At 40.6% G+C, this 144,179-nt stretch overlaps 1 protein-coding gene across 1 annotated transcript; it reads right to left on the reverse strand.

Annotated features, from left to right (window-relative positions):
* Positions 1–119,330: 119,330 nt before the first annotated feature.
* LOC148999008 (uncharacterized) lies at positions 119,331–119,807 on the reverse strand. The gene has a single exon (XM_089141538.1). It carries the CDS (start codon positions 119,805–119,807, stop codon positions 119,331–119,333), a length of 477 nt encoding a protein of 158 aa, XP_088997664.1.
* Positions 119,808–144,179: the final 24,372 nt, after the last annotated feature.

The following is a 144,179-nucleotide window of genomic DNA, read 5'->3' on the forward strand; positions in this document are numbered from 1 at the left end:
GAAAGAATATGTATAATAACCAAAAGTCAAAGTTAAAATCTACAACGCAGCTATACCCCCCCCCCCCACACTTAAGTAATGCAATGTCCTCAATGCATGTATGCTAAACAAAGAAGACAAATGAGGGGTATACCTTTCAGTCAAGATGTGCTTATCATGGGAAGCTTTAGTCTTATCTTCAATATCAATGTATGATGGGGAAGGCACTCCAAATAAGAAAAACCGTGAATCGAAAAATCATCTCTAAAGATCTCAAGAAAAACATTCTCAATGTTAAAGAAAATTCTCATCATACGTTGAGGTTCTCTAGAAGGTTTTGCATATTTCATAAGATGAATGTGATGTTTTTCAATGGAAGAGCTTAGACCTTTGATATGAGTGACAAACCAACCCAATGCTTCTCTATTATCATTCAACAGTGTGATCAACTCTTCCGCTTTGTCAGAAGTTAAATCAGAGACAACAAGGACAGGAAGAGTATTATCTTGTTCCAATAAAGCATATTTCAAATTAGAAGGCAACTCTTTCAATTCTAGCTTGGGGGGTTCAATTATTGAGGGCTTGGGAATGGAGATGGAGATGGATAGAGGTTTAATAGGCTCCAAAGGTGTGTGAAAATTTAAGACTTCAGAAAAGAAAGTTTCACTATCATCATCCAACAAATCCATACATTCTTGAAATTCAGAATCAAAATCAATCTCAAAGTTGGTAATCACATCATTAGGAAAATCAAAATATTCCTCAAGCATATTGATCTCTTCTTCTATTTGTGGTTGTTTCCCTATTTTGAACATATTAAACTCTACAGTTTGATTTCCAAAAGATAATCGTAAGAGGCCATTTCGACAATTGATTAATGCATTACTAGTAGCCAAAAATGGTCTTCCTAAAATTATTGGGATTTCATCCTTGATTGAAAAAGGTTTAGTATCTAGCACAATGAAATCAACTGGAAAAATAAATTCTCCCACTTTCAGTAAAACATCTTCAACCATCCCTTTAGGAATCTTAACTGACCTATCTGCCAACTGAAGAGTAGTTCTAGTTGCTTTCAATTCTCCCAATCCTAGTTGCTTATAAACATGGTAAGGCAACAGATTTACACTTGCACCAAGATCAAGTAAAGCATGTTCAATGTGTGTATTGCCTATGACACAAGCTATGGTGGGGCTCCCTGGATCCTTATACTTGGCTGCTACAGGTTGAGTAATTATGGAACTAATGTTACCTGCCAAGAACGCCTTTTTGGGAATGCTAGTGATTCTTTTATGAGTGCATAAATCTTTCAACACTTTTGCATAGGCGGGGATCTGAGATATGACATCCAAAAGAGGGATATTCACTTCTACCTTTTTGAAGACATCAAAAATTTTCTCCATAGTTGCAGTCTTCTTCTTATTCACTAGACGACTTGGATAAGGAGCCTTAGGAACATAAGAACTCTCATTTGAAATTTGCTCTTTTCTCATAGTTTCTGATAGTGGTTCTCCAAACTTAGGTACTGCTAAAGCAACTAGCTCATCCTCAACTTCTATGGGTTTCTCAAACAAACCCTCATTAGGAGATACTTGAACATTCTCCTCATCACAGTGGTCACTAATCTCGCTCTTTTCATTAATATGTGACTCACCTATTAAATACCCTTTCCCACTTCTCAATGCAGACACAGAATTAATTGAAGCTAAAGAAGAATGGGAGGATTCAACTTGGTTGACTTGATTTGGTGGTCTTTGATGAATCTGAATCCTAGGATTTAACTCAGGTTGGCTAGGCATTTTACCTTTTTCTCGCTCAGACAAAGCACTTGTAAGAGTGGAAATTTGTTTTTCCATATTATGCATAGAAGTCATGAAGGTACTGGAAAGTACTTCGATATTCTTCTCTAAGGAAGAGAGACGAGAAGACTCTGGATTATTACCTCTGTTGAAACCTGGTGATGATTGATTTTGCGCAATATGAGGCATACGAGGCACAATAGGTGGATTGATAGGTCTAGCTAAATTGGCATTCTGGAAATTTGGGGCTTAAGGGAACTGGACATTTGGATAATGAGAAAATTGGGCATTTTGCTTTTGAGGGGCACCAAATTGATTTTGTGTGGAATAATTGCTTAATCCATTTTGGTTTTGCCCTTGAGACCATGAAAAGTTAGGATGATTCTTCCACCCAGGATTGTACGTGTTACTGTACGGGTTTGGAAACATTGCACTGACATTCTCATGTTGGTCTCCAGAATAGCTAGGACATTCCTCAATTACATGTGTAGGAGACTGACACCATGCACACATAGCAATAGATTTGTCAATAAAATGTGCTTGACTTGGTGGTGCAGCTTTAACTACCAAAGTCTCTAACTTTTTTAAAATGTTATCTATTTGTACTTCCTTATGAATTTGGCTATCAACAAAATATCCCCTACTAGTCCTTTCAGACTCTTGGGTTGACTCCCATTCTCTAGTTCTATCAGCTAGGTCTACAAGAAAATTCCAAGCTTCGGAATCATCAGTGAATGATGTAAATCCTGTGGGGCACATTGATTCCAAAAGTTGCTTTGTTTGGTAATCGATACCCTCATAAATTATTTGGCATAAATGCCATAATTCTATACCATGGTGAGGGCATTCTTGGAGAAGGCTTTGGAACCTCTCCATTACCTTGGCAAATGACTCATTGGGTTTCTGACGAAATTGAAGAATATCATTTCTTATTTTGTTCGTCTTATAGAAAGGAAAGAATTTCTTCAAGAATAGAACAGTAAATTGTTCCCATGTGATAATGCTATCCCTAGGTAAGCTATAAAGCCACTTTTTTGCTTGGTCTTTTAATGCAAAGGTAATAAACCATAGTCTTATGGCATCATCAGTAAGTTGTTGTACCTTCATAAGGACACAAACCTCCTCAAACTCCCTAAGGAACAAATATGCATCTTGATCAGGTAGCCCATGAAATTGGGGTAACATAGATAAATAATGAGATTTGAGCTCAAAATTATTACCCCTCACTTCAGGTAAACGTATACAAGAAGGTTGTGCAGATCGGGTTGGATAAAATCTATCCCTAAGACTCTTAGGTGGAGGTGGTGGAGGTAGACCTTCCATGGTCAAGTTAGACACTCGGACAATTCTATTTGTAGAATCACGAGTCCAGACACACATGCACTAACTCCCTAATGCAATTAATGGCTCTTATGAGAGAATGAGATTTTTTTATTTTTTTTATAAAAATAAATTAACTAAAGAATAAAAACAAAAGGAAAGTAGTGAATTTCCCACCACAAAGATTGAAACAATGATTCCAAAGCTGTAAGGTTGTCGTATAGCTGAGCACTTATAGGTTTGACAGCAAGGGAATCCGTATAGTCTTCGGAGCCACCTACAATCGAATCCTAGGGATTCTGCAGTAGAGTGGGGACTACTATTGTAAAACCCAGCCCTAACCTTGACCCGGAAACCTTGTTATTTGTAGGTCCGATGACCCGAAGTAAAGTAAGAAGTCAGCTTTGGGCCATCCCAGTGGAGGACTTGGTGTCTGGCTTTGAATCCATGAAAGTTGATGATGAAGTTCTATTTATGGAAACTGAATCTTGATGAAGATCGGATTAGTTGATGGACTTGGAGTGCTCTCTATCTTGGTTTGAAGGCATTTCTACCTATTAGGTAAGTCACTTGACATGTGTGCAAAACCCCTTTAGGATTTGATTTGATCTGGGCCTTCAATTCCCTGTTTTGGATTTGCTGTCTGCATTGGTCGACTGGGCCAGTCGACCAATCCACTCGACCAATGAGTGCTGTCTTTGGCAATTAGGTTTTTCTTGCTCTATTTAAGTCCAATCTCGAGTCTACTTCGTATTTGCTGCCTCCAAACTCTTTGGAACGAACCAAAGACCTCTGCAAGTCATCTCCCTTGCATCCTTGGTGATTTTCTTGACGGATCTTCGTCGAAACTCTTCCTTTTGCATCAAAAGGTATGTCTACACTCTCTTCTTCTCCTTTATCTCTTATTTTCTTTCCTTTTTGAGTTGGGACAGTAGAGGAGATGCTGCATTCTCTGTTGCAAACATCTCTGGACTTGTTCTCATGATCATCCTAAGGATTAGAGGCTAGAACAATGATCTTAACCATGATCATTGCAAGCTTTTGAAGGAATCATGATCAAACCATGATCTAATCTTTGCTGAACTTCTGATTTGAATTCTGATCTCTTTGGATCTTCTATATTGATCATGTTAGTAGTTAATTACTGTGTTTTCTTTCCATGATCCATGATCTATCAATCTCTAGTTGTTCTCTTCTACCATACTGTGTGTTCTTCATGAATCATGGTAGTTACATATATGGTAGGTTTTATTTCCTTATTTAGATTTATGCTTCTAAGCCTATTTCCTTGAAGATCTAAGTATGTTTTCATGATACCTTTACCTGAAGCAATGATCCATCCTCCTATTGTTCTTGTCTTTGATTTCCATTTCGAATTCATCAAGATCCATGGTTGATCTAATTATGGTAACTTTTTGTTTCCTAATTTGGATCTTGATGGCTTGATTGGATTAGTGTTTTGAGGTCCCCTATATGTTAGAATACTAATGATGTAGTTTACCCCTTGATTAGTACCCTTTTGAACCACCAAATTCGGATTTCATATCTTAAAACTCTGTTTTTTTTAGGCTCTTCATGCATTGGTCGATCGATTGGTCGTTGGACCGATCGACCAATCCACTCGACCAATGAGTACAGCAACTCCAAAATTGGTCTGTGTTGGATGTTTTGGTATCTTTTTTGTTAGTGATTGTAATTATTGATTTCTTTCCATATATGAAGTTACCATATATGTGATGATATGAATTGATGCTTGTGTATGCTTAAGTATGGTTTGGAAAGGAGAGGTGTCCTTTTGACACTTCTGTCCTTGGACTACTACGGGAATATTATGGGATGTTTCTGGAGATGCCCTTTGGACACCTTCCTAAACTGTTGGATGACATATCTAGGATTGTCTAGTAGTGTTTGGCTAGGATGTCCTGTTATGTCAGACCCTAATCGGAGGGGTATTGAGACCGAACGACCCGTGGTAGCAATGGGGATTCATGGGCGCTCAAGACCGGTAACCAACCCGTGAGAGGACGGGAATCACATTGTGGGGGCCATTTATTGGTAGGGTTGCATATGGTTAGACTTGGGCTCACGGGCGCTTAAGACCGGTAACCAACCCGTGAGAGGACGTGAGAGCTTCCCGTTTACCATATGTGGATGATCAATAGGGTTGATGAGTCCGTAGTCAGGGACTATGAGGACTCTAGTGTGAAGGATACCGAAAAGGATCGTCAGGGACGAGGAATGGACGTATCTGGATCTAACTTGATGTAACTAAGTAGAAGACTTGCATTTGGCTAGGTTTTACCCTGACATGCGCCGGTACTTATGCCAAATGGTTGTGAGAGAGTGTGTTGACTTAACCCCCGCCATGGTTAGTCCCGAGGGATGAAGGACCCATTACCAATCGGCTGCTCAAGACCGGTGAAATGATCCGTGAGAGAATCCAAGATATCTTAAATGGTTGAGGATGTGAGTGGACTTTCCTAAAGAAGTACGGTGCTATGACTTAAAGCATGTCTGCCAATAGAGACCAGCATACATAGAGTTAGATTCATTCATTCATTGCTTGACTCATATCATATTGCATTTATGTTTGTTCTGAAATTCTGCCATTTATGATATTATGGATTTAATCGCTTTACCGAGTTTCTTTGAAACTCATTCCTTTATTGTACAATGTTGTTAGACTATCCTGCAGTACCGAGTACTATGACGGTCCCTATGAAGAAGCGCAAGGCGAAGAGGCATATCTCCGGGGAAGGTGATTGCGGTTACCACAATTACACTGAAGATCCCGCGAGTGGTTATGCTTCGTACGATGCTTAGTCCGACCATTGAGTGGAAGCGTCCTTGTGCCATTTATGAGATTTACACTTATAAGGATGTTGTCTATAAAGTGGAGAACAATTTAGTTACCCATTGTACTTGCTACTGGGATTAGATTTTATCTAGTTTATTCTCTTTAGAGCTACTTTTCCGCTGGTTGTAGAGTGGGATTTTTGCCTCACTTTACTTATCTGTCTGACACTCTGATTATATCTAGTATTCTGGTTTGTTTATGATTCATTCTTTCCTTATTGGATCTATGGTTTATCTTCCGCACTTTTATTATGATTGTTCATGATTATGTTATTGTTTATGTGGGAGGTTGATCACTCGATACCTGATCTTCGGGCTGTGGATCACACTCTCGGGTATGCCAGATAGGGTACCGGCTTGGAGGACGTGACAACTATACGTTTTTGTTTCTACTCAAGTTAAGAGTAATATCTTTGATTTTTTTTTTTTAAAACACTTCGATTTACCTAAGAATTAGAAAAATAAAGTGGACTAATACCTCCCCGGCAACGGCGCCAAAAACTTGTTTGTGAAATTTTAAAAATAACCGCAAGCGCACGGTATCGTGTAGCTAACGGGTCAATCTCAAGGAGATATGCCACTTATAATTCAACTTCTTAATAGTAATGCGAGAGTGGAATGATTCAATTTTTGTTAACTAATTAGCTAAACTAAACGATCCTAATCTATACGTCTAATGCAATCGAATTGAAACGAACAATAAATTAAACACAATCAATGCATAAATAAAAGACAGAAAAATGCAGATGCAACACCACCCGTCACCAGAAGCAGAGGCACGACTGTAGGCTTGTTCCGGTTATGTGGTCCGAGATTATGAATGAATAGGCAGAACAATAAATAACAGAAAGTAAATAACAAAGCAATAAACAAAGCAATAAAAGGAAAAGGAAATAACTAAAATGCAGATGCAACACCACCCGTCACCAGAAGCAGAGGCACGACTGTAGGCTTGCTCCGGTTATGTGGTCCGAGATTATGAATGAATAGGCAGAACAATAAATAATGCTGAAAGTAAATCCTAAATTAAGAATATGGAGGGGTAGATAGAAGCGGGAATGGAGGGAGGAGAGAAGATTAATAAAGAAGGTTATTTACTTGCGAATTGAACAAACGATTCGAATCTCAACCAACCCTAACAACTAGATCTAGATCTAGAATGATCTAAATCTGCAATTGCTAGACCCAGAGAAAACCGAATCTAAAAAATGAAACTTGAACTTGAAGCTTGAACTTGAATTGCATTACATAAAAAAAATTAAACCTAAACATTTAATCTAGAAATTTAAATCTCACTAATGCAAGCAAAGAAAACTAAAGAAAACTTAAATAAACTAAAGAGAGAAGAAAGAATGCTTCTACTAAGCTCTAAGACATGTTCCCCTTTGATGGAGTATGCTCTCCTTTTATAGAGTTTACATGAGATATGAAGTACGGCTGAATTTGAATAAAACTCAGGGTTTCTATCTGACTCAACCAATTAGGGTTTTGATGTAGTAATCGCGCCGACTTAGAGAGATCAGATGCATAATTCCACCGTTGGATTTAAGTTTTAAGTAGTCGTGAAGCTCTCCTCCAAAAATCAGCACGATCGGACATCGGATGACCGTTCGATGAAGGGTTTGATCAAAATTGGACAGAGGCATTCAAAAACGGGATTTTTCCTCTCTTTCTTTCTGAATATAATTCTTTTTCCTCTTTTTCTTTCTTTAATTAAATCCAAGATATGAGATAAGATATTGAGGTATGCAAGGACTCTTTTCCATTTGGACTCTCTCAATAATATCTCTGTAGATTTGATTTAAAATCTCAGCCGTAGATCAAATTTGCCTTCTTTATCTCTTCAATATTTCGGAGTTGGCCCATAGTCACACATCTCTAGCCCAGCATGCTCCAGATCAGGCCCATTTTCGCATTTGAGAATTTGAATGGACTTCTTGAAGTGTAAAATAGCATGACTGAAGCCCAAAACTCCAAATATTTGCTTAAATCTTGAAAAGTCCTAAAATCTGCAAAAACAACATAAAACCCAAGGTAACTCCATTCTAAGTGTATAAAATGCATGCTTTATGCCCTAAGATTTCACACATAAATGTGTTCATCACCAGTCAACCAAGAGTTGTTAAGGCCCTGTACTCAGCCAATTTGATCCGTTTGAACCCCAATTCAATTGCTTTCTTTTCTGACATTAATTGTATGATTATCTAGGGTATCAACACTGATTTTGGGGCCATACTTGGTAATCATTGAATCTATTTACAACTTGATTAAGGTAAGGACAGTTGTTAACTCAAGTATGTTAGTTATACCAACATGCTTACATTATGGGAACTTAATGGTTATGTTCATATGAGTAATCCTTTACTATACATGATTGTTATGTGTTTTCTTATCAGTAATCGAATGTATATATCATTTAGAATATCATGTTCAGTTTTACTTTATGATTCATGTATGATCAATCATGTTAAGATATGTATTTGTTTATATGATGAATCATTGATTTAGTATAATATGATGAGATTGAGATTGTGATTGAGTACGTATGACTTGGGATTGGGAGGTGTCCTTTCGACACTTCTGTCCTTGGACATCGGAGGGAGTAGTATGGGATATTCCCTGAAGATGTCCATCGACGCTTTCCGAGGTTGTTGGATGATATATATAAGATTGTCTAGGTGTATGGTTAGGATATTTTCCCTTGTCATATCAGACCCGAATTAGAAGGGTATCGAGACCGAACAGAGTATGGTTGAACGGCACTCAAGACCGGTATCCACTCCGTGAGAGGACTTGAACTATATTGCGGATACCCGAAAGGGGCCATTTATTGGTAGGGTTGCATATGGATAGACTTGGGCTCATGGGCGCTCAAGACCGGTAACCAACCCGTGAGAGGACGTGAGAGCTTCCCGTTTACTATATGTGGATGACTAATAGGGTTGATGAGTCCGTAATCCGGGATTACGCTGACTCTAGGGCGAAGGATACCGGAAAGGATCGCCGGGTGTGAGGAATGGACGTATTTGGATCTGACATGATATGACTGAGTAGATGACTTGCATTGGGCTAGGCTTTACTGTGACATGCGCCAGTACTAATACCAAACGGTGACGTGAGAGAGTGGTGACTAAACCCCCAACCATGGTTTTTGAGATGACTTTACCGAACTTCCCCGGGCAGACCCAAGATATCTTATGATTGAGGGGGAGTGAATGATGACCCAAAGAAGTATGGTGCCATGACTTAAAGCATGTCTAAATTAGAGACTAGCGTACTTAAGATTAGAATCATATTCATCATTGTCTCATATCATATTGCATCATATTTTGACTTGTGTTGGATGAACTATGGATTATGAAACGACTTGCCTTGATGAGTTCTTTTGAACTCATTCCTTTTGTGCAATTTGTTAGATTATACTGCAGGTACAGAAGACCTTGATGGCATGTCCTATGACCCGAGCTATGATCCCGCATACTACCCTTCGGGTGATGGTTACGGGGTGAGTCAGGATTGCTATACCGAGGAGGATTATAGTGCGTACCAGGGTTAGCCCCACTTTAGTGAGGGAGCGGCCACATTTGGTTTACTTCATCCATACTTTCGAAGAGGATATCATTAGGATAGAGGAAACCTATATGTAGGCCCCATTTCCCTGGATGACTATAATCATTTGGATATTCTCTCTCTAGTTCCTATGGATTTGTTCATAACACTGGTTGTAACATAACTTGATTTACCACTGTTCCGCTTATTGTGAAGGAGTGACTTCTGATCACTCTTTCTCTTTGAGATTTTGTTATTTAGAAGTTGTTACTTAGTGTTTCCGCACTTTGATTAATTACCTTTTTCTCATTCATTTGATCTATTTATTGTTTACTTTATACATTGATTATATTGTTCATGATTATGTTATCGTGTATGTGGGAGGCATGGCCACTCGATCTGGATCTTCGGGCTGTGGATCACATCTCGGGTATGCCAGATAGGATACCGGCCGGGTGGATGTGACAGAGTGGTATCAAAGCCCAAGATCGAGTAAGGCCCTAACCACAGAAACATTAACGGAACATTCCGAGTCACAGATCCAAGGTGACTCGATTACTCTTTGAAGTGAATAATAGATAACTCGGACTAGAAACCTGATTAACGAAGCATAAGTGAATTGTTGAATAACATACAATAATTATAATTTAACAATCTTCACTTAATGAAACGAAAAAGAAAATGAATAACATACAATAACAGGTGAAACTGAAATAACTTTCATTAACTTAAATAAGTTTTACAACGGGTTACTTATGAAAAGCATAACTAAAATCCTAGTACAATCTATCTATCTAGGAGATCGTCGTCGGACTCTGGATGTCCTAACATTCTCAGTGATCTGAGTGAGCTGAGACTGCATCTGATCCTGCCTGGACTCTATCTGGGCAAGCCTCCCCTCAAGCCTCTCATACATATGTGACTAGCTCGCCTCCATCCTCTCATATATCTGAGTCTGCCTGGCTCCTAAACTCTCGAACAACTGCTCCTGCCTAACCCCCATCCTCTCCATCATGGAAGTCATAGACTGCATCTGAGCATACAGATCCGGTGCCTCTGGTGCAGCCTGTGATGGACCCCCAGTCTTTAACTGTGATGCGGGAACCCCCTGATCATCAGGACCGACCTCCTGCATACCTATATCATCCCCAGCCTGATCCTCTGCTGGAATATCCTCACCATCATCCTCGAAATCCGACTTGTCACCTAGACTGGGAGATCTGCCAACTCGATCTAACTGCATTAGTCCAATGGTCCTCGTACCAATGGAATACCCCGCACCTCCAACAACTCTATCCTCACCATCCAGATCTACCCCGAAATAACTGAAGATGCGTGTCAATAAAATCCCAAAGCAAAGATTTCTGACACCCGGATGCATGACAACCTTGATCATAACATTCTGTATAATATAAGATAGATCGATCTTGAATCCCATATAGATCCGATAGATGAGTAAGGCATCCATCACCGTAACCACATTATGATGTCCCGCTCTCGGTATGATATTCCTCCCTACAATCCGACCGATGACTCTGGCCGATGCAATCATCTCACCACTATTTCTAGGATAATAACACCTATCATCATCCCAAAGTGTCATGCATGTCTCATGCAACTCGTATGGAAGCATATGTCTACTGAAATCCTCCCCTACTGATATCCACACACATGCATGTGGACAATAAGGAACCCCGAGAATCTCTGCTAGTGTGTGAGTAGTAAATCTGATCTGACTTGCTATCACTAACTCCCATCGATCAGCTCGCCCCTCCACAAATGAAGTCAAATTGCTGTAGAATAGCCGAATTAACTCTGGGTACACTGGCAAATCCTCAGTAAGTAGGTGTGTCCACCCCAAAACATCGAATCTCTCCCCGATCCGAAAAGTAGTCAATTCTGCAGCCTGAAATGGTCGCCCGTACTCTATGTGACAATGCCCAAAGTATGCATTGTAAAGAAACTCAGCCAATGGTGTGACGAAGCGGTGTCGATCAACCACGTCCGCTCGTGGCAGCAAAGGCACCTGACCTCTACCTCTCCTGGCACCTACTACCCTACCTCGAGCACGACCACCTCGTCCTCGTCTCTCCATAGAGTATAAATATCTGTAGAAAAGATCAACAAGTCAATGTTAGGAGATTAACCAAAATTGGATATGAAGGGCATTTTCGTAATTTTTCTGAAATTTTCAAATTTGGGGGAAATTCAATTTGAGTATACTGCCTTATGCACAATACTTAGAATTGCACGATTGTGGTGTTTGTTCGAAGAAAACCGGTCGAAATTGCGTCCTAAAGTTTAAAATTCAGCAAGCTAGAAAAGAGAAATTTCGACGTTTAGGTCAAATTTGGGGATTTTTGATATTGTTGAAATTGGTTGAAACGAATTGCATGGTAATGTGTAGCATATCATTTGGAATGTGTGGCATCGAATTTGGTATTAAAATTCCTAGCGGTTTGGGAGAAATCGAAATTTTTCTAATTTTGGAAACTTTCGGCTACTTTAGCGAGATCAAGTTGAAAATTCGTGTTTTCTTGTTGTTTAAGCGTTGTTGTTGCATGTAAACTATGGGATTTTGTTTCTAAGCATGCATGGACATGTTTCCATCCTAGAACAACAAGTTTAACATGGTATTTTGACAAATCTAAGTAAAGAAACTACTTGAGAAGATGATGAATAGTGATTTACTTACTTGGTTGAGCAATGCTTGATGTCTTGATGATGTGGAAGCCTCTAACCACTTGGAATATGCTTAGAAGTGTTTGCTAATGCGTTCTCTAGAGCCCCTCCACAAGAAAAATGAGTTATAAATGAAAAATGAAGGAGAAATGAAGTTAAAAGACTGATTTTTCGTTGCTGTCATGGCTTGGTCAACTGTCAGTCGACCAAGGCAATAGAAAGTGAGAAAAATGAGAATTTTGAGGAAATTTTCGGATTTTGACCCATGGTTGATTATTTTCTTATTATATTGATGAATCTATGTATGATTTGAGCACTTTAATCATATGGTCAAGTGTATCTTGACGAGTCTTCGCATCTCGATGTGGTCAATGTTCTTTTGCAGAATGATTTTACTGAGAAGTCGTCTTGTCGGCTCTGGTAGTGCCGGAAATGAGGAGACGCCTGCTGGAGGGTCTGACCAACAGACCCAGGAGGATAGCCATACTACCAGTGGCATCCCCAATGCCCCTGACATTGGAAGCTTCAAGGACATTGCAACTGTCATGACCAACATGATGCAACAGCAGCAAGCTCAGTTCAACCAGATGATGACTGGTTTTGTGAATTTGAGAGAAGAGAACCGTGCTAGTGGGTTTGGCAGTGCTGGCTTGGCAGCCCCGTATGTGGAGAGGTTCACAGGAACTTCGCATACCCGGCTGATGGAGAGTTTCTTGAAACTGCAGGTGCCATCTTTTACTGGTGTATCAAAGGACGTTCTGTTCCCTAACAGATGGCTGAGGGAACTAGAAAAGGCCTTTTGGAACTTGTAGTGTACGGAGGCTCAGAAAGTGCTCTTCGCCCAGCAGAAGCTTCAGCAGGAAGCGGATGCGTGGTGGACTTCTTCCCGCCCTATTCTTGAAACCCTCCATGGTGGTGCTGTCTCTTGGGAAATATTTAAGGAAGCCTTCTATAAGAATTATTTTCCCGAGGCTATGAAAGATGCCAAGGAGTCTGAATTTATGGCATTGGCCCAAGGTTCCCTTTCTGTGCTGGACTACCAGCAGAAATTTGAAGAGTTATTCTTTTTCGCCCCTGACTCGATGAAACCTGATAATGCGAAGGCAATGAAATTCTTCAAAGGACTGCGGCCATCTTTAAAGACATACCTCACCCTTCTCCCTCTTGAGAGTTACGCCCAGGTGGTTCCGAATGCAAAGAAGTTGGAAGAAGCGAAAAGAGAAAATGCACGAGTTCAGAGGCCTTGGCAGCCTAAGCATCCCGGTCTTGTGAATCGCACCAAGCGTCAGTTTGTGAGGCCTTCACCATATTCCACTCCTGCCTTCCAACCTAGGGGTGTGGGTCAGAGTTCTGGTACTACTCCTGTGGGCCCTCGTGGCCAATATAGTGGAGCTCGACCTACGGGATTTGTGCAGCCTTCCCGGCCTGGTGTGGTTTCCCCTCGGCCTGCTTTTCAGAGACCCCCTTTGGCATCCGCCCCTGTTGGACAGAGAGATCTTGTGTGCTTCCTTTGCAAGCAGCCCGGACATTTTGGTCGCTTGTGTCCGAAAAAGTCCGCCTTGCCTAGCGTTTCTGCTCCTACTGTGAGAAGTGCTCCCGCTTTTGTTCCAGCCCTTGCCCCTCCTTCTGGCAGAGTATTTAGCATCTCTGGTACAGAGCAGGACCCTTGCCATGAAGTTGTAACAGGTACATTGTTAGTTGCCTCTTTTCCAGCATTTGTGTTGTTTGATACGGGTGCATCTCATTCATTCATTTCATCTACTTTTGTTTTAAAGACTAACCTAACACCCAGATGTTTATCTAGTTGTTTGTCAATTTGTACCCCTGTTGGGTCTGCTGTTAAACTAAATAAAGTGTTAGAGGAATGTCCTGTTATTGTTTGTGCGTTGAACTTGAAGGCAAATCTAGTGTTGTTTGATATGAGGGACTTCGACGTCATCTTGGGAATTGATTGGTTGACATCCTACAACGCTGTGATCTTGTGCTCTTCTAAGAAAATTCAGTTTCGATTGGATGGGAATTCAGTTTTTGAGTTCCAAGGAAAGAAGGGAAGAGTGAGCAAGAAGACCTTGACCACTTTAATGCAAGTCCACGCTTGGGTGGAAGATGCTTCATCTGGAAACAAAGTCAAGGAAAGGAAGAGACTTGAAGTGTCGAAAGGACACCTCCCAATCCCAAGTCATACGTAGTCAATCACAATCTCAATCTCATCATATTATACTAAATCAATTATTCATCATATAAACAAATACATATCATAACATGATTGATCATACATGAATCATAAAGTAAAACTGAACATGATATTCTAAATGATATATACATTCTATTACTGATAAGAAAACACATAACAATCATGTATAGTAAAGGATTACTCATATGAACATAACCATTAAGTTCCCATAATGTAAGCATGTTGGTATAATTAACATACTTGAGTTAACGACTGTCCTTACCTTAATCAAGTTGTAAATAGATTCAATGATTACCAAGTATGGTCCCAAAATCAGTGTTGATACCGTAGATAATCATACAATTAATGTCAGAGAAGAAAGCAATTGAATTGGGGTTCAAACGGATCAAATTGGCTGAGTACAGGGCCTTAACAACTCTTGGTTGACTGGCTTGGTCGACTGTTAGTCGACCAAGCAGTCGACCAAGACTTGTTATCTTCAGGACAACAATGGAAACTTGATCTGAAACTGCTCTTCTGGTGCTCCGAGCGTCATGAAATTTGGAGGGCATGTGTAAAACCCAGCCCTAACCTTGACCCGGGAACCTTGTTATTTGTAGGTCCGATGACCCGAAGTAAAGTAAGAAGTCAGCTTTGGGCCATCCCAGTAGAGGACTTGGTGTCTGGCTTTGAATCCATGAAAGTTGATGATGAGGTTCTATTTATGGAAACTGAATCCTGATGAAGATCTGATTAGTTGATGGACTTGGAGTGCTCTCTATCTTGGTTTGAAGGCATTTCTACCTATTAGGTAAGTCACTTGACTTGTGTGCAAAACCCCTTTAGGATTGGATTTGATCTGGACCTTCAATTCCCTCGTTTTGGTCTTGTTGTCAAGCATTGGTCGACTGATTGGTCGATCGGGCCGATCGACCAATCCACTCGACCAATGAGTGCTGTCTTTGGCAATTAGGTTGTTCTTGCTCTATTTAAGTCCAATCTCGAGTCCACTTCGTATTTGCTGCCTCCAAACCCTCCTGGAACGAACCAAAGACCTCGCAAGTCATCTCTCTTGCATCCTTGGTGTTTTCTTGACGGATCTTCGTCGAAACTCTTCTTTTTGCATCAAAAGGTATGTCTACTCTCTCTTCTTCTCCTCCATCTTTGTTTTTCTTTCCTTTTTGAGTTGATACAGTAGAAGAGATGCTACATTCTCTGTTGCAAACATCTCTGAACATGTTCTCATGATCATCCTAAGGATTTGAGGCTAGAACAATGATCTTAACCATGATCATTGCAAGCTTTTGAAGGAATCATGATCAAACCATGATCTAATCTTTGATTAAACTTCTAATCTGAATTCTGATCTCTTTGGATCTTCTTTGTTGATCATGTTAGTAGTTAATTACTGTGTTTTCTTTCCATGATCCATAATCTATAGATTTCTAGTTGTTCTCTTCTACCATACTATGTGTTCTTCATGATGCATGGTAGTTACATATATGGTAGGTTTTATTTCCTTATTTAGATTTATGCTTCTAAGCCTTATTCCATGAAGATCTATGTATGTTTTCATGATACCATTACCGAAAGCAATGATCCATCCTCCTATTGTTCTTGTCTTTGTTTTCTATTTCAAATTCATCAAGATCCATGATTGATTTAATTATGGTAACTTTTTGTTTCCTAATTTGGATCTTGATATCTTGATTGGATTAGTGTTTTGAGGTCCCCTATATGTTAGAATACTACTGATGTAGTCTACCCCTTGATTAGTACCCTTTTGAACCACCAAATTCGGATTTCATATCTTAAAACTCTGTTTTTTTAGGCTACTGTCTGCATTGGTCGACTGATTGGTCGACTGGACCACTCGACCAATCCACTCGACCAATGAGTACAGCAACTCCAGATTTGGTCTATGTTGGATATTTTGGTATCTTTTCTGTTAGGGATCTTTCCTAATATGTTGTATATACTTGTTTAGGACCTTCTTCTCAAGTTTGCCAAGATCTTACTTGATTTCTTAGGATTCCTTTGCGAGTTATAAAAGGTAAGGATGGTTATTTCCTTAATTACATAGATAGCATGAATCTAGTTTCTATATTTGAATATCATAGATATGATTCCTAAATTAGATTCTTACAATGATATACTACTGTTGCATAACTTTGATTACAGTAGCATTACTTATTCATATTAAATTGATTCATGTATGATTTACTTACCAATGTTATACAAGTGATTGTAATTATTGATTTCTTTCCATATATGAAGTTACCATATATGTGATGATATGAATTGATGCATGTGTATGCTTAAGTATGGTTTGGAAAGGAGAGGTGTCCTTTTGACACTTTTGTCCTTGGACTACTACGGGAATATTATGGGATGTTTCCGGAGATGCCCTCTGGACACCTTCCTAAACTGTTGGATGACATATCTAGGATTTGTCTAGTAGTGTTTGGCTAGGATGTCCTGTTATGTCAGACCCTAATCGGAGGGGTATTGAGACCGAACGACCCGTGGTAGCAATGGGGATTCATGGGCACTCAAGACCGGTAACCAACCCGTGAGAGGACAGGAATCACATTGTGGGGGCCATTTATTGGTAGGGTTGCATATGGTTAGACTTGGGCTCACGGGCGCTTAAGACCGGTAACCAACCCGTGAGAGGACGTGAGAGCTTCCCGTTTACCATATGTGGATAACCAATAGGGTTGATGAGTCCGTAGTCCGAGTTGGTCGGTGCCATAGGATACGCTCGACTCTAGTGTGAAGGATACCGGAAAGGATCGTCGGGGACGAGGAATGGAAGTATCCGGATCCGACTTGATGTAACTAAGTAGAAGACTTGCATTTGGCTAGGTTTTACCCCGACATGCGCCAAGACTTATACCAAATGGTTGTGAGAGAGTGTGTTGACTTAACCCCCGCCAAGGTTTGTCCCGAGGGATGAAGGACCCATTACCAATCGGCTGCTCAAGACCGGTGAAATGATCCGTGAGAGAATCCAAGATATCTTAAATGGTTGAGGATGTGAGTGGACTTTCCTAAAGAAGTACGGTGCTATGACTTAAAGCATGTCCGCCAATAGAGACCAAAGCATACATAGAGTTAGATTCATTCATTCATTGTTTGTCTCATATCATATTGCATTTATGTTTGTTCGGGAATCCCGCCATTTATGTTATTATGGATTTTTAATCGCCTTACCGAGTTTCTTTGAAACTCATTCCTTTATTGTACAATGTTGTTAGACTATCCCTGCAGTACCGAGTACTATGACGGTCCCTATGAAGAAGCGCAAGGCGAAGAGGCATATCTCCAGGAAGGTGATTGCGGTTACCACAATTACTCTGAAGATCCCACGAGTGGTTATGCTCCGTACGATGCTTAGTCCGACCATTGAGTGGAAGCGTCCTTGTGCCATTTATGAGATTTACATTTACAAGGATGTTGTCTATAAAGTGGAGAACAATTTAGTTACCCAATGTACTTGCTACTGGGATTAGATTTTGTCTAGTTTATTCTTTAGAGCTACTTTTCCGTTGGATGTAAAGTTGAATTTTTGCCTCACTTTACTTATCTGTTTGATACTCTGATTATATCTATTATTCTGATTCATTTATGATTCATTCTTTCTTTATTGGATCTATGATTTATCTTCCGCACTCTTGTTTTGATTGTTCATGATTATGTTATTGTTTATGTGGGAGGTTGATCACTCGATACCTGATCTTCGGGCTGTGGATCACACTCTCGGGTATGCCAGATAGGGTACCGGCTGGGAGGGCGTGACAGCATGTTTATAATAGTTAGAGGATACTACACATTAATTTTCATGATGATCCAACGGTTCAATCAAAAATACCCAAATCGAATTTTAGGTTCTATATGATACTTAGCAAGAATTAAATTGGAATTTATAGAAATTGAAAAGGATGATAAGAATCAATCAAATGAGTGTTAAGAATCAAGCTAGAATCCTAATTTCATTATAGTCTAAGCTTATCATGCATCTATATATCAGATTTGAATCAAAATAGGTTAGATTGAAAAGAATCAAAGTGATGGAGTGCAATTAATCTCATTTGAATCATAGCATAGCAAGAGTGGGAAAGGATTAAGAAATTGAAAGGGGGAAACTCATGGTTAAGTGTTTGCAAGGTTGCAGCACTTCAGCCATGGTTCAATGATCATTAATTGATAGAAACATGAATAGATTAGGAGAGGAATAGAAGAAATCATACCTTGAGTTGATGATTAGTGTATACAATAATGATTGGAGTCAAAGATCTTCCCAAACATCAAGGAATAGCCCAAGAGAGTGTCCAACCTCGAGCTCTGGAGTGCCAATGATTAGTTTAGGTCCTCATTCACGAGTTCCAAAAAGGTAGGGGCAAAATGGGAAGAGATTTAGTGCAAAATCGAATTCCATTACTCTTGGTCGACTGTCTGGTCGACTGTCAGTCAACCAAGGACTCGACCAAGCTATGACAGCAACTTCAGGAGTGGATTCGGAAGGCTATAAAGGGTCAAATCGAGCGGGGTTTTCTCCTACAAGTCAATTAACAATTCTAGTTTCAGAAAATACCTTTGGATTGATCACGGGGTTCCGGGAAGGGCTTCAACTAATTCAATCTTCATCGATGCGCAGATTTTCACCCAATACTGACAATGTGCTCAAGTGAGGGGCATCATTGTCAATGTCCATAGGCTCAGCATCAAGCATCGAATCATCCACTAAGAGGGCCCACAGGTCTCTTCTACCACCACTTCGAGTGTTTGGACTGCTGCCGATATAAAATCCGGGCCGGGTCAGGGTTAGGATAAGGCCGGATTTTACATTCTCCCCCCCTTAAAAGAAATTTCGTACCTGTGCTTCCAAAAAGGTGAGGAAACTTCTCTCTCATGTCTTCTTCTTTCTCCCATGAGGCTTCTTCCGGGGTATGGTTCTTCCACTGAATCTTCACCAAAGGGATGGTGCAATTCCGTAGCTGCTTGTCCTTCTTATCAAGAATTTCGGCTGGTCCTTCATCATAAGAAAGATCGGCATTGAGCCCTTCGAGGGATTGCTGTAATATATGCTCTGTGTTCTCTATGTACTTTCAGAGCATAGAAATATGGAACACACTGTGAACTCCAACAAGGGATGGGGGCAATGCCAAGCGATAGGCAACAGGTCCAACCTTCTCCAGGATCTCATAAGGTCCAATGAAGCGAGGGCTAAGCTTTCCCTTTACATTGAATCTCGTCACCCCTTTCATAGGTGACACCTTAAGGAAAACTTTTTTTCCAATTGGAAACTCCAGATCGGTCCTTCTCTTGTCGGCATAAGATTTCTGTCTTGACTGGGCAGACTTAATTCTTTCTCTAATCATGTCGACCATTGCACTTGTAGCTTCAATCATTTCCGGACCTAAGACTTTTCTTTCACCTGTCTCAGTCCAATACAAAGGTGTCCTACAAGTGTTACCGTACAAAGCTTTGAATGGAGCCATGCCTATTGTTGCTTGATAACTGTTGATATAGGCAAACTCAACTAAAGCTAAGTGTTCATCCCAATTTACACCCATGTCCACCACACAGGATCTAAGCATATCCTCTAAGATTTGAATTGTACGCTCAGATTGTCCATCGAACTGTGGATGATGGGTTGTACTCAGATTCAATTGGATTCCCAAGGCTTTCTGCAAACCATTCCAAAACCTTTAGGTGAACCTAGGATCACGATCAGAAACAATACTCACAGGCACTCTGTGTAGACGAACCACATTGTCCACATAAAGTCTAGCTAGCTTATCCAAAGTGTAAGTGATCTTCATAGGAATGAAATGGGCTGATTTGGTCAACCTATCGACGATCACCCACACAGTGTCATTCCCCTTACTTGTCCACGGCAAGCTAGTCACAAAGTCCATGGAGATATCTTCCCACTTCCAGCTAGGAATTGGAAGGGGCTGAAGCAATCCGGACGGAGGCTGACGAACGGCTTTCACACGTTGACAAGTCTCACACCTGGCAACGAAGTCTTCAACATTTGCTTTCAAACCGTTCCACAAAAAATGTTCCCTTAAGTCTTTATACATTTTGGTACTTCCAGGGTGTATTGTAAAGATTGACTGGTGTGCTTCCTTCAATATTTCCTTCTTGACTTCATCAACATTAGGCACACATAGTCTACCTCTAAACAATAAAGTACCATCTAAAGATGTACTAAAAGCAGGGTCCATTTCTGAATTCAAAGCGATCTTCTCAATCTTTTCTTTCAACTCAAGATCAGAACTTTGCAAGGCAACAATGCGCTCTTTAAGGGTGGATCTTGCCGTTATGGCATAAAGGACAAAATGTCACATATCCTATGTTAAAACCTATTTAACCATGGTTCTTCTTTAATACATGTGATACCAAATAACTGACCGAGTGATATCATCCATATTTGAATATTATTATAATCCACTCTGATATCCACTCCCCAATCTTCGGGCAACCCAGGAATGATATTCCCTTAGGAGCCTATACCTTCCCTTAACCATGGATGTTACGACTTAGTTCTCCCATGCTCTGATACCATCTGTCACATCCCGCCCTAAATCCACCAAGGGGATACCCTATCTGGATTACCCGGGGAGTGAATCACGGTCCCGCCGATCAAGTTTAGGAATGATCATATCCACTTAGCACAATAATATAATCAAAAGCAAGAGCAATTCATTATATTTAAGTAGTTTAACAATAAAAGTCAAGAAAGGATCTCAGAAGGATCACAAAGAACATCAGAGTGCGGAAAAATGATACCAGTAACATAAATAGTCAAAGTGTGAAAAGAAGGGGGGAAACCCATTCTACGATAACAGCGGAAGGTAAGTCGAAATGAAGTAAAGGTTACAACCAATTTTTAAAAGAAGGGAAAGGAAAGGTAATCAAACTAAATTACAGTTTCTTCTAACTTATAAAATGTTTCCTAAATAACAAAATTATAAGAAACTAAGCTAAGCCGCATCCGCTCCTAACAAATATTAGTCTCGGACTGCTAATCTTTATCAATGTGTTCACCGCCACCAATGTGATATGAGTCACCAACTTGGTCTTCAGAGTGTTCACTGTCACAGTCAACAGTAGTAGTACCTGCAGGAGAGTCTAACAAAAGATGTTGCGAAAAGGAGTGAGTTCAAAAGAACTCAGCAAGGCAGGCCATTCCATAATAACATAACTTACATGATACAAAACATAGCATGATGCAATATGATATATGATTCCATCCCTAAGTATGCTAGTCTCTAAGGTAGACATGCTTTAAGTCATGGAACCATACTTCTTTGGGTCGTCATTCACTCCCCCTCAATCATAAGATATCTTGGGTCTGCCAGGGGAATTTAGGTAAAGTTATCTCAGAAACCATGGTAAGGGAATCGGTCACCGCTCTCTCACATCACCGTTTGGTATAAGTACTGGCGCATATCACAGTAAAGCCTAGCCCAATGCAAGTCATCTACTTAGTCGGTCAGATCAGATCCAGATACGTCCATTCCTCGCCCCCGGCGATCCTTTCCGGTATCCTTCACACTAGAGTTAGCGTAATCCCAGATTACGGACTCATCAACCCTATTGGTCATCCACAAATAGTAAATGGGAAGCTCTCACGTCCTCTCACGGGTTGGTTAGCAGTCTTGAGTGCCCGTGAGCCCAAGTCTAGCTATTTGCAACCCTACCAATAAATGGCCCCTTTCGGGTATCCGTAGCATGGTTTATGTCCCCTACCGGATTGGTTACCGGCCTAGAGCGCCCATCCAACCATACACTACCACGGGTCGTTCGGTCTCAATGCCCTTCCGCTTCGGGTCTGACATGACAAGGATAAACCTAGCCACCCAACTAGACAATCCTATGTATGTCATCCAATAACCTGGGAGAGTGTCGATAGGCACCATCGTAGAACATCCCATACTATTCCCTCCGATGCCCAAGGACAGAAGTGTTAATAGGACACTCCCCAATCCCAAGTCATACGTAGGCAATCACATAATCAAGTTCATCATCTTTCATGCATCCAATACATCTTCATAATAAAAGTTAAATCATGATATTGAAATGAATCATCATAGACATAAGAATCAAGAATAGTAATGTAACATGACAAGAGTATAAAGATTGCAATACTACTGTTCTAACATCTATATAACAATCTTATAAAGAATAAAATAAATCAAGAACTTCCATTCTTTAAATAAGAACACAAATCATAAGTTGATGACCTATATATTATGGAGATAACCATCCTTACCTTAATCAAGTTGTAATTAAGTTCAATGATCACCAAGAATGGTCCCAAAATCAATGTTGATCCCCTAGATAACATACAAGTAACATAAGAGAAGAAACCATTCGAATCGGGGTTCAAACGGATCAAATCGGCTGAGTACGGGGTGTTGACAGATCTTGGTTGATTGGCTTGGTCGACTGTCAGTCGACCAAGCAGTCGACCAAGACTTGTTAACTTCTGGGCAGCAATAGAAACTTGATCCGAAACTACCCTTCCGCTGCTCCGATCGACATGAAATTTGGAGGCATGTTTATAACAGTAAGAGGATACTACACACTAATTTTCATGATGATCCAACGGTCCAATTAAAAAACCCCCAATTTGAAACCCTATGTTCTATATGCTAAATATCAAGAATCGGATTGGAATTGATTGAAATTGTAAAGAATGATGGGAATAAATTAAGGGAATGATAAGAACTAAATTAGAATCATGAATCCATAGTAATCTAAGCTTAACATGCATCTACATATCAGTTTTGAATCAAGGATAGGTTGAATTGAATGAAATCATAGAAATGTAATGTAAGCAATCATGATGGGAGTATATCATGGCAAGAATGAAGTAATAATCATGGGATTGAAAGGGGAAGCTCATGGCCAAGTGATTGCAAGGTTGCAGCACTTCAGCAGCAGAAGAAGAAGAGAATCCATACCTTGAGTTGATGATTGAGGTGCAACACAAATGATGGAGTCAAAGATCTTCAAAAACACCAAGAAAAGGTAGGGGCAAAATGGGAAGTGATTTAGTGAATATTAGAACTCCATTACTCTTGGTCGACTGGCTGGTTGACTGTCAGTCGACTAAGACATGACAGAAACTTAAGGAGTGGATTCGGGAGGCTATACAAGGTCAAATCGAGCGAGGTATTCTCCTACAAGTCAATCAAGAAGTCTAGTTTCCAGAAATACCTTTGGATCAAGAATTGGAGCTCGTTAGGTACTTCAAATAAATCAATCTTCATCGATGTGCAGGCAGGGTTGGTCAAATATAGTTCAGCAACTTCGAACAGGGATTTGGAGGGCTGTATGAGGTCAAATTGAGTGGGGTTTTCTCCTTAAGTCCATCAAGAAGTCTAGTTTCGGTAAATATATTCAGATTGAGCACAGGAGTTCATTAGGTATTTCAACTAATTCACCCCTCTTCGGTGCGCAGATTCAGAACTAACACTGACAATGCTCTCAAGTGAGGGGCATCATCGTCAATGTCCATGGGCTTGGGCTCCGACACCAAGTCATCAACCAAAAGGGTCCACAAGTGTCTTTTCCCCCCAATTTGGGTCTTTGGATCTACAGACAATAAAATTTCCGGGCCAGGTCAGGGTAAGGATAAGGCCAGACATGGCCTCCTAAGGCTTTCAAGGATAACAACATTGAAATCAAGGTCCAACTTCAAGGTCTAACATCAAACAAGTCTTTTTTCACCCAAAACAAATAGGGTGCCCCGGGCTAGGTTTGGGCTGGATTTCACATTCTCCCCCCCTTAAAATAATTTCGTCCTCGAAATTGGGAGAGTACTAGGCTTTTGAAAGAGATGGAGATACATCGCTTTTACCTTGACTTTCTTCTCCCAAAATCTTCGGAAAACAAATAACAATAAGTCTTTTGTAAGAAAACAAGGAATAAATCTAACATGCTTTGAAATCAAATCTAGAGTATGATAATGGCTTCCTGAAGACTTCACAAGGATCATGGAAAAGACCAATATGAAGATCATAAAAGCTTAAGAATGAAAGGAGATTGTAGAAGAGATGGTTGCAAGGATGCAGCATCTTCTTCATAGTCTCAATCACAAGGAATAAAACATAGTAAGAGTAGATCAATACAACATAAGGGAGGTTACTATCCTTTGATTGAAGAATAGGAGATGAAAAGCTTGAAGTCTTGAAACAATTAGAAGGAATAACCAATCATGAAGATCACACTTGATTTCTCTTCGAAATCAACATGTGGAGAATTTACTAGTTTATGGAGTGTATGGAGATCCACTCTAGAACAGCAGGGTAGGAGGATCAGTCATGGGAATGTCTTAAGATCACCCTCTTATCAAAAGGAAAAGAAGGCACAAGAAGAAATAGAAGGGAGAAAAGATTAGTTTCGGGGTAGACTTCCACTAAACAAAATTAGGCAACTCATATGACAGAGAATAAATCAAACAATGTATGTGGTATGTATGTATTTGATACAGCAGCAGGGTTAGGATTAGGTGGGATTTCACATTCTCCCCCCCGTAAAATAATTTCGTCCTCGAAATTTAAAGCACACCTGGGCTTTAAAAAATATGAGGAAACTTCTTAAGGGGTGTGATTGTTCCACCGATTCTTTACCAAGGGGACGGAAAGTACAATGAAAAATAGATCTAATAGGTAAAGAATACTGGACTCTTGGCTGACTCTTCAAACAGTTAAGAGAAACTCAAACAATACTCACAGGTACTTCGTATAGACTAGGCAAACTCATATGGCAAGAATAAGTCAAAACAATGCATATGGCCTATATGCAACGCATCAGTAGGGATTAAATCAAACAATGCACATGATATGTATGTAATGTATAAGTAAAGAATAAATCAGGGCAATGCATGTGGTATTCATACAATGCACAAGTAACTATAAATCGAAATAGTGCATATGATATTTATGCAATACAAAATTCAAAGGATAGATCAGTAGTAAGAGTTGGAGTTAAGAGTAACGTACTAGTTACGAGATCTTGGTTTGCTTCCGACTCACTTTCAACAATGCTAATCACTTCATTGGCAGGAGGGTCTTGAACTGGTTTTGCAGCTAAAGCAGCTCGACGACTTAGTTTGCGAGGGCAGTGGCGGGCGAAATGTCCTGTCCGCTGGCAGAAATAACAGACAAGTTCTCTCTGTCCTACAGGTTGTACCGGTGCCAAGAGTCCTTGATTCACTGGCCTCGGGTCTGCAGCAGTTTGATTGAGGTTTGCATCCCCAACACTTGTTCCACAATTCGGGGCTGATAAGTCGGAATGGGATACGGTGCAGGCCTAGTGAACTTTTTGGCGGTCCTTTTAGCATGGCTAGAACTTCCACTAGGTAGGGACTTCTGGTGACCTAACTTCACTTTCTCAACACCCGGCATAGTAGTAAGGTTAGGGTTTGCCTGGGCAGCAGCACGGGTCTCGCTGTTCATGGCCAGTAACCCAGTCAAGATTTGGTTGAACTGCACACTCTGTTGTTGCAACATTTCTCCCATAAGATTAATGATTTCTTGGTAGTTGACCACTGGAGGAGTACCGGATAGATTGTTGGTAGCTTGACCTAGTGGAGCGTTCTGATCTTCATCACCACCAGAAGACACTCCGACAGGTGTCACATCCCCCCAGCCGGTACCCTAACTGGCATACCCGGGAGTGTGATCCACAGCCCAGAAGATCAAGTATCGAGGAAATCATCCTCCCACATATTCAATAACATAATCATAAACAGGAAATAAATCAAGTTTTAATATTATAAACAAGGTTCAAAACAAGAAATGAACAATCAATATAATCAGAGTGCGGAAAGATACCAGATATCCAATGATATCAAAAAGGAGTAAAGTGAGGCGGAAACTCACTTTACCAAAAATAGCGGAACGTAGTATGAAAATCGAAAGGGATTACAACTGAAACAAATGTACTAAGAAATAAACTAAGATCAAGCGTCTTCAAGTTTATAGATAACGTCTTCATAAGTATGGACTTCATCAATCCAATGAATCCGTTCTAACTCTATGCCGTTCTCAAAAGTAGTACGCAGCTTGATCCGCCGAGGGATCATCAGAGTAAGCTTGATCGTTGCCAGCACCTTGCGTGTAATACGCTTCATCAGCTTGTGCTTCGCTGTACTGCTCGTCATAATACTCTGTACCTGCAGGATAATCTAACAAGAAAATGTACAAAAAGGAATGAGTTTCGAAGAAACTCAGTAAGGCAAGTTAATCCATAACATCATAGATAACATGTGGCAAAACATAACATGATGCAATCTTGTATGAAACAAGTAATGAATGTATGCATCTAACTCTATGTATGCTGGTCTCTATGGTAGACATGCTTTAAGTCATAGCACTGTACTTCTTTGGGAAGGTCCGCTCACATCCTCAACCATTTAAGATATCTTGGATTCTTTCACGGATCATTTCACCGGTCTTGAGCAGCCGGTTGGTAATGGGTCCTTCATCCCTCAGGACAAACCATGGTGGGGGTTAAGTCAACACACTCTCTCACAACCATTTGGCATAAGTACTGGCGCATGTCAGGGAAAAGCCTAGCCCAATGCAAGTCATCTACTCAGTTACATCAACTCAGGTCCAGATACTTCCATTCCTCGTCCCTGACGATCCTTTCCGGTATCCTTTCCACTAGAGTCCTAATAGTCCCTGACTACGGACTCATCAACCCTATTGGTTATCCACATATGGTAAACGGGAAGCTCTCATGTCCCCTCACGGATCATTTCACTGGTCTTGAGCGCCCATGAGCTCAAGTCTAGCCATATGCAACCCTCCAATAAATGGCCTCTTTCGAGTATCCACAATGTGATCCATGTCCTCTCACGGATCTTTTCACCGGTCTTGAGCGCCCACGAATCTCCATTGCTACCACGGGTCGTTCGGTCTCAATACCCTTCCGATTCGGGTCTGATATAATAGGGGTATATCCTAGCCAAACACTGCTAGACAGCCTTAGGTATGACATCCATTGATTCAGGAAAGCGTCGATGGGCATCTTCGGAGAACATCCCATACTCTTCCCTCCGATGTCCAAGGACAGAAGTGTCAAAAGGACAACTTCCCAATCCCAAACCAAACTTAAGCAAACACATTCTCAGATCAATCATAACATATACAACCAACAGTTCATCATATACAAGAGAATGTAAAAGCAAAATTAGATTAGGCAATAATAGGTAATTCATATAACATGAAAAATGAAAAAGATAATATAAACAAGTGCTACTGATCTCACAGTAAGAGATCAGAATTAAATTATAATAACAGTAAGTAATCTCATAGTTTCACAAAGTAGAAACCAGAGAACAAGCAATCTATGTAGTTAAGGAATTAACTGTCCTTACTTGATTATCGAAGAAGATGATCCAAAGATCAAAGAGAGCAATTCCAAACTTAGCAAATAGACTCCTAACAATCATAGATACAACATTAGGAAAGATGCCTAAAAGATCAGAGAGCAAACGAATCAATTCGGGGAAAAAAAGCTACCGACTCCTTTGGTCGAGTGCTTGGTAGACTGGCCTGATTGACCAAGCGATTGACCAAGCAAGTCAGACGGAATTGTACAAACTGCTTTGGCCATAACTTCTTCGTTTGAAGTCGGAATGATCCGAAATTCGAAGGGGAACTTCCTAAGGTATATTAGGATCATATAGTAAGATAAAAACATCAAGTCATGAGGAAAATTTGGGTTCTTGGTTTAACCCAAGAATTTAGGGTTTCAACCATATGGTTCCCATAAAAAGGTTGAGATCACAGAATGAAAGAAAATTAAATAATTGGCCAAAGGCAATAAGAAAATCATAGGAAAACTAATTTAGGTTACTAGAAATATTACCCATGAGCTTTCCCTCACATGGGAGGTTAACAAGAGTTTGCGAACTCAAGCAAGGGTTAGGGTTTCAAGAAAATCTTGGCTAGGGTTGAGATCATGATGATGATCATAGATCTCAAAGAAACGAAGGAGATCACGAAGGGATGGTTGCAAGGATGCATCATCAACTTCCTGATCTCAATCAAGAACAAGATCAAGAAAAGAGAATTAATAATTCAGAAGAGATACTAACCTTGAATTGTAAGAACAGAGAAGAGAGGTTTCGGATCGCGAGAGGAATCTTCGAAATCACCAAAGAGAGTTTTGGAGAGGTGTTCTCACGTTCACAAAGTGTTTAGGAGGCAGCCGTAACAAAGAAATACGAAGTAGGGTTTAAATAAGAGTGAAAAACCCTAAAATTACAATTTCTCGGATTTCACCTTCCTTTGGTCGAGTGCTTGGTCGAGTGGCCCACTCGACTAGTCAGTCGACCAAGGCAGACAGTAAGGAATAATCAGGGATTTGGAGGATCAAATGGGCTTTAAACCTTATGGGCTTTTGCATACGCATCAAGTAACAAGTCAAGTGTTAAGAAATACCTTCAAACCAAGTCAGATAATACTCCAAGTCCTTCAACTAATCTCATCTTCAGACAACTGCAGCTTCCTATTCCAAATCTACACAGACATCCAAGTATGGAACTCCATCAACAACATCCATGGGTTCAGAGTCAAACACCATGTCTTCTACTGAGATGGCCCATAGTTGGCTTCTTTCTTTACTCTGGGTCTTCGGACCTAAAAACAACCGGGTTACCGGGTCAAGGTCAGGGTTAGGTTAGGGCTGGGTTTCACATCAGGGGTAACTCTTCTTCCATTCTGACTAGAGAAGGCACCACGTTTCCCTCTTCTGGCCATTCTGATAAACCAACAACAGTAAAAGATTAAATCCACGAAAGTTTATCCAAAATCAAAATTACACTTCTAATATGACAAAGACACCTAACTCAACTACACATGCTATTAAAATCCAACCAAAGCATCAGAATCAAATTTTCTCAAAATTGGCCAAAACAGTGAAAATCACCTTGCTTGGTTTCAAACTCTTCCAACTTCACACAAACTAATCAGGTCAACAACACAAGGTACTCTTCAATCTTACCTTTCTTTCTCTTCAAATTTCATTACCAACAACATGATTTTCTTCAAAACTGAGAAACGCTTGCTGATATTTGTTAGAAACATGCCTAGGGGTGTTTAGAAACATGCTCCAACAAATTCCCACACAAGCCAAGCTTCAACCAAAAAGATTTCCCACACTTTGCACTGATTTCACTATTCACATTACAAAAATCCCAACTTTACAAACAGTTGCCCCAGTTTCAATCCAAAAGGAATTTTGACACCAAACCAATTCCTACATGACTATTTCAACATGAGGAAGGTGCTCACACACTTCATTTGGCCAAAATCCAACTTTCCAAAAATCACAAAGCCTTGCCCGAAAGAGGATTCCTTCTTCTAAAGTTGCTGAATTTTCACATCCATACTACAAAATTGATAGATTTTCTTCAAACAAACCATCCCAACATGTTTATCCAAGTCTTATGTACATGCTAGCATGTTCGAACCGCAATTTTGACAAAATCAGAATTTTTTGAAAAATTACGAAAATGCCACTCTTCAAGCAAAACAGCTCAAGAACTCATCCAATTGAAAACTTCACTTGACACAATAGGTTCACTATGCCTAGAGGAGGTAGGAGGGCTGATAGAGATCGGGGACACGTTCTACGGCTAGTAGTTCTATAGGAGGGATCTTCCACAACTTTCATCCTTGCTACAATTTTTCCAAACTCTAAGGGTTTCGATGGAACTTCTCCAAATAAATCTTCTTAGCATGCTAAAACAACTCTTGCACACATGCTAACATGTCCAAATTGCAGCTTCCATCAAAAACAAAATTTTCCCCCAAAATTTACCAAAATACCCTTCTTCACCAAATATTGCATTGCTTAGCTTCCTTTACTTGTGCAATGCAAAACTCAACTTGTCGCTTCAGATTCCCATCAAACCACCACGAAGAAAAAGTTAAGGGTTTGGAGAGGTAGAGATGAGGATCAGAGTACTATTCATACGCCACAAGCAAAGATAATACAAGGATAAAGAGACAACAGTCCAGACTACAATTGAGGTTCAAGATCAGGATGAAGATGATGATGAGGATGAGAATAAGGAGGATGAGACTCAGGATTAGGAAGTTCAGGAAGATGAGGAGGAAACTATTCCAGCTCAACAGTTGAGGTTGGAGGTCCATCGCATTCGATTTTCAAGGCACCGGGTGTGGTTCCTCAGATGTCAGCAATGACTTCCACACAAGAGAGGATAGTGACACACGTATGCATTATAGAAGATCAATTGACACGACTTGAGGAAAAGTCTCGGGCTATGAGAGATCAACTTGATTCTCAGTACAATTTCCTAAACAGATAGATTGACATCGAGTCCACAGTTGGAGGCAAAGCGACCGGCTTTACTACCAGGGTACTAACCCGCATTGTGGATGTTTCATACGTACGGGATTTCCGCTGGTGGAGTTCGGCTAGCGCAGACATCACAGAGGCTTCGCGACGCAGCTAGGTCAGAGGATGAGGGTGATATTGCCAAGGCTAGTGTATAGAGGATGAGGATGTCATTGACGGTGATGAGTAGGATGAGGATGATCATGGCGATGCTATTGGTGATGAGCACAGAGATGGTGATGATGATGATAATGACGGGGTTCTAGCTCGAGATGCAACAACCCCCATATTTCTAACCCGAGATTCGTATTTCAGGTCCGAGAACCCGAAGATCTAGTCGGGTGAACTTGTGGAGTGTCTGGATTGAAGCCCATGATCCATACCCTGGACCCATGGATCTGGATCCTTTATCTGAAGAGCTTGCCTTTGTTGGATTTTGGAATTCTGAAAGTCAGGTGTTGTTCGGAGATGTCCGGAATTAAGGTAAGATCTCCCCCATCTCTTCTTTAGGGCTAGGTTGGCCTTGGGTATCAACCCCCTAGCAAAAGCACCCTTGTATGGAAAATTATATGGGGGCGGTTGCTAGTGGCGGTCGATCAAACCAAGCGACTGCCTGGAGCGACCACCCGGTCTGTTTTCGGGGATTTTGCCCTATTTTGCCCCCTGACTTCTATAAAAGGCAACCTCCGTCTAATTAACGAATACTTTATTTGTGGTTGCTTATTTGGGAGGTTAGACGGCTGCGGGGAAGATCCGAAAGAGACTCTGGAGTGCTGGCAGTGACTTGGAAGATCAGTCCTTTCTTTCTCTGACTCTCTGGCGTGAGGTATTGAATTAATCCCTCGTTCTTTACTCTCTTTGTCCGTTAAATTAGTGTTAACCCATGGGTCTTTGTGATTACCCCCTTTGGATATTTTAACTCTCTTTTTAATCTACTTGAAATGAATTAACCGTAAACAAAACCCTATTTTCGTGAGAAGGTTAATCCAGTCAAGGGGAGAGTTATGGGTAATCTATTGATGGTAATGGTTAGTTTTCCCTCACCCTTTTGTCTTAGGGAGTGTTAGATTCGAGACTTAGGTCAAGATTACTTGAAATCCGGATTGAAAATGAGTAATCAGAGGCCTGAGTTTCTGATTGAAACTCACTGTTTTTGGGGCAGTCACTAGTGGCGGTCGCTCAACCTAAGCGACCGGCCCAAGCGACCGGATGGTAAACAAAGACCAAATGGTTTTTGGTTCTGATTCAAATTGATTCATTTAACTTATATGTTATCTGTAACCTGTATATAGGTAACCACTATTTGAAAGAAAAGTCATATAATTGTTATCGGATTTCATTTTACGGACAATCTTATTATATGTAGGTAAGGACAATTCATCCTATCTCTTAAATAGATTGATAATATGTTAACCTAGTGTATATTTGAAATCATATTTCTTTATATATCTTCGTTGTTTATATGTTTTATATATAAATCATATTACTTTACTGTTGTTTGTCTTAATTATATACATATTGTGTTGATGATGGATGTTATGTATTGATGGTAGTTGGTATATGGTTTCGATGGATGAGGTATCTATTTTGGGATATCTTAGCTAGGGATATCGAAGGCTGTGGAATGGGACACATGCTCCGCTGATGTCTCCAAAGACTGTCTTTACTATTTAATGGCATTGTTTAGGTAGAGTCTAGATTTGCATGGTTAGGTACCCCACATGCTACTACCCTTTCGGTAGGGGGATTGAAACCGAGTGACCCGTGATGACAAGTGATGTGACTTGGTGGTCCACTGTTAGTCATATAAATGGTAGGGTTGCATATGTTAGGGTTGGGCTCATGGATGTCCAAGGATCGGACCTGGTGTCGTGAGGAATCATGAGAGCATCCGCCCCAATAATATGTGGATGACCATAGGGTTAAGGAGTGGGGTTCAACAGCGGTAGCCAGTCCGTGAGGATTCTCTCTCCTAGGTTGCGAAGGATACTGAACCGAGTTGGTTGGTGCCATACGGGATGTATCTGGACTTCATGTAGACATGTAACCAGTATGACCTTGCATTGGATTAGAAACCTCGACATGCGCTAGTACTCATTACCAATGGTCGTGGTAAGAGAGTGTTGACTTAACCCCCAGCCATGGAATTTAGTGCCAGTGTGGACTTTCCTTTTTCCAAGGATCCCTATAGAGGTAGCCGGTCCTTGCCGGATCGAGTGATGAGACTTACCCTAGAGGAGGGCTGGTGTATAACTTAAAGCATGTCAACTATTAGAGACCTGCATAGTTAGAAATCATAGTATCATTCATATGTTGCATTCATTCATATTATTTATGTATCTTGACATTTGTTGGATAATTGATGGAATTGTGATTGTTTCTTACTGAGTTCTCTAGAACTCACGTCTTTATTTTGTATTGTTTATTAGCCTGCACAAAAGAAGGAACTTTACAAGAAGATGGACTAGTTTCCTATGAAGGAACCATCCTGTATGAAGAAGATGTGGCACCGTCAATGGGAGATGGAAATAGCATGTGCGGGAGCTCCTGTAGCTGCATGGAGTGCGGTTATTGCACCTATTGATGATCAAAGGCGGAGGGTGGTCAGGAAGTTTGCTTGGCGAATAGAGTTGAATTGGAGAACACCTTACCTTGAGATCCATGAAAAACATTTTTTAGATTTAGAAAAGGAAACTGGGAAGAAATTGATATAACTTTTTTGTTTACTTCACTGAAACTTTATTCCATTTTATTCATTATTTCTTTCCTTTATTTATTGACATTGGAGTATTTTGGACTCCGTAATTCATTTAATTCAGTTATTGAATAGTCTTTGCTCTTGATTATCTTTATTTGTCTTATGTATTGTTGATAGGCTAAAACCTTGAATCTTGTGACGGATTGCACCCACGGGTTGTCGGGTGGGTAACCGAGTCCGGCGGGTGGGGTGTGACATGAGATGAGGATGATATGGATGATTAGGGAGGTGAGGATCATAGAGATGAGGATCGAGGTCTGAATGAGATTCTGAGACATAAGGAGATTCCTACACACGCTTCCGTGAGATTGGAGGTCCATCACATACGACTTATGAGGCTCTGTGTGGCTTCTCATCGGCCATTGATTTCTTCCATGATTAAGAGGATAAAGGCTCAACAGAAATGATAGAGTCCTATGCGTATACTTTGAGAAACAGATTTGTACGACTGGAGAGGGAGTTCAAATCTAGGAGGGACCAGACAGATCACCGGAGTCCATCACTTAGAAAGATAGTGCTAGGAGTTTCCTTTTATGCTTTCACATATGTATTCTCTTTCAGACTTGTAAAAATCTCTTATGTGATTAATGAAATTTAGTTTGTTTCACTTGTGTTATTGTACATTATGCATTTCTTTTGTTGCATTAGAAATTTTTAATGTTTAGTTATGACTTATAACTCATGATGACCACTCATGACCATTACTCCCAACGACAACACCCGACTCAGACTCATACGACAACACATGACGACAACACGACTCGGACTCATGACGACTTATTCTCGACAACACCTCACAAAAAAGACTCACTCACAAAAATGACCCACGACGACAACTTTCAACTCAAGACTCAACTCACAATCAACACACATACACAACACTTAAAACTGACAACTTAACTCTAACCATGACTACAACCCAAGTATAAGTCATAAACTTTAATTATTGTATATTATTCGATCAAGATGTATTATGCTTCATTTACTCAGGTTTCTAATCCAAGTTTTCTATTATTCACTTCTAAGAAAGTTTGAGTCACTGGATCCATGACTCGATGATGCTTTCATTATCGTGTTCTATGGTTACGATCGTCCGAAAACTTGGGCTCGATATCATCTCGTCATATAAACATACCCTTAAGAACAAATCAAGCCCCTTCCAATAGGAATGATATTCACCCTCTAGTGTCATTTTGGGTTTACTTCTATGGTTAAGGGAAAATTTTTGGTGGAACGGTTTGAAAGCAGGTGTTAAAGACTTCGTTGTCAGGTGTGAGACTTGTCAACGTGTGAAAGCCGTTCGTCAGCCTCTGTCCGGATTGCTTCAGCCCCTTCCTATTCCTAGTTGGAAGTGGGAAGATATCTCCATGGACTTCGTGACTAGCTTGCCGCGGACAAGTAAGGGAAATGACACTATGTGGGTGATCATCGATAGGTTGACCAAATCAGCCCATTTCATTCCTATGAAGATCAGTTACACTTTGGATAAGCTAGCTAGACTTTATGTGGACAATGTGGTTCGTCTACACGGAGTGCCCTGTGAGTATTGTTTCCGATCGTGATCCTAGGTTCACCTCAAGGTTTTGGAATGGTTTGCAGAAAGGCTTGGGAACCCAATTGAATATGAGTACAGCCCATCATCCACAGTCTGATGGACAATCTGAGCGTACAATTCAAATCTTAGAGGATATGCTTAGATCCAGTGTGGTGGACAATGGTGGAAATTTGGATGAACACTTAGCTTTAGTTGAGTTTGCCTATAACAACAATTATCAAGCAACAATAGGCATGGCTCCATTCAAAGCTTTGTACGGTAACATTTGTAGGACACCTTTGTATTGGATTGAGACAGGTGAAAGGAAAGTCTTAGGTCCGGAAATGATTGAAGCTACAAGTGCAATGGTCGACATAATTAGAGAAAGAATTAAGCCTGCCTAGTCAAGACAGAAATCTTATGCCGACAAGAGAAGGACCGATCTGGAGTTTCCAATTGGAGAGAAAGTTATCCTTAAAGTGTCACCTATGAAAGGGGCGACGAGATTCAATGTAAAGGGAATGCTTAGCCCTCGCTTAATTGGACCTTATGAGATCCTGGAGAAGGTTGGACCTGTTGCCTATCGCTTGGCATTGCCCCCATCCCTTGCTGGAGTTCACAGTGTGTTCCATGTTTCTATGCTCTAAAAGTACATAGAGAACACAGAGCATATATTATAGCAAGCCCCCGAAGGGCTCAGTGCCGATCTTTCTTATGATGAAGAACCAGCCGAAATTCTTGATAAGAAGGACAAGCAGCTGCGGAATCACACCATCCCTTTGGTGAAGATTCGGTGGAAGAACCATACCCAAGATGAAGCCTCATGGGAGAAAGAAGAAGACATGAGAGAGAGAGGTTTCCTCATCTTTTTGGAAGCACAGGTACGCTTTCAATTTTGAGGACGAAATTTCTTTTAAGGGGGGAGAATGTAAAATCCGGCCTTATCCTAACCCTGACCCAGCCCGGATTTTATACTGTTGCAGGTCCGAAGACCCGAAGTGGTGGTAGAAGAGACCTGTGGGCCCTCTTAGTGGATGATTTGATGCTTGATGCTGCTGAGCCTATGGACATTGACAATGATGCCCCTCACTTGAGCACATTGTCAGTATTGGGTGAAAATCTGCGCATCGATGAAGATTGAATTAGTTGAAGCACTTCCCGGAACCCCGTGATCAATCCAAAGGTATTTGCTGAAACTAGACTTGTTGATTGACTTGTAGGAGAAAACCCTGCTCGATTTGACCTTGTATAGCCTTCCGAATCCACTCCTGAAGTTGCTGTCATAGCTTGGTCGACTGACAGTCGACCAGACAGTCGACCAAGAGTAATGGAATTCGATTTTGCACTAAATATCTTCCCATTTTGCCCCTACCTTTTTGGAACTCGTGAATGAGGACCTAAACTAATCATTGGCACTCCAGAGCTTGAGGTTGGACACTCTCTTGGGCTATTCCTTGATGTTTGGGAAGATCTTTGACTCCAATCATTATTGTATACACTAATCATCAACTCAAGGTATGATTTCTTCTATTCCTCTTCTAATCTATTCATGTTTCTATAAAAAAGGAGGCGCAGATCATTGAAACCATGGCTGAAGTGCTGCAACCTTGCAAACACTTAACCATGAGTTTCCCCCTTTCAATTTCTTAATCCTTCCCCACTCTTGCTATGCTATGATTCAAATGAGATTAATTGCGCTCCATCACTTTGATTCTTTTCAATCAAACCTATTTTGATTCAAATCTGATATATAGATGCATGATAAGCTTAGACTATAATGAAATTAGGATTCTAGCTTGATTCTTAACACTTATTTGATTGATTCTTATCATCCTTTTCAATTTCTATAAATTCCAATTTAATTCTTGCTAAGTATCATATAGGACCTAAAATTCGATTTGGGTATTTTTGATTGAACCGTTGGATCATCATGAAAATTAATGTGTAGTATCCTCTTACTGTTCTAAACATGCCCTCCAAATTTCATGACCATCGGAGCACCGGAAGGGCAGTTTCGGATCAAGTCTCCATTGCTGTCCTGAAGATAACAAGTCTTGGTCGATTGACAGTCAACCAAGAGTTTTTAAGGCCCTGTACTCAGCCAATTTGATCCGTTTGAACCCCAATTCAATTGCTTTCTTCTATGACATTAATTGTATGATAATTAGGGTATCAACACTGATTTTGGGACCATACTTGGTAATCATTGAATCTATTTACAACTTGATTAAGGTAAGGACAGTCGTTAACTCAAGTATGTTAGTTATACCAACATGCTTACATTATGGGAACTTAATGGTTATGTTCATATGAGTAATCCTTTACTATACATGATTGTTATGTGTTTTCTTATCAGTGATAGAATGTTATATATCATTTAGAATATCATGTTCAGTTTTACTTTATGATTTCATGTATGATCAATCATGTTATGATATGTATTTGTTTATATGAGGAATCATTGATTTAGTATAATATGATGAGATTGAGATTGTGATTGCCTATGTATGACTTGGGATTGGGAGGTGTCCTTTCGACACTTCTGTCCTTGGACATCGGAGGGAGTAGTAAGGGATATTCCTCGAAGGTGTCCATCGACGCTTTCCCGGGTTATTGGATGACATGTATAGGATTGTCTAGGTGTATGGTTAGGATATTTCTTTGTCGTATCAGACCCGAATCGGAAGGGTGTTGAGACCCGAATGACCCGTGGTAGAGTATGGTTGAAGGGCGCTCAAGACCGGTATCCACTCCGTGAGAGGACTTGAACTATATTGCGGATACCCGAAAGGGGCCATTTATTGGTAGGGTTGCATATGGATAGACTTGGGCTCCACGAGCGCTCAAGACCGGTAACCAACCCGTGAGAGGACGTGAGAGCTTCCTGTTTACTATATGTGGATGACCAATAGGGTTGATGAGTCCGTAATCCAAGTTGGGGATTACACCGACTCTAGTGCGAAGGATACCGGAAAGGATCGCCGGGGGTGCCAGGAATGGACGTATCTGGATCTGACATGATATGACCGAGTAGATGACTTGCATTGGGCTAGGCTTTACCGTGACATGCGCCAAGTACTTATACCAAATGGTGATGTGAGAGAGTGGTGACTAAACCCCCAACCATGGTTTTTGAGATGACTTTACCGAACTTCCCGGGCGGACCCAAGATATCTTATGATTGAGGGGGGAGTGAATGACGACCCAAAGAAGTATGGTGCCATGACTTAAAGCATGTCTAAATTAGAGACTAGCATACTTAAGATTAGAATCATATTTCATCATTGTCTCATATCATATCGCATCATATTTTGACTTGTGTTGGATGAACTATGAATTATGAAACGACTTGCCTTGCTGAGTTCTTTTGAACTCATTCCTTTTGTGCAATTTGTTAGATTATACTGCAGATACAGAAGACCTTGATGGCACGTCCTATGACCCGAGCTATGATCTCGCATACTACCCTTCGGGTGATGGCTACGCGGTGAGTCGGGATTGCTATACCGAGGAGGATTATAGTGCGTACCAGGGTTAGCCCCACTTTAGTGAGGGAGCGGCCACGTTGGGTTTACTTCATCCATACTTTCGAAGAGGATATCATTAGGATAGAGGAAACCTATATGTAGGCCCCATTTCCCTGGATTACTGTAAACATTTGGATATTCTCTCTCTAGTTCTTATGGATTTGTTCATAACACTGGTTGTAACTTAACTTGATTTACCATATGTTTCGCTGATCTGTGAAGGAGTGACTTCGATCACTCTTTCTCTTTGAGATTTTGTTACTTAGAAGTTGTTACTTAATGTTTTCGCACTCTGGTTAGTTACCCTTTTCTCATTCATTTGATCTATTTATTGTTTACTTTATACATTGATTATATTGTTCATGATTATGTTATCGTGTATGTGGGAGGCATGGCCACTCGATTTGGATCTTCGGGCTGTGGATCACATCCCGGGTATGCCGGATAGGATACCGGCTGGGTGGATGTGACAGAGTGGTGTCGAGCCCCGAAGTAATTAATAGAGTTTATAAGAGTGGCTCTTCTAAGGAAAATCCAGTTTCGATTGGATGGGAATTCAGTTTCGAGTTCCAAGGAAAGAAGGGAAGAGTGAGCAAGAAGACCTTGACCGCTTTAATGCAAGTCCACGCTTTGGTGGAAGATGCTTCATCTGGAAACAAAGTCAAGGAAAGGAAGAGACTTGAAGATGTTAGTGTTGTTTGTCAATTATGTTGATGTGTTTCCAAACGATCTATCGCTACTACCCCGATAGAGAGGTTGAGTTCTCCATAGACTTGATTCCTGGAGCGTCTCCGGTGTCTAAGGCTCCTATAGCATGGCGCCTACCGAGCTTGAGGAGTTGCAAACTCAGTTGAATGAACTCTTGGATAGAGGTTTTGTGCAGCCAAGTGTGTCGCCCTGGGGAGCTCCGGTCTTGTTCATCAAGAAGAAAGATGGTAGTATGCGTCTGTGCATTGACTACTGAGAGTTGAACAAGCTGACGATCTGTGAAACCTAGCCCTGACCCTAATCCGGAAACTTTGTTATTTGTAGGTCCAGTGACCCGAAGTAAGGCAAGAAGTCATCTTTGGGCCATTTTTGTTGAAGACTTGATGGCTGGATTGGAATCCATGAGTGTTGATGCCAGTGTTCCAATGGTGGAAACTGCACCCTGATGAAGATTGGATTAGTTGATGGTCTTGGAGTGGTCTCTGTATTGATTCAAAGGCATTTCTAACTCCTAGGTATGTCACTCTAGGTGTGTGCAAAACCTCTTGATGTTTGGACTTGATCTGAGCCTTCAAATCCACATTTTGAAGTTGCTGTCTTGATTGGTCGACTCATTGGTCGATTGGACCAATCGACCAATTGATTCTGTTTTTGAAATTTGAATCTTGTCTCTTCTATTTAAGTCTAATCTCGGGAATACTCCGCCTCATCTGCCTCCTAAGCCTCTGGAACGAGTTAGAACCCTAATCTAATCCATTCCCTTGCATTCTTTGGTGATCTCTCACAAAGACTTGAAGAATTCTTCATCCTCCTACAGCAAAGGTATGATTTCACTCACTCTTTCTTCTATCTCTGATTTTCTTTCTTTAATTCAGTTCTTCGTTGAGATTAGGAAGAAGATGATGCACTCTTGCAACCATCTATTCCATGATCTCATCTTGTTCTTTAAGATCCATGATCATCATCATGATCTTAACCTCAGCCAGTGGAATCTTCGAAACCCTAACCCTAATCCTTTGAAACCCTAAACTGTGTGTGATCATCTGGAGAACTTTTGGTAAGCTCCCTTGTGAAGGGAAACCTCTTGGGTGACATTTGTGTTAACCTAAACTTCATCATTGAATGACCCTTCTTGTTATTTTTGGCTAAAAATTTATCTCCCTTCATCCAGAGCTCTCAACTTTTTCCGAGGGGAACCAAAAAGGGTGAAACCCTAATTTTCTGGAATCAAACCAAGAACCCCTAGTTGATCATGGTAACCCAATCAATGTGTTTTCCTTACTATATATGTAATCTTCATATCCTAGTTCTTTTATCTTTGATTATAATATTTTCCCCTCATAATCTATGTTTAACCTAGTAGGTTAATCTTTTTGTTCCTAGGTTACAACTTGGGAACTTGATTCGATTTATGAATTGATATTCTCTATACTCTAGAATACTACCATGATAATTTCCCTCTGATTTGTACCCTTTTGAACCATCAAATTCAGTTCTTGATTCTCAAAATTCGGATTCTTGTAGGCCACTGTCTCCATTGGTCGACTGGTCCAGCAGACCAATCAATCGACCAATGAGTACAGCAACCTCATTCTTGGTCTGTTTCGATTGATTTATGATCTTTTCCTTTATGCATCTTTCCTAACATGTTGTATGCACTTGTTTAGAACTGTCTTCTTAGGTTTAGTCAAGATCATACTTGATTCTTTAAGATCCTATCCAAGTTAGAAGGTAAGGACAGTTAATTCCTTAACTACATAGATTGCTTGTTCTCTGGTTTCTACTTTATGAAACTATGAGATTACCTACTGTTGTTGTAATTTAATTATGATCTCCTACTGTGGGAACAGTAGCACTTGTTTATATTGTCTTTTCATTATTCATGATATATGAATTACTTATTATTGCCTAATCTGATTTTTGCTTTTACATTCTCTTGTATATGATGAACTGCTGGTTGTGTATGTCATGACTGTTCTGAGAATGTGTTTGCTTAAGTTTGGTTTGGGATTGGGGAGTATCCTTTTGATGCTTCTATCGTTGGACATCGGAGGGAATAGTATGGGATGTTCTCCTACGATGCCCATCGACGCTTTCCCGAATCATTGGTTGTAATACCTAGGGATGTCTAGCAGTGTTTGGCTAGGATATACCCCTGTTATATCAGACCCGATTCGGAAGGGTATTGAGACCGAACGACCCGTGGTAGCAATGGGGATTCACGGGCACTCAAGACCGGTGACTTATATCCGTGAGAGAACGGGAATCACATTGTGGGGGCCATTTATTGGAGGGTTGCATATGGCTGGACTTGGGCTCATGGGCGCTAGAGACCGGTGAGTTATATCAGTGAGTGGACATGAGAGCTTCCCGTTTACCATATGTGGATAACCAATAGGGTTGATGAGTCCGTAGTCCAGGACTATTAGGACTCTAGTGGAAAGGATACCGGAAAGGATGGCCCGGGGCGAGGAATGGAAGTATCTGGACCTGACTTGATGTAACTGAGTAGATGACTTGCATTGGGCTAGGCTTTTCCCTGACATGCGTCGGTACTTATGCCAAATGGTTGTGAGAGAGTGTGTTGATTTAACCCCCTGCCATGGTTTGTCCTGAGGGATGCCGGACCCACTACTAGCAGGAGCCGTATGCGTGACCTACCCAAAGAAGTACGGTGCTATGACTTAAAGCATGTCTACCATAGAGACCAGCATACATAGAGTTTAGATGCATTCATACTTTATCTATTTCATACTACATTGCATCATGTTATGTTTTGCCACATGTTATCTATGATGTTATGATTAACTACCTTACTGAGTTTCTTCGAAACTCATTCATTTTTGTATATTCTTTGTTTAGATTATCCTGCAGGTACAAATTATTATGACAAGCAGTACAGTGAAGCGCAAGCCGATGAAGCGTATTACACGCAAGGTGCTGGCGACGATCAAGATTACTCTGATGATCCCCCGGCGGATCAAGCTGCGTACTACGTTTGAAGGCAGCATCGAGTTAGAACGGATTCATTGGATTGACGAAGTCCATACTTATGAAGACGTTATCTATGGACTAGAAGACGCTTGATCTTAGTTTATTTCTTAATACATTTGTTTTAGTTGTATTTCCTTTTAGACTTTCATACTGCATTCCGCTATATTGGTGGAGTGAGTTTCCGCCTCACTTTACTCCTTTTGATATCATTGGATATCTGGTATCTTTTCCGCACTCTGATTATACTGATTATTCATTATTGTTTTAAACCTTTGTTTATAATATTAAACCTTGATTATTTCCTGTTTATGATTATGTTATTATATATGTGAGAGGATGATTTCCTCGATACTTGATCTTCGGGGCTGTGGATCACACTCTCGGGTATGCCAGTTAGGGTACCGGTTGGGAGGATGTGACACGATCAAGAATAGATACCCGCTGCCCCGGATTGATGATCTGTTTGATCAGTTGAAAGGCGCGGCTGTGTTCTCAAAGATTGACTTAAGGTCTGGGTATCACCAGTTGAAGGTGAAGTCTAGTGATATCTTTAAGACTGCGTTCAGGACAAGGTATGGACATTATGAATTCAAAGTCATGCCTTTTGGTCTAACCAACGCTCCTGCTGTGTTCATGGACCTCATGAACCGGGTATTTCACAATGTGCTCGATAAGTTTGTAATTGTTTTCATTGATGACATCCTGATATACTCGAAGAACGAAGAAGAGCATGTGAAGCACCTGAACTTCACATTGCAAAGGTTGAGTGAAAAGAAACTCTATGCTAAATTTAGCAAGTGTGACTTTTGGTTCTCAAGGGTAGTGTTCCTTGGCCATGTTGTTTCAGCCGAAGGTATTCGTGTTGACCCGGAAAAAGTGCAGACCGTTACCGATTGGGAAAGACCGAAGACCGTGACTGAGATAAGAAGTTTCCTTGGATTGGCTGGATACTATCGGAGATTTATTGAGAAATTTTCTAGGTTGGCTGTCCCTATGACTAAGCTAACTAGGAAAGATGAGAAGGTCGTTTGGACCGAGGCCTGTGAGAAGAATTTTGAAGAGCTGAAAGTTAGATTGACAAGCGCCTTAGTGTTAACTATACCTGATAGTTCCGGTGGATTGACAGTCTACACTGATGCTTCCAAGATCGGTTTGGGTTGGGTGTTGATGCAACACGGCAAGGTTGTGGCTTATGCTTCTCGGCAATTGAAATATTATGAGCGGAATTATCCCACTCATGACTTGGAGCTTGCCGCCGTTGTTTTTGCTTTAAAGATTTGGAGGCATTACCTGTACGGTGAGAAAATCGCTATTTTCACAGATCACAAGAGTTTGAAATACTTCTTCACACAGAAAGAGCTGAGTATGAGACAAAGAAGATGGTTGGAGTTGGTTTCTGACTACGATTGTGACATTCAGTATCACCCAGGTAAAGCAAATGTAGTTGCGGATGCTCTTAGTAGGAAAGATCAAAGGAAGGATTTGAGCTTGTGTGCTTTGAATCGGCCCTTGCTTTTGTCAATGGAAAGATTTGGTTTGGAAGTGGTTCTTGAGGGTTCGCATTGTGTCCTTTATGCCATGATGGCAAGATCCACCCTTAGAGACTGCATTGTTGCCTTGCAAAGTTCTGATCTTGAGTTGAAAGAAAAGATTGAGAAGATCGCTTCGAATTCAGAAATGGACCCTGCTTTTAGTACATCTTTAGATGGTACTTTATTGTTTAGAGGTAGACTACGTGTGCCTAATGTTGATGAAGTCAAGAAGGAAATATTGAAAGAAGCACACCAGTCGATCTTTACAATACACCCTGGAAGTACCAAAATGCATAGAGACTGAAGGGAACATTTTTGGTGGAACGGTTTGAAAGTGGATGTTGAAGACTTCGTTGCCAAGTGTGAGACTTGTCAACATGTGAAAGCCGTTCGTCAGCCTCCGTCTGGATTGCTTTAGCCCCTTCCTATTCCTAGCTGGAAGTGGGAAGATATCTCCATGGACTTCGTGACTAGCTTGCCGCGGACAAGTAAGGGAAATGACACTGTGTGGGTGATCGTCGATAGGTTGACCAAATCAGCCCATTTCTTTCCTATGAAGATCACTTACACTTTGGATAAGCTAGCTAGACTTTATGTGGACAATGTGGTTCATCTACACAGAGAAGAGAAATAAAATCCACCCCTGACGGCAGCCGGCATCATCTTATTCACTGATGGGATCGTGCACTAGATGCTGATCTGAAGTTTCAAGAGCCGACTAAAGATGTGGATTTGATTCTCTCATTTCTTCCGGACTTTTATTTTGCTTATATTAGCTTAGAGCTTTACTTAGATTTCGATCTACCTTCCACATATGTTTGTAGGGTATATTTCCGCTATACTCTACAATTGTCTTTTGATTTGGTATCTTGTTATTCCGCACTCTGATATTCTATAGTGATCCTTCTGAGATCCTTTCTTGAATTTTATTATTAACTTATTAGAATACAATGATTTGTTCTTGCTTTTGATTATGTTATTGTGCTAAATGGATATAATCGTTCCTAAACTTGATCTTTGGGCTGTGGATCACTCCCCCGGGTAATCTAGCTAGGGTATAGGCTGGGTGGATTTGGGCAGGATGTGACAATGGTCTCCGCATCTACGACAGCGACAAATGGCCGTTCAGAACCTTCTCTGCAATACCCGTGCTACCACCGCGACAACCGAATTCCTGCCCTTGTGGCATGTTTTGTCTTGGCCTTGTGGCATGTTTTATCTCCGCCCTTGTGGCGTGTCCGTCTTTGCCTTTATTGCGTATCCATCTCCGCCTTTGTGGCGTGTTTACCCCTCTTTGGGTGTTGGTAATAGATGATACGTATATCATATCGATTGTGCTTAACTATTGCTGTGATTGTTACAACTCTCATTCTAAAGGTTTATTGGGCTAGACCCATTCCTTAGTTTGGATGACCCTATCTATTGCATGTATGACAGTTTGGTCAATTTCCGCTGCTTGGTTTGGACCGAACCATGTGTTTTCATGCATCTATCTTTTGTATTTTTCCTTTTTTTATTTTTTATTATTATTTTTTATTATTATGTGTCTGTATTTTCTTTGTTTATAAATGAAGTCTTTAACAGCTTACCCCCCCCCCAAAAAAAAAAAAAACTATTCTAAGTAGGTAATTTTCTTTATAGAGAAAGTATATCCCCATTCATATATTTATATGCATAAGTTTCTCACTATACACATACCAATATTCAGCCAATTCTATACTTAGCATCGTATCAGCCTAGCAATTGATCCTGTTTTCTTCCTCATGACAACCATACCTCCATCCTTAGCTATTACTCTAGCAATTGCTAATCCATCTTCTCCTTATTTTGTTCATCATTCCGATTCCTAAACCTACACTTCCCCAAGTCTGAATCTTAATCCTAAATTTTCCTAAGTCTTAATTATGATCCTAAACTTTCACAAGTTCGAATTCCGATCCTATACTTCATTCCTTATTCTAAATTAGTACACCTTAGACCAACACCCTCATTCTTTCTATGGTTTTTTGAAGACCTAAAACTTTACCCACAAAAAATAAAAATTAAAAAAAATTAAAAAATAAAACCCAAAAGCTAGAGTTTTTTTTTTAATGGTGGTCACCTTAAGCAAGGGTGAAACTTTGATCTCCCCCCTTAAGTGAGAAAAACTACTGGTGACCCACTTTCAATAAAACCAAATATTACTTGTTACTGATTGTTATTCGTTCTGTTAACTTGAAATTGAAATGGTCATTTTGTCCATACTGGATGTGATGATTAAATTGCCCTCCCATACCTAACCCTTAGGTGGATGAAAAGATTTTCTTTTCACTCATCTTGTACCTACATCTTGCCTGCCGAAAAATGATCCCCCTGCACGAAACCACCACTCCATTGGAAGGAGAAAGATGAACTAAATCTCTACCTCCATTTCCTCCCCCAAACCTACGAATTCCTTCATTTGAGGAACAGTGCGGATGACTATGAAACTCACCTGTTGAAAGTGAAGAGAAGGGGCAACACCCTCATTCTCTCTATGGTGTTATTGAAAACCTAAAAGTTTACCCACAAAAAATTTTAAAAAAATAAATAAATAAATAAAACCCAAAAAGTAGAGTTTTTTTTTTTAATGGTGGTCACCTTAAGCGAGGGTGAAACTTTGATCTCCCCCCTTAAGTGAGAAAAACTACTGATGACCCACTTTCAATAAAACCAAATATTACTCGTTACCGATTGTTATTTGTTCTGTTAACTTGAAATTGAAATGGTCATTTTGTCCATATTGGGTGTGATGATTAAATTGCCCTCCCATACCGAACGCTTAGGAGGATGAGAAGATTTTCTCTTCACTCATCTTCTACCTACATCTTGCCTGCTGGAAAACCATTCCCCCCCCCCCCGCGTGAAACCACCACTCCACTGGTGCCCTCCCATATCCAACCCATAGGTGGATGAGAAGATTTTCTCTTCACTCATCTTCTACCTACATCTTGCCTGCCGGAAAACCATCCCCCCCCCCGCGCGAAACCACCACTCCCCTGGTGCCCTCCCATATCCAACCCATAGGTGGATGAGAAGATTTTCTTTTCACTCATCTTCTACCTACATCTTGCTTGTCAGAAAACGATCCCCTCGCACAAAACCACCACTCCACTAGAAGGAGAAAGATGAAACCCTAAATCTCTACCTCTATTTCCTTCCCCAAACCTATGAACTCCTTCTTTTGAGGAACAGTGCGAACGACCGTGAAACTCAACTGTTGAAAGTGAAGAGAAGGGGAGAATCTATCTAATTTGGAGATCAGACATATCAAACAGGGAAAGAGATCTGTTAACAAAATGGAGCAAACTATTCACCAGAAGCCTAGCTTTGAAGATACCCACATCTATGAATTCACCCAATGCTACACAGGGAGATATTATCCAGAAGCAAAAGTAGAAGCATGCTTTTATCCTTCGTACTTGAAGTTGCATTTTCTTATTGAATTTTAATACTCGAACTTATGTCATTTGCAGGAAGTGTGAAATTATTCTCTGTGACGAATCTTGGCAATCAAAAGTTGATATTCTTGTAAGGCTTTGTGCCAATCAAATGGCTCTTTTGGTAACTCACTTAGATGTCTTGAAAACTTATATATTCTCGTCTTTTGTAGGATGAGATCTTTTCTCACTTTTGATGGTTCAAAGGATTCCGGGTAAGAACCTTGAAATTACATTATTTCCACTAAGATCGAATTCTAGTTAGATATGTGTCTGAGAGTATGACCATCATTGTTGAGGCATTTGACTTGGTTTCTTTTGTAGGAATTCAAAACCTCCACATACACTAAAACTACTCACTGCATCTGCCGATGCTCTAAATAGAGGACCCATTCAAAGTGTATCTTTACACAGTATCCTCAAACTTTTGCTTTTGTCACCACCCCTTCATTTTAACAAGTTCCCTTGGTTCCCTTCACTTTCAATGGTGGAATTTCACTTGTCAGTGGCATTGTTCCACAAAATGAGGAGTTCGTAGGTTTGGGGAGGAAATGGATGTAGAGATTTAGTGTTTTCATCTTCCCAAAGGCAATGGTTTCCGTAGAGAGAGGGAGCGAGAAATTTCTGGCAGGGGATGGTGGTGGGTGATTTTTGCCAAGGGGCCAATGGTGGTAAATGTTGGCATTTATTAATAATAATATGCCCAAGGGCAAAATTGGAAACTCATTTTTGGGAGGTTACAAAATATAGGGTTATATTTAGGTAACCGCTGCATCACTTTAGTAACGATTGCATTACGCATACGTGAAATTTCTGAAAGATGGCTCTCTCTCCCTCTCTCCAAGAAACACAAATAAGAGAAAGTTTTTCGTGGATCTTCTTCTCGTTAGTCTTGGTCTTTACTTTCTTCCATCCACACGGAATTTGGGTTTGTGGAATTTATTCTCTTTCCGCGTGATTGTGGAAACTTACCGGTGACAATTCCTGGAGAAACGAGGACGTGGAGTCAAATTTATTTCTGTTGTGATAATTCTATATTGGGATAAGTGAATCCAGGTAAGGATTATTCTCACTTCTATTTCCGGAATAGAGATATAGAATTTGCCAACAATGGTATCAAAGACTAGTTCCCACAGTTCTTTGTTCCTCCCAATGTTTGTTTTTCTTGAATGGATCCAATGGGAGGATCAAGGGTTCATAGAAACGCACAATGGATAATCCAAGGTTTAATGGAAACCCATGGAGGATTGAGGGTTTGATAGAAACCCTATTCTTTTGTTGGGATCCAAGTGGAAGGATCCTTGTTAATTTCCCTTCTATAAAAAATGCATGAATTGATGATCCATGAGAATGTTTTTTTTTTTTTTTTTTTTTGTTTAATGATTCTTGGATTTTTCATGAGTTTTTTTGGGGAAATTTTTGGGAGAAAAAATGGATTTTTCCGTTCCACGGACTGAAATTCATAAAAGTGGAAAAGACGCCGTTTGATCCACAGAGGACCGGATGGAATTTCCGTCTAGCCAGAAGGAAGTCCGTCTGGGAGATGGTTTCTGAGATGGTGGTCTGTCTAGTTCAAAATGCGTTTCTAACTTACTGGACACCAGAAACCCAATACTCTGAGTGATGTGTGGGCATTGAGAGCCTAATGGAGCTAAGTGGGAGCTACTGAGGTAGAAGCATTTTGTGTGAACCACCTCATTGCATAAACATGATTGGGTTATTTTAGTAAAACAATTTTGATTAGGGTCATTTAATCATGCTTCTAGCGCAGAATGAAACTAGTATATAAATCTATGTGGATTTGCATGAGAAGTTGATTGAATGTTTGTTAGCATTTCTTTTGGTTTAAATGCTTATCCCATTGGTAGGCTATGCTAGTGTGAATTGTTGTTGCTTGTGTTTTATGCTAGAATAGTTGAACTCATCCTTGCATATATGTTGTTTCTAGTTTAAATGGCTGCTACCAAGAGCATCGTTGTTGACCTCACCAAAGGAGATAAATTGAATGAGAGAAATTATGATCTTTGGCACCGAAAGGTGCAATATCTCTTGGAAGAGTAGGACATGCTAGAAACCATAAACCAGACCATGTCCCCACCTAGGTACCACTGCATAGCATCGCAGGGACCTTGAGCTTTACAATGCCTGGAAGAGGAAAGCAGGGTAGCTAGGATTACTATCTTAAGCTCTATGAGAGATGACCTAATGCTTCGATTTGAGAAGCATAGGATTGCAAAGTCTTTGTGGGAGGTAGTGAAGTTCTAGCATGGAGGGACTTCCACCACTAGAGGCCGCCAGCTCGGACTCACTTTTGATGGTTACAAGATGCATCAGGGTCACACTATGAGGCAACACATAACCATCATGTCCAACATGATAAGTGAGTTGAGCACATGTGGGCGCCAAAAGACTGATGAGGAGCAAGTCTCTGCAGTCATCAGGTCAATGCCAAAGACTTGGGAGGACATGGAGATCTTCTTGACTCATGCTCATGATATCAAGACTTTGATCAAGCTGCCAAGCACCTTGAGTTGGAGGAGGATCGAATGATGGCTAATGCCCCTCCAACTGAAGCATTTGCTGCTGAAGCAAGCACTAGTAAGGGTGCAGGCTCTTAGCGCAAGAGGGAAAAAGCTCAAACTCAGCATCCTAGGCGAAGTAACAAAGGTGGGAACAGAAACAAGAGTGGCCCCTAGAGTTTAAGGGGGACCAATGCTGGCAAGAAGAAATCATCTTTGAGTTGCTTCAATTGCTGAAAGCCTGGTAAATTTGCTCGTGATTGCACTGAGCATGAGGTATGTACTTTGTGTTATATATTATCTTGTTATGTAACAAGTTCTTCTATTCTTTCTGAATTAAGTCCTTTATGGATTATTGATTTAGGTGCGATAGAGCACATGACAAGGGAATGCTCGAGCTTCGTGGAATACCGTCGTGTTTCAAGAGGAAGCAGAAGAATAACGATGGGGAACAGCTCAAGTGTGGAGGTTCATGGCATTGGCACGTGCAAATTAGTTTTGTGAGGTGGTTGGACGCTGTTACTCCATGATGTACTGTATGATTCAGATATTAGGAGGAATCTTGTTTTTGTTAATTTTCTTATGGAACATGGTTTTAAAGTTGTTTTTTAGAACAATTCTTTGGTTTTGTAGAGATACAGTTTATGGTTGTGGTTTTCTTCATAATGGTTTCATTGTATTAGATACAATTGATTATTCATTTAATTCTAGTAGAGCTTTTGTTTGCCAAAATAGTATGTGTATTGATTCTAATATATGGCAAATATGTGGCATGCTAGATTGGAGATATTGGCTTAGATAGGATGAACATGTTGGCAAGAGAATGTTTCTTGGGCCAAGGTTCATTATCTGAATTGGCAACTTTGTGAATCATGTCTAGCAGGAAAGCAACTAGAAAACCATTCAAAAAGGCTTTGAGAGCCTCTCTTCCTCTAGAACTTACTCATTCAGATGTGTGTGGACCCATGAATGTGCATACTAGAAAAGGACAGACGTATTCATCACATTCATAAATGACTATACACGGTATGGTCACATTTTTCTAATTTCTCATAAGTCATAAGCTCTATAATGTTTTAAGAAATTCATGAGCTTAGTTGAAAATCAGTTAGATAAAAGGATTAAAACTCTTAGAACGGATAAAGGACGAGAGTATTTCTCCAATATATTTAAAGGGTTGTGTGATGAAAAGGGGATATTTAGGCAACTTACTATTCCAGGGACTCCACAATAAACTGGGGTTGCTAAGAGGAGGAATGGAACCTTGCCAGACACGATGAGATCCATGATGGTGCGGGCAAATCTGCCCATCTCTTATTAGGGAGATGGTTTGCTAACTGCAGCCTATATCCTTAATAGGTTTCCAACTAGATCGGTTCCTTCCACAACATATGAGTTGTGGACTGGAAGGAAGCCAGATTTGAGTTATTTGCGCGCATGGGGATGTGCAACATATGTTCACTCTACCTCTCACCATTATGGGAAGCTTGTGTGAAATCCAGTCCTTTCCTAACCTTGACCCAAACCCGGATCCATTTGTGTTTGTAGGTCCGAAGACCCGGAGTAGTGGAAGAAGAGACTTGTGGGCCCTCATAGTCAAAGATTCGGTGTATGACTCAAAGCCTATGGATATTGACAGTGATGCCCCTTACTTGGATACACTATTAGTGTTCATTGAGAAACTGCACTTAGAAGGGGGAGAGCGTTGTTGAAGTACGTGATGCACTTTCGATCTTGTTCCGAAGGTATTTATCTATTCTAGACTTGTTGATTGACTTGTAGGAGAAAACCCAACTCAATTTGGATCAATCTAGCCTTCCAATTCCCTGACTGAAGTTGTTGTTCAGGCTTGGTCGACTGGCTAGTCGACCAACAGAATGGTAAATTCGAAAATTACAAAATTCTCTATTATTTTGACCCTAATTTTTGGGAACTCGTGAATAGAAGCCTAACCTAATCATTGGCACTCCAGAGCATGAAGAGTGAGCTTCCCAAAGCCCTCTCTTGAAGTTGGTGAATATTCTTGGCCTCAATCATTGCGTTCCCTCTTCATTCACTTCCTCAAGGTATGATTCCTCTCTCTCATCTTCTAATCTACTCTTTCCTCCACTCATTCTCACTATTGAGACCATGGCTAAAGTGCTGCAACCTTGCAAACACTTAGCCATGTGTTTCCCTTTCATCTCCATTAATTTCTTATCATTCTTGCTATGCTATGCATTCAATACAATCAATAGCATTGCATTTCCATGATTCTTGTCATTCCAACTTGTCTTATTGAGCTAAACTGATGTATAGATGTATGCTAGGTCTGATTTATTATTGGTTTATGATTGTAGTATAGTTCTTATCATTTCCTTAGCTGATTCCCATCATTCCTTACCATTGCAACAACCCCATTTCAATTCTTGATGTTAGCATATAGAACATAGGGTTTCAATTTGGGTATTCCTAATTGGACAGTTAGATCTTGATAATTTTCATTATGTAATGTCCCCATATTGCTATGATCATTCCCTCCAAATTTAAGATCAATCCGAGCCCCGAAAGATCTGTTTCGGGCCCAATTTCCCTATGCTGCTTGTTACTGGTCCTCTTGGTCGACTGGTCAGTGACCAATCAGTCGACCAAAGGAAAACAACAACTCAACTCTTTCTCCTTTCGCTTTGTTTGATCTCCGATTTGATTGTTTCATTCTCTAATGTTACTTATACGTTATCTAGGGTTCAAGCACTAAGTTGGGGACTATCCTAAGTGGTATTTGCTAATATTCCCGATTCGATTAAGGTAAGGACAGTTATACCCATATGACATGGACTATGTGCTTATTCAATGATGATTGGCAACTTGGTATGCTTTTCTTATCAATTCTATTTAGACATCATAAGACTACTGTAGTTGTCTTTTAACAGCAATAACATGTTTAGGTACTCTTGTATATCATGTCTATTTAATTATTGTTATTTACATTACACTTGAATTATGCGATGTTATGATATGATTTCCAATATGATGATATATCATGTATTTGTGATATGATGAATTGAGAATGTGATTGGATAAGTATAATTTGGGATTGAGGAATGTCCTATTGACATTTTTGTCCTTGGACATCGGAGGGAATAGTATGGGATGTTCTCCGAAGGTGTCCATCGACGCTTTCCCAGATTATTGACATATATAGGACTTGTCTAGGTGTATGGCTAGGATGTCCTTGTCATATCAGACCCGAATCGGAAGGGTATTGAGACCGAACGACCTATGGTAGTAGTATGGTTGGATGGGCGCTGAAGACCGGTAATCAACCCGTGAGAGGACATAGATCATATTACGAATACCCGAAAGGGGTCATTGTTGGTAGGGTTGCAAATAGTAAGACTTGGGCTCACAGGCGCTCGAAGATTGGTGAGTCATATCCGTGAGGGGACGTGAGAGCTTCCCGTCTACTATTTGTGGATGACCAATGGGGTTGATGAGTCCGGTGAGTAATATCCGTGACTCTAGTGTGAAGGATACTGGAAAGGATCGCCCGCGGCGAGGAATGGACGTATCTAGATCTGACATGGTATGACTGAGTAGATGACTTGCATTGGGTTAGGCTTTACCGTGACATGCGCCAATACTTATACCAATGGTGATGTGAGAGAGTGGTGACCTAAACCCCAGCCATGGAATTGTTCGAGATGGATGCAGGACCCAATTCACACTGGAGAACCCAAGATACCTAGATGGTTGAGGGAAGAGTGATTTGAGACCTACCCAAGAAAGTATGGTGCTATAACTTAAACCATGTCTACCATAGAGACTAGCATATGTAGAGTTAGAATCATAATTTCATCATCTATCTCGTATCATTTGCATCATGTTTTGACTTGTATCATATGGTTTATGAATTATGGATTAACTGCTTTGCTGAGTTCCTTTCAACTCATTTCCTTTTTGTGCTTTGCTTTGTTAGATTATCCTACAGGTTTTGAAGAGTCCGATGGCACGTCCTTCGAAGCACCCTATGATGAGCCACACTACCCTCAGTGTGAAATCCCGCCTAATCCTAACCTTGCTACTGTGCCAAATCCATACCTACCATATACATTGTTCAATTTATTCTCTGTCGTATGAGTTGCCTAGTTTCATTTGGTAGAAGTTTACCTCGAAGCTGATCTATTTTCCCTACGATTTCTTCTTGTGCCTTCTATTCCCTTTGATAGGAAGCTGGTCCTAAGTCATTCCCATGATTGATTTTCTATACATGCTATTGTATAGAGGATCTCCATGCACTCTATAATGATCCTTCTACCCCCGCTGTTGTAGAGTGGACCTCCATACACCCTATAACCTTGTGAACTCTCCACATGATGATTTCTAAGAGAAATCAAGTGTGATCTTCATGATTTGTTATTCCTTCTAATTGTTTCAAGACTTCAAGCTTTTCATCTCTCGTTTTCAATCGAAGGTTAGTAATCTCTCATGTGTTGTATTGATCTACTTTTACTATGTTTTATTCTTTGTGATTGAGACTATGAAGAAGATGCTGCATCCTTGCAACCATCTCTCTACAATCTCTTTTCATTTATTTTAGGTTTTATGATCTTCATATTGATCTTCACCATGATCCTTATGAAATCTTCATAAAGCCATGATGGTACTTTACTCTTATTATGTTTTATTCTTTATGATTGAGACTTAGAAGAAGATGCCGCATTCTTGCAACCATCTCTTCTACAATCTCTTGTCATTCTTATGGTTTTATGATCTTCATATTGATCTTCGCCATGATCCTTGTGAAGTCTCCATGAAACCATGATCATACTTTTGATTTGATTTCAAAGCATGTTAGATTTATTCCTTGTTTCTTACAACAGACTTATTGTTATTTGTTTTCCGAAGATTTTGGGAGAAGAAAGGTCAAGGTAAAAGTGATGTACCTTCATCTCTTTAGAAGCCTAGTACTCTCCCAATTTCGAGGACAAAATTATTTTAAGGGTGGGAGAATGTAACATCCAGCCCAAACCTAGCCCGGACACCCTATTTATTTTGGGATAAAGAAAGACTGGTTCAATGTTAGACCTTAAAATTTAGACTTTAATTTCAATATTATTATCTTTGAAAACCTTAGGAAGCCATGTCAGACCTTTCCCTTAGGGTAGATTTGTAATGTTTGGCCTTATCCTACCTTGGCCCGGCCCGGGACCTGTTATGTTTGTAGGTTCGAAAACCCGAAGTGGGGGAAAATATACTTGTGGGCCCTTTTTGTTGTTGATTTGGTGTCGGAACCCAAGCCCTTGGACATTGACAATGATGCCCCTCACTTGAGAGCATCGTCAGTGTTAGTTTTGAATTTGCACACCGAAGAGGGGTGAATTAGTTGAAATACCAAATGAACTCCTGTGCTCAATCCGAATATATTTCCCAAAACTAGACTTCTTGATGGACTTGTAGGAGAAAACCCCACTTAATTTGACCCCATATAGCCCTCCAAATCCCTGTCCGAAGTTTCTGAACTGTGTCTGGCAAATCCTGCTTGCGCATCAAAGAAGGTGAGCTTAGTTGGTGGACCTAATGACCTCCCATGATTGATCCAAAGGTATTTCTGGAAACTAGACTTCTTTATTGACTTTTAGGAGAAAACCTCACTCAATTTGACCTTGTATAACCCTCCGAATCCCTGTTCGAAGTTGCTGAAGTATTTCTGGATTTTCTGCTGAAACCTGTTACCTGTTTTGGTCGATCCTTTTGGTCGATGCCATCGACCAAGGACCATCGACCAAAGTTGCCCAGAATCGAGAAAAAGATGCTTTTTGGATATTCCTTCCTCTATTTAAGTGAAACCTCGAACCTAGAACGATATTTTACTCATTTCAACACCTGAGAACGTGGGAAGGCTCCTCTTTGGCTCCTCTTTGGCTTGGGTGATGATCTTCTACAAAAATCATTGTCTCTCTTCTCTAATCTCTTCTCCAAGGTATGTAATCTCTCAGTCTCTCTCTAATCTACTTCTACCTCATCTTGTTCTTGGTACTGAGTTCGTAAAGAAGGTGCTGCAACCTTGCAACCACCTCTTCTACAAGCTCTTTTGCTTTGATTAAACCTCTCTTCACCCTTTCCATGCTATGATTCTCATACATGATGTTCTTGCTTTCTTATTTTGATTTTTCTCTTCTTTACAACATGAATTCATCTCTTAATCTGATTTTCTCTTTCAATTAGTTCTGATTATATGTTAGTATGTATCTCTAATCTACTGCCCATCATTCCCTTAATTGAATTCCTAAGTTCTTTTGCAATTGCAATCGATTTCATTAATGAACATGATTCTTGCAAGTTTGAACCTAAGGCTTCAAATTGGGGGTTTTCAATTTGACCATTGGATCATGTTGATTCTTGCTACATAGTCTCCTGCTACTGTTCCTAACCTATTCCCCAACTAATTCTCTAGCTTCCCTTTCAATTTCATCAATTTCTCATGAATGCTAGGATTCTTGTCTTTAGAACATAGGACCTCAATTTGGGGGTTTTCATTTGGACCATTGGATTGTGATAATACTTTCTAGGTAGTGTTCTTACATTGTTATTAATCATCCCTCCAAGTTTCGGATCGATCCGAACCCCGGAAGACCCATTTCGGACCAAAATCCCCAAAATCAACTATTCTGTCCCGAAGACAATTTTGATCGATCCTTTTGGTCGATACCATCGACCAAGACCATCGACCAAACTTGTTGCTGACAGCAACCTTGCTCCATTTTGATCCGTTCGACCTCCGATTTTCCCGATTTCTTTTCTAACCTTTCATTTATGTTTGTCTAGGGTCTTATTACCATCTTTGGATCATTCTTTTGAGATTGTTGGATTATCATCATCGTGACTTAAGGTAAGGACGATTATTGCCATATAACATAGACTGTATGACTTTTACACTATTGTTGGTAACTTAGTAGACATAACTTATTAGTTGATTTCAGACATCATATGACTACTGTAGTTACCTTATGATAGTAGCACCATGCTTAATTACTTGGTTTATCATGTTTACTTATTCTTGTCATTTATTTATACATTGTATTATGAGATGTTATGACATGTTTTCAATATGATAATGTATTGTTGATATGTAATGGATGGAAATAAGCATGTGATTGCTTAAGTATGATTTGGGATTGGGGAGTGCCCTACTGGTACTTCTGTCCTTGGACATCGGAGGGAATAGTATGGGATGTTCTCCGAAGATGCCCATCGACGCTCTCCTGGATCATTGGATGACATACATAGGACTTGTCTAGATGTATGGCTAGGATATCCCTGTCGTATCAGACCCGAATCGGAAGGGCATTGAGACCGAACGACCCGTGGTAGTGTATGGTTTGATGGGCGCTCTAGGCTGGTAACCAATCCGGTAGGGGACATAAACCATGCTACGGATACCTGAAAGGGGCCATTTATTGGTAGGGTTGCAAATGGCTAGACTTGGGCTCACGGGCTCTCAAGACCGGTAACCAATCCGTGAGAGGACGTGAGAGCTTCCGGTTTACTATTTGTGGATGACCAATAGGGTTGATGAGTTCGTAATCCGGGATTATGCTGACTCTAGTGTGAAGGATACCGGAAAGGATCGCCGAGGGGGAGGAATGGACGTATCTGGAACTGAGTTGATACGACTGAGTAGATGACTTGCATTGGGCTAGGCTTTACTATGACATGCGCCAGTACTTGACCAAATGGTGATGTGAGAGAGCGGTGACCGATCCCCTTACCACGGTTTTTGATGACTTTACCGATCTTCCCCGGGCATTCCCAAGATATTGGAAATGGGAGAGTGACTGACGACCCAAAGAAGTATGGTGCTATGACTTAAAGCATGTCTACCCTAGAGACTAGCATACATAGAGTTAGAATCATAATTGCATCATGTGTTTCATATCATATTGCATCATGCTATGTTTTGTATCATGTATCTATGTTATTGTGGAATAATCTGCCTTGCTGAGTTCTTTTGAACTCACTCCTTTTGCAACATTTTTGTTAGACTCTACTGCAGGTACTACTACTGTTGACTATGATGGTCAACACTCTGAAGACCAAGTTGATGACCTGTACCCTAGTGGTCACGGTGTACAAGTTGGTGAAGACTAGCAGTCCGAGATTGGGACTTATTTGGAGCAGTTCGGCCCTTGCACTTGTGTGCAAGTATTGGGATATCGTCCCATTTTCTTTTAACCTTTTATTTGATTCGTCGAGACCGTAGTTTAGTTTGTTCTCTTGTCATTTTGGGAACCGGTTGTAAACCTAAATTTTAAATCGATCTACCTTTCGCTAATATTATAGGACGGGTTTCCTCCCTCCTTTTCACACTTGATTGTTTATTCTAATGAAATCCTTTCCGCACTCTGATGTTATTTGTGAATCCTTCTGAGGTACTTTCTCGACTTTTATTATTAAATTATTTGGATACAAGGAATTGTTCTTGCTTTTGATTATATTATTGTGCTAAGTGACTATGATCGTTCCTAAACTTGATCAGCGGGACTGTAATTCACTCCCCGGGTAATCCAAATAGGGTATCCCCTTGGTGGATTTAGGGCGGGATGTGACACTCAGGGTAGTGGCTACTATGAAGATTATTGTGAGGGTACCAAAGAGGACTATGCTGCACACCAGGATTAGCCCGACACTGGGGTTGGAGCAGCTGTATTGGACTACGGACATCTATACCTATGAGGATGTGTTTTATGTGACTGAAGAAACATTTGTTTAATGTGACATTTTGGATTCCCTTTTAAAACCGGATCTGTAATTTAACTTTCTTGGATATACTCTTTTAATGGAATTTGTAAACTTAACTTGATTTTGCTACTTTCCACTGTGGTGTGAGAAAGTGACTTTTGATCACTCCCTCTCCCCTTTGGATTCAATATATATATATATCTTGGTATCATCTTTATTCCGCACTCTGATTGTTTGTTTTATCTTATTCTTGATTCTTTATTATATGCTTAAACCATGATTATTATCGTTCATGATTGTGTTATCGCATATGTGGGAGGCATGGTTACTTGATACTTGATCTTCGGGACTGTGGATCACATACCCAGGTATGCCCGATGGGGTACCGGCTGGGTGGATGTGACAGCTTGGACCCAGAGGAAGAAAGTGTATCTTTGTAAGGTATTTTGAACTCTTGAAGGGCTATGTCTTTATTGGGCTAGATGAGAGTGAGAGGAGAACGAAACTTAAGTCTAGGGATGTAATATTTTTGGAAAATAATTTTCCATCTCTTGTAGGAGTTAGCAAAGAATCATCAGAATTCTTTGAAATACAAGATAGTGATCTTGTCACTCCAGGGATTTAGATTTTGGATAATGAACCTGGGGTTCATCCAGAAGATCCTAGTGGAAGTGGGAGTGGAGATGTGATAGCTACCTCAGAGGGTAAGCAATCTAACATGCACTTGCGCCATAGTGAGTGTGGGCTAGTCCCTCGTCGATGTTTTGACATAAAGGATGAAGCCTACATGGTAGCTCCTAAAGAGACTGACTATGAGATGATTCTAGTTGATGAGCTTGAACCAAAGAGTGTGCAGGAAGCTTGTGAAAGCCAGCCCTAACCTTGACCCAGAAACCCTGTTGTTTGTAGGTTCGACAACCTGAAGTAAAGCAAGAAGTCAGTTATGGGCCATTCCAGTGGAAGACTTGGTGGCTAGCTTAGAATCCATGAGAGTTGATGTCAGTGTTCCATTTATGGAAACTGCACCCTGATGAAGATGGAATTAGTTGATAGACTTGGAGTACTCTCTGGCTTGGTTCGAAGGAATTTCTACCTACTAGGTAAGTCACTTAATGTGTGTGCAAAACCCCTTTATGTTTGGATTTGATCTGAGCCTTCATTTCCCTGTTTTGGACTTGCTGTCCTGATTGGTCGACTGGACAAGTCGACCAATCCAATCGACCAATGGGATCTGATTTTGCTAATTAGGTCTTTGCTTGCTCTATTTAAGCCCAATCTCGAGTCTACTTCGTATTTTCTGCCTCCAAACTCTTTGGAACGTACTAGAGCCCTCTGCAAGTCATCTCTCTTGCATCCTTGGTGATTTTCTTGACGGATCTTCGTCAAACCTCTTGCATTTACACAAAAAGGTACGTGATCATCCTCTTCTATGTTTCATCTTTGATTCTTCGTTACTTTTCTTTCCTTTTTTGATCGAGGACAGTAAAAGTGATGTTGTATCTCTGTTGCAACCATCACTATACTCTTTCCCTCTCTTTTCCTAAGGATCTAAAGCTTGGTGGATGATCTTCATCAAGATCATCACTCGCTTTTGAAGGAAAACATGTATTCATTCACTTTCCTTATTTAGATTGATGTTCTTTAGTCTTAGATCTATTTTTCTTGAAGATCTATGCATGCTTTTCATGATTTCTTTACCACAATTAGTGATCCATCATTCTATTGTTCTTGTCCAAGATTTTTACTATGAATTCTTCAAGAACCATGATTGATCTAATTATGGTAACTTTTTGTTTCTTAATTTGTAACTTGAAGACTTGATACGATTAGTGTTTTGAAGTCCTCTATATACTAGTGTATTGCCATTGTAGTTTCCCCCCTTATTTAGTAACCTTTTGAACCACCATGTTCGGTTTTATATTCTAAAAACTCTGATTTTTTAAGGCCACTGTCTCTGTTGGTCGACTCATTGGTCGACTGAGGCAGTAAACCAATTCAATCGACCAATGAGTACAACAACCTCATATTTGGTCTATTTTGGATGTTTTGATATCTTTCCATTTTAGTATCTTTCCTAATATGTTATATACACTTGTTTAGGACTTTCTTCCCAAGTTTAGTCAAGGTCTTACTTGATTCCCCAAGATTCCTTTGCGAGTTATATAAGGTAAGGATGGTTATTTCCTTAATTACATAGATTGTATGTTCTAGTTCTATATTTGAATCTTTGATTTGTTTCCTTAATTAGATGCTTACAATGATAAACTACTGATGCAACTACCTTGATTACAGTAGCATTACTTGTTTATACTAAATTGATTCATGTGTGATTTACTTACCAAATATATGAAAGTTGGATGTTATTATTGATTTATTTCCATAAAAGAAGTTACCATATATGTGTTATGATGGAATTATGTTTGTGAATGACTAAGTATGGTTTGGAAAGGGGAGGTGTCCTTTTGACACTTCTGTCCTTGGACAACTACGGGAATATTATGGGATGTTTCCGGAGATACCCTTTGGACACCTTCCTAAACTGTTGGATGACATATTTAGGGCTGTCTAGTATTGTTTGGCCAGGATGTCCTGTTATGTCAGACCCTAATCGGAGGGGGTATTGAGACCGAACGACCTGTGGTAGCAATGGGGATTCATGGGCGCTCAAGACCGATAACCAATCCGTGAGAGGACAGTAATCACATTGTGGGGGCCATTCATTGGTAGGGTTGCATATGGTTAGACTTGGGCTCACGGGCGCTCAAGACCGGTAACCAATCCGTGAGGGGACGTAAGAGCTTCCCGTTTACCATATGTGGATAACCAATAGGGTTGATGAGTCCGTAGTCAAGGACTATGAGGACTGTAGTGTGAAGGATACCGGAAAGGATCGCCAGGGGAGAGGAATGGACATATCTGGATCTGACTTGATGTAACTGTGAAACCCAGCCCTAACCTTGACCCGGAAACCTTGTTATTTGTAGGTCCGATGACCCGAAGTAAAGTAAGAAGTCACCTTTGGGCCATCCCAGTAGAGGACTTGGTGTCTGGCTTTGAATCCATGAAGGTTGATGATGAGGTGCTATTTATGGAAACAGAATCCTGATGAAGATCTAATTAGTTGATGGACTTGGAGTGATCTCTATCTTGGTTTGAAGGCATTTCTACCTACTAGGTAAGTCACTTGACTTGTGTGCAAAACCCCTTTAGGTTTGGATTTGATCCGGGCCTTCAATTCCTGTTTTGGCCTTGTTGTCTGCATTGGTCGACTGATTGGTCGGCGGGCCGATCGACCAATCCACTCGACCAATGGGTGCTGTCTTTGGCAATTAGGTTGATTCTTGCTCTATTTAAGCCTAACCTCGAGTCCACTTCGTATTTGCTGCCTCCAAACCCTCTGGAACGAACCAAAGACCTCTGCAAGTCATCTCTCTTGCATCCTTGGAGTTTTCTTGGCGGATCTTCGTCGGAACTCTTCTTTTTGCATCAAAAGGTATGTCTACTCTCTCTTCTTCTCCTACATCTTTGTTTTTCTTTCCTTTTTGAGTTGAGACAGTAGAAGAGATGCTGCATCCTCTCGTTGCAAACATCTCTCGAACATGTTCTCATGATCATCCTAAGGATTAAAGGCTAGAACAATGATCTTAACCATGATCATTGCAAGCTTTTGAAGGATTCATGATCAAACCATGATTTAATCTCTGTTAATTTCCTAATCTGAATTCTCGATCTCTTTGGATCTTCTTTCATTGATCATGTTAGTGGTTAATGGTTGTGTTTTCTTGCTATGATCCATAATCCATAGAATTCTAGTTATTCTCTTCTACCTTGCTATGTGTTCTTCATGATGCATGATAGTACATATATGGTAGGTTTTATTTCCTTATTTAGATTTATGCTTCTAAGCCTTATACCATGAAGACCTATGCATGTTTTCATGTTTTCATTACCGAAAGCAATGATCCATCTTCCTATTGTTCTTGTCCTTGTTTTCTATTTCAAACTTCATCAAGATCCATGTTTGATTTATTTATGGTAACTTTTTGTTTCCTAATTTGGGTCTTGATACCTTGATTTGATTAGTGTTTTGAGGTCCCCTATATGCTAGAATACTACTGATGTAGTCTACCCCTTGATTAGTACCCTCTTGAACCATCAAATTCGGATTTCATATCTCAAAACTCTGATTTTCTAAGCTACTGTCTGCATTGGTCGACTGATTGGTCGACTGGACCACTCGACCAATCCACTCGACCAATGAGTACAGCAACTCCAGAATTGGTCTGCTTTCGGATGCTTTGCTATATTTTTCTGTTAGGGATCTTTCCTAATATGTGTATATACTTGTTTAGGACCTTCTTCTCAAGTTTGCCAAGATCTTACTTGATTTCTTAGGATTCTTTGCGAGTTATAAAAGGTAAGGATGGTTATTTCCTTAATTACATAGATAGCATGAATCTAGTTTCTATATTTGAATATCATTAATATGTTTCCTAAATTAGATTCTTACAATGATATACTACTGTTGCATAACTTTGATTACAGTAGCATTACTTATTCATATTGAATTGATTCATGTATGATTTACTTACCAATGTTATACAAATGATTGTAAATATTGATTTCTTTCCATATATGGAGTTACCATATATGTGATGATATGAATTGATGCATGTGTATGCTTACGTATGGTTTGGGAAGGAGAGGTGTCCTTTTGACATTTCTGTCCTTGGACTACTACGGGAATATTATGGGATGTTTCCGGAGATGCCCTCTGGACACCTTCCTAAACTGTTGGATGACATATCTAGGATTGTCTAGTAGTGTTTGGCTAGGATGTCCTGTTATGTCGGACCCTAATCGGAGGGGTATTGAGACCGAACGACCCGTGGTAGCAATGGGGATTCATGGGCGCTCAAGACCGGTAACCAACCCGTGAGAGGACAGGGAATCACATTGTGGGGGCCATTTATTGGTAGGGTTGCATATGGTTAGACTTGGGCTCACGGGCGCTTAAGACCGGTAACCAACCCGTGAAAGGACGTGAGAGCTTCCCGTTTGCCATATGTGGATGACCAATAGGGTTGGTGAGTCCGTAGTCGGGGGACTATGAGGACTCTAGTGTGAAGGATACCGGAAAGGATCGTCGGGGACGAGGAATGGAAGTATCTCGGATCCGACTTGATGTAACCAAGTAGAAGACTTGCATTTGGCTAGGTATTACCCCGACATGCGCCAAGACTTATACCAAATGGTTGTGAGAGAGTGTGTTGACTTAACCCCCTGCCAAGGTTTGTCCCGAGGGATGCCGGACCCATTACCAACTGATGATGAGTGATTGAGACTTTCCTACGAAGTACGGTGCTATGACTTAAAGCATGTCCGCCAATAGAGACTAGCATACATAGAGTTAGAATCATTCATTCATTGTTTGTCTCATATCATATTGCATTTATGATTGTTCCGGAATTCCGCCATATATGTTATTATGGATTTTAATCGCCTTACCGAGTTTCTTTGAAACTCATTCCTTTATTGTACAATGTTGTTAGACTATCCTGCAGTACGGAATACTATGACGGTCCCTACGAGGAAGCGCAAGGCGAAGAGACATATCTCCCGGGAAGGTGATTGCGGTTACCACAATTACTCGAAGATTCCGCGGGTGGTTATGCTCCGTACAATGCTTAGTCCGACCATTGAGTGGAAGCGTCCTTGTGCTATTTATGAGATCTACACCTACAAGGATGTCGTCTACAAAGTGGAGAATAATTTAGTTACCCAATGTACTTGCTACTGGGATTAGCTTTTATCTAGTTTATTCTTTCGAGCTACTTTTCCATTTGGATGTAAAGTGGGATTTTTGCTTCACTTTACTTATCTCGTTGACACTACGATTATATATTTATTATTCCGTTTCGTTTACGATTCATTCTTTCTTTATTGAATCTATGATTTATCTTCCGCACTCTTGTTATGGTTGTTCATGATTATGTTATTGCTTATGTGGGAGGTTGATCACTCGATACCGATCTTCGGGCTGTGGATCACACTCTCGGGTATGCCGGATAGGGTACCGGCTGGGGGAGGGCGTGATGATTGGTATCGAGCTCAAGGTTCGAGGAGATCCTAACCACAAAAGGCAACAACTGAACATTCCTGAGTCATTGATCTGAAGTGACTCTTCTACTCTTAGAAGTGAATAATAGAACATTGAATTAGAAACTTGAACTTTGAGGCATAATGAGAACATTTCTGAATAACATACCATAATTATACTTGAACAAATGACACTAATGCAAGGAAAAGAAAAGTGCATAACATACAATAATTAAAGAGAAACAAAATGAACTTCATTAATTTCAAAAGTTTTTACAATGATTACATCTGAAAAGCATAAATGGAAAATCCTAAGGTACGGTCTATCTAGGTGATCTACTCGATCTCTATATGCTCCGAACTCCTCGCTAGGCCGAGTCACCCGATGCTCTATCTGTCTGTCGAGACTCCATCCTCTCGTACATCTGCTCTGTCCGACCTCCATCCTCTCTAGCATGGAAGTCATCGATCTCATCTGTGCACCAAGATCTGAAGTCTCCGGAACCGCATGTGAAGGGCCACCGCCTCGAAATGTGATGAAGGAAACTCGTGATGCACGAGGCTCAGCCTCGCGCATATCAGTATCATCTCCGGCCTGATCATCACTATCGGGACCGATATCCTCTCCTCCATCCTCGGATCCCTCATCCTCATCCTCGATTCATCATCATCCTCACCCTCTGGACCAGGAGATCTCTCTAAGCGATGTAGTCTCATCCGTCGAATGGTCCGAGTCCCAATGGGGTATCCCCGTGATCTAGTGTCCATCGGAGTATCCTCGAAACTCACCCCGAAATGCACGAAGATCAAAGTCGAAGCCTCCCATAGCAAAGGTTCCGCATGCTAGGCCGCAGAACTAAGTCCAGCATGACCTGCTGAATGATGTAGGAAAGATCAATCTCGAAGCCCATGTAGATGCGGTAAATGACCAAGGCCTCCATCACCGTGACCCGATGGTGATGTCCGGCTTTCGGCATGATGTTTCGGCCGACTATGCGACCGATAATACGTGCAGAACCCGTCATCGGTCCGCTAGTCCGCGGTGTGAAGCATCGGCGGCTATCCCATAGCGTAGAGCATATCTCGCGAAGCTCGTACGGCATCGGATGGCTGTCCGAGTGCCGCTCCGGCGGTATCCACACACACCGATGTGGGTAGTAAGGGACCTGCGGGATCTCAGCCGATGTCCGGGTGGAGAAACGAATCGTGTGTCCGATGGACCTCGCTCCCGAGGACAAGTCCGAGTGGATGTCCCCGGCCCCGAGCCTCCTCTCGTGTAAGTAAGGTTCTTTGAAGAACAACCTCACTAGCTCCGGGTATACCGGCAAATCCTCGGTGAAGAGGTGAGTCCACCGTAAAGTGTCGAACCTCCGTCGGATCCTGAAGGCTCCGAGCTGGCGTAAGTGAAGTAGACGCCCCATCTCGATGTTACAATAGCTGAAGTAGGCCTCGTACGAAACTCGGCCGAGGTGTGTCAAATAGGTCCGGTCTCCTAACCTCCTCTCTGGGCTCGAAAGGAACCCGACCCCTGCCCCCGAGAGCACCTACGATGCGACCTCTACCTCTACCTCCTCCTCGTCCTCCCTCTCGCATGATGTATCCGTGAAAGAGACAAGAGACATTTCCAATTAGTGCTATTTCAAGATTTTAGCCAAAAGGGTATTTTCGTAATTTTTCGGAAAATTTCAAATTTGGGGGAAATTTGATTTGAACATACTAGCATGTGCACAATACTTGGAATTTCATGTCTATGAAGTTGTTTTGATGAAAATCGATCGAAAACTTGGTTTAAAGCGAAAAATTCAGCAAGAAGAAATTTGGGGATTTTGCAATTTAGGTCAAAATTGGATTTTTGAAAAGTTGAAATTGGTTAAATCAAATTGTATGGACCTATCTACAATGTCATCTTGAGCATGTAGCAATTGATCTCGTGCGAAAATTTCAAGCGGTTTGAGATAAAACGAAATTTTTCTAAAGATATCGATTTCGGTATAAAACTTTGCGAGATGAGCACCAAATGTGTTAAAACTTGTTGTCTATGCATGGCATTGTGTTTAAAACCTAGGGAATATGTTTCTAAGCATTCCTAAGCATGATTTCTAGCATTGGATACAAGTAAAGCATGGTTTTATTGAAATGCAAGCATGAGAAGATGAAAATGGAAGAAAGAATGAGAGATTTACCTTGTTTTTGAAGATGGTGTGTTGTGGTGTTGTTGTTGAAGCACTAAATCACCTCAAGAACACTTGTGGGAACACTTGGATATTTTCCCTAGAGCTCTCTCACCTTTGGAAGAAGTTAGAATGAGGTTGGAATGTGGAAATGAGGCTTATAATGCGAATTTTCGTATTCTGTCTTCATTGGTCGACTGATTGGTCGACTGGGTCACTCGACCAACCACTCGACCAATGGTCACAGTGACCTCATTTGCTGTTGAATTTTTGGAAAATGTGATTTTTGCCTTATGGAATATTGTTTGATGACTATATGGATATATTTGATCATGATTTAAGTTTTCAAATCATTTGGACTTGTGGTTTATGTTGAATCTTCGAAATTCGGTATTTTGATGTTCTCGGTTTTTGCGAGAATGGTTACTGCGAGAAGTGGGCGTGGTGAATCCAGTGGTCATGGTGGTGGTGAAGTACCTCGGGGAGGTGGTGAAGTACCTCATGGAGGTGGTGAGATACCAAATGCTGATCGGGGTACTCATGAGATCCCTGGTGCCCCGAATGTTGGAAGTTTCGAGAGATATTGCCAATATCATGGGCAATATGATGCAGCGACAAGCAGCTCGGTTCAACCGAGATGTTGGTGGGTTTCATGACTCGCATAATGAGACCCGGGCTGGTGCTAATGTGAATCCTCATGCCGCGATCCTGAATGCGGGAGGTTTAGCTGGAACTCCTCATACTACTTTGATGGAGAGTTTTCTGAAGATGCAAGTACCCACTTTTACTGGAGTTACCAAGGACCCCTTGTTTCCTAACAAGTGGCTTCGTGAGTTGGAGAAGGCTTTCCGGCATCTGCAATGCTCGGAAGCTCGGGAAGATTTTGTTTCTTTGAGCGAAGTTGCAACAAGAAGCCGATGCATGGTGGATCTCCACTCGTCCTGTTTTGGAAGGTTTGCATGCGGGAGTTGTAACTTGGGAGTTATTCAAAGAGGCTTTTTGTATGAACTACTTTCCCGAGGCGGTGAAGGATGCAAAGGAAGCGGAGTTTATGATTCGACTCAAGGAACTTTGTCCGTGTTGGAGTACCAACAGAAGTTCGAGGAGCTTCATTTCTTTGCTCCAGATTCTTTGAAGGAAGACCTCGCCAAAGCAAAGAAGTTCTTCAAAGGACTGCGCCCGCCATTAAAGCTTACCTCACGGTCCAGCCTATTGTGAGCTATGCTCAAGTGGTGCGAGAACTCGAAGAAGTTGGAAGAAACAGAGAAGGAAAGTGCTCGTGTGCAAAAGCCTTGGCGATCAAGGAATTCTGGTTTGGTGGATCGCAATGACCGTCGTTATGTGAGACCTACACCCTACCCCACTCCTACCTTTCGGGCTAAGAGTGTAGGTCGGAACACGGGTTTTCAGCAGCCCGGCCGGTTTAAACAGTATGGCGGAAACCGATCACCAGCAAATGCAAGTGCAAGTGCAAGTGCGAGTGCAAGGCCTTTTGTTCGGAAGTCCTCTGTTGCAGCCACCCCTGTTGGATCCAGCAATCTGTTTGCTTCTCGCCAAGCAAGCTGGTCATTTTGCTCGTGCTGTCCCGGCGGCCCGCTTGCAGCCTCGCCCCCAGTGGTGAAGAGTGCTCCTGCTCCTCCCTCTGGTAGAGTTTTCAGTATTTCCGATCTTCGAGCAAGATCCAAGCCATGATGTGATTACGGGTACATTGTTAGTCGCTTCTATTTCTGCATTTGTCTTATTTGATACGGGTGCATCTCATTCGTTCATGTCATCTGCATTCATCAAGAAGACTAACCTAATCCCCGAGAAGTTGTCTAGTTGTTTATTGATTAGTACACCTACTGGTCTGTTGTGAAACTAGATAAGGGGTTATCTAAATGTCCTGTGTTGATTGGTGAAAAGAACTTGGAAGCCAATTTTGTGATTCTTGACATGAAGGACTTCGATGTTATTTTGGGAATTGATTGGTTGACGGCCCACAAAGCTGTGTTCCTTTGTTCCTCAAAGAAGATTCAGTTCCATATTTGTGGAAGTCCGGTCTTTGAATTTCAAGGTGAAAAGAGAAGGGTTTGTAAGAAGGTGCTGTCTGCACTGATGCAAGTCTATGCCCTAGTGGATGATGCTTCATCCGAAGGCAAGGGTATAGTGGAGAAAAGAGTCGATGAAGTCGAGTTGTGCTGCGACTTTGTTGATGTCTTCCACGATGATTTATCGGGAGTGCCTCCGGACGGAGATGTCGAATTCTCTATTGATCTCGTCCCTGGTGCCGCTCCCCGTATCTAAAGCTCCGTATAGGATGGCTCCTACTGAGTTGAAAGAGTTGCAAAATCAGTTGAATGAGCTCATTGATAGAGGTTTCGTACAGCCTAGTGTGTCACCTTGGGGAGCTCCGGTCTTGTTCGTCAAGAAGAAAGACGGTAGTATGCGCTTGTGCATTGACTACCGTGAGTTGAATAAGTTGACTATCAAGAATAGATATCCGCTGCCCAGAATCGATGATCTCTTCGATCAGTTGAAGGGTGCAGTTGTGTTCTCAAAGATTGACTTAAGGTCCGGATATCACCAATTGAAAGTGAAGTCTAGTGATATCTTCAAGACAGCTTTCCGAACACGGTATGGTCACTACGAGTTTAGAGTCATGCCTTTCGGATTGACCAATGCTCCTGCGGTGTTCATGGACCTCATGAACCGAGTATTTCATGATGTGCTTGATAAGTTTGTGATTGTTTTCATTGATGACATCTTGATCTATTCGAAGAGCGAAGAAGAGCATGCGAGTCATCTAAGTTTCACTTTGCAAAGGTTGCGAGAAAAGAAGTTGTTTGCTAAGTTTAGCAAGTGTGATTTCTGGCTTAAGAGAGTGGTTTTCCTTGGTCATGTAGTTTCAGCCGAAGGTATTCGTGTTGATCCTGAAAAGGTCCAAGCTGTGGCTGATTGGGAGAGACCGAAGTCAGTAACGGAAATAAGAAGTTTTCTTGGATTGGCGGGTTACTACCGAAGGTTTATTGAGAACTTTTCTCGGTTGGCTGCTCCTATGACTAAGTTGACCAGGAAAGAAGAGAAGTTTGTTTGGTCGACGCTTTGTGAGAAGAATTTCCAAGAGTTGAAAGATAGATTGACAAGTGCCCCGGTTTTGACTATACCCGATAGTTCCGGTGGTATGCACAGTTTATACCGATGCGTCAAAGATTGGTTTGGGTTGTGTACTGATGCAACATGGCAAGGTCGTAGCCTATGCTTCTCGGCAATTGAAGGATTATGAGCGGAATTACCCCACTCACGATCTAGAACTTGCCGCCGTTGTCTTTGCTTTGAAGATTTGGAGACATTATCTTTACGGTGAGAAGATTGCCATTTTCACGGATCATAAGAGTTTGAAGTACTTCTTTACCCAAAAGGAGTTGAACATGAGACAAAGGAGATGGTTGGAACTCGTCTCCGATTATGATTGTGATATTCAGTATCATCCTGGGAAAGCAAATGTTGTAGCTGATGCTCTTAGTAGGAAGAACCAGAAGAAGACTTTGGATTTGAATGCTTTGAGTTTACCATTGTGGTCTTCTATTGAGAATTTTGATTTGGAAATCGTTCCCGAGAATTCTGATTTTATTCTTTCTCGCCATGACGGCAAGATCCGGTCTTAGAGATAAGATTGTTGCTCTGCAGAGTTCGATCAAGAGTTTTTGACCAAAGTTGAGAAGATTTCTTCGAATCCGAGTCGGACCCCGACTTCGGTATATCCATGGATGGTGCTTTGTTGTTTAGAGGAAGACTGTGTGTGCCGCAAACGATGAAGTTAAGAATGAAATATTGAAGGAAGCACACCGATCGGTCTTTCTTGTACACCGGGAAGCACCAAGATGTACAAGGACTTGAAGGAACATTTTTGGTGGATTGGTCTAAAGGCGGATGTTGACGATTTTGTTGCCAAGTGTGAGACTTGCCAACGTGTGAAAGCCGTTCGACAACCTCCATCTGGATTACTTCAACCCCTTCCTATTCCTAGTTGGAAGTGGGAAGATATTTCCATGGACTTTGTGACTAGCTTGCCTCGGACAAGTAAAGGCAATGACCATTGTGTGGGTGATTGTTGATAGGTTGACCAAATCAGCCCATTTCATTCCTATGAAGATCACTCATACTCTGGATAAGCTAGCCAGGCTTTATGTGGATAATGTAGTTCGTCCGCATGGTGTGCCATTGAGTATTGTTTCGGATCGTGATCCTAGGTTCACCTCAAGGTTTTGGAATAGTTTGCGAAGGCCTTGGGAACCCAATTGAACTTGAGTACAGCTCATCATCCACGATCGATGGACAATCCGAGCGGACAATTCAGACATTGGAAGACATGCTCAGATCTTGTGTGGTGGATATGGGTGGTAATTGGGATGAACACCTAGCTTTGGTTGAGTTTGCCTATAACAACGGTTATCAAGCAACAATAGGCATGGCTCCATTCAAGGCTTTGTATGGTAGTACTTGTAGGACACCTTTGTCTTTGGATCGAGACAGGTGAAAGAAAAGTCTTAGGTCCCGAGATGATTGAAGCTACAAGTGCTATGGTAGATATGATAAGAGAAAGGATTAAGTCTGCCCGATCGAGACAGAAATCTTATCTTGATAAGAGAAGGACCGATTTGGAATTTCAAGTTGGAGAGAAAGTCTTTCCGAAGGTCTCACCAATGAAGGGTGTGATGAGATTCAATGTTAAGGGAAAGCTTAGCCCTCGTTACATTGGACCTTTCGAGATTTTGGAAAAGGTTGGACCTGTTGCGTATCGATTAGCATTACCTCCGCCTCTTGCTGGTGTGCACAATGTGTTCCATATTTCGATGCTCCGAAAATACATAGAGAATCCGGAACACATTTTGCAGCAAGCACTGAAGGACTTAGTGCTGATTTGACCTATGATGAAGAACCGGCCGAAATCCTGGATAGGAAGGACAAGCAGCTGCGGAATCGCGCCATTCCTTTGGTGAAGATTCGGTGGAAGAACCATACCCCTGAAGAAGCTTCTTGGGAGAAGGAAGAAGACATGAAGGAGAAGTTTCCTTACCTCTTTGGAAGCACGAGTACGCTTTCAATTTCGGGGACGAAATTTCTTTAAGGGGGGAGAATGTGAAACCCAGCCCTAACCTTGACCCGGAAACCTTGTTATTTGTAGGTCCGATGACCCGAAGTAAAGTAAGAAGTCAGCTTTGGGCCATCCCAGTAGAGGACTTGGTGTCTGGCTTTGAATCCATGAAGGTTGATGATGAGGTGCTATTTATGGAAACAGAATCCTGATGAAGATCTAATTAGTTGATGGACTTGGAGTGATCTCTATCTTGGTTTGAAGGCATTTCTACCTACTAGGTAAGTCACTTGACTTGTGTGCAAAACCCCTTTAGGTTTGGATTTGATCCGGGCCTTCAATTCCCTGTTTTGGCCTTCTTTGTCTGCATTGGTCGACTGATTGGTCGATGGGCCGGTCGACCAATCCACTCGACCAATGGGTCTTGTCTTTGGCAATTAGGTTGATTCTTGCTCTATTTAAGCCTAACCTCGAGTCCACTTCGTATTTGCTGCCTCCAAACCCTCTGGAACGAACCAAAGACCTCTGCAAGTCATCTCTCTTGCATCCTTGGAGTTTTCTTGGCGGATCTTCGTCGGAACTCTTCTTTTTGCATCAAAAGGTATGTCTACTCTCTCTTCTTCTCCTACATCTTTGTTTTTCTTTCCTTTTTGAGTTGAGACAGTAGAAGAGATGCTGCATCCTCTCGTTGCAAACATCTCTCGAACATGTTCTCATGATCATCCTAAGGATTAAAGGCTAGAACAATGATCTTAACCATGATCATTGCAAGCTTTTGAAGGATTCATGATCAAACCATGATTTAATCTCTGTTAATTTCCTAATCTGAATTCTGATCTCTTTGGATCTTCTTTCATTGATCATGTTAGTGGTTAATGGTTGTGTTTTCTTGCTATGATCCATAATCCATAGAATTCTAGTTATTCTCTTCTACCTTGCTATGTGTTCTTCATGATGCATGATAGTACATATATGGTAGGTTTTATTTCCTTATTTAGATTTATGCTTCTAAGCCTTATACCATGAAGACCTATGCATGTTTTCATGTTTTCATTACCGAAAGCAATGATCCATCTTCCTATTGTTCTTGTCCTTGTTTTCTATTTCAAACTTCATCAAGATCCATGTTTGATTTATTTATGGTAACTTTTTGTTTCCTAATTTGGGTCTTGATACCTTGATTTGATTAGTGTTTTGAGGTCCCCTATATGCTAGAATACTACTGATGTAGTCTACCCCTTGATTAGTACCCTCTTGAACCATCAAATTCGGATTTCATATCTCAAAACTCTGATTTTCTAAGCTACTGTCTGCATTGGTCGACTGATTGGTCGACTGGACCACTCGACCAATCCACTCGACCAATGAGTACAGCAACTCCATTGGTGGTCTGCTTTCGGATGCTTTGCTATATTTTCTGTTAGGGATCTTTCCTAATATGTGTATATACTTGTTTAGGACCTTCTTCTCAAGTTTGCCAAGATCTTACTTGATTTCTTAGGATTCTTTGCGAGTTATAAAAGGTAAGGATGGTTATTTCCTTAATTACATAGATAGCATGAATCTAGTTTCTATATTTGAATATCATTAATATGTTTCCTAAATTAGATTCTTACAATGATATACTACTGTTGCATAACTTTGATTACAGTAGCATTACTTATTCATATTGAATTGATTCATGTATGATTTACTTACCAATGTTATACAAATGATTGTAAATATTGATTTCTTTCCATATATGGAGTTACCATATATGTGATGATATGAATTGATGCATGTGTATGCTTACGTATGGTTTGGGAAGGAGAGGTGTCCTTTTGACATTTCTGTCCTTGGACTACTACGGGAATATTATGGGATGTTTCCGGAGATGCCCTCTGGACACCTTCCTAAACTGTTGGATGACATATCTAGGATTGTCTAGTAGTGTTTGGCTAGGATGTCCTGTTATGTCAGACCCTAATCGGAGGGGTATTGAGACCGAACGACCCGTGGTAGCAATGGGGATTCATGGGCGCTCAAGACCGGTAACCAACCCGTGAGAGGACATGAATCACATTGTGGGGGCCATTTATTGGTAGGGTTGCATATGGTTAGACTTGGGCTCACGGGCGCTTAAGACCGGTAACCAACCCGTGAAAGGACGTGAGAGCTTCCCGTTTGCCATATGTGGATGACCAATAGGGTTGGTGAGTCCGTAGTCAGGGACTATGAGGACTCTAGTGTGAAGGATACCGGAAAGGATCGTCGGGGGACGAGGAATGGAAGTATCTCGGATCCGACTTGATGTAACCAAGTAGAAGACTTGCATTTGGCTAGGTATTACCCTGACATGCGCCAGTACTTATACCAAATGGTTGTGAGAGAGTGTGTTGACTTAACCCCCTGCCAAGGTTTGTCCCGAGGGATGCCGGACCCATTACCAACTGATGATGAGTGATTGAGACTTTCCTACAGAAGTACGGTGCTATGACTTAAAGCATGTCTGCCAATAGAGACTAGCATACATAGAGTTAGAATCATTCATTCATTGTTTGTCTCATATCATATTGCATTTATGATTGTTCTGGAATTCTGCCATATATGTTATTATGGATTTTAATCGCTTTACCGAGTTTCTTGAAACTCATTCCTTTATTGTACAATGTTGTTAGACTATCCTGCAGGTACGGAATACTATGACGGTCCCTACGAGGAAGCGCAAGGCGAAGAGACATATCTCCAGGAAGGTGATTGCGGTTACCACAATTACTCTGAAGATTCCGCGGGTGGTTATGCTCCGTACAATGCTTAGTCCGACCATTGAGTGGAAGCGTCCTTGTGCTATTTATGAGATCTACACCTACAAGGATGTCGTCTACAAAGTGGAGAATAATTTAGTTACCCAATGTACTTGCTACTGGGATTAGCTTTTATCTAGTTTATTCTTTCGAGCTACTTTTCCGCTGGATGTAAAGTGGGATTTTTGCTTCACTTTACTTATCTGTTGACACTCTGATTATATATTTATTATTCCGTTTCGTTTACGATTCATTCTTTCTTTATTGAATCTATGATTTATCTTCCGCACTCTTGTTATGGTTGTTCATGATTATGTTATTGCTTATGTGGGAGGTTGATCACTCGATACCTGATCTTCGGGCTGTGGATCACACTCTCGGGTATGCCAGATAGGGTACCGGCTGGGAGGGCGTGACAGTAACTAAGTAGGAGACTTGCATTTGGATAGGCTTTGACCCTGACATGCGCCAATACTTATACTAAATGGTGATGTGAGAGAGCGGTGACTTAAACCCCAGCCATGGAATGTCCCGAGGGATGCCGGACCCACTACCAAACGGCATTGTGTGATGAGACCTTCCCAAAGAAGTATGGTGCTATGACTTAAAGCATGTCTGCCAATAGAGACTAGCATAAATAGAGTTAGAATCATATTGCATCATGTGTTTCATATCATATAGCATTTTACTCTGTTTTGAATTCCTGCTATTTATGTTGTTATGATTAACTGCCTTGCTGAGTTTCATTGAAACTCACTCCTTTTTGTACAATATCTTTTGTTAGATTACTCTACAGGTACTGATGACTATGAAAGTCAATATAAGGAAGCACAAGCTGAAGAGGCATACTTCACACAAGGTGCTGGCAACCATGAAGATTACATTGAGGATTCCTCAAGTGGTTTTGCTTTTTACCGAGATTAGCCCTACTGTGGAGTGGGAATGTCTGAGCATCATTGATGAAGTCTATGTTTATGAAGACGTTCTTTATAAGATAGAATAGACTTTAGTTTAGTTTGTTATATCTTTCTTTCTTATCTTAGAACCAGATGTAATATTTCTTTTGACTTGCGATCTACTTTCCGCTGGTTGTAGAGTGGGATTCCGCCTCACTTTACTTATTGATTTAGACATTTTGATTGTCTTTCATACTCTGATGATATATGATTTATTCTTCCTTATTTAGATCTTTTGGATTATACTTTGTACATTGATTATTTATGTTCATGATTATGTTATTGTCTATGTGGGAGGTTGATTACCTCGATACTTGATCTTTGGGGCTGTGGATCACACACTCGGGTATGCCAGGTAGGGTACTGGCTGGGTGGATGTGACAAAGCTCAAAGGAATGGTTTAAAGCTATAGAGGAAGAGTTGGAGTCAATGAAAGTCAATCATGTCTGGGACTTGGTTTACTTACTGCTTGGCCGAAGCAATTGGGAACAAGTGGGTTCTCAAGATCAAGAGAAAGGTGGATTGATCTATTAAAAGATTCAATGCTCGTTTAGTGGCTAAGGGCTACACCCAACGAGAGGGCATTGATTATGAGGAAACCTTTTCCCCTGAGGTTAAGTTTGCCTCCATCCGCCTCATATTAGCCATTTTTGCTCAGTTGGACTTGGAGCTTTACCAGATGGATGTAAAGACTGCTTTTCTCAATGGAGAACTTGAGGAAGAGATCTATATGGATCAACCTCAAGGCTTTGAATCTAATGGACTAGAGCACAAAGTGTGCAAACTCAAGAAGTCTATATATGGCTTAAAGCAAGCGTCTAGATAGTGGAATGTGCGCTTCCACCAAGCTATTATGGAAAATGATTTTTCCATGCTTGAGGAAGACCACTGTTTTTACACCAAGAGATCTGATGGTAATTATGTAATTCTGACACTGTATGTAGATGACATACTCATGGCTAGCAATAGTAAGAAGCTACTGGAAACCATTAAGAAATGGTTGTCTTCCGTATTTGATATGAAGGACATGGGTGAAGCAAGTTATGTGCTTGGTATCAAGATTCTCAAAAATAGGCAAAAGAGATTACTGGGTTTATCTCAAGAGACCTATATTGACAATGTATTGACGAGATACCAGATGCACAACTACAAACCAATAGATACTCTAGTGGAGAAAGGTTTGCAAACCAATACATGTTGTGTTACCAAGGATTGGATTTGCAATTGGTTTGCTATAGCGATGCTGACTGGGTTGGAGACATTGATGAGTGCAAATCAACATCTAGATATGATTTCTTGTTGAATGACGGGGCCATTTCATGGTGTAGCAAGACACAGACTTGTATATCACTCTCGACCATGGAAGCAGAGTATGTGGCATGCTCAGCTACAGTTCAAGAGGTTGTTTGGTTGAGGAGATTCCTACTGTAATATCCAGCCCTATTCTAACCTTGACCCTAACCCGGATCCACTGTTGTATTCAGGTCCGAGGACCCGAAGCGGTGGAAGAAGAGATTTATGGACCATTCTGATTGATGATCATGATTCGGAGACCGAGCCCATGGACATTGACAATGATACCCCTTGCTTAAATGCATTGTCTGTGTTTAAGGAAAGTCTGCGCATCGGAGGAGATTAATATGGTTGATGTACCAAATGATTTCCTATGCACAATCCGAAGGTATTCCCCGAAACTAGACTTCTTGATTGAATTGTGGAAGAAAACCTCACTCAATTTGACCTTGTATAGCCTTTCAAATCCCTACTTAAAGTTGCTGTTCTAAACTTGAGTTTTCTGCTGAAAATATTTTTGTCGATCATTTTGGTCGATACCATCGACCAAGGACCATCGACCAAAATGTCTCAGTCTACCAAGTTAATGATTCCATGGAATATTCCTTTTCTATTTAATATGACCTCGAGCCTTGAGCCTTTTGCAATCATTTTTCTCACCTGGGAACGTGGGGAGAGCTTCCCAAAGCAGCTCCTTGGTTAGTGTGAAGGGTATCTCATCAAAGACACTTAGTTTATCATTGATTCTTGTCTTCATCTTCCACACTAAGGTATGACTCTTCATTCCACTCTCTACCCTACCATTTTCTACTCTTTTCTATTGTCATCTTGCTGATGAGACATTTGGAATGGTGCTGCAACCTTGCAACCACCACTCCAAGTGCCTACTCATGCTCAATCCATGATTCCCTTAGCCATTCATTGATGCTAATGCTTAGATCTCATGCCTAGTATATGTATTCCATGATTTACCTATTAACATCATACTATTTGATATCAAATTGAACTATAGAGTGTATTATGTTCATGTTTAACATTGCCATATGATTCCAATCGAATTTCTATTAGTTCCTCTAGCTATTGCATGCTATTCCTCATCAATGCAATCAATTCCAACTCATGCCATGATGTTTATCACTTGAACTTGATAGCTCAAATTGGGGCTTTTTAATTGGACCATTGGATTGGGTTAATTCCTTGATTTATAGTGTCCTACTACTGTTGTTAAGTATGCCTCCAAGTTTCAGATTGATCCGAACACCGGAAGACTCATTTCGGACCAAAATCCACTATTCTGCCCGAGGACAATTTTGGTCGACACTTTTGGTTGATACCATCGACCAAGACCATCGACCAAAGTTGTTGCTGACAACAACCTTGGTCAGTTTTGACTCAAATGACATCCGATCTTCCCGACTTCTTTTCTAACTTATTATTGATGTTTGTTTAGGGCCTTAACAATTCTATTGGACTATTCTTGGTATTCTCAATTCATCATCAACTCATCCAAGGTAAGGATGGTTATATCCATAAACATATAAGTCATCAAATATTGAAATGTGATTTATTTAAAGAATAAGATCCCTAAATTTCCTTTCAATCATTATGAGACTGTTACACATGTGTTAGAATAGTAGCATTTAAATCTTTATACTTTGTTGGGTTACTTTATCATTTTGATTTGCTTATGATTATAATGATTCGTTTCAATATCATGATTTGATTACTATTGTGAATATGCATTGGATCATGAGAAATGATGAGATTTGATGTGTGATTGCTTACGTATGACTTGGGATTTGGGGGTGTCCTCACCGACACTTCTGTCCTTGGGCATCGGAGGGAATAGTATGGGATGTTCACCGATGGTGCCTATCGACACTTTCCCGAGTTATTGGATGACATACATAGGATTGTCTAGTTGTGTGGCTAGGTTCATCCTTGTCGTGTCAGACCCGAATCGGAAGGGCATTGAGACCGAACAACCCGTGGTAGTGTATGGTTGGATGGGCGCTCTAGGCCGGTAGCCAATCCGGTAGGGGACATAAACCATGCTACGGATACCTAAAAGGGGCCATTTATTGGTAGAGTTGCATATGGATAGACTTGGGCTCACGGGCGCTCAAGACCGGTAACCAATCCATGAGAGGACGTGAGAGCTTCCCGTTTACTATATGTGGATGACCAATAGGGTTGATGAGTCTTAAATCCGGGATTTCGCTGACTCTAGTGTGAAGGATACCGGAAAGGATCGCCAGGGATGAGGAATGGACGTATCTGAATCTGACTTGACCGACTGAGTAGATGACTTGCATTGGGCTAGGCCTTACTGTGACATGCGCCAGTACTTGACCAAATGGTGATGTGAGAGAGCGGTGACTGATCCCCTTAGCACGGCTTTTTGATGAGTTTACCGATCTTCCCTGGGCATTCCCAAGATATGGAAATGGGAGAGTGACTGACGACCCAGAGAAGTACGGTGCTATGACTTAAAGCATGTCTACCTTAGAGACCAGCATTCATAAAGTTAGGCTCATATCTGCATCATATGTTCCATATCACATTGCATTATTATATGTTCTGAATGTGTATGATTTCTAATTATGGAATAACTTCCTTGCTGAGTTCTTCAAACTCATTCCTTTTTGTTCAAATGTTTTAGATTACATTCCAGGTACCGAAGATTACGATGGCACCTCCTATGAGGCGGACTATGATTCCACATACTACCCTCCGGGTAGTGGCGTCGGTGAGGATCCGTATATTGGAGCCGAGGAGGATTACTATCCGCACCAGGGTTAGCCCCACAGTTGTGCGGGAGCGGCAGCGCTGGGTTTACTTCATCCGTCTTGTTGAGGAGACTACCATTAGTATGGAAGAAACCCTAGCATAGTGCCCCATTCCCCTGATGTATTTGTGGAACCTTGGATATTGTAATTAACTTGTCTTTGAATTATTCTGGTGATATTCGGATATGTAACTAACTTGATTTACTTCTTTTCCGCTGCTCTGAGAGGGTGACTACCACACCTTCTCACCCTTTATGATTTTGATCACACTTTATTATTATCTATATTCCGCACTCTGATTTAGTTACTCTTATCTTATTCATGATACTTGGTATTAGCTGTTTTTACCATTGATTATTACTGTTCATGATTGTGTTACCGTGTATGTGGGAGGCATGGACCTCAGATCATTGATCCTTGGACTGTGGATCACATCCTGGGTATTCCAAATGGGGTACCGGCTGGGTGGATGTGACACCTACGACATACTGGATTTGTGTTGACATCCAAAGAGCCTGCCTGTCACATCCTCCCAGCCGGTACCCTAACTGGCATACCCGCGAGTGTGATCCACAGCCCCGAAGATCAAGTATCGAGGAAATCATCCTCCCACATATACAATAACATAATCATAAACTGGAAATAAATCAAGTTTTAATATTATAAACAAGGTTCAAAAAAAAAATAATGAACAATTAGTATAATCAGAGTGCGGAAAGATACTAGATATCCAATGATATCAAAAAGGAGTAAAGTGAGGCGGAAACTCACTTCAGCAAAAATAGCGGTACGTAATATGAAAATCAAAAGGAATTACAACTGAAACAAATGTACTAAGAAATAAACTAAGATCAAGCGTCTTCAAGTTTATAGATAACGTCTTCATAAGTATGGACTTCATCAATCCAATGAATCCGTTCTAACTCTATGCAGTTCTCAAAAGTAGTGCGCAGCTTGATCCGCCGGGGAATCATCAGAGTAATCTTGATCGTTGCCAGCACTTTACGTGTAATACGCTTCATCAACTTGTGTTTCGCTGTACTGCTCGCCATGATAATCTATATCTGCAGGATAATCTAACAAAAAGAAATATACAAAAGGAATGAGTTTCGAAGAAACTCAGTAAGGTAGTTAATCCATAACATCATAGATAACATGTGGCAAAACATAACATGATGCAATGCAGTATGAAACAAATAAAGTATGAATGCATCTAACTCTATGTATGCTGGTCTCTATGGCAGACATGTTTTAAGTCATAGCACCGTACTTCTTTGGGAAGGTCCGCTCACACCCTCAACCATATAAGATATCTTGGGTTCTCTCAACCATTTAAGGTATCTTGGGGAGCCGGTTGGTAATGGGTCATGCATCCCTCTCGGACAAACCATGGTAGGGGGTTAAGTCAACACACTCTCTCACAACCATTTGGCATAAGTACTGGCGCATGTCAAGGAAAAGCCTAGCCCAATGCAAGTCATCTACTTAGTTACATCAAGTCAGTTCCAGATACTTCCATTCCTCCCCTCTCGGGATCCTTTCCGGTATCCTTCACACTAGAGTCACGGATATTACTCACCGGACTCATCAACCCTATTGGTTATCCACATATGGTAAACGGGAAGCTCTCATGTCCTCTCACGGATATAACTCACCGGTCTTAAGTGCTCGTGAATCCCCATTGCTACCATGGGTCGTTCGGTCTCAATACCCTCCCGAATCGGGTCTGATATAACAGGGGTGTATCCTAGCCAAACACTGCTAGACATCCCTAGGTATGACAACCATTGATTTGGGAAAGCGTCGATGGGCAACCTCGGAAACATCCCATACTATTTCCGATAATGTCCAAGGACAGAAGTGTCAAAAGGACACCTCCCAATCCCAAACCAAACTTAATCAAACACATTCTCAGATCAGTCATGACATACACAACCAGTAGTTCATCATATAAAAGAGAATGTAAAAGCTACATCAGATTAAGCAGTAATAAGTAATTCATATAACATAAATAATGAAAAAAATGATATAAACAAGTGCTACTGTTCCCACAGTAGGAGATCAGAATTAAAATACAATAACAGTAGGTAATCTCATAGTTTCATAAAGTAGAAACCAGAGAACAAGTAATCTATGCAGTTAAGGAATTAACTGTCCTTACCTTCTAACTCGAATGGAATCTTAAAGAATCAAGTATGATCTTGATTAAACCTGAGAAGACAGTCCTAAACAAGTGCACACAACATGTTAGGAAAGATGCATAAAGGAAAAGATCATAAATCAATCGAAACAGACCAAGATTGAGGTTGCTGTACTCATTGGTCGATTGATTGGTCTGCTGGACCAGTCAACCAATGCAGAAAGTGGCCTGCAAGAATCCGAATTTTGAGAATCCAGAGCCGAATTTGATGGTTTAAAAGGGTACAAATCAGAGGGGAATTATCATGGTAGTATTCTAGGGTATAGAGGATATCAAATCATAAATCAAATCAAGTTCCCAAATTACAACCTAGAAATCATGAGGTTAACCTAATTAGGTTGAACATAGGTTAGGAGGGAAAAATAGAAAAATTAAAGATAATGAACTAGGATAAGAAAGAATTCAGATCTAGTAAAGAAAACATAATAATTGGGTTAACATGATCAACAAGGGGGTTCCTAGGTTTAATCCAAGAAAATTAGGGTTTCACCCTTTTTGGTTCCCTCAGAAAATAATTGTGAGATCTGGATGAACAAAGACAAATCAAAACAGGAAAATATAGATGATTAAGTTTTAGGTTAACACAAGGTCACCCAAAAAGGATTTCCCTTTCACAAGGTACGTTACCAAAAGTTCTCCAGACAATCACACAGGTTAGGGTTTCAAAGAATTAGGGTTAGGTTTTCAAGAATTCAACAGGCAGGGTTTAAGATCATGATGATGATCATGAGTCTTAAAGAATATGGTGAGATCAGAGAATTGATGATTACAAGAATGCTTCATCATCTTTCTGATCTCAATGAAGAACAGAATAAAAGAAAGAAATCAGAGATAGAAGAGAGAGTGAGTGAAATCATACCTTTGCCGAAGAAAGATGAAGAATTCTTCAAGTCTTTGCGAGAAATCACCAATGAATGCAAGGGAATGGGTTATATTAGGGTTCTAACTCGTTCCAGAGGCTTAGGAGGCAGAGGAGGCGGAGTATTCCCGAGATTAGACTAAAATAGAAGAGACAAGATTCAAATTTCAAAAACATAATCAATTGGTCGATTGATTGGTCGATTGGTCCAATCGACCAATGAGTCGACCAATCAAGACAACAACTTCAAAACAGAGAATTGAAGGCTCAGATCAAGTCCAAACATCAAGGGGTTTTGTACACACCTAGAGTGACATACCTAGGAGTTAGAATTGCTTTTGAATCAATACAGAGACCACTCCAAGACCATCAACTAATCCAATCTTCATCCGGGTGCAGTTTCCACCATTGGGACACTAGCATCAACACTCATGGATTCCAATCCAGTCATCAAGTCTTCAACAGAAATGGCCCAAAGATGACTACTTGCCTTCGGGTCACTGGACCAACAAATAACAAAGTTTCCGGATTAGGGTCAGGGCTGGGTTTCACACTGCCCTTGTCTTTTGTGATAGTACGATAGCTCTTAGTTATGTCAAGGACCCCAAGTATTATGGAAAGACCAAACATATACAAGTGAGATATCATTTTGTTAGAGACATTGTAACAAGGAAGAAAGTTGTACTTAAGCACATATCTACTAGTCAAATGGTAGTTGACCCTCTTACCAAACCTATAGCCAAGGATTTTTTTATTCTCATGTAAAGTCCTAGGGCTTACGTAGATTGTGACTTATTTTTGTATTGAAACTTTTTTATTATTGAGTAATATGAGTTCATTCAAGCATTTATTTTTTCACTTTCTGTGTGATTGTGTTCTTCTAACATAAAAAGTGATATGTCAATAGGCATGAGAATGGTTCACTCACACGAGCATTCGCCTGACGCTTTGGAGGAGAGCAGAGATGAGACGAATTGTGAATGACCTTGTGTAGGTCAATTCATAATCATGTTGTCGCCTTGATTTGGAATCAAGATGAATTTCTCTGTTGTGAAGAGAATCGACATGAATGTTCCCACTATTCATGTTGCCAGTGGCAATAAAGAAGCTCGGGTTAGGCCCAAAAATTTGCGACTATACTAAGACATATATGGTGTTGGGAGAGACATACGTTCTATTGTGTATAGAATGCTCCACCATAACATATATATCATACTATGTGTGAAATCCAGCCCAAACCTAGCCCGGGGCTCCCTATTTGTTTTGGGTGAAGAAAGACTTGTTTGATGTTAGACCTTGAAGTTGGACCTTGATTTCAATATTATTATCTTTGAAAACCTTAGGAAGCCATGCCAAACCTTTCCCTTAGGGTAGATCTGTAATATCCGGCATTACCCTAACCTTGACCCGGCCCGGAATCTGTTATGTTTGTGGGTCCAAAGACCTGAAGTGTGGGGAAAAGATACTTGTGGAACCTTTTGGTTGATGAATTGGTACCGGAACCCAAGCCCTTGGACATTGACGATGATGCCCCTCACTTGAGAGCATTGTCAGTGTTAGTTTTGAATCTGCACACCGAAGAGGGGTGAATTATTTGAAATACCTAATGAACTCCTCTGCTCAATCCGAATATATTTCCCGAAAATAAACTTCTTGATGGACTTGTAGGAGAAAACCCCACTCAATTTGACCGCATACAGCCCTCCAAATCCCTGTCCGAAGTTTCTGAACTATGTCTGGCCAATCCTGCCTGCGCATCGAAGAAGATTGAATTATATGAAGTACCTAAAGAGCTCCAATGCTTGATCCGAAGGTATTTCTGAAAACTAGACTTCTTGATTGACTTGTAGGAGTAAACCACACTCAATTTGATCTCATATAGCCTCCCGAATCCACTCCTGAAGTTGCTGTCATGTCTTGGTCGACTGCTTGGTAGACTGACAGTCAACCAAGCCAGTCGACCAAGAGTAATGGAATTCTAATATTCACTAAATCACTTCCCATTTTGCCCCTACCTTTTGGAACTCATGAATGGGGACCTAAACTAAGCTTTGGCACTCCAGAGAACGAGGTTGGACACTCTCTTGAGCTTTTCTTGGTGTTTTTGAAGATCTTTGACTCTAATCAGTAGTATATACATTAATCATCAATCAAAGGTATGATTTCTTCTTTTTTTTCTTCTAATCTATTCATTTTTCTATCATTTGATAATCTTGAGACCATGGCTGAAGTACTGCAATCTTACAAACACTCAACCATGAGTTTCCCCTTTCATATTCCTTAATCTTTCTCACTCATATTATGATTATGATTCAATTGAGATTAATTGCACTCCATCACTTTGATTCTCTTCAATTTAACCTATTTTGGTTCAAATTTGATATGTAGATGCATGTTAAGCTTATACTATAATGAAATTAAGATTCTAACTTGATTCTTAACATTCATTTGATTGATTCCCATCACCCTTTACAATTTCTATCAATTCCATTTTGATTCTTGATAATTACCGTATAGAACCTAAGATTTCGAATTGGGCATTTTTTATTGAACCGTTGGATCATCATGAAAATTAGTGTGTAGTATCCTCTTACTGTTATAAACTTTCCCTCCAAATTTCGTGATGATCGGAGTACCGGAAGGGCAGTTTTGGATCAAGTTTCCATTGCTATCCTGAAGTTAACAAGTCTAGGTCGACTGCTTGGTCGACTGACAGTCGACCAAGCCAGTCAACCAAGAGTTGTTAATGCCCTGTACGCAGCCGAATTGATCCGTTTGAACCCCGATTCGAATGTTTTCTTCTCTGATGTTACTTGTATGTTGTCTAGGGTACCGACACTGACTTTTGGGTATATTCTTGGTGATCATTGATTTTATTTACAACTTGATTAAGGTAAGGATGGTTATCTCCATAAACATATAAGTCATCAACTTATGATTTGTGTTCTTATTTAAAGAATGGAATCTCTTGACTACTTTTAATCATTATAAGACTGTTATATATGTGTTAGGACAGTAGCATTGAAATCTTTATACCTATGTCATGTTACATTATTATTCTTCATTACTTATGTCTATGATGAATCATTTCAATATCATGATTTAACTTGTATTATGAAGATGTATTGGATACATGAAAGATGATGAACTTGAATATGTGATTGCCTACGTATAATTTGGGATTGGGGAGTGTCCTATTGACACTTCTGTCCTTGGGCACCGGAGGGAATAGTATGGGATGTTCTCCGAAGGTGCCAATCGACTCTTTTCCGGGTTATTGGATGACATACATAGGACTGTCTAGTTGTTTGGCTAGGATGTCCCTGTCGTATCAGACCCGAATCGGAAGGGCATTGAGACTGAATGACCCGTGGTAGCAGTGGGGATTTGTGGGCACTCAAGACCGGTAACCAATCCGTGAGAGGTCATAAATCTCATTGTGGGATCCATTTATTGGTAGGGTTGCAAATGGATAGACTTGGGCTCACGGGCACTCAAGACCAGTAACCAACCCGTGAGAGGACGTGAGAGCTTCCCGTTTACTATTTGTGGATGACCAATAGGGTTGATGAGTTTAATCCGGGATTACGCTGACTCTAGTGTGAAGGATACCGGAAAGGATCGCCGGGGGCGAGGAATGGACGTATCTGGATCTGAGTTGATATGACTGAGTGGTGACTTGCATTGGGCTAGGCTTTACTGTGACATGCACCAATAATCATACCAAATGGTGATGTGAGAGAGCGGTGATCGATTCCCTTACCATGGTTTTTGAGATGACTTTACCGATATTCCCCAGGCATTCCCAAGATATGGAATGGGAGAGTGACAGATGACCCAGAGAAGTATGGTGCTATGACTTAAAGCATGTCTACCTTAGAGACCAGCATTCATAGAGTTAGAACCATATTTGCATCATATGTTCCATATCATATTGCATCATATTATGGCTTGTATCATATGGTTTATATTTTATGGAATGACTACTTTGCCGAGTTTTTTTGAACTCACTCCTTTTTGCAACATATTTTGTTAGACTTTTCTATAGGTACTACCACTGTTGACTGTGGCAGTCAACCCTCTGGAGGCCGAGTTGAAGACTTGTATCATACTGGTGGCAATGAACCAGTTGATCAAGACGAGTAGACCGAGATCGGGACTTGTTTGTAGAAGTTCAGTATTATATTAAAGTGTTAGGGATGGGATGTCGCCTCATTCCCTGTTTGACCTTTTATTTGAATTTTCAGGACGATAGCTTAGTTGTTTCACTTGTTATTTGGTGAATCGGTTGTAACCTTCACTTTAGTCGTTTCATCTTTCGCTAATATTATAGGATGGGTTTCCTCCCTCCTTTTCACACTTGATGGTTTATCCTAATTGAATCATTTCCGCACTCTGATGTTATTTGTGAATCTTTCTGAGATCTTATATTGACTTTTATTATTAAATTAATTGAATACAAAGAATTGTTCTTGCTTTCGATTATACTATTGTGCTAAGTGACTATGATCGTTCCTAAACTTGATCGAAGGGACCGTAATTCACTCCCCATGTAATCCAAATAGGGTACCCCCTTGGTGGATTTAGGTCGAGATGTGACAGATGGTATCAAAGCCCAAGTTTTCGGACAATCATAATCATGGAACACAGTGGTAAAGCATCCTTGAGTCATAGATCCAGAAGTGACTCAAACTTTCTTAGAATGGAATAATAGAAAACATGGATTAGAAACTTGAATAAATGAAGCATGATACATCTTGGTCGAATAATACACAATAATTAAAAGTTTATGACTTGTACTTGGGTTGTAGTAATGATTAGAGTTAAGTTGTCAGTTTTAAGTATTGTGTTTGTGTTGTGAGTCATGAGTTGAGCCTTGAGTTGAAAGTTGTCGTTATGAGTCATCTGTGTCAGTGAGTCTTTGTTGTGAGTCGTGTGTTGTCATGAGTCTGAGTTGTGTCATCGTCATATGTTGTCATGTGTCTGTGTCATATGTCGTCGTACGAGTCTGGTTGAGTGTTGTAGTTGGGAGAAATGGATGTGAGTAGCCGTCATGAGTCATAAGTCATAATTAAACAGTAACAATTTCTAATGCCATAAAAGAAATGCATAATGTACAATAACATAAGCGAAACCAACTTAATTTTATTAAGCACATAAGAAATTTTTACAAGTCTGAAGAGAAATACATCCAACAAAGCATAAAAGGAAACTCCTAGTACTATCTATCTAGGTGATCGACTTTGACGATCTGTCTGATCCCTCCTAGATCTGAACTCCTCCTCCAGTCGTGCAAACCTCTCACCTAGGGTGCACATGTGTAACTCCATCCTCCTTTGTCCAGCCTCTATAGCCTCCTGATGAGCCTCGATCCTCTCAAGTATGGAATGAATCGATGACTGATGAGAAGCCACACCTAGAGCCTCAAAAGTCGTATGTGTTGGACCTCCAATCTCACGGAAGCGTGGTGTAAGAATCTCCTCGTGTCTCAAAATCTCATCCTGGCCTCGATCCTCATCTCTATGATCTTCATCTCCCTAATTATCAATATCATCCTCATCCCGAGCTGGTCATGATCATCAACATCACCATCATCATCCTCATCCTACTCATCACCATCATCCTCTGCGCCATCAGCCTTGGCAATATTACCCTCATCCTCTAACCTAGCTGCGTCACGAAGCCTCTGTGATGTCTTTGCTTGCCAGAATCCACTAGCAGAAATCTCTTACAATCGGAACATCTAAGATGCGAGCCAGTGTCCTAGTAGTGAAACTGATCTCCCTACCTCCGACCATAGAGTCCATGACAATCCTGGAACCATCCCGTGGATCATCCTCGATACGGTAAGTAGATTACTATAGAAGTACCTGACGAGACCTAGATAGACCAAATATGCTGTGGTATGTAAATGAAAACAATCCATAGCCTCCAACCCCTCCTGAATGTGAAACGTCTCTAAATCATCCACAACAACCAACCGTCCATGCTCGATCGGTATATCATAAAAGTAGTACTCATGTAGAAACTCAGCCATAGGGGTAGTGAATTGCTCCTCGTCCGTAACCTCTGACCGGGGAACATATCCTCGACATCTATCCACCCATCACCCTCCTCTAGGCATGATGAGTCTGTTGAAACAAAGAAAGAAATTCATTTAGATTAGTCCCAGTGTGTAATTGTTAGATGAAGGGCATTTTCATAAATTTTTAGAAAATTTCGATCTTGGTAAAATTTTGATTTGATTATTCTAAAATATGCATAAGACCTGTACGAACATGCTAGAATACTTCTTTTGATGAAAATCCGTCTTTTTGACATTATTTAAAGTGAAAATTCAGCAAGTAGGAGAGAGAAATCCCTCTTTTGGCTTGCATTTGTGATTTTCGAAAAATTGGAGTTTGACTGAATGGAGAGTGGGAACACCTCCCCTATAGTAAATCAGTATTGTAGAAATTTATTTCATGTTAAAATTCATTTTGGTTTGAAAATGAGACAAGTTTTTGTAAAGTTGGGTTTTTGTGAAATGAATAGTGTTTTGGTAATCAAAATGAATGCAATCTTGTGTTTGGAGCTTAGTCTTACTTGAAATTTTTTGGAAAACATGTTTCTAATCACTTACATGCATGATTCTAACCTTTAGCAACAAGCATTGTTTAGTTTTAATGAAAAACACATCAATGGTAAATGAAGTTTTCAAGAAAAGAGAAAAAGAAAGAGAACCTACTTGTGTTGATGATCAAGAGAGGGTTGCAAGTGTTGTTGGAGCCTTGAATCAAGCTTAGAAACCCTAGGGGGTCGTTTTTCCCAGAACTAAATTCGAAATGGTAGTGTGAGAAATGAAAATGAAATGAGAAGTGGGCCCTTTAAATATTATTTTTACGCAGACATTTTTGGTCTATCCTCTTTGGTCGATGCCATCGACCAAAGTGCATCGACCAAGAAAGTGAAAATTTGCTGCTTTGGCCTGTTTTGAGGAAGAAAAAAAATTTGATTGTTATTGCTTTGTTTGGTTTTTGATGACTTGTACAGTTGAAAGTAAGTATGTTTGTGATGTTGGAAGTATGATCTTTGAATTTGGACATTTTCCCTATAGATTTTTAATTTTCGTTTGGTTGTTAGAATGACCAGAAGAAGGAATTGCGGTGCTTCCTCAAGTCGGAAGGGGAAGAGAGTTGTCCCTAAAGCTGGAGCGTCATCTGGAAATGTTGAAGTCCAGAACCCTCCGAAGGGTCAAGCTACCGGCAACCTATCCGGTGCTCCTCCAGTGGTCAACTACCAAGAAATCATTAATCTCATGGGGGATATGTTGCAACAGCAGAGTGTGTAGTTCAACCAAATTTTGACTGGGTTAATGGCCATGCACAGCGAGACCCGTGCTGCTACCCAGGCAGACCCTAACCTTGTTAATGTTGGAGAAGTGAAGTTAGGTCACCAAAAGTCCCTACCCAACGGAAGTTCCAGCCACGCTAAAAGGATCGACAAAAAATTCACTAGGCTTGCACCGTATCCCACTTCGACTTACCAGCCCCGAATTGTGGGACAAGGTGTTTGGGATGCAAACCTCAATCAAACTGCTAGAGACCCGAGGCCAGTGCATCAGAGCCCTATAGAGCCGGTACAGCCTGTAGGACAAAGGAAACTCACTTGTTTTTACTGCCGTCAAAAAGGACACTTTGCCCGCCGCTGCCCCCACAAATTAAGTCGTCAAGTTGCCTTGGCTGCAAAACCAGTTCAAGCCCCTCCTTCCAATGAAGTAATTAACATGGTTGAAAGTGAACCGGAACCAGATCAGGATCTCCTAACCAGTACGTTACTCTTAACCCCAACTCTTGTTATTGACCTATTCTCTGATTTTTGCATTTGCATAAATACTACATGCACTATTTTGATTTATAGTTGCCTATGCATTGTATGAATACCACAGGCATTGTCCCGATTTATTCTTCACTTATGCATTACGTACATATCATATGTGTTGCTTGATTTAATCCTTACTGATTCATTGCATAAAGGCCATATGCATTATTTTGATTTATTCTTGCTATATGAATTTGCCTAGTCCGTATGAAATACCTGTGAGTAGTGTTTGAATTCCTCTTAACTATTTAAGAAGTCAGCCAAGAGTTCATGCTTCTCTACCTATTAGACCTGTCTCTCGTTCTACTTTCCTTTCCCTTGGTAAAGATCTGGTGGAACAATCACACCCCTGAAGAAGTTTCCTCATCTTATTGGAAGTCCAGGTATGCTTTCAATTTCGAGGACGAAATTATTTTAAGGGGGGGAGAATGTGAAATCCCGCTTAATCCTAACCTTGTTGCTATACCAAATGCATACCTACTATATATATATTGTTAGATTGATACTCTGTCGTATGAGTTGCCTAGTTTCATTTGGTAGAAGTTTATCTCAAAGCTGATATTTTTCCCCTGCTAAATTCTTCCCTTTGATGAGAGGGTGATCTTAAGTCATTTCCATGATTGATTCTTCTATACATGTTGTTCTAAATGGAATCTCCATACTCTCTATAACCCTGTAAATTCCCCACATGATGATTTCGAAGAGAAATCGAGTGTGATATTCATGATTTGTTACTCCTTCTAATTGTTCTAAGACTTTAAGCCTTTCATCTCCTGTTCCTCAATCAAAGGTTAGTAATCTCTCTTGTGTTGTATTGATCTGCTCTTACCATATTTTATTCTTTGTGATTGAGATCTAGAAGAAGATGCCGCATTCTTGCAACCATCTATTCTACAATCTCCTGTCATTCTTAAGGTTTTATGATCTTCATATTGGTCTTCGCCATGATCCTTGTGAAGTCTTCATGAAACCATGATCATACTTTTGATTTGATTTCAAAGCATGTTAGATTTATCCCTTGTTTCCTTACAAAAGACTTATTGTTATTTGTTTTCTGAAGATTTATTGTTATTTGTTTTCCGAAGATTTTGGGAGAAGAAAGCCAAGGTAAAAGCGATGTATCTCCATCTCTTTCGAAAGCCTAGTACTCTCCCAATTTCGAGGACGAAATTATTTTAAGGGGGGAGAATATGAAATCCAGCCCAAACCTAGCCCGGGGCACCCTATTTGTTTTGGGTGAAGAAAGACTTGTTTGATGTTAGACCTTGAAGTTGGACCTTGATTTCAATATTATTATCTTTTAAAACCTTAGGAAGCCATGCCAAACCTTTGCCTTAGGGTAGATCTATAATATCCGGCATTACCCTAACCTTGACCCGACCCGGAATCTGTTATATTTGTGGGTCCAAAGACCTGAAGTGGGGGGAAAAGATACTTGTGGAACCTTTTTGTTGATGATTTGGTATCGGAACCCAAGCCCTTGGACATTGACGATGATGCCCCCTCACTTGAGAGCATTGTCAGTGTTAGTTTTGAATCTGCACACCGAAGAGGGGTGAATTATTTGAAATACCTAATGAACTCCTCTGCTCAATCCGAATATATTTCATGAAACTGGACTTCTTGATGGACTTGTAGGAGAAAACCCCACTCAATTTGACTGCATACAGCCCTCCAAATCCCTGTCCGAAGTTTCTGAACTATGTCTGGCCAATCCTGCCTGCGCATCGAAGAAGATTGAATTATATGAAGTACCTAAAGAGCTCCAATGCTTGATCCGAAGGTATTTCTGGAAACTAGACTTCTTGATTGACTTGTAGGAGTAAACCTCACTCGATTTGACCTCATATAGCCTCCCGAATCCACTCCTGAAGTTGCTGTCATGTCTTGGTCGACTGCTTGGTCGATCGTGACAACAACCAAGCATCGACCAAGAGTAATGGAATTCTAATATTCACTAAATCACTTCCCATTTTGCCCCTACCTTTTTGGAACTCGTGAATGAGGACCTAAACTAAGCTTTGGCACTCCAGAGAACGAGGTTGGACACTCTCTTGAGCTTTTCTTGGTGTTTTTGAAGATCTTTGACTCTAATCAGTAGTGTATACATTAATCATCAATCCAAGGTATGATTTCTTCTATTCTTCTTCTAATCTATTCATTTTTCTATCATTTGATAATCTTGAGACCATGGCTGAAGTGCTGCAATCTTACAAACATTCAACCATGAGTTTCTCCTTTCATATTCCTTAATCTTCCTCACTCATACTATGATTATGATTCAATTGAGATTAATTGCACTCCATCACTTTGATTCTCTTCAATTTAACCTATTTTGATTCAAATCTGATATGTAGATGCATGTTAAGCTTAGACTATAATGAAATTCAGATTCTAACTTGATTCTTAACATTCATTTGATTGATTCCCATCATCCTTTACAATTTCTATCAATTCCATTTTGATTCTTGATAATTACCGTATAGAACCTAAGATTTCGAATTGGGCATTTTTTATTGAACCGTTGGATCATCATGAAAATTAGTGTGTAGTATCCTCTTATTGTTATAAACTTGCCCTCCAACTTTCGTGATGATCGGAGTACTGGAAGGGAAGTTTCGGATCAAGTTTCCATTGCTGTCCTGAAGTTAACAAGTCTTGGTCGACTGACAGTCAACCAAGCCAGTCAACCAAGAGTTGTTAATGCCCTGTACTCAGCCAAATTGATCCGTTTGAACCCCGATTCGAATGTTTTCTTCTCTGATGTTACTTGTATGTTGTCTAGGGTACCAACACTGACTTTTGGGACTATTCTTGGTGATCATTGATTTTATTTACAACTTGATTAAGGTAAGGATGTTTATCTCCATAAACATATAAGTCATCAACTTATGATTTGTGTTCTTATTTAAAGAATGGAATCTCTTGACTACTTTTAATCATTATAAGACTGTGATATATGTGTTAGGACAGTAGCATTGAAATCTTTATACTTCTATCATGTTACATTATTATTCTTCATTACTTATGTCTATGATGATTCATTTCAATATCATGATTTAACTTGTATTATGAAGACGTATTGGATACATGAAAGATGATGAACTTGAATATGTGATTGCCTACGTATAACTTGGGATTGGGGAGTGTCCTATTGACACTTCTGTCCTTGGGCACCGGAGGGAATAGTATGGGATGTTCTCCGAAGGTGCCTATCGACTCTTTTCCGGGTTATTGGATGACATGCATAGGACTGTCTAGTTGTTTTGTTAGGATGTCCCTGTCGTATCAGACCCGAATCGGAAGGGCATTGAGACCGAACGACTCGTGGTAGCAGTGGGGATTTGTGGACACTCAAGACCGATAACCAATCCGTGAGAGGTCATAAATCTCATTGTGGGAGCCATTTATTGGTAGGGTTGCAAATGGATAGACTTGGGCTCACGGGCGCTCAAGACCGATAACCAACCCGTGAGAGGACGTGAGAGCTTCCCGTTTACTATTTGTGGATGACCAATAGGGTTGATGAGTCCGTAATCCGGGATTACGCTGACTCTAGTGTGAAGGATACTAGAAAGGATCGCCGAGGGCGAGGAATGGACGTATTTGGATCTGAGTTGATATGACTAAGTAGATGACTTACATTGGGCTAGGCTTTACTGTGACATGCGCCAATACTCATACCAAATGGTGATGTGAGAGAGCAGTGACCGATTCCCTTACCATGGTTTTTGAGATGACTTTACCGATATTCCCCGGGCATTCCCAAGATATGGAATGGGAGAGTGACAGACGACCCAGAGAAGTATGGTGCTATGACTTAAAGCATGTCTACCTTAGAGACCAGCATTCATAGAGTTAGAACCATATTTGCATCATATGTTCCATATCATATTGCATCATGTTATGGCTTGTATCATATGGTTTATATTTTATGGAATGACTACCTTGCTGAGTTCTTTTGAACTCACTCCTTTTTGCAACATATTTTGTTAGACTTTTCTACAGGTACTACCATTGTTGACTGTGGCAGTCAATCCTCTGGAGGCCGAGTTGAAGACTTGTATCATACTAGTGGCGATGAACCAGTTGATCAAGATGAGTAGACCGAGATCGGGACTTGTTTGTAGAAGTTCAGTATCATATTAAAGTGTTAGGGATGGGATGTCGCCTCATTCCCTTTTTGACCTTTTATTTGAATTGTCAGGACTATAGCTTAGTTGTTTCACTTGTCATTTCCGCACTCTGATGTTATTTGTGAATCCTTCTGAGATCTTTTATCGACTTTTATTATTAAATTAATTTAATACAAAGAATTGTTCTTGCTTTTGATTATACTATTGTGCTAAGTGACTATGATCGTTCCTAAACTTGATCGACGGGACCGTAATTCACTCCCCAGGTAATCCATATAGGGTACCCCCTTGGTGGATTTAAGTCGGGATGTGACGCTATGTGTGCTTTGTGATCATTGGAAACGAGAGGATGGATCCCTACTTCTTTCATTGTGTGAGTCCTAGACCTTATGCTCCATTAGTGTCCTTAGTGACTTTGGATGACATCATGAAACGAAGGGTTGATGTGGCTACTTTGGGGTGTTACCTATGGTCATGATTGATTCAACCTAAAGGGGCATTACTGGGAAAGGAGTCAATCCCAAGTGTAGTGATGGTCTGGGGCGAAAGGAAATGTTTGATTCAACTGTACCCTAAAAGTGTTTGCTGGCGCCAACTATATTTGTTACAGTAGTGAACATTTTAAGAACAAGAAGGTGATCTCTCAGAGGGATTGAGATACCTTTTGTTTGGTGAGTTTGAATAAATCTAGGACACTGTGGTATACTAATGCTTATTTAATGTGTTTCTTTGAGTGATGTGCCATTATGGCCTTCTAGGAAGATTTCTAGTTTGGGGCTCACAAGTGCAGGTATATCACCGGTCGCACAACCCATTTTCCAGTATGACTTGTGGATGTTGGTGTTTGCGACACAAGTGGTCTATGTATTTGTGATACATAGTAGGGAGATCAAAAATATGTATATCTAGGATATACATGTGTTTGGGACACACTGTGATAGAGAGATTGAATGTGTATATCTAGGATATACATGTATGTCTGGGACACACTGTGACAAAGAGATTAACACTTGTCCTTGTGCAAGTGGGAGATGTTTATTAATAATAATATGCCCAAGGGCAAAATTGAAAACTCATTTTTGGGCGATTACAAGATATAGGATTATATTTAGGTAACTGCCGCATCACTTTAGTAACAATTGCATTACGCATATGTGAGATTTCTGAAAGACGGCTCTCTCCCTCTCTCCAAGAAATGCAGATAGGAGGAAGTTTTTCATGGATCTTCTTCTCCTTAGTCTTTGTCTCTACTTTCTTCCATCCACACGACATTTGGGTTGTTGAAACTTACCGTTGACAATTTTGTGGAGGAACGAGGACGTGGAATCAAATTTATTTCCGCTGCGATAATTCTATATTAGGATAAGTGAATCCAGGTAAAGATTATTCTCCCTTCTATTTCCAGAATAGAGATATAGAATTTGCCAACAGTAAGTGTTTTCCAAGCAAGCAAGATATAGGTAGAAGATGTGGGTAAGGGTGTCAATCAGTATGGTACCAACTTTGAATACCAAAAGCAAGAGCTGTATTTGCAATGTACGGTACGGTTTTGGTATTTGCAAAAAAAGTTCAATATTGTTTCGGTATTAAATCTGTGTGAAAAAACAGTTTAAATACGATATTTAGTGTAGTACAATTTTAGTACAAACGAACTCATGCTACTTTTGTTAATAGATCATTAAGATCCTAATGAAATTGTGATCAAACAATCGTTAGAATCTAATATTAACAGAGACAAAACAAATAAATCTAAGAAGAGGAGTGAAAGACGAAATGAAAAACTGAAATAGGGAATTAGGGATAAGGTAAATAGGGTAAAGGTAAAGTGTTTTAATTGTAAAATTAAATAGATATTCCTTAATTTGGTACGATACCAATTCGTACGGTTTTGGTATATACCAATGATATGAGTACCTAAAACCGGAATCGTAATGAAGAAATTCGGTTTTGGTAAGTACCGTACCGAATTTTAAATGGTATAGTTTTAGACAACACGGTTCAGTATAGTTAAACGGTTTCAGTACTCAATTGAAACCCTTAGATGTGGGTAGGGGTTGGGTATAGAAGGGTAATTTGGTCATAACACTTATTATGGACAAAATAATCATTTTAATTTCAAATTAATTGACTGAGTAACAGTGGGTAACAAATAATATTTGATCTTACCAAAAAAAGAAGAAGTAATATTTGGTTTTGTTTAAAGTGAGTTAGTAGTAATTTTTCACACTTAAGGAGAGACACTAGAGTGTCACCCCTAATTTAGGAGCCAGTTGTAAAAAACTTCCAAAAACTATCTCCAAATGCTATACTTAAAACCTTTTTTTTAGGTAGAATGCTAAACCCAAACCATGAACACAAAGGCTCTTTTGGGAAAAAAACCCCATTTTTTTTTTTTTTAAAAAAAAAAAAAAAAAAAAAAAAAAATATATAAAAAAAAAAAAAAAAAAATTTTAAAAAATTTTTTAAAAAAAATAAATAAAAAAAAAAAAAATTTTTTGTTAAAAAATTATAAAAAAAAAGAAAAAAAAAAAAAAAAAAAAAAAAAAAAATTTTTTTTTTAAAAAAAAAAATGTTTTTTTTATTTTAACCTCTTTTTAATTAAAAAAATTATTAAAATTTTTTAAAAAAAAAAAAAAAAAAAAATTTTTTTTATAATTTAAAAAAAAAAAAAAATTTTTTTGGGTTTTTTGGTTTTTTATATATATATATACTAGCAAACTTACACACGTGCAAATGCACGTGACCATGTATGAAAGATTAAGAGAGTGAAATCTTGAAAATTATTTTGTGAGATATTTTGATATGCAATAAAATAAAAGCAACTACAAGTGGAAAAACGATAATTTTCTAAGGAAAATGGTCTGCATCATAATTAAAGGAAAGATAGAGTCGTGCCTTCTATAATCTCTAATCCTTCATTCTAACCGAATATTGGGAATACCCCATTTTTAAATTCAATATCCTAACTAAAAATGTAGGAATCATATTGTAACATATTTTTTCTCTATCTCTAAATAATTAACAAAGTGAATAAAAGCAAAGAATAATCCACCAACAGAAACATAAATCTGCAAGAGAAGGGAGATTCAAGGTGAGATTGCACTTCAACTTGCTGTGAAAGACAACAAATTGAATGCCTTTGGAGTCTTGGTGGAGATGTTGAAGAGACTCAAGAAGAAGAGTTTCCTGAACAGGAAGGACGAACAGGGCAACACAATCTTGCATCTTGCAGCTTCCAGGAAGCAACGTGAGGTAATTACCCTCCACTGGTTCAACTTATAGGAATCTGATTTGATTGGAACCCTGAAAATTCTGAATCAGCAGAAAGAACAATTTATTTTATGTATTAGAGAAACAAGATTTAGTTGATTTATGCTGTTTACCGATCAAGAGAAGGAAATAATGGAAAAGGAAATAAATAAATGGAAGTCAAACATGATGAGAAACCAGTTATTCAAAAGAGGGTTGCCATTCCGATGTACATGATGAGCAACTGACCTACAGTTAATTGCTCTGCCTCTCACAATCCCTGCACCAGGAGATGGAGAAAGATGAGCCGCTGCAACCCCGATGTAGAAAATGGATTGGCACTGGAAACAGAGAAGACAAAGAGGAGAAATCAACTTTGAAAGGACAATGGTTAGGGTTCAAAGGAGAAAAATAGACTTCAACATTACTATTACTATTTGTCAAAAAAACCAAAAGATAACGGTACAATAGCACATACCTGACGCAGTCCGCCGCGCAATTTAATGGTTTGATCAGCTATCTTTGAGAGGTCTAGTAGAAGAGGAGGTTGGTTCGTGTAATTTCAGGGTTGGGTGAAGGCCTTCCGCAACAGAGGATTAGGCATCGAGAGACCGAGAGACTTTGAGAGAGATTGAGGGGATCGAGAGGTTCGAGAGAGATCAAGCGAGAGATTTCTCACCTCCTAGATTCACTTTAGCCTACTAAAAATAGGTCAACAAAGGCTTTGATGATGGTAGTGGAGGTTGAACTGTTAGCATCCTGCAGTTCAAGCCTATCTCCCAATAACATTTAAGTCAATCGATCTCCAGAGGCAAATCTAATAGTCCCTCAACCAAACTGTTTGCAATCTTCTTCATTGGAGAAAGCACTGCAAGACGTAGGCCTCAATAAGCAAAAACCAAGCATATTCAAAAACATATCTTGCAAAGAAAATATCCACAAACAGAAACGCATTCCATAATGCTGATTGACTCACATTATTATATCCAGTCATCCTCATGTAATACATTTGACAATTCCAAACAAATAACATCTAACCATCACGTTCATGAGTACATACAAACCAGTACGTAAAATAGTGACAAGTTGCCAAACAAGAAACCGTACTATCCAAAAACAGCTAATTAATTTAATCTCTCTATTGCATAACTAATGTTCTATTCTTCTCACTTTTCGACAGTGCCTGTAGAAATTCTCTCTTGCTTTTAAACATAGTGCCTCTAGAAAACTTAAGGCATTTTCTATTAATAGTTATGAGGTTATTTTTGTTCTGTTTTAGAACTGTAATCATTTTTAATCGGTGCATATTGTTATAGAACTTAGTGATGCTAACAATTAGCTAAAAAGAGACGTTCCATGCCCAAGTGTCATGAGCAACTACCATCTCAATTTCATCTGCCAATAAAGAGTTATAGCACTTCCAGCCTAAGTCTCCGAAGCCGTGGACAAAATAAAAACATTTTCTAAACCAAAAGTATAATGCATTAACTTATGTAACATGCCCAAATAATCAGCATTGTCTCTTGGAACTTTTCCTCGCAAAAAAAGCACAAAATTTCTCTACATGCTTCACGAAGAAGGGGGTTGGAAAGGAAGCTGAGCTAACAGACAAAGAGGAACTTAAGTATTAACACTTCTAGTGACAGAACATACCAAAATCTCAACAACAAAAACCTAGCAAAAATCTATCAAGAATTCCAGCAACCAGGATATATAACCTAATAAAAAAAAAATACAACTTCCCAACCCCATCTCGGAAAAAAGAAAATAAACTACGAAATTAAGCCGAAGGAAATAGATCATGCAATTGAAATTTGCAGGAGAATGGAAGTCCAAAACTCAGAACCTAAATAGATTAATTCAAAAAAAAAGAAACATTATTGAGAGAGAGAGATTGAGAGGGAGAGGGATATAGTAAGCGACAGACTTTGAAAGAGATTGAGAGAGAGAGATTGAGAGAGAATTTGAGAGGGAGAGGGAGAGGGGTATAGAGAGATTGAGAGAGAGTTTGAGAGGGAGAGGGAGAGGGGTATAGAGAGCGACAGACTTTGAGAGAGATTGAGAGAGGTCGAGAGATAAATCTAGAGAGAAATTAAGAGATTATAATTATTGATAAATTAATAATAATTTATGACTAAAATGTCTAAATTATCCTTGTAAAATAAGTAAAGAAATAGCAAATAGTACAACATTATTGGTATTTGAAACAATGATAAGGGTAGAAAAGGACAGAAAAAGATTTGCGAAAAAGGTAGAATACATGTTTTTATAATAGTAGTATGATATATATATATATATATATATATATATTATTTTAAATAAAAAAAAAAAAAAAAATAGATAACAAAAAAAAAAAAATAAAAAAAAATTAATAAAATATAAAAATAAAAATAAAAAAAAAAAAAAAAAAAATTTTTAAATAATTATATAAAAAAAAAAAAAAATAAAATAAAAAAAAAAAAAAAAAAAATAAAAAAAAAAAAAAAAAAAAAAAAAAATTAAAAATAAAATTTTAAAAAAATATTTTTTTATTTTATTAATTTAATTAATATTATTTTTTTTTTTAATTTGTTTAATTTTATTTTTTAATTTTTTTATATTTATCATGTCTCTAGTCGTGTGTAATAAAATCATCCTCAGTTCAAAATGCGTATTCATGATCTTCATGCTCCACCTTGAGGGGAAGTATTACCATATTATTGTGTATATCTTGCAACTTTGGTGGTTTGCTTATTTTAATATTCTATTATAGGTATTTCTCTTATTATAATTTTCTAGTCTAGGTAGATCTCTCATTTATTGTAATCTTCTATTTTAGGTAGGTTGTTTTTTTATGTAAAAACTTTATCTCTCATTCATGTGTTTAGGATCCGTTTGATAACTCACCAAATGTTAGACACAAAAAACAATTATGAGTATTTCTAAAAGCAAAAACACTTTTACCAAACAAAAAAAAAAGCAAAAACACTTTATTAGGTATTTGATAAAATTTGCTTCTTGAAGTAGAAATTCTGAAAATAGGAATAAATTAATGAAATTTGCTATTGTAATATTTGGAGGCTAAATTCCATGAATACCCCTTCTAAAACTGATCACTTAAACTCAATTTGCACCCAATTTTGCTTCGAGAAGAGACACAGAAAGTGTTTTTCTTTCATAAATTTTAATTTATGTTGCAAAAATCGTGCGAAACAAAATGATTTTATCAAACGGTTTTCGACCAACTTTTCTGCCTCTCAAAGCAAGAAACATCAAACAGGTTCTTATATGCATCAGTTTCTCAATAATACACATACCAATAGTCTACGAATTCTAAACTTAACATTACCCGTGAAATCAGCAAAGCTTGGGTTGTAAAGGTAGTGTTGAAGAAGATCCAGAACCTTGATCACCAATCAATGGATATGTACTCGAAGATGTCAAGAACCAACAAGTGAAGAAAGTGGGTGTAAAGAATTGGCTGAGGAGGCGTAGAAGCAGTGGCAGAGCCACGTTGGGGCCGAGGAGGCCATGGCCCCCCGGATTTTTTGAAAATTTAAACATTCCTGTAATGTTTCCTTATTTTTCTCACTTTACATGTGAAATACCACTATTTTGCCCCCTCCAAAAATTAAAAATAAAAATTTAACATAAAAATGATAGGTACAAATGTTATTTTTAATCATTATCTAATGGTTATCATTAAACACCCTAATTTTAAGGAATAAAAGGTTAAATTCTAATTAATAACTAACTCACGATCCATGAATTTCTCCCTATATTATTTCTCATATTTTCATTCATATTTATTCTCTCATGAATCTCCTCTTTTATTCCTATATTTTATCTTTTTTTTTTCTCACACGTCTCACAAAATATTGGAGTAGTTAACAGACATTGGAATTTTCCTATATCTTCTCCACAGTTATCAGGTATTCATTCTCTCTCTCTCACTACATATTTTTTATCCTTTTTCCTATAATTTCTCCCACAATTTCTTTTTCACCTTTTTCGTTCATGATTTTTCAAAGTTTTTCTCCCACAATTTTAGCCCCTATTTTATTTTATTATATTTTTTTAATTTACTTATAATTGTGTTATCTATATTTAGTCCTATTAATTTACCTAAATTTTTATTGCGGACCCCACCCCACGTCAGAATACAATAAAATATTCTGAGATGGGACCCACAATGTATCCCGCATTGGCCCACATATAATCGCCCCCCCCCCATGTTCAATCCTGGCTCCGCCCTTGCGTAGGTGTTGCTCATTGTGCAAATGATGTGCTTGATGAATTCTACTATGTTGGGAGAAATAGAATCATACTATCCATGAAAAATGGCAGGCGATAATAATAGGGAAGGCTAAATTCATCATTTGCATGTAAATGAGCTCGATACATCGGTCATGTGAATTAAATAGAGGCCTTTTTTTTATTCATTTTGTTTTTTTGTTTTTTTGTATGGTGTTTTTTTAATACTAAAAATGAAATGTCGTCCGCAAGAGTCGAACCCACAACCTCTCCACTGAAAAGTATGGATCTTTACCACTCAACCAACCCTACATTGGAAAAACATGTAATATGAGAGTTCCAAGCATTCTGCTAGGGGTGTCAATTTATAGCCTGAACCGTTAAAACCGAACCGCACCAGCCCATTATAGCACAAACCGGCCTGAACTGAACCTTAATGGGCTGTAATTGGGCTGAGGGTTGTGGAGCCCGCACCAACCCGAAATCGAATAGCAACCCGTTATAACCCGTTTTACAACTCGTTTTGTAATTTTACATTAAAAAGTATTTGAATCATTATATTACCGTTAGGTAGTTTGTATAGACAATTAAAAAAATTAGGCATGAATTCAAAGATCAAATAGTCATTTTACTTCTTAATATCTAGGTTCTTGATTTCTATAGAATGGGTGGGGTTTTTTTAATGGAAATTAACCAATAGCAACTTTGCTTTCCATATAATTTTTGCTTTTGTTGTAGGATGCTCAATTGTTTCTTCTTGTTTTTTTTCATAGACACCATAAACCGTTAGTCAACCCGAATCTAAACCGTTAGCCCGAACCCAAACCGCACCAAACCTAAACCGGCCTGAAACCGTTATTTTGCAAATGGGCCGTGTTTGGGCTAGTGTTTTTCAGCCCGAAACCGCCCCAAACAGCACCGTTGACACCCCTACATTCTGCAATGTGTTTGAATAACAACATTCGATATAGGTTTCCAATAGATTGGTTGGTGTTAAGTTCATCCAAGTTTGTCCTTGATGCATCCAAAATCTGCTCAGCCCTTAGATCACTGAAGAATGACCTGCAAAACAATCGTTAGATGTGGCCCCACCGTGGGGGTCGGGAGTCCACCTCTGGAAGGCTAAGTCGTTGATGAACTGATCACAAAGGCTCTACTTGAGTACAGAGCAGAAGTATGAATACGAATATTGGGAATATGATCCAGTTACCTTTCTTGTACGTAGGTCATGTCTTATATAGTGTTTACCTTCTAATCTCATTCGTTGGATTTACTCGAGCCTTCTTCGGATGACCGTCCGATCTCAATGATTAGATCCGTTGGTGATAGATCCGTTCGTTGGTGGGATAATGGATAACTTCCTTTGTTAGCACAATCATAGCGCAACAGTTATCCTAGTAAGCACGATCGTTTGTGTCACATCCCCCCAGCCGGTACCCTAACTGGCATACTCGGGAGTGTGATCCATAGCCTCGAAGATCAAGTATCGAGGAAATCATCCTCCCACATATACAATAACATAATCATAAATAGGAAATAATCAAGGTTTTAATATTATAACAAAAGATTTAAATCAAGAAATGAATAATCAATATAATCAGAGTGTGGAAAATGATACCAGATATCCGAAGATACCAAAAGAAGTAGAGAGAGGCGGAAACTCACTCCACAGCTACAACGGAATGTAGTATGTAAGTCTAAAAGGAATTACAACTGAAACAAAAGAAAATAAGAAAGACAAACTAAACTTAAGAGTTTTCTATCCTATAGATGACATCTTCAAAATAGTGGACTTTGTCAATCCAACATAGATGTTCCATCTCTACATTATGTCTAATCGTAGTACGCAATTTGATCGCTCGAGGGATCATTAGTGTAATCTTGATTGTCGCCAACACCTTGTGTGTAGTATGCTTCATTGGCTTGCACTTCATCGTACTGTCCGTCATAGTAGTCAGTAACTGTAGAATAATCTAACAAAAGATTTTATAAAAAGGAATGAGTTTCGAAAGAAACTCAATAAGGCAAGTTAACTCATAACAGCATAAATAACATATATCATAAAATAACAAGATGCAATGCAGTATGAAATAAATAATGTATGTATGCTGGTCTCTATTGGCATACATGCTTTAAGTCATAGCACCGTACTTCTTTGGGTAGGTCAATCACACAACGCCGGTTGGTAGTGGGTCCTTCATCCCTCTCGGAGAATCCATGGCTGGGGGTTAAGTCACCGCTCTCTCACATCACCATTGGTCTAAGTACTGGCGCATGTCAGGGTAAAGCCTAGCCTAATGCAAGTCATCTACTCATTTACATATACTCAAATCCAGATACTTCCATTCCTCCCCTCTCGGGATCCTTTCCGGTATCCTTCACACTAGAGTCAGCGTATCCGACTCTCTCAAATACGGACTCATCAACCCTATTGGTTATCCACATACGGTAAACGGGAAGCTCTCATGTCCTCTCACGGATATAACTCATTGGTCTTGAGCGCCCATGAGCCCAAGTCTAATCATATGCAACCTTCCAATAAATGGGCCCCACAATATGATTCTCGTCCTCTCATGGATATAACTCACCGGTCTTGAGTGCCCGTGAATCACATTGCTACCACGGGTCATTCGGTTTCAATACCCTTCCGATTCCGGTCTGATATAACGGGGACATCCTAGTCTTATGGGCTCTAAACCTTATGGGCTTTTGCAGACACATCAAGTGACATGTCTAGTGTGTAGAAATACCTTCAGACCAAGTCAGATAATACTCAAAGTCTTTCAACTAATCCCATCTTCAGACAGGTGCAGCTTCCTTTCCAAATTTGCACAGACTTCCAAGTATGGAACTCCACCATCAACATCCATGGGTTCAAAGTCAAACATCATATCTTCTACTGAGATGGCCCATAGTTGGCTTCTTCCTTTACTCCGGGTCTTCGGACCTTAAAACAACCGGGTTACCGGGTCAAGGTCAAGGTTAGGTTAGTGCTGGGTTTCACAGTTGTCTCGTAAATGCCATTAACCGTCTCCTTGACGATTCGTTTACCCCGAAGATTACGGATTCGGGCATGCTAGTTGACTGAGTCAGGTTTCTTCCTCAGCAAGTTATTTTTAAACCCGGCCCGCTCAGATGCGAGTCAGTTCGTTTCTCCCCGACCGAGGTCGAAGGTTAAACCAAGGGCGGACCCGGTTAGACAACGGTTTTTCCTGTATCACAAGCCCCCCAGACCAAGCGTTCGGGTAACTCCGAGGGCTTGGATTGAACTGGACCCACTTATCAAATGAGGCTTTTGAATGATCTCTCACTTATTAAATGTCAAATCACATTTAATGCTACTGCCTTACTTTTTTCCTCGAGTTTAACTAGGGGTGTCATTTTATAGCCCGAACTGTTAAAACCGAACCACACCGGCCCGTTATAGTCCGAACCTGCCCGAACCGAACCTTAATGGGCCGTAATTGGGCTGAGGGTTGTGGAGCCCGCACCAACCTGAAACTGAACCGCAACCTGTTATAACACCGTTTACAACCCTTTTGTAATTTTACATTAAATAGTATTAGAATCATTATATTACCATTAGGTAGTTGGTATAGACAATTAAAAAAATTAAGCATGAATTCAAAGATCAAATAGTCATTTTACTACTTAATATCTAGGTTCTTGATTTCTATAGAATGGGTGGGTTTTTCTTTTAATGGAAATTGACCAATAGCAACTTTGCTTTCCATATAATTTTTTATTTTGTGGTAGGATGTTCAATTGTTTATTCTTGTTTTTTTTTTACACACCATAAACCGTTAGTCAACCCAAATCTAAACCTTTAGTCCAAACCATTAATTAGCTCGAACCCAAACCGCACCAAACAGAAACCGGCCCGTAACCGTTATTTTGCTAATGGGCCGCATTTGGGCTAGGTGTTTTTCAGCCCAAAACCGTTAGGCCCAGCCGGAAACCGTCCCAAACCGCACCGTTGACACCCCTAAGTTTCGTGAATGTCTTTTTTTTTTATGAGGGTGATGCCACGTTTCTGCTGCAGCCGAAATCATCATTGCTTATGAAATCGAAACGATGGTTCCTCAAAACGTCTTGTACGGATTCGATTCGTTCAAACTTTTTCGAAACGTCTCCCGATAATGATCATTGGTCTTGAACTTATCTTGATCGTACAAGTCCTCGATGATCTGCGTGCTTAAAAGTTGTTCGTTGTCTTCGCATGTTTCATTCTCTTTGTTTGGAGTTCGAAACCTTGTCGTTTTCCTTGCGCCCTAATAGTCTTCATTTTCACGCTCTCTGCTTCGGTGAAGTTCATTGACTCTTTTGTATCCTTTAACTGCCTTGATCTTTCCTTTTGCTTTCGTCTCCTGTTTCTTTTCTATTGAAAACCAGAATCAGATTTTTCTAGTGATGAGAAGTGGTAGAACTTCTGATGAAGGTCCTCCTGAACATAGCACCGGTAAGGGTGACTCAGGCGGTGAGGCTTCTGTCTCTGTCCCCGTCGAACAGTCACAAACGAACTTTGACCACCATTTGGGGTGAGTTCGAAGAAGTGAGCCAAAAGAAAAATGTAGAGAAAGATATTGAAGTTCCTTTCTTGCCTCCTGAGTCTAGACCGTCTAGAACTCTTAAGAAGGCTGCCGAGGCCTCTCGGCAATTTAAGCAACCTATCATACCCAAGGAGGAACCTGGCTCTGTTCCTTCCACCTTTACCGAAGTTGAACTTTCTTCGGCAGTTGAACGTTTTGACCTTCCTCCCTCATACTTTCTTCGAGCTCCTAATCCTGTTGAAAGGGCCAATTCGAACCTGCCCGAAGAGATTTCCTTGTACTTAGATAATCTGGAGAGTGGAGTTTGTTTTCCATTCTTCAATTCTTTGTTTTCTGCTGTTTAAAATCATTGGGACGTTTGTCTCGGAATGCTTCTCCCCGATAGCTGGCTTCTCATCGTTGGCTTTTTAGGCTTGTGTTTTGAACTTGGCATTGAGCCTTCTCTTCCTCTCTTTGTACATTTTCATGTTTTGTCTCATTCCAACCCTTCGGGTTGGGTTTTTCTTTCCAAGCATAATGAGGTTGAGCTTGGATGGTCGGGCAGTATCCTTGCTAGGGGAACCTGTCCTTCCAATCACAAAGGGTGGCGCAAACGGTATTTTTTCTGCCGAGCGCCTCAATCAGATCTTAACTTCCCGATCACCTGGAAGCTGCTTACTTCGTATTCCGAGGGTAACCATGTCCTTCCCTTATCCAAAGCCAAAAAAGCAGTTGCCAAGAAGATCAAGTCAATTCCATGGTACCAAGAGATACATGGTTATGAGATGGAATACATCCTGAGTCTTCAATATTGGGGGGTGGCTCATTGTGAACTTTCTAATTGTTGCATTTGTCTTTTTGAATGTATTGCAGCCTTATTTGGTTTTTTGACTTTAGCCTTCTTTGCAGTGCCTCCCAGAATTAACCTAGATGCCCTTCGGGCAAAGGTAGCCAAGGCAGTTGTGGCTGCAGAGAAAAGGTCTCCTCGGGTACTGTCGCTAGAGGAGATAGCTGTTATTCCTCCTCTAGACCCTTCTTACAAGGGTATAAGGAATCTGAAACTAGTGGTTGAAGCCTCGGGCAAAGGGAAGAAGCCAATTGGAGATGAGGCAGAAGTTCCCTCTCCAACCTGAACCAAAAGGAAGCATGACTCGACTGAAGCCTTTGTCCCGAAAAAGTCTCAGAAGAGTAAAAACTCTGAGGAAATTTTCGTTCCACAACGGACATTGAGCGTGTCGGATTGGGTCATGCAAGAACATGAAAAAGCTGCCGAGTGGAGTTCTCTTTGCTTGATGCCAGCCGATCGTCAAGCTCTTGAGTCTTTGAGCGATGATACACTCGTTAGTCTCTCTACCAAGTACTGTGTTTCCTTGGTCTTCTGTCGTCCACTTTATAATTCTTTCTTGAACTTCTTAATGATTGTCTATGTTTTCAGGTCTGCTGTGGAGAAATTTTACCATCACATTGAGGCTTTGAACCGAATTGGTCGTGGTGGCTCCTGACTCCAAAGTTGTGAGGAGCAGTTGCTGCTGGTGAATTCTGAAGTGGATTGATTGAAGAAAGAAGCTATAGTGCTGAAGGAGAATGCGAAAGTCGACACCTTGGAAAAGGACCTTGACTTGTCTGCTAGCCGTATTGGTACTTTGGAACGTGAAGCGAAGATGCAGAAAATGCTCGCCTCCGAGTGTAGCAATAGGGTTGGCCCTCGAAAATGAACTTCTTAAGAAGACAATTGTTCCCTGCAAACCTGAACATCTCTCCCAAGATCTTCGGAGGGACTGCATTCACAAGTACATGAACAACGTCCCCTTCAGCGATTTTTGATGGTTCCTTACAATCTTCAAGCCTACCGAGCGGGGCAGAACAATGTATGGGAGGCTATCCTCACGGTAGACCCTTCTTTTGACACGACTCCTTTTCAAGGTGTTTGCCACAAAGAAGTTTTCGGGAAGCTTGAGTTGCCTCTCCCCGAATGGGCTTAGGAAGACGAGGATCCAGTTCCGGCGAATCCCGACATCGAGGAATTTCTTAATGATTCGCCACCTCTCCCCGAAGAGCCTCAAAAACCTACTGCTACCGTGGATTCTTCTGCAGAACCTGTTCAAGGAAAAAAGGAAACGACCCCCTAAATTTTCTTTTTTTTTTTTTTTTTTTTTTTTGTAAGGGTTGGCCCCCATGGCCTTTGATAATGAAATGAATTTTTGCCTCCTTTATCCTCAAGCTCTTGCAATAGTTGTTGTGATGAACTAGTGGAATTCTACTATTAAATGTACTTAGAGGATTGGTTCGGGAACTTTGGTTGAGGTTGACGTTCGGGAATCTTGGGATACGCTCCTGCATTAAAGAGGGTTTTGTTTGATCCGAAGCCCCTGTGATTTTCTAGCCCTGACTAATGCTTGCGGTACTGTAGAAGCCTTGCTGATAACTTCCACAAGCAAGTGGAATCAGCCTTTCAACTTAGTAGCTTAAGTAGTGATCTTTCCCGGCTTCAGGAAGAATCTGAAGCTAAAGATATTGAGATCACTCGCCTTCGGGACAATCTTTGGAAAGTTGCCTGAGTGAAGAATTATGCAATCAGGCGGCTTTCTTCAGATTTGGAGGGGTGCATCAGTAAGCTAGAGAGAGAAGTTGAGAGGCTTTTGGGAGAGCTGAAGGGATCTGGAGCCAAAGCTCATACGCCTCAAAGGCAAGCCATTGCTTCTCTGCCTGAAACTCTTGTTCGCAGGGCTTGCATCTTCAAATACTTGCAGAGTAAGCCATTTGTTGATATGCTGAATACCTATAATTTGCAGGCTTATCGAGAAGGGGAGAACGAGGTCTGGGAGTCGATCCTGAAAAGGAATCCTTACTTCAACACGGCTCCCCACCGTCAAAGTTGTCATCCCGAAGTGTTTGAAAAGCTGTGACTTCCTCTTCCTACTTGGGCTAAAGATGTGGTGGACCGGCCAGTTCCAGATCCGGATATAATTCATTATCTTGATGACTCTCCTTCCTTGTCCCTCCTCAGAGGATTTAGCTATGAAGAACTTGCCTCGAGTGCAGGTTTGACTAAAGGCCAGGCTTCTTCATTGGTCCAAAAGGGTAAGGAAGCTTAGAGTTCCTTATTTTTCCCTGGAAAAGCCCAATGAAGGGTATGCAATTGCAGAGGATTTTGCCCTGTAGGTGGGAGATTACGGAACTCTTCGCAATCGCCGAGGATGAGAGGGGTCGGTCAAATGATGAGAGGAACTATGTCTCCACGGCCAGCAGTCGAACTATGTCTTCCTGAACCTGTTCTAACATATGGGAGCTGCTTCAATTTTTCTTCTTGACTCTGCATTGACAAAGGAAAGTTTACAGAACTCTTCACAATCACCGATGATGATAATTAGAATTCGATGTTTTTCGACCGAACGAAGATTTGACCTCAACACTTGTTATCTCAGATGTATTTTTTCTGAGAACTTTTTGATGTTGTAAAGGTTGGCCCCTTCTGGTCGTTTAGAGAAATACAGAATTAACTTTATCCTTATGCTTTGTCGACGAAGATATTTATTTTTTCATCAAAGTCTTCTCCTGAGCAATTCCCTAGGAAGCCTTTACTTAGATATTTCCGAAGAATTGTTCTAAGCTTTTTCGGAGGTCCCACTTGGGTTTTAAACCGATGCCTCTATCACTACTTAAGAGTTTCCATAAAAATTTCTTAAGCTTTCAAAGGTCTCACTCGGGTTTTAAACCAATGCCTTTACTTAGAGATTTTCGAAGAATTCTTCTAAGCTATCAGAGCTCCCACTCGGGTTTTAAACCGATGCCTCTATGACTACTTAAGAATTTCCTTAGAAATTCATTAAGCTTTTGAAGGTCTCACTTGGGTTTTAAGACAATGCCTTTACTTAGAGATTTCCAAAGAATTCTTCTAAGCTTTCGGAGGTCCCACTCGGGTAATAAACCGATGCCTCTATGACTACTTAAGAATTTCCTTAGAAATTCATTAAGCTTTCGAAGGTCTCACTCGGGTTTTAAACCAATGCCTTTACTTAGAGATTTTCGAAGAATTCTTCTAAGCTTTCGGAGGTCCCACTCGGGTTTTAGACTGATGCCTCTATGACTACTTAGAATTTCCTTAGAAATTCATTAAGCTTTCGAAGGTCTCACTCGGGTTTTAAACCAATGCCTTTACTTAGAGATTTTCGAAGAATTCTTCTAAGCTTTCGGAGGTCCCTCTCGGGTTCTAAACCGATGCCTCTATGACTACTTAAGAATTTCCTTAGAAATTCATTAAGCTTTCGAAGGTCTCACTCGAGTTTTAAACCAATGCCTTTTGATTTTTCCTACTTTTGTTGGATGATGCGTGTAGCCCCCAATCAAAAGATATGGTGATGAAAACTGGAAATTGCATTGATTGAGCTGATTTCTCTATCAGGAATGAAAATGATAAACTTCTAGAGATAGTATTTCTTCAGGTGTCTTGCATTCCATGAACGATCCGCTCTCGTTTCGTTGCAATGTTCTTCAGCTTATACGCCCCCTTGCCAACCGGCTTGATTACTATATATGGTCCTTCCCACAAAGGATCTAGTTTCTTCTGATGACATGGATCTAAAGCTAAAGTGTTCCTTAGAACCAGGTCTCCCACTCGGTATTGGCGATGCTTTACTCGGGAATTGTAGTGTGATGCTATCCTTCGTTGGTAATGTTGAGTTCGAGCAGTTGCCTTTGTTCGGACTTCATGTAGCAGCTCAAGGCTATCTACTAATCCTTGTTCGTTTGCTTTTTCCTCGAACTCTCTTTCTCAAAGTGTTCTAGCCGTTACTTCGACAGGTGCCAATGCTTCAGATCCATAGGCTAATTTAAATGGAGTTTCTTCAGTGGGAGTCTGAACCATAGTTCGATAAGCCCATAGAACGTTGTGCAACACTTCAACCCATAAGGCTTTGTCAGACTCGAGTCTTTTCTTTATTCCATCAAGTAGCGTTCAGTTCGTTACCTCCAGTTGCCCGTTGCTCTATGGGTATGCTACTGATGACATTTGATGTTCAATCAGGTAAGTGTTGCAGAACTGCTCGAACTGTGGGTTGTCAAATTGTGTACCATGGTCGGTTACAAGGATTTTTGGCATCCCGAACTGATAGATGATAGATTCCAACACAAATTTCTCCATCCTTCTCTCAATGATGGTCGCCAGAGCTATAGCTTCTACCCATTTCGTGAAGTAATCGATTGCTACGATGAGATACTCCCGTCCGCCAGTGGCCTTGGTGAATTTTTCCATAATATCAATTCCACACATCGCAAAGGGGATGGGGTCGAGAATTGAAGTTAGGGTTTCAGCTGGCCTTTTGGAGACTGTGGCATGAATTTGATAGTTTTTGCAATGACAAACGTATTCCATTGCTGTCTCTTGAAGTTTTGGCCAATATAAACCGAGTCTTAGGATTTTGTGGGCTAGAGCATGACCACCCATATGCACCCCACAAATCCCTTCATGAACCTTTGCCAAAGCTGTATTCGATCCTTCGGGACCCAAGCATCTTAAGAGGGGTCCAGCATAAGACCTTCGGTACAGTCTTCCATTCTGCATTATAAACTTTAAAACCTGCACCTTTATTACTCTTGCCTCCTTTGGATCCTCTAGTAGCTTATCACCTCTGAGATATTCTACGATTGGGTCCATCCAACAATGTTCGGCTTCAATATAGGATATCCCTTTCTTTGAAAGCTTGGAAGTGTTAATTCCTCAATGTAGACCGAAGGGTCGAACGTCTTCTCCTTGGCGTTAGCCAATCTTGAAAGTTCATCTGCCATCGCAATTTCTTTTCTTGAGATCTGACATACTTTCAGATTCTTGAATTCTTTCTGCAAAGCTTGCATGATTTCTTGATATTTCTACAATCGGGGCTCCTTGATAGCATACTCCCCTTGCACTTTGATGAGCACATTTATGTGTGAAATCTTAGGGCATAAAGCATGCATTTTATACACTTAGAGTGGAGTTACCTTGGGTTTTATGTTGTTTTTGCAGATTTTAGGACTTTTCAAGATTTAAGCAAATATTTGGAGTTTTGGGCTTGAATCATGCTATTTTACACGTCAAGAAGTCCATTCAAATTCTCAAATGCAAAAATGTGTGACTATGGGCCAACTCCGAAATATTGAAGAGATAAAGAAGGCAAATTTGATCTACGGCTGAGATTTTAAATCAAATCTACAGAGATATTATTGAGAGAGTCCAAAGGGAAAAGAGTCCTTGCATACCTCAATATATTATCTCATATCTTGGATTTAATTAAAGAAAGAAAAAAGAGGAAAAAGAATTATATTCAGAAAGAAAGAGAGGAAAAATCCCGTTTTTGAATGCCTCTGTCCAGTTTTGATCAAACCCTTCATCGAATGGTCATCCGATGTCCGATTGTGCTGATTTTTGGAGGAGAGCTTCATGACTACTTAAACCTCAAATCCAACGGTGTAATTATGCATCTGATCTCTCTAAGTCGGCGCGATTACTACGTCAAAACCCTAATTGGTTGAGTCAGATAGAAACCCTGAGTTTTATTCAAATTCAGCCGTACTTCATATCTCATGTAAACTCTATAAAAGGAGAGCATACTCCATCAAAGAAGAAGATGTTCTAGAGCTTAGTAGAAGCATTCTTTCTTCTCTCTTTAGTTTATTAAGGTTTTCTCTAGTTTTCTTTGCTTGCATTAGTGAGATTTAAATTTCTAGATTCAATGTTTAAGTTTAATCTTTTTATGTAATGCAATTCAAGTTCAAGCTTCAAGCTTCAAGTTTCAATTTTTTTAGATTCGTTTTTCTCTGGGTCTAGCAATTGCAGATTTAGATCATTCTAGATCTAGATCTGGTTGTTAGGGTTGGTTGAGATTCGAATCGTTTGTTCAATTCGCAAGTAAGTAACCTTCTTTATTAATCTTCTCTCCTCCCTCCATTCCCGCTTCTATCTACCCCTCCATATTCTTAATTTAGGATTTACTTTCAGCATTATTTATTGTTCTCCCTTCCCCTGGATCCTTGATCAGAGATGCCTACAGTCGTGCCTCTCTTTGGTTAAGGCTTCCTTTTCCTTTTATTGCTTTGTTTATTGCTTTGTTATTTACTTTCTGTTATTTACTTTCTGCCTATTCATTCATCATCTCGGACCACATAACCGGAGCAAGCCTATAGTCGTGCCTCTGCTTCTGGTGACGGGTGATGTTGCATCTGCATTTTAGCTATTTCCTTTTCTTTTTATTGCTTTGTTTATTACTTTGTTATTTACTTTCTGCCTATTCATTCATTATCTCGGACCACATAACCGGAGCAAGCCTACAGTCGTGCCTCTGCTTCGGTGACGGGTGGTGTTGCATCTGCATTTTAGCTATTTCCTTTTCCTTTTATTGCTTTGTTTATTGCTTTGTTATTGTTCGCATTTTTTTTCCCTGTCTTTTATTTATGCATTGATTGTGTTTAATTTATTTTTCGTTTCAATAATATTGCATTAGACATATAGATTAGGATCGTTTAGTTTAGTTAATTAGTTAACAAAAATTGAATCATTCCACTCTCGCATTACTATTAAGAAGTTGAATTCTAAGTGGCATATCTCCCTGGGATCGACTCGTTAGCTACACGATACAGTGCGCTTGCGGTTACTTTTAAATTTCACAGACACACTTGATTGACAATAAGCTATGAATCACTAAAGATAGTTACCTTAGCTATTGCCAGGGCCTTTGACAGGCGAAGTCCAGCTATTAAGGCCTTATACTCCACCTCGTTGTTGCTTGCTTCAAATGTGAACCTCAAAGCGTAGTGAATAACGAATCCTGCTGGACTTTTCAAAAGAATCCCAGCCCCAGCTCCTTGCTTATTGCTCGAGCCATCCACATATACCTCCCACATAGTTGGAATAATAGGTTTGGCCTCTTCTTCAGTTGGGGTAGCCGGGGTAGTGGTTTCTACCACGGAATCGGCCAATGCTTGAGCCTTGATTGTTGTGCGTGGCTTGAAGCTCACATGGAACTCACCAAGCTTGACCGACCACGCCACCATTCATCCAGACAAATCAGGTTTATGAAGGACTTTATTCAGAGGAAAAGTAGTCAATACCTCTATCGGATGTGCCTGAAAGTACAGCCTTAGCTTCCTAGCCGCCATCATAAGAGCCAGGGCCTGCTTCTTGATCTGGGAATATCTTGTCTTTGTGTCGAGGAGCACGTGGCTGACATAATATGTGAAACCCAACCCTGACCCTAATCCGGAAACTCTGTTTATTGTAGGTCCAGTGACCTGAAGTAAGGCAAGAAGTCATCTTTGGGCCATTTCTTTTGAAGACTTGATGGCTGGATTGGAATCCATGAGTGTTGATGCTAGTGTTCCAATGGTGGAAACTGCACCCGGATGAAGATTGGATTAGTTGATGGTCTTGGAGTGGTCTCTGTATTGATTCAAAGGCATTTCTAACTCCTAGGTATGTCACTCTAGAGGTGTGCAAAACCCTTTGATGTTTGGACTTGATCTGAGCCTTCAATTCCCTGCTTTGAAGTTGTTGTCTTGATTGGTCGACTCATTGGTCGATTGGATCAATCGACCAATCAATCGACCAATTGATTCTGTTTTTGAAATTTGAATCCTGTCACTTCTATTTAAGTCTAATCTCGGGAATACTCTGCCTCATCTGCCTCCTAAGCCTCTGGAACGAGTTAGAACCCTAATCTAACCCATTCCCTTGCATTCTTTGATGATCTCTTTCAAAGACTTGAAGAATTCTTCATCTTTCTACGGCAAAGGTATGATCTCAACCACTCTCTCTTCTATCTCTGATTTTCTTTCTTTTATTCTGTTTTCATTGAGATCAGAAAGGTGATGAAGCATTCTTGTAATCATCAATTCTCTGATCTCACCATATTCTTTAAGACTCATGATCATCATCATGTTCTTAAACCCTACCTATTGAAGTCTTGAAAACCCTAACCCTAATTCTTTGAAACCCTAATCTGTGTGATTGTCTGGAGAACTTTTGGTAACCTCCCTTGTGAAGGGAAATCCTTTTTGGGTGACCTTGTGTTAACCTAAAACTTAATCATCTATATTTTCCTGTTTTGATTTGTCTTTGTTCATTCAGATCTCACAATTATTTGTCCAGGGAGCCAAAAGGGTGAAACCCTAATTCTCTTGGATTAAACCCAGGAATCCCCTAGTTGATCATGTTAACCCAATTATTATGTTTTCTTTACTAGATCTGAATTCTTTCATATCCTGGTTCATTATCTTTAATCTTTCTATTTTTTTCCCTCCTAACCTATGATAACCCTAATCAGGTTAACCTCATGATTTCTAGGTTGTAACTTGAGAATTGTTTTGAGTTATGGTTTGATATCCTCTATACCCTAGAATACTACCATGATAATTCCCCTCTTAATTGTACCCTTTTGAACCATCGAATTCGGTTCTGGATTCTCAAAATTCGGGTTCTTGGCAGCCCATCGTCTCGCATTGGTCGACTCATTGGTCGACTGGTCCAGCAGAACCAATCAATCGACCAATGAGTACAAAGCAACCTCAATCTTGGTCTGTTTTCGATTGATTTATGATCTTTTCCTTTATGCATCTTTCCTAACATGTTGTGTGCACTTGTTTAGGACTGTCTTCTCGGTTTTGTCAAGATCATACTTGATTCTTTAAGATTCCATTCAAGTTAGAAGGTAAGGACATTTGATTCCTTAACTACATAGATTGCTTGTTCTCCCGGTTTCTACTTTATGAAACTATGAGATTACCTACTGTTATTGTATTTTAATTCTGATCTCCTATCGTGGGAACAGTAGCACTTAATTATATCATCTTTTCATTGTTTATGTTATATGAATTACTTATTATCGCTTAATCTGATGTGGCTTTTACATTCTCTTTTATATGATGAACTACTGGTTGTGTATGTCATGACTGATCTGAGAATGTGTTTGCTTAAGTTTGGTTTGGGATTGGGAAGTGTCCTTTTGACACTTCTGTCCTTGGACATTATCGGAAATAGTATGGGATGTTTCCGGGGTTGCCCATCGACACTTTCCCGAATCAATGGTTGTCATACCTAGGGATGTCTAGCAGTGTTTGGCTAGGATATACCCCTGTTATATCAGACCCGATTCGGAAGGGTATTGAGACCGAACGACCTGTGGTAGCAATGGGGATTCACGGGCACTCAAGACCGGTGAGTTATATCCGTGAGAGGATGGGAATCACATTGTGGGGGCCATTTATTGGAGGGTTGCATATAGCTAGACTTGGGCTCATGGGCGCTCGAGACCGGTGAGTTATATCCGTGAGAGGACATGAGAGCTTCCCATTTACCATATGTGGATAACCAATAGGGTTGATGAGTCCGGTGAGTAATATCCGTGACTCTAGTGTGAAGGATACCGGAAAGGATCCCGAGAGGGGAGGAATGGAAGTATCTGGAACTTACTTGATGTAACTGAGTAGATGACTTGCATTGGGCTAGGCTTTTCCCTGACATGCGCGCAGTACTTATGCCAAATGGTTGTGAGAGAGTGTGTTGACTTAACCCCCTACCATGGTTTGTCCGAGAGGGATGCCCGGACCCACTACCAACAGGAGCCGTATGCGTGACCTACCCAAAGAAGTACGGTGCTATGACTTAAAGCATGTCTGCCATAGAGACCAGCATACATAGAGTTAGATGCATACATACATTACTTGTTTCATACTGCATTGCATCATGTTATGTTTTGCCACATGTTATCAATGATGTTATGGATTAACTACCTTACTGAGTTTCTTCAAAACTCATTCCTGTTGTATATTTCTTTTTGTTAGATTATCCTGTAGGTACAGAATACTATGACGAGCAAAGACAAATGAAGCACAAGCTGATGAAGCGTATTACACGCAAAGTGCTGGCAACGATCAAGATTACTTTGATGATCCCCCGGCGAATCAAGCTATGTACTACTTTTGAGAACGGCATAGAGCTGGAACAGATCAGTTGGATTGATGAAGTCCATACTTATGAAGACGTTATCTATAAACTTGAAGACGCTTGATCTTAGTTTATTTATTAGTGCATTTGTTTCATTTGTAATCCCTTTTTGATTTTTATACTATGTTCCGCTATTTTGGTAAAGTGAGTCTCCGCCTCACTTCACTCCTTTTTGATATCATTGGATATCTGGTATCTTTCCGCACTCTGATTATTCTAATTGTTCATTTCTTGTTTTGAACCTTGTTTATAATATTAAACCTTGATTTATTTTTGTTCATGATTATGTTATTGCATATGTGGGAGGATGATTTCCTCGATACTTGATCTTCGGGGCTGTGGATCACACTCTCGGGTATGCCAGTTAGGGTACCGGCTGGGAGGATGTGACATAATAGACTGGTCATTGCTTCTTTTCTTTTTCCCGAACAAGTATCGCACTTACCGTCGAAAGAGACGTTGCTAAATAGACTTGCAAAACTTCTCCCTTCTCTGGTCGGGATAAAAGTGGTGGCTTGCCGAGTGTTTCCTTAAGATAAAAATGCCTTTTGGCATTCTTCTGACCATCGAGCCTCCCTTCTACCCCTCAAATCTTTGAGTGCTTTGAAGAAAGGGAGGCATTTTTCTCTCGACTGCAAGATAAATCGGTTCAGGCAGGCTACTCTTCCCATTAGGCATTGCACATCCCGAATGGTTCTGGGAGGTTCCATGTTAATCAAAGCCTGTATTTTCACCAGGTTGGCCTTGATTCCTCTTTGAGACACCATGAAACCTAAGAATTTCCCTGATGATACCCTGAAGGCACATTTTTCTGGGTTTACCTTCATCTGGTATTTCTGGAGCACCGAAAATACTTCTGGCAAATCTTCGACATGCTTTGACCTTGCTGTGCTTTTTATTACCATATCGTCAACGTATGCTTCCATGTTTTTCCCAATCAGATCGCTGAATATTTTGTTTACTACCATCTGGTATGTAGCTCCTGCGTTCTTCATGTCGAACGACATGACTTTGTAGTAGAAACTTTCACGATCAATCATGAAAGTTGTTTTCTTTTCATCCTCTTGATTCATGAGGATCTAGTTGTACCCCAAGTATGCATCCATGAAACTTAACGTTTCGTATCCAGCGGTGGCATCTATTAAAAGATCTATCTGAGGCAGCGGATAGCAGTCTTTCGGGCAGGCCTTGTTGAGATCCGTGTAATCTGTACACATTCTCCATTTTCCATTCGCCTTCTTTACCATCACCACATTGGCCAGCTAGGTTGGGCATTCAATGGGTTCAGTGAACCCTAAATTCTTTAGCTTTTCGACTTCGCCCTCTGATGGCCTCGTGCTTTTCGATAGAGGAGTTTCTCCTCTTCTGGATAATTGGTTTTACCCTTGGATCTATCCAAAGCTTGTGCTCTGCTACTTGACAATCTATTCTCAGCATATCCTTCGTAGACCATGCGAACACATCTCTGTATCCTGAAGGAATAGCTTCAGTTCTGTTTTGAACTCTTCCATTTGCTCGGATCCGATATGAGTAGTTCTTTATTCATTGTCGGGATCCAGCTAGATTCGTTTCAACTTTTCTACCGGCTCAGGTCTCTAAATTTCTGCCTCATTCCGATCATCACGTACTTCTATTGGCAATGCCGTGGCCTTCTTTGTCTTTCAGATATGCCACGTAGCATTGTCGGGAGATTTTTTGGTTAGAGAAAACCTGTCCGATTCCCATACTAGTTGGGAATATTATCTTCAAGTGCTTAGTCGAAACTACAGCACCTAACTTTGTTAAAGACGGCCTGCCAAGAATGACATTATAAGCCGGAAGTTCCCGAACCACCAGGAAGTTCACCCGAATTGTAGCTTCTTTGGGGAAGTTTCCAACTGATAGATCCAGTTGTACTGATCCTTCAGTTATCGCCAACGACCCGGCAAAACCATAAAGATGTGTGGATGACAGCTCCATTAGATCTTCCTCGATTTTAAGCTTTTGATAAGCTTCATAAGACAAAAGGTCTGCAGCAGATCCTGTGTCAACTAGCACTCTATATACTTCTCGGCGGGGAATCTCCACCTTAATGACTATGGCATCATCCTGAGGCATATAGACGCCTCTCTCATCTTCTTCACCGAAGGTGATCGAACCCTCACCATTCGGTCTTTTTCACTTCTGCGTTTCTCCAATTCCAATGAACTTAGATTTGGCCTTTTTGGAGCGACTCAGGCTCGGGCCACCCAAATATCGTCAATATTGGTGATCAGGTGGCATCGATCACTTCCTTGCCCTTCTTAGACTTAGGAGCTTCGGTTCGCCGCTCCCGACTTACCGAACGCTCCCTTTTCTCACCAGTTGCTCGCGATTATCCTTGTCTTCCCTTGATGAAACTGGAAAGGTGACCTTGATATATCAATCTCTTGATATCAGCCTTCAGATGTCTGCAATCATTGGTATAGTGACCGTAATCTTTATGAAAACGGCAACACCTTTCCATATTTCTCTCCCCAGGTTTTGCTGGAACCTTTGGTGGCCATTTTAGGATATTTTTTCCTTTTATGACATTCAAGATCTCTGACTGGGGGGGTATTCAAGGGTGTATACTGGCTTTAATCAAGAGACCTCTGTCGCCACGCCGTACAAGGCCTTCAAACTCGATCTCGAGCTTGTTGTTTGGGCTTTTGCTTTTTCTCGGGAGCTTTCTGCTCTTTTGTAGAGGCCTTTCATGTCTCCTTGATGCGCATCCAGAATTTCTGTTACCTCCGCCTGCTTCTGACACCTTTGTACCAGTTCAACATAGGTGGTAGGCATATCTTGGAGTAATAACTCCAAGATTCTCCAGTTGGTGAGTCCAGTGAACAAAGCAGTTTTAGCTACCTATTCATCTAAATTCTCAATTTCCATTGTGACCCTATTGAATCTTTTCAGGTATTCCCAAATCAATTCGCTTTTCCCTTTCCTAATGGTAAACAAGGTTTCCTTGGTCATCTTGATCTGAATTCCCCTTTAGAATCGACCGATGAATTTTCACGTCAACTCCTCAAAATCTATGATTCTTCCCGAGGGAAGATTCGAGAACCATTTTTGTGGTGCTCCGGTTAATGATGAACCGAACACCCTGCAAAGGATTTCATCTGAGTTACCAGCCATAGCCATTGTTTGCTAGTAGTAACTGATGTGAGTGATTGGATCTCCCGAACCGTCGAAGGAAGAAAAAGTAGGTAACCAGGAATTTTGAGGAAATTGATATCCAACTATTGCTTCAGCGAACGGGGTCTTCCTAATGACTGAATATATATCATCGGTTATTTTTCCTTTAGCCAGTTGCCCGAGCCTCTGATTAATATTAGCCAGCTCTTGGCCAATACACACCGATTGTCCACCGGTGATACGGGCATTGTCCCGAACCGTACACTTGGAGGTTGATGAATGAGTTCGCACTCCAACACCCAACCTTGTCATTCAATGAGTTGTGCTTCCTTGCGATCATACAACTCGATCATCTCTTCTGGGGAGTTCCCTAGTTCTTCTTGATTCTCCACCTTGCCTCCGTGTAAAACCCAGCCCTAACCTTGACCCGGAAACCTTGTTATTTGTAGGTCCAGTGACCCGAAGTAAAGTAAGAAGTCAGCTTTGGGCCATCCCAGTGGAGGACTTGGTGTCTGGCTTTGAATCCATGAGAGTTGATGATGAAGTTCTATTTATGGAAACTGAATCTTGATGAAGATCGGATTAGTTGATGGACTTGGAGTGCTCTCTATCATGGTTTGAAGGCATTTCTACCTATTAGGTAAGTCACTTGATATGTGTGCAAAACCCCTTTAGGATTGGATTTGATCTGGGTCTTCAATTCCCTGTTTTGGAATTGTCACTCGCATTGGTCGATTGATTGGTCGACCTGGACCCGATCGACCAATGGGTGCTGTCTTTGGCAATTAGGTCTTGCTTGCTCTATTTAAGTCCAATCTCGAGTCTACTTCGTATTTGCTGCCTCCAAACTCTTTGGAACGAACCAAAGACCTCTGCAAGTCATCTCCCTTGCATCCTTGGTGATTTTCTTGACGGATCTTCGTCAAAACTCTTCCTTTTGCATCAAAGGTATGTCTACACTCTCTTCTTCTCCTCCATCTCTGTTTTTCTTTCCTTTTTGAGTTGAGACAGTAGAGGAGATGCTGCATTCTCTGTTGCAAACATCTCTGGACTTGTCTCTCATGATCATCCTAAGGATTAATGGCTAAAACAATGATCTTAACCATGATCATTGCAAGCTTTTGAAGGAATCATGATCAAACCATGATCTAGTCTTTGTTTAACTTTTGATTTGAATTCTGATCTCCTTGGATCTTCTAGATTGATCATGTTAGTAGTCAATTGCTGTGTTTTCTTTTCATGATCCATGATCTATCAATCTCTAGTTGTTTCTCTTCTACCATACCATGTTTTCTTCATGAATCATGATAGTTACATATATGGTAGGTTTTGTTTCCTTATTTAGATTTATGCTCTTAGGCCTATTTTCTTGAAGATCTAAGTATGCTTTTCATGATACCTTTACCTGAATCAATGATTCATTCTCCTATTGTTCTTGTCTTTGATTTCTATCTTGAATTCTTCAAGAACCATGATTGATCTAATTATGGTAACTTTTTTATTCCTAATTTGGATCTTGATGGCTTGATTCGATTAGTGTTTTGAGGTCCCCTATATGTTAGGATACTACTGATGTAGTTTACCCCTTGATTAATACCCTTTTGAACCACCAAATTCGGATTTTATATCTCAAAACTCTGATTTTATAGGCTATCTGTCGCATTGGTCGATTGATTGGTCGACTGGACCAGTTGACCAATCCACTCGACCAATGAGTACAACAACTCCAAAATTGGTCTGTTTTGGATGTTTTGGTATCTTTTCTGTTAGGGATCTTTCCTAATATGTTGTATACACTTGTTTAGGACCTTCTTCTCAAGTTTGTCAAGATCTTACTTGATTTCTTAGGATTCCTTTGCGAGTTATAAAAGGTAAGGATGGTTACTTCTTTAACAACATAAATTGCATATCTTAGTTTCTATATTTGAATCTTGTTAAGTTATTTCTTTAATTAGATTCTTATAATGTTATACTACTGTAGTACTGTCTTGATATCAGTAGCATTACTTATTCATATTGAATTGACTCATGTATGATTTACTTACCAGTTATATACAAATTGATTGTAAATATTGATTTCTTTCCATATATGAAGTTACCATATATGTGATGATATGAATTGATGCATGTGTATGCTTAAGTATGGTTTGGAAAGGAGAGGTGTCCTTTTGACACTCCGTCCTTGGACTACTACGGGAATATTATGGGATGTTTCCGGAGATGCCCTCTGGACACCTTCCTAAACCGTTGGATGACATATCTAGGACTGTCTAGTAGTGTTTGGCTAGGATGTCCCGTTATGTCGAGACCCTAATCGGAGGGGTATTGAGACCGAACGACCCGTGGTAGCAATGGGGATTCATGGGCGCTCAAGACCGGTAACCAACCCGTGAGAGGACAGGAATCACATTGTGGGGGCCATTTATTGGTAGGGTTGCATATGGTTAGACTTGGGCTCACGGGCGCTCAAGACCGGTAACCAACCTGTGAGGGGACGTGAGAGCTTCCCGTTTACCATATGTGGATAACCAATAGGGTTGATGAGTCCGTAGTCAGGGACTATGAGGACTCTAGTGTGAAGGATACCGGAAAGGATCGTCAGGGACGAGGAATGGACGTATCTGGATCTGACTTGATGTAACTAAGTAGAAGACTTGCATTTGGCTAGGCTTTACCCTGACATGCGCCGGTACTTAGACCAATGGTGATGTGAGAGAGTGGTGACCTATACCCCCAGCCATGGAATGTCCCGAGGGATGCCAGACCCATTACCAACTGATGATGAGTGATTGAGACCTTCCTAAAGAAGTACGGTGCTATGACTTAAAGCATGTCTGTCAATAGAGACCAGCATACATAGAGTTAGATTCATTCATTCATTGCTTGTGTCATACCATATTGCATTTATGTTTGTTCTGAAATCTTGCCATTTATGTTATTATGGATTTAACTGCCTTACTGAGTTTCTTTGAAACTCATTCCTTTATTGTACAATGTTTGTTAGACTATTCTACAGGTACTGAATATCATGACGGCCCATATGAAGAAGCGCAAGGAGAAGAGGCATATCTCCAGGAAGGTGATTGCGGTTACAACAATTACACTGAAGATCCCGCGAGTGGTTATGCTCCGTACGATGCTTAGTCCGACCATAGAGTGGAAGCGTCCTTGTGCTGTCTATGAGATTTATACTTATAGGGATGTTGTCTATAAAGTTGAGAACAATTTAGTTACCCATTGTACCTGCTACTGAGATTAGATTATGTCTTGCTTATTCTCTTTTAGAACTACTTTTCCGCTGGTTGTAGAGTGGGATTTCGCCTCACTTTACTTATCTGATTTAGACACTCTGATTATATCTAGTACTCTGATTTATTTATGATTCATTCTTTCCTTATTTGGATCTATGGTTTATCTTCTGCACTTTTATTATTATTGTTCATGATTATGTTATTGTTTATGTGGGAGGTTGATTACTCGATACCTGATCTTCGGGCTGTGGATCACACTCTCGGGTATGCCAGATAGGGTACCGGCTGGGAGGATGTGACACTCCGAGCCTCTTCCCGGAAATTTTGGCCTTCCGGTAACCTTCTTTCCCTCCTTGGGGAACGTCCTCGTGGAAGCGAGGCAAATATTTCCTCACCTTCTCTCACATGCCTTCTCGCTTCTCGGTGATTAGGAGCCTGTGGCGCCACCACTTGCCTAACCAACACACGAAGCATCTGGTTCATCTCCAGAAATTGGAGCTGCATTTGATCCAACTGTTGTTGGAGAGGATTGGGAGGATGCTGTTGATCATTACCCCCCTGTCCTCCATCTTCTTGTACTTCATGAGCTTGACTTCCTTCAGGGATATCATCCGAGTTGTTTCCTTCAGGAAGTGGAACGTCCGCGTCTCGCTGAGGCCCAGTAGCCGCTGCTGCTAACCTGATAACCATGACTTTCTGAAGCGTTTCCCACAGACGGCGCAAAAATCTGCTCAACCCTTAGATGACTAAAGAATGACCTGCAAAATAATCGTCAGATGTGGCCCGACCATGGGGGTCGGGAGTCCACCTCCGAAGGCTAAGTCAATTGATGAACTGATCACAAAGGCTCTGCTAGAGTACAGAGCAAAAGTATGAATACGAATATTGGGAATACGATCCAGTTACCTTTCTTGTACATAGGTCATGTCTTATATAGTGTTTACCTTCTAATCTCCTTCGTTGGATTTATTCAAGCCTTCTTCGGATGACCGTTCGATCTCAACGATTAGATCCATTGGTGATAGATCCGTTCGTTGGTGGGATAATGGATAACTTCCTTTGTTAGCACGATCATAGCGCGGCAATTATCCTAGTAAGCACGATCGTTTGTCCTGTAAATGCCGTTAACCTTCTCCTTCACGATTCGTCCACTCCGAAGATTACGGATTCGGGCGTGCTTGTTGATTGAGTAAGGTTTCTTCCTCAGCAAGTTATATTTAAACCCGGCCTGCTCAGATGTGAGTCGGTCCATTTCTCCCCGACCGAGGTCAAAGGTTAAACAAATGGCGGACCCGGTTCGACAACGGTTTGTCCCATTTCAGTCCCATTGGTTGGATCATGTAGTTTGCCTTAACTAAACAATGATTTATTTAATGGTCAAATTTAGAGAAGGAGGTTTATTGGAATCCCTACTCTCAACCAACATGAGTGATGGTATTTATTAATATTTTCAAACAAATTTGAAGGTAACATTGGGTTACATGTGATGGAGATTACATTTGAGTCAAACACTACAACAGACTAGAACAAACTTTATCTTGAAGTTGTCGTGATTTAGTCATAACAAACATCATCACTTATCTAAAATTGAATTCGATTTTTAATTAATCGAATCTTTGAATTTTTAATATCCTTGACACCCACTCAAGCAAAGTGGTCTAGAGTTTTTTGGCAGTCACTTATTCTCGTACGTAATAATAGTCAGTTTTGACGTGTTTTTCTAGTGTTGAGGGGAGAGGGTGTGAAATCCCCTAGATTTATGACCCTTTAACCCATTGGTTTCAAGGCAGTGGACCCGGAATGCAAGTAAGCGACAACTCTAGACCATATGAGTTGACACCGGATGTTCAAATATCGAACTTATGGAGGTGGAAGAACATGATGAGGACCCGATCACTCTAATGGATTTCAAGAGGAGAGATAAGGTCAGTCTACAAGGCATAAAAAAGAGATTTTGGCATGCCCATAAACTGATGCTAGAGGACTCGAAATTTAGGTAAACTATACCATTGATCAGACCTTGAAAGGACATTTCTACCCTCTGAAGCTCGTCAAAATCAGCCTTCACATGAAGGAGTTATAAGGTTGGTTGGTCGGAGGCAGTTGACTGGCTGGGTTGACCGCCCCCACCCAATTTCGGACCAAAAACCCTATTTTATGTTTCTTTCACTTCACAAACACATTGTTTATGCTAGAGGGAGGCTGAGAACGTGGGAGAGAGGGAGAGCTTGGGATTTTGAAGCTTCTTCACTCCTTTGGTGGTGCCTAAGTGCAAGACAGGAAGGAAATTGTGCGATAAGGTAAGGAGACTCGAAAACCCTCTTTGCAACTTATCTTTTGAGGCATTTATGATGGGATTTTTGCATAGTTGTGGTAGTTGTTGTTGTTGGGCAACATTGGATGTTTGTGCTTGCCCCATTAATGTTTCCCAACCTTTGTGAGAATCGGTTCGTGCAATCCCTTGTAGTTGAATCCGATTTGAACTTCTCTAAAATGCCCGTGGGCAGACACGGAGAGCCCAAATTGGCGGTTTTTGTTGGGGAACCAATTGAGAAGTTTGAAAGGTAGTTTGGGGACCCTATTACTGTCAAATTGAAGACCTCAAAGTTCCATTCCAAGTTGATTTTGAATAGGGGCCGAAATTGACCAAAGTGGCCGGAGCCCTAGATTGGGCAGTCGACCGGTCTCGTGTGGCTCAACTCCCCCCCAGGCCCTGTTTCGAGTGCATGTTTTACCCCCCCTTTGACCCCATTCGATCCCCTGATTGTTGCTCAATTAATTTCCCGTGTTTCCAAGGTTATTTTGGGTCAATTGCACTCTCTTTTGTGGATTTCTTTGGAACTTCGAGATTGATATTAGCTTAAAAGGTAAAGAAAATACTTAACCATATCTTATATGATTGATGGTATTACTTGAATCTTCATTATTTTTGATATTCTATTATAAATTGTTTGTGATTTTGCGCGAACAGAAGGTAAGATCAATTATTTTGTTTTACTTTCAAATTCTATGAATTATGATATGAGAATGATGTGAATGTGTGGATTTGATTGTGGGACTTTTCCCTCTTGTATATATATGCCAACTAGGGTTGTGGGATAGCCATTACCCTGTGACGCTATGTACTGTGACGCTATATATATCACTTAGACCTAGGTACATGAATACTAGGTGACTAGAATGGTTAGGTAATCCCATGAGTACCACTACCTTTCCGATAGGGGTATCGAAGACGGTTAACTTGTGATGTCAGTTGTGAAATCCAGCCTTGACCTTGACTCGGAATCCCTTTTGTTTGTAGGTCCGACAACCCGAAGTAAAGGAAGAAGTCAACTATGGGCCATCTCAGTGGAAGACTTGGTGTTTGGCTTAGAATCCATGGAAGTTGATGACAATGTTCCATTTATGGAAACTTGTTCAGGACTGAAAAGGAAACTGCACCCTGATGAAGATGGGATTAGTTGATGGACTTGGAGTATTATCTGACTTGGTTCGAAGGCAATTCTACATGCTAGGTAAGCCACTTGGTGTGTGTGCAAAAGCCCTTTAAGTTTGGATTTGATCTGGACCTTCAATTTCCTACTTTAGCCTTGCTGTCCCTGATTGGTCGATGGGCCAGTAGACCAATCAATCGACCAATGAGATCTATTTTGCTGAATTAGGTCTTGGCTGCTCTATTTAAGTCGAACCTCGAGTCTAATTCGTTTTTTGTGCCTCCAAACCTTCTGAAACGAACCAGAGCTATCCCCAAGTCATCTCCCTTACACCTTTGGTGGTATTCTTGTTGGATCTTCATCATTTCTCTTGCTTTTGCATCACAAGGTATGTGATCATCCTCCTCTCTTCTCCATCTTTAGTTTTCTTTAATTTTCTTTTCTTTTCTGACTGAAAATAGTGGGGTTGATGTTGCATTTCTGTTGCAACCATCACTCCACTAATTTCTCTACTTTTTCCTAAGGATTTAAGGCTTCATGGATGATCTTAATCAAGATCATCACTTGCTTTTGAAGGAAACCATGTCTTCATCTTCTTTATTATTTTGATTCAAAGTTCTTCAAGCTTAGATCTGTTTTTCTAGAATTTCTGTACATGTTTTCCATGATTTCTCTATTAGATTAGTAATCTATCATTCTTTAGTTTCCCCTCCATGAATTTGCCATGATTTCTCCAAGAACCCTGACTGACCTATTTATGGTAAGTTTTATTTCCTAATCTGTGACTTTAGGACTTGATGATTGTTAGGGTTTTGAGTTTCTCTTTATACCAATACACTGTCATAGCATTCCCTTCTTGTTTGGTAGCAATTCGATCACAAAATTTGGATTTCGAATCATAAATCTCTGATTTTGTCTGTCACTGACTCTTGTTGGTCGCTGAGTCAGTAAACCAATCAATCGACCAATCAAGACAGTAGCCTCTGTTTTGGTTTATTTTTGGTTGATTTGATTCCTACCTTCTATAGACCTTTCCTAATAAGGTATATATATTGTCTAGGATCCTCTTTCCAAGATTAGGAAAGATCTTCCTTGATTCTCAGGATTCTTTACGAACTATTTAAGGTAAGGATAGTTATTTCTTTAATTACATAGGTTGCATGATTTAGTTTCCATACTTGAATCTTTCTGATTTATTTCCATAAATAGATTCTTATATTGATGTACTACTGATGCAACTACTCTAATCATAGTAGCATTACTTGTTTAAATTATTTAGTTTATGTATGACTTTACTTGCCAATTACATATGAGTTTGATCATGTTCTTGATTACTTTCCATATGAGGAGTTACTATACTTGTGATATGATTTATTGATGATTGGGACTGTTTAGGTATGGTATGGGAAGGAGAGGTGTCCTCTTGACACTTCTGTCCTTGCATATCAACGGGAATATTATGGGATGTTTCCGGAGAAGCCCTTTGACACCTTCCTGAATTGTTGGTTGTCATACCTAGGACTGTCTAGTAGTGTTTGGCTAGGATGTCCCCGTTAGATCAAACCCTAGTCGGAGGGGTATTGAGACCGAACAACTCGTGGTAGCAATGGGGATTCATGGACGCTCAAGACCGGTAACCAACCCGTGAGAGGACATAAATCACGTTGTGGGGGCCATTCATTGGTAGGGTTACATATGGATAGACTTGGGCTCATGGGTGCTCAAGACCGGTAACCAACCCGTGAGGGGACATGAGAGCTTCCCGTTTACCATATGTGGATAACAAATAGGGTTGATGTCACATCCACCCAGCCGGTACCCTATCTGGCATACCCGGGATGTGATCCACAGCCCCGGAGATCCATAGTTTAGAGACCACATCAGCCACATCGACAATAACACAATCATGAACAATCAATATTAAGCTAAAATCAATAAAATGGAATTCAGGAATAAGATATCAACGATAATCAGAGTGCGGAAATAAATATCAAATCAGATAAATTAAGAAGGCAGTGGGCAGAATCCACTCCTTCACCAAGCGGAAGTGAGGTCAAAATTTAGTTAAGTACAAGTCTCAAGTTATGAAGATAAGTTAAAGTTATTACAATTTTTCTAAGTTTAATTGTCACAAAAAGAAGGGGTAACTACTCATAAGTCTCCTCCACAATGGATATGTCCTCTTCAAAGGTGAGGACCATGGAGATCCAACATGACTGCTCCCATACAACTCCAGGGCTAACCCTGGTACGCCGGGTGATCTTCTTCGGTATGGTCACCGAAGTCTTCAATGTAGCTAGTCTCCGGATAGTAGTATGAGGTATCCGGGTCTGCCTCAGGGAAGGTGCCATCAGAGTAATCACCTGTAGAATAGCCTAACAAAACATTGCAACAGAAAAGGAATGAGTTCAGAAGAACTCAGCAAGGAAGTTATTCCACCACACATAAACCACAAGATAATCATAACATGATGCAGATGATATGAGGCATATAATGCAATATGATTTTTTTCTAAGTATGCTGGTCATCTATGGTAGACATGCTTTAAGTCATAGCACCATACTTCTCTAGGTAGTCTCAGTCACTCATCATCGGGGGAAATTGGGTCGTGCATCCCTCTCGGACAAATCCATGGTTGGGGGTTTCGGTCACCACTCTCTCACATTACCGTTTGGTCTAAGTATTGGCGCATGTCAAGGTATAGCCTAGCCCAATGCAAGTCATCTACTTAATCATATCATGTCAGTTCCAGATACGTCCATTCCTCCCCTCTCGGGATCCTTTCCGGTATCCTTCACATTAGAGTCACGGATATTACTCACCAGACTCATCAACCCTATTGGTCATCCACAAATGGTAAACGGGAAGCTCTTACGTCCCTCTCACGAATCATTTCACCGGTCTTGAGTGCCCGTGAGCCCAAGTCTAGCCATTTGCAACCCTACCAATACATGGCCCCTTTCGGGTAACCGTAATGCAATTTATGTCCCCTCACGGAGTGGGTACCGATCTTGAGCGCCCACAAATCCACACTACTACCACGGGTTGTTCGGTCTCAATGCCCTTCCGAATCGGGTCTGGAATGATAGGGACATCCTAGCCATACATCTAGACAAGTCCTATGTATGTCATTCAATAACCCGGGAAGCGTCGATAGACACCTTCGGAGAACATCCCATACTATTCCCACCGATGTCCAAGGACAGAAGCACCAGTAGGGTACCCCTCAATCCCAAGTTATACTTAAGCAATCACATGCCCAAGTTCATCATATCAGTTCACAAGATACAACATCATAATAAACATTCAATTCATGACATTGACATAAGTCATCATATATTGAAATTGAAAAACATGATAAGACATTGAAATAACATAATGTAAACACAAAGCTACTGTTGAAAGACATATGTAGCAAGTCTAACATGATAAGAATATGAAATAGAAACTATATTTACTAAGTTAGGGATACCAAGTCAAAATTCCACATCTTAGGTAATTATATCGATAACTATCCTTACCTTGAATCGGAGAAGAGAATGGTCCAAGATCACAAGCAAGTGGCCCAAATAGCCTTAAAGTCCTAAACAAGCATATATGAAAGGTTAGAGAAGAAATCAGAACAATTGGAGATCAAACGAATCAGAACTAGGCGAAAGTTGCTGATAGCAACTCTATTGGTCGATATATTTGGTCGATAGTATTGACCAATAGTATCGACCAAATCAATTCTAGGACAGCAAGCTGGCTTTTTCGATTCTTGCCCAGATTTGGTCTTCCGGGTGTCACGCCCTCCCAGCCGGTACCCTATCTGGCATACCCGAGAGTGTGATCCACAGCCCGAAGATCAGGTATCGAGTGATCAACCTCCCACATAAACAATAACATAATCATGAACAATCATAACAAGAGTGCGGAAGATAAATCATAGATTCAATAAAGAAAGAATGAATCATAAATGAATCAGAATGCTAAATATAATCAGAGTATCAAACAGATAAGTAAAGCGAGGCAAAAATCCCACTTTACAACCAGCGGAAAAGTAGCTCTAAAAGAATAAACTAGACAAAATCTAATCCCAATAACAAGTACATTGGGTAACTAAATTGTTCTCCACTTTATAGACAACATCCTTGTAAGTGTAAATCTCATAAATAGCACAAGGACGCTTCCACTCAATGGTCGGACTAAGCATCGTACGGAGCATAACCACTCGCGGGATCTTCAGAGTAATTGTGGTAACCGCAATCACCTTCCTGGAGATATGCCTCTTCGCCTTGCGCTTCTTCATAGGGACCGTCATAGTACTCAGTACTGCAGGATAGTCTAACAACATTGTACAATAAAGGAATGAGTTTCAAAGAAACTCGGTAAGGCGATTAAAATCCATAATAACATAAATGGCGGGATTCCGAACAAACATAAATGCAATATGATATGAGACAAACAATGAATGAATGAATCTAACTCTATGTATGCTTTGGTCTCTATTGAGACATGCTTTAAGTCATAGCACCGTACTTCTTTAGGAAAGTCCACTCACATCCTCAACCATTTAAGATATCTTGGATTCTCTCACGGATCATTTCACCGGTCTTGAGCAGCCGATTGGTAAAGGGTCCTTCATCCCTCAGGACAAACCATGGCAGGGGGTTAAGTCAACACACTCTCTCACAACCATTTGGTATAAGTATTGGCGCATGTCGGGGTAAAACCTAGCCAAATGCAAGTCTTCTACTTAGTTACATCAAGTCGGATCCAGATACTTCCATTCCTCGTCCCGACGATCCTTTTCCGGTATCCTTCACACTAGAGTCAGCGTATCCTATGGCACCGACCAACTCGGACTACGGACTCATCAACCCTATTGATCATCCACATATGGTAAACGGGAAGCTCTCACGTCCTCTCACGGGTTGGTTACCGGTCTTAAGCGCCCGTGAGCCCAAGTCTAACCATATGCAACCCTACCAATAAATGGCCCCCACAATGTGATTCCTGTCCTCTCACGGGTTGGTTACCGGTCTTGAGCGCCCATGAATCCCCATTGCTACCACGGGTCGTTCGGTCTCAATACCCCTCCGATTAGGGTCTGACATAACAGGACATCCTAGCCAAACACTACTAGACAATCCTAGGTATGTCATCCAACAGTTTAGGAAGGTGTCCAGAGGGCATCTCCGGAAACATCCCATAATATTCCCGTAGTAGTCCAAGGACAGAAGTGTCGAAAGGACACCTCTCCTTTCCAAACCATACGTAAGCATACACATGCATCAATTCATATCATCACATATATGGTAATCTTCATATATGGAAAAAAATCAGTAATTACAATCACTTGTATAACATTGGTAAGTAAATCATACATGAATCAATTTAATATGAATAAGTAATGCTACTGTAATCAAAGTTATGCAACAGTAGAATATCATTGTAAGAATCTAATTTAGGAAACATATTAATGATGTTCAAATATAGAAACTAGATTCATGCTATCTATGTAATTAAGGAAATAACCATCCTTACCTTTTATAACTCGCAAAGGGATCCTAAGAAATCAAGTAAGATCTTGGCAAACTTGAGAAGAAGGTCCTAAACAAGTATATACAACATATTAGGAAAGATCCCTAACAGAAAAGATATCAAAACATCCGAAACAGACCAAATCTGGAGTTGCTGTACTCATTGGTCGAGTGGATTGGTCGACTGGTCCAGTCGACCAATGCAGACAGTAGCCTAAAAAAAACAGAGTTTTAAGATATGAAATCCGAATTTGGTGGTTCAAAAGGATACTAATCAAGGGATAGACTACATCAGTAGTATTCTAACAAATAGGGGACCTCAAAACACCAATCAAATCAAGATATCAAGATCCAAATTAGGAAACAAAAAGTTACCATAAATAAATCAACCATGGATCTTGATGAATTTGAAATAGAAAACAAAGACAAGAACAATAGGAGGATGGATCATTGCTTTCGGTAATGAAAACATGAAAACATACATAGGTCTTCATGGCATAAGGCTTAGAAGCATAAATCTAAATAAGGAAATAAAACCTACCATATATGTAACTATCATGCATCATGAAGAACACATAGTATGGTAGAAGAGAACATCTAGAAATCTATAGATTATGGATCATGGAAAGAAAACACAGTAATTACTACTAACATGATCAACAAAAGAAGATCCAAAGAGATCAGAATTCAGGTTAGAAGTTTAACAGAGATTAAATCATGGTTTGATCATGAATCCTTCAAAAGCTTGCAATGATCATGGTTAAGATCATTGTTCTAGCCTTAAATCCTTAGGATGATCATGAGAACATGTTCAGAGATGTTTGCAACAGAGAATGCAGCATCTCTTCTACTGTCTCAACTCAAAAAGGAAAGAAAAACAAAGATGGAGGAGAAGAAGAGAGAGTAGACATACCTTTCGATGCAAAAAGAAGAGTTTCGACGAAGATCCGTCAAGAAAACACCAAGGATGCAAGAGAGATGACTTGCAGAGGTCTTTGGTTCGTTCCAGAGGGTTTGGAGGCAGCAAATACGAAGTGGACTCGAGATTGGACTTAAATAGAGCAAGAACAACCTAATTGCCAAAGACAAGCACTCATTGGTCTAGTGGATTGGTCGACTGGCCCAGTCGACCAATCAGTCGACCAATGCTGACAGCAAGACCAAAACAGGGAATTGAAGGTCCAGATCAAATCCAATCCTAAAGGGGTTTTGCACACAAGTCAAGTGACTTACCTAAGAGGTAGAAATGCCTTCAAACCAAGATAGAGAGCACTCCAAGTCCATCAACTAATTAGATCTTCATCAGGATTCAGTTTCCATAAATAGAACCTCATCATCAACTTTCATGGATTCAAAGCCAGACACCAAGTCCTCTACTGGGATGGCCCAAAGCTGACTTCTTACTTTACTTCGGGTCATCGGACCTACAAATAACAAGGTTTCCGGGTCAAGGTTAGGGCTGGGTTTTACACTGGGTCTCGAATTGACACGAAACTTGGAGGATAGTCTAAGCACAACATGGGGACACTAATTATCAAGAAACTTTCATAATCCAATGGTCCATTTGGAAATCCCCAAATCGACATATTAAGGTTAAGAGTTGTAGGTCATGGCATTGGCTACATCTCAATGCAAATTAGGGGAAAACATGGGGGATTAGGTAGGGAATCGTTTAGAAGTAACATGGAACACATATGCAAGGTATAGATTAGGTTAATCATGAGCTTCATCTCAGTTTTGGTAAATAAAGCAAGTTGGTAAGCAATAAATCATGGAAATGTGTAGTTAATGATCATGAGGTAAATCAATCATAGTCATATCGGTGAAAACATCATTGTATGGGGTTTAGAAGGTTCATGGCAAGGTGTATGCAAGGTTGCAGCACCTTGGCCATGGTCCCAACAGTAAAATAGAGAAAAGATGAGTGAGAAAGTGATTAGGAGAGAGAGTCATACCTTTAAAGTGGAACAAGAAAGTAGGAATGAGTGGTTGGCAATGATTGATGAAGAAGATGCTTCACCACTACCAAGGAGGAGTTCTTGGGAGGCTCTCCCACGTTCCCAGATGTTAAAAACGCAAGAATAGGGCTCCAGTCTCGAGGAATAAATAAATAGAAAGGAATATTCTAAGAATCTTTAAATCTGGGTTCAGCAAACTTGTTGGTCGATACCTTTGGTCGATAGTATCGACCAAAACATATTTCTGCAGAATTTTACAGAATAGTTTAGCAACTTTAGGTGCGGACTTGGAGGGCTATACAAGGTCAAATTGCATGAGGTTTTCTCCTACAGTTCACTCAAGAGGTCTAATTTTAGGGAGTACCTTCGGATTTTGCACCGGAGTCCGTTTGGTATCTCAACTGTCTCACTCTTCATCAGTGCGCAGATTCTAACTTAACACTGGTAATGTGCTCAAGGAAGGAGCAGCATCATCAATGTCCATAAACTGGAATCCCTACATTACGTCATCAACCAGTAGGGCCCATAAGTCCCTTCTACCACCACTTCGGGTCTTTGGACCTACAAACACAACAATGACCGGGTCGGGTCAAGGTTAGGTAAAAGCTGGATTTTACATTCTCCCCCCCTTAAAAGAATTTTGTCCTCGAAATTGAAAGCGTACCTATGCTTCCAAAAAGATGAGGAAACTTCTCCTTCATTTCTTCTTCCTTTTCCCATGAAGCTTCTTCTGGGGTATGGTTCTTCCACCGAATCTTCACCAAAGGGATGGTGCGATTCCGCAGCTGCTTGTCCTTTTTATCTAGGATTTCAGCTGGTCCTTCATCGTAAGAAAGATCAGCACTAAGTCCTTCGGGTGCTTGCTGTAGTATGTGCTCCAGGTTCTCTATGTACTTTCGAAGCATCGAAACATGGAACACATTGTGAACTCCAGCAAGAGATGGAGGCAAGGCCAAGCGATAAGCAACTGGTCCAACCCTTTCCAAGATTTCAAAAGGTCCGATGAAGCGAGGGCTAAGCTTTCCTCTCACATTGAATCTCATCACTCCTTTCATAGGTGATACTTTAAGGAAAACTTTCTCTCCAATTGGAAACTCCAGATCGGTCCTTCTCTTGTCGGCATAAGATTTATGTCTTGACTGAGCATATTTAATCCTTTCTCTAATCATGTCGACCATAGCACTTGTAGCTTCAATCATTTCCGGGCCTAAGACTTTGCTTTCACCTTTCTCAGTCCAATACAAAGGCGTTCTACAAGTGTTACTGTACAAAGCTTTAAAAGGGGCCATGCCTATTGTTGATTGATAACTGTTGTTATAGGCAAACTCAACTAAAGCTAAGTGTTCATCCCAATTTCCACCCATATCCACCACACAAGATCTAAGCATATCTTCTAAAATTTGAATTGTCTGCTCAGATTGTCCATCAGACTGGGGATGATGAGCTGTACTCAGATTTAATTGGGTTCCCAAGGCTTTCTGCAATCCATTCCAAAATCTTGAGGTGAACCTAGGATCACGGTCAGACACAATACTCACCGGCACACCGTGTAGAGAACCACGTTGTCCACATAGAGTCTAGCTAGCTTGTCCAAAGTGTAGGTGATCTTCATAGGTATGAAATGGGCTGATTTAGTCAACCTATCTACAACCACCCACACAGTGTCATTTCCTTTACTTGTCCGCGGCAAGCTAGTAACGAAGTCCATGGAGATATCTTCCCACTTCCAACTAGGAACAGGAAGGGGCTGAAGCAATCCGGAAGGAGGTTGGCGAACAGCTTTAACACGCTGACAAGTCTCGCACTTGGCAACAAAGTCTTCAACATCCACTTTCAAGCTATTCCACCAAAAATGTTCCCTTAAGTCTTTATACATTTTGGTACCCCCAGGGTGTATTGTAAAGATTGACTGGTGTGCTTCTTTCAATATTTCCTTCTTGATTTCATCAACAGTAGGCACACAGAGTCTACCTCTAAACAATAAGGCACCATCTAAAGATGTACTAAAAGCAGGGTCCATCTCTGAATTTGTGGCAACCTTCTCAATCTTCTCTTTCAGTTCAGGGTCAGAACTTTGCAAGGCGACGATCCAGTCTCTAAGGGTGGATCTTGCCATCATGGCATAAAGAATACAATCCGAACCCTCAGGAACCACTTCTAAGCCAAACCTTTTCATTGATAACAACAAAGGTCAACTCGAAGCACACAAGTTCAAATCCTTCCTCTGACTCTTCCTACTAAGAGCATCCGTAACTACATTTGCTTTACCTAGGTGATATTGGATGTCACAATCATAGTCAGAAACCAACTCCAGCCATCTTCTTTGTCTCATATTCAGCTCTTTCTGGGTGAAGAAGTATTTCAAACTCTTATGATTTGTGAAGATGCCATCTTCTCACCGTATAGGTAATGTCTCCAAATCTTTAAAGCAAAAACCACAGCGGCAAGCTCTAGGTCGTCAGTGGGATAATTCCGCTCATAGTCCTTCAATTTCCGAGAGGCATAAGCCACAACTTTGTCATGTTGCATCAACATGCAACCCAATCCGATCATGGAAGCATCGGTGTAGACTGTCAACCCACCGGAACTATTAGGTATAGTTAAAATCGGGGCGCTTGTCAATCTAACCTTCAGCTCCTCAAAATTCTTCTCGCAAGACTCGGTCCAGATGAACTTCTCTTCCTTTCTAGTTAGCTTAGTCATAGGGGCAGCCAACCTAGAAAAATTCTCGATAAATCTCCGATAGTATCCTGCCAATCCAAGGAAACTTCTATCTCAGTCACGGTCTTCGGTCTTTCCCAATCGGTAACCATTTGCACTTTTTCCGGGTCAACACGAATACCTTCGGCTGAAACAACATGGCTAAGAAACACTACCCTTGAGAGCCAAAAGTCACACTTGCTAAACTTAGCATAGAGTTTCTTTTCTCTCAACCTTTGCAAAGTGAAGTTCAGATGTTCCGCATGCTCTTCCTCATTCTTCGAGTAAATCAAGATGTCATCAATGAATACGATCACAAACTTATCGAGCACATCATGAAATACCCGGTTCATGAGGTCCATGAACACGGCAAGAGCATTTGTTAAACCAAAAGGCATAACCTTGAATTCATAGTGTCCATACCTCGTGCGGAACACCGTCTTAAAGATATCACTTGACTTCACTTTCAACTGGTGATACCCCGATCTCAAGTCAATCTTCGAGAACACAGACGCGCCCTTCAACTGGTCAAACAGGTCATCAATCCGAGGCAACGGGTATCTATTCTTGATCGTTAACTTGTTCAACTCTCGGTAGTCAATGCATAGGCGCATACTACCGTCTTTCTTCTTAACGAACAGACCGGAGCTCCCCAGGGTGACACACTTGGCTGCACAAAACCTCTATCCAGTAGTTCATTCAGCTGAGTTTGCAACTCCTCTAGCTCGGTAGGCGCCATCCTGTAAGGAGCCTTAGACACCGAAGACGCTCCAGGAGTTAAGTCTATAGAGAACTCAACCTCTCTATCAGGGGGTAGTCCTGATAGATCGTCTGGAAACACATCAGCAAAGTTACAAACCACACTGACATCTTCAAGTCTTTTCTTTTCCTTGACCTTGCTTCCAGATGAAGCATCTTCCACCAGGGAGTGGACTTGCATTAAAGCGGTCAAGGTCTTCTTGCTCACTCTTCCCTTCTTCCCTTGGAACTCCAAAATTGAATTCCCTTCCTATCGAAATTGAATCTTCTTTGAAGAGCACAAGATCACGGCGTTGTAGGTTGTCAACGAATCAATTCCCAAGATCACGTCAAAATCTCTCATATCGAACAACACCAACCTTGCCTTCAAGTTCAAACCACAAACACAAACAGGACATTCCTCTAACACTTTATCTAGTTTAACAGCAGACCCAACAGGGGTACAAATTGACAAATAACTAGACAAACATCTGGGTGTTAGGTTAGTCTTCACAGCAAAATTAGATGAAACGAATGAATGAGATGCACCCGTATCAAACAATACAAATGCTGGTAAAGAAACGACTAACAATGTACCTGTAACAACATCATGACAAGCTTCTTGGTCAGTACCAGATATACTGAAGACCCTGCCAGTAGGAGGAGCAAGGACACTCTTCTGAACAGGAGCACCGGGCTGAATAGACTTCTTGGGGCAGAGGCGGGCAAAATGGCCGAGCTGTTTGCAAAAGAAGCAAACATTATCCTTCGGTCCAACAGAGGTAGCTGCCACTGGAGGTCTCTGAAATGCAGGCCTGGGGTGTACCATTCCAGGTTGAGAAGGCTAAACAATTCCTGCAGTTCGGGCCCCACTAGTCTGGCCATACTGGCCTACATGAACAGCACTGGGACTCGGCCCAACACTCCGGGGCTGATAGGTGGGAGTGGGGTACGGTGCAGGCCTCACAAAACGATGGTCGGTACGATCAACAACTCTAGAAGGTCTGGATTGCCAAGGTTTCTGTGCTCACGCATTCTCCTTCTCAGTTTCCTCAATTTTCTTCGCATTCTCCACGGCCTGAGCATAGTCTCCAAGAGGTAAGCAGTGAGGTGGACTTTGATCGAAGGTCGCAGCCCTTGGAAAAATTTCTTCGCCTTGGCAACATCGGAACTCAAAGAATCAGGAGCGAAGAAAAAGAGTTCTTCAAACTTCAGCTGGTATTCCAACACAGAAAGGGTGCCTTGCACCAATGCCATAAATTCTGCCTCTTTGGCATCTTTCACCGACTCAGGGAAATAGTTTCTACAGAATGCTTCCTTAAACAACTCCCAAGTAACCACACTAGCATGAAGGTTCTCGAGAATAGGCCTGGTGGAGGTCCACCATGCATCAGCTTCATGTTGAAGCTTCTGTTCTGCAAACAAGACCTTCTGATTATCTGAACACTGCAGGTGTCTAAATGCCTTTTCAAATTCTCTCAACCATCTATTAGGAAAGAGGGTGTCCTTGGTCATTCCGGTAAAAGATGGTACTTGAAGTTTAAGAAAACTTTCCATTAGCTTGGTATGCGGGATCTCAGTGGACCTCTCCACATACGGAGCTGCATGGCCAGGGTTTCTTGAACCACTTGCTCGGTTCTCTTCTCGCATAGCCAAAAATCCGGTCATCATTTGATTGAGCTTGTGCCCCTGTTGCTGCATCATGTTGGTCATAATGCTAGCAATGTCTCTGAAGCTTCCGATTTCAGGAGCATCGGGAACTCCATTAGGGGTGGGGTGCTCTCCTTGTCTTTGCTGGTCCGGGGTCCCAGCAGGCACATCTTCAACTCCGGAATTATCAGAACCAATCAAATGATTCCTTAGAAGCACCATTCTGCAAATATCGAAATTTAACTTGTCAAAATCACTTGATCAATAGAAAAGAATGCCCAAATCATGCTTAAAATCATCAACATAGCATGATTATAGTCCAACATTGACAAGAAACAAATCACAAATCAGATTTCCATAAAAAGCCCAAAAGCAGAAAATTTTCCCTATTGGTCGATACATTTGGTCGATGGCATCGACCAAAAACATTATGCGTGAAAAAAAGAATATAAGGCCCACTCATTTCATTTCAAAACATTTCCATTACAAACTTGGCTCTGGGGAAAACTTCTTCTTAAGGTCTCTAAGGGTTTTAGGGGTGATTTGAGGCTTCCAACACTCTTGCAAGCTTGCATTGATCAACAACACAAGTAAGTCTCATTCTCTTCTTCTCTCTTCTTGCGTTTTCATTTACCAAGATATGGTTTTTCTTCAAAACTGCAAAATGGTTGATGCTAATGGTTAGAATCATGCCTAGGGACGTTTAGAAACATGCTCCCACCATTTTACAAGCCAAACTAAGCATGAAACACAAGATTTCACATCCTTAGGTTCCAAAAATCACTATTCATCTCAATATTCCCAACTTTGCAATTACTTGCCTCATTTTTAAACCAAAATGAATTTTGACATGAAACCAAGTCCCACCTGACTAATTTACCATGGGGAAGGTGATCCCACATTCGGTTTGCCGAAATTCCAACTTTTGAAAAATCACAAACATAGCCCAAAGAGGGATTTTTTTCTTCACCTTCTTGCTGAATTTTCACTTCTACATGGCCAAGATGTTAGATTTTCACCAAACGAAATATCCCAGCATGTTTATCCAAGTCTTATACACATGCTAGTATGTTTGAATCGCATTTTTGCAACAATTTCAAATTTTTGAAAAATTACAAAAATGCCCTTCATCTAACAAATGAACAAGGGAACTAATCAAAATGAAATTTCTTTCTTGTCTCCGGCGGTTCATCATGCCTAGAGGGGAAAGGAGGGCTGACAGAGGTATAGGACGTGCTCCACGATAGGAGGTTACCGAGGAGGACCTCTTCATTTCACCTCAGGCAGAGTTCCTGTTCGAGCGCTACTTCTATGACATACCAATCGAGTACGGGCAATTGGTAGTCTTAGAAGAGCTAGAGATCTTTCATACACGGGAGAGGTTAGAGGCGATGGGATGGTTACCTTTGTACACCACACCATATCCAGTCTACCCAGAGCTTGTCATGTACTTTTATAGTAACCTGACCTACCAATTCGAGGATGACCCGCGAGATGGTCCTCGGATTGTCATCAGCTCCGTGGTCAGAGGCATTGAGATCATATTCACTACCAGCGAGTTGGGTGAGATCTTGGGGGTGCCGTCCGTACCAGACTCTCGTTGGTGAATTCCTCCTCGCACTAACATTCTGGAGGGTCTCATTCCATACGAGACAAACGAGATATGCATGACTCTGTGGGACGATGAGAACTGCTTCATGCCCAGGAGTGGCACTTCTATGCTACCATCTGCCCGAGGCATCGCTCGCTTTGTCGGGCAAAACATTATTCCGAAGGCAGGGCATCATAGTAGGGTGACGATCATGGAGGCACTAGTCATCTATTGCATTTACACTGGCGTGCAGATAGACTTGGCTCACATCATGCAGCATATCATGATAGACCGAGTTGAGCTTCCTGGGGTCAGGAACTTAGCTTTCGGCCGGGTCTTGACACGCATCTTCCAGTACTTCCAAGTGGATTTAGAGGACACACTGATGATTCCTGATATAGAGATAGGTGAGGACCTCTGTGCATGGTCGATCAGGAAGATGGGGCTTGGTAATGCGGTTAGATCAGACGATGAGGCCGACATCGATGGGGATGCCGAGGATGACGATGTAGATGAGCATGGAGATGATGATGATCAGGGTGATGCTCCAGCTCGGGATGATGATCAGGGGCATGAGGAGATTCCTGCTCCACGATTCTCCGAGGATGGAGGTCCATCTCACCAGACTTCTGAGGCTCCAGGTGTGGCTTCTCATCAGTCTTCGATTTATTCCATACTCGAGAGGATCGAGGCTCGACAGATGAGGATGGAGACATACATGCACACTTTAGGTGAGAGGTTTACACGGCTCAAGGATGAGATCAGATCGAGGATGGATCAGACAGATCGTCGGAGTAGATCACCTAGATAGATTGCATTAGGAATTTTCCTTTTTATGTTTCCCAGATGTACTTCCTTTCAGACTTGTAAAAATTTTCTTATGTGATTAATGAGATCAAGTTGTTTTGTTTATATTACTGTGTCTTATTCCATAATCAGTTAAGCTTCATTTATTTAGTTACTAATCTCGGTTATCTATTATTCAGCTCTAAGAATAGTTCAGTTACCCTTTTGATCGGTAACTCGGAATGTTCCATCATCGCTTCCGTGGTTAGGGTCTTACTGAACCTGGGGCTCTGATACCACTCTGTCACATCCACCCAGCCGGTACCCTATCTGGCATACCCGAGATGTGATCCACAGCCCCGAAGATCCATAGTTCAGAGACCACATCAGCCACATCGACAATAACACAATCATGAACAATCAATATTAAGCTAAAATCAATAAAATAGAATTCAGGAATAAGATATCAACGATAATCACAGTGCGGAAATAAATATCAAATCAGATAAATTAAGAAGGCAGTGGGCGGAATCCACTCCTTCACCAAGCGGAAGTGGTAACTACTCATAAGAAGGGGTAACTACTCATAAGTCTCCTCCACAATGGATATGTCCTCTTCAAAGGTGAGGACCATGGAGATCCAACATGACTGCTCCCATACAACTCCAGGGCTAACCCTGGTACGCCAGGTGATCTTCTTCGGTATGGTCACCAAAGTCTTCAATGTAGCTAGTCTCCGGATAGTAGTATGAGGTATCCGGGTTCGCCTCAGGGAGGGTGCCATCAGAGTAATCACCTGAAGAATAGCCTAACAAAATATTGCAACAGAAAAGGAATGAGTTCGAAAGAACTCAGCAAGGAAGTTATTCCACCACATATAAACCACAAGATAATCATAACATGATGCAGATGATATGAGGCATATAATGCAATATGATTTTATTCTAAGTATGCTGGTCATCTATGGTAGACATGCTTTAAGTCATAGCACCATACTTCTTTAGGTAGTCTCAGTCACTCATCAGCGGGGGAAATTGGGTCCTGCATCCCTCTCGGACAAATCCATGGTTGGGGGTTTCGGTCACCACTCTCTCACATTACCGTTTGGTCTAAGTATTGGCGCATGTCAAGGTATAGCCTAGCCCAATGCAAGTCATCTACTTAATCATATCATGTCAGTTCCAGATACGTCCATTCCTCCCCTCTCGAGATCCTTTCCAGTATCCTTCACACTAGAGTCACGGATATTACTCACCAGACTCATCAACCCTATTGGTCATCCACAAATGGTACACGGGAAGCTCTTACGTCCCTCTCACGGATCATTTCACCGGTCTTGAGTGCCCGTGAGCCCAAGTCTAGCCATTTGCAACCCTACCAATACATGGCCCCTTTCGGGTAACGGTAATGCAATTTATGTCCCCTCACGGAGTGGGTACCGATCTTGAGCACCCACAAATCCACACTACTACCACGGGTTGTTCGGTCTCAATGCCCTTCCGAATCGGGTCTGATATGATAGGGATATCCTAGCCATACATCTAGACAAGTCCTATGTATGTCGTTCAATAACCCGAGAAGCGTCGATGGACACCTTCGGAGAACATCCCATACTATTCCCACCGATGTCCAAGGACAGAAGCACCAGTAGGGTACCCCTCAATCCCAAGTTATACTTAAGCAATCACATGCCCAAGT

This window comes from Hakea prostrata, unplaced genomic scaffold (genome assembly GCF_041222555.1).
Source record: "Hakea prostrata isolate BN-2017 unplaced genomic scaffold, UWA_Hpros_2 contig_69, whole genome shotgun sequence".
Taxonomy (NCBI): Eukaryota; Viridiplantae; Streptophyta; class Magnoliopsida; order Proteales; family Proteaceae; genus Hakea; species Hakea prostrata.

Excerpts from the sequence above, each read along its gene's own strand:
- LOC148999008 (XM_089141538.1), bottom strand. The coding sequence starts at position 119,807 with ATGCCTCAGGATGATGCCATAGTCATTAAGGTGGAGATTCCCCGCCGA.